Consider the following 121882-nt stretch of genomic DNA (forward strand, 5'->3'; position numbering starts at 1 on the left):
TGGCATTATGTTACAGGACATAGAAGGCAAGCCGGAGAATCATGGCGGAGTCCGTATCGATATTCCATCCACTTCCAGGAAAACAAAACGACGTTCTTTTGAGCAGGGGTCAGCTGAAGCTCTTCCTGACTGCTATATTACACAACGGAAAAGTCCTCAAAAAACCATACACCAAAGAGTAATTCCTGATGGTGAGAGGGCTCTTCAAGATGCTACCATGAAGCACTTTCTGTGGGTCTTGATCCATACAGCATGCAGCAAATCAGATCAACAATTTCCAGGATGGACAGGTTTCATCACAATGTCAGGACGAACCCCTGAAAGTCTGACAACTATTGATTATTACCCTGTTATTCCAAGCCCAATTACAGACTACAAGACAGTAAAAGAATGCCTTCGATATGCTGAGGAGGCAACAGCAGAAATCCAACAACAGTATGTTGTTACAACATTCGACTTGGGGGTACGCATGAAAGCATATCCCCTGATTTGGAATGATCAATCTAGGTATGATAAACACATAATATTGATTGGTACATTTCATCTGGCTTGCGCATATCTGAAGATGGTGGGCAAGAAAATGGATGGATCGGGTCTCTCTGATATCTTGTTGGAAGCTGGGCTGATTGCATTAGGTTCTCTTCAAGGTGTCCTTACTGGTAAACATTATGACAGATCACTACACTGTCATAAGACAGTATTGGAATGTCTTGAAAGACTTCTCCTATCACAATACCTCACAAGTATTGGAGAGAAAGAAGTATTCTCTCAATTACCAGAGGGATCAAAGGGGATACTAGATGAACTGCTGAAAGCTCCTTCTAAAGAAGCCTTAGATGCAACAAGGAATGATGTTCCACTGCAGAAGTACATCGAAGGATATCAACAGTTTCGAGAGAGTGTAAAAGCTGGACATCTAGGGAAGACAGCACAGCTGTGGACATCTTACATGGACCACATCTGGTTGGTACTGTCTCTCATCCATGCAGTGAAACATAATGATTTTCTCCTTTATGCTCATTGTTTGCACCTTATGGCAGACCTGTTTTTCAGCTTTGGAGGCCAGAATTATGCCAGATATCTCTCTTACTTCTCCATATTCATTGCGAACATTGAAGTGTCACATCCTGGAGCCACAGAGTTGTTGAAAAGAGGGGCTATTAGCGTTGCACGTTCCTTCATTCCAGGTAACCGCTGCGCCGTAGATAAAACTATGGAGGAGACCTTCATGCGACATGCTAAATCTCATGGGGGTGCTGGTGGAAATGCTTTTGGTGTGTCAGGAATTCTGACAAATTATGATGCCTACCAACGTTGGGTACGAACAACCCATGCTAGATCTCAGTATGTTAATGCAACCCTCAGTATGGCTGACATGCTGTCTGGAACAGCTGCAGAAACCAAGCATAATGAGCTTCGTCCAGCTGAGATGTTGAAGAGTGAAAAGTTGGTGAGAAAAACAATTGAGGCAGTGGAGAGCTTCCTTAACCCTTTTGAGTTGGGAAGCACTGACAACTTGTTTATTCTTTCTTCTGATGCTGCAGTATCTGCTGAGGTCCAAAGAGATGTTTTGAGAGCTGAACAAGCAGGCAAGGTTGCCAAGGATATTTTTATTGCGACACGCCTGGAAAAAGGTTGTGACTTCTTTGAGCCTATCAAGCGCCTTGGCCTCAAAACCTTCACGGACATGAACAAAAAGAGCAAAGTTACAACAACAACACACAAAGTAATACAGTATCAGCAGCAAGGGAACATTGCTTTCCAGTTGTTCATGAAGTCCCAACAGCAAGGTCTACAATTGGACATGAGGGAACTACTCACGTACCCCTTGACTCCTGTGCCGTACAGTATAGGCACTGCTGATGGTTTCTTGTCCAAAACAGATAAGTCAAAGTCATTTGCTTACCTGGTAAAAGACATCAATGATGCTGCCCTACCATCCACAGATCAAACTCTTGTAATTATTGATGGAAATGCCTACTTTTACTTCTTGAAGGAGGTACCAGGCAGCTTCAAACAGATATGCAGTAAGGTGTTTGACATGATGCCAAAGACAGGCAATGTTGTGTTCAGCACAGATAGTTACTTCCCCAATTCTGTGAAAACAATGGAAAGACAGAGGAGGGGTTGTGGTCAAAAGCTTATCATAAAAGGTGAAAATACCAAAAGGCCAGCATATTGGAAACAGTTCCTCGCCAATGATGAAAACAAGCAACAATTTATTGCACTACTCACCCGCCTTTGGAGTGAAGACTCATATGCCAGGAAGCTACATGGGAGACAAGTGATCATAACCTGTGAAGGAACAGCATATCTGCTAACATCTGAAGATGGCAGCTCAACATGCAGAACAGAAGTCCTGAGCCTTAAGTCTACCCAAGAAGAGACAGATTCTAGAGTCATTCTCTACTGTGACTTTGCCAGAGACAACAACTACAGCAATGTTGTCGTTAAGAGTCCTGATACTGACATATTTTTCATCTTGTTACACTATGCTCTGGCAATGTCAGACTTAAATATTATGTTTCACACTGGCACAGGAAACAAGAAAAGGCTCATTGATGTGAGTGAAATGTCTCGTAGTTACTCTCAGCAACATTTGACAGCACTAATGGCACTTCACGCCTTCAGTGGTTGTGATACCACTTGAAGGGGTCGGATTGGAATCCACTGCTGCTTCAATGTATATGTAATGATTGATTATAATTAAGGTATTAATCAATATTTTTCCTTCTAAATATCAAATGAGTTGAATGACTTCTCTGGAGATTTTACTTTATTTATATAAGTTACCATTGTGATTACTGAAATGTTCTTTTCATGTATTCTTTAATGTCTGTATTTGATATCTGAATGCAGTGCTTGCGTATTTAACACAGCTTCCAGAAATGAAATAGGGACTTGTTTTGTGTTTGAGAAAGGTCTTCAATGTGTTAAAACATATAGGGGTCATTGAAGCCAATAGTTTAAGGGGCCATTTCTTCGTTAAAGCCTTTCTTTCCAGTTAGACTAAAGTTTAGCTATCCTTCAGAGAAAGAACGCATTATCTTGATGTTTTGAGAGGACTCTCCTGTTTATAGTGAGAGCCTGGCCAAATCCAACCTTGGAAAAGCTGTGTGTCGGTGTGTGTGTTAGTCTTCTTGGTTACAGGTTAAGGAACCACTGGTATTATTGCAGATTGACTGAGTTGTTGTTCTGGACATGCTGGCGCCCAGCAACCCAAATCTGCGACCTGGAAGGTCATGACGTGCCTAACTTCAGCTGCATAATCGATGAAGATATGCTTCAGTCTATCTGTATATGTGTGGAAAATTACTGTGTTTATCTATTTCATAGCCAATGAGAATCATTCATCCTGTAAGCAATGACGTAGCTTAGACCTTGGAAATCGTATTACTTGCTGTGATCTTTGTAACTGTAAGCGGGGCGGCCTACGAACTCCTGTGCGAGTATTGAAGCTGACTTCTGCTGATGAAACTGCAAACTATCTTCAGTAAATATTTTCTTTAATTTTTTATAATTCTGACTATGGGTCTTCATTCTTCATATCTGGTTCTGGGTCTTTAACTGTACACCCCTTACAGTTTGGTGGAGGATGCGGCAGGCAATCATTCCGTGGTGACATCTCTGGCAAATCAACACACAAGGTAGTAAGCTTTTATTAATTGTTAGGGCTGTCTGACTGGGAGAGATTTTGAAGGAGAGCGGGAGAGCCTTCACTCCGATGAGGCGAGTGAAGGAGTAAGTAGCCTTCACTCCGATGAGGCGAGTGAAGGAGTAAGTAGCCTTCACTCCGATGAGGCGAGTGAAGGAGTAAGTAGCCTTCACTCCGATGAGGCGAGTGAAGGAGTAAGTTGTACTGCTGAGAGGATAAGAAGTCGCTGAGAGCGTCGTTAAGGATAACGGCAGCAGACAGCGCAAGCGAAGCGTGCTCTGTGGGGGCCCCGCTGGGCATTAATGGTGTAGCACCACCCCAGCAGAGTACGTCCCTGGACGGGAGGTCCAGTGGCACCGTAAACCTGCTCAATCTCTTCCATCTCAGATAGGGGATCCCTGAATTTAGTGAATCAGGCAGTTAGGGATACTAACAAAAATAGGGTTGTTTGCCAGGGATGCATCAGGAACGATCCCGAGAGAGAAAAAAAAAAAAGAAAAAAAAAAAGTTGTGACCCAAATTGGCATGGACCAGTATATGTAACTGTGATTTTGGAGTATACTCTGCAGTTTTATCACGGAGAAGCCAAGCTGTGTTGTTCAAAGATCGCCGCCTCCATTTCTGCAATGACTTCAGGTGAGTTTGAACTGTTATTAAGATATGGCAGACAAACTGAGTAACTTGATCAGTAACCTGAACAGTCCTGAAACTAATAGTGAGACAGAAAAGAGCGAACGCTGTAAGCAGCTGTGCTCTGAAACCCTCACTTCAGAGAAATTTGCAGAAATTATTAAGTAAATGGTTGTCTTGATAAGTTTTGCTTCTGTTTGGAAATTTAAACAACAACTTGACTGGCTACAAACAAACAAAGAAACTGAAAAATTAAAATGTTTAGCCTTGTATTGCTTACGATGATTACAAAAAGCAAGTATATTAAATTATGGGTCGAAGATCATTTCCTTGGACAAGTGTGACTAAAGTTAAACAGACACTTTGTGAAAACAACTTAGAATATTTTGCAGCTTATTAAAATTAATGTTCTGCCAATAATAATGATGAAGATTATGATTGGGCTATTATGATTAAATCAGCCACTGGTGGACGGTAAAATAATATAGAAAACTGCTTAATCAGTGGCTCTGTTTGCATTCCTGAATGGGACACACACTGATTCAAGGGTGTGCAGTAAGTTGGAGCCGAGAGTGTTTTAATGGTGGTCATCAGGACCATTTAATACATAACTGTAAATGCCCACCGAGAAGGTGTTTAAAATGTGATAAAATGACAACACATTTTTGGTAATAATATTGGTTTGAAAGTAGATCAGTGTTTAAATGACGACAGTGACATTTTTCGTCTGAGAAATAAGAGATAAAAAGGTCAAAAGATTGAAGTCTTAAAGTGAATCCTTTTGAAGAAAATATCTATAATAGTAATTTCTATAATAGTAATTTTTATAAGTGAATTGATGAATACAGGTTGATGTAAAATTAATGACTCCAACAGATGTGAGTTGCAAAATATATCAAAGTAACTAAAAGGATGATTGTGTTGTAATTAAACATTTTAAAAAGGTTTAGATGATATAGAGAGACTAATGATTTACAGATGATTTACAATAACTGCAAAAGTATCACAAGCAGAGAGTGCTTGCCTCGTCAAACTTATAGTGTGAATCCTAATTGGAGATTGATAAACTCCAAGAGAAAATTAAAGTCAAATATTAAACTATGGTTGAGAACTTGACAATTAAAATTGAGATTGAGAAATGTGAAACGTTATTGAGAACTAGAATAATTATTTTTATGTAAGAACAAATAAGCAGAAGCAGTACTGGATTAACAGTTGCTAAATGCTGATTAAACAAACAGCTTGAAAAGTTGACCATGAAAGAGCTAGAAGCTGATGTTTTGCTTTCAAAAGATAAGTCGGCTATTGGCTGTAATGAAACAGGTCGCTTATCTAAATCTGATGTGTGCTGTGGCTGAAACAGCCAGTGCGACAGAGACTGAATCTGAATGGAAATTTGTAATGTCTAGATTCCCTGACGTGGGCAAAAGACAACTGTAAAACTATGTTTATTTGAAAACACATGTAATTTCTGGCAAAGATGCCTTAAGCTGGGATAGAGTTAAAAGATGGTAGATAAAGTCTAATGTTAAAAGTTTTATGACAATGCAGTGTACCAGTCCTGAATGCCTCAGAGTCTCTCTCTCATTCAATGTCAGCTAAAAGCTGTTATCTGAGCCTGTGTCATAAATGAAAATAAGTTATTGATAGTAAAGCACAGTGTTTCAGTTGAAAACCAGAGACACAGAGATGTTAAAAGAAATCATTACCATTCAGAGGGCAATTTGTATTTAAATGTTAAAAATGTTTTAAATGTAAAACTGAATGACTTTAAAGAAGTCTTTAAAATAATAATACAGACCTTAAACGATAGAGGTGACATTTTGATTGGCGTATTTTAGGACCAGTAACAACTTTGTCTCATTTTAGTCTCCACCATTCAGGACCGATGGCTCCGGCTACAGATGAAGTACACTGAATGTACGGTTGTGATCTAAATTCACTGAGTATAGTCTAAGTAGCTAAGTTGCTGCTTTTAAGATAGTTAATGGATTTAAGTGATTAAATACTGTTGTTATTAACCTGTCTCCCTGTGAACACTATTAGGCAATCGGAATGGCTCTGGTGACTCTTGAACGTGCCTTCCCTAAGCTCCAGAAAACAGCTGAGTTCTGTTGAAGAAAACTGATTGTATTGGGAAAGAGCGGTCACCAGTGTGTACGTGTGTACGAGTGGCTACTCAATGACGGGATGATCTTCCTGGCCAGGGGACAGCCCAACGCAGGGGGTCACGAACACTGGGCACCTCCGGATGCAGGTGTTATTTGTGAGAAAGGTATGAGAGTTGAGCGCTGATTACTGGAGGCCACCGGGGTCAGCAGAGCATTGAGAGGTGAGATGGGCTGTGAGAAGTTACGGCAGTCTGACCCAGAAATGTGAGTTCCTCTATACCACTCACCAGAAACCGCATTGATTGTATGGCTTGTTTTTCATTGTGACAAGTGTCTGCAACTATGCCAGGGGACGACACCCTGAAGAGAAGAAAATTAGAGATAAAGAGATAACGGGAGTGGGCTTTCAGGAGCCAGCTGATTCCATGAGGTGATTGCCATTATTTGCTGCGGAGACAGTAACAAAACTTAATTATATGAGGGACATGATGTTGGTTGCCATATGGGCAAGTAAAATGTATAGAAGAGTTAATGTTGAGCTAATATGTCTATAACATAGTTTTAACTCCTGAAGGTCGTTAGGCATGGTGGTGGCTAAAGATGAAGACAGCTTTTGATTTAAGAAAAGTCTGGATAACAAAGTTGAATGGTCAAAGATTATTGTAACGAATTTAATATTACATTTTATATAAGTTACAGTCTTAGAAATTTATTTATAGTGAGAGAGACTGCTTGAGCGGAGGAAGGGATGGTAACTGTGTCTGTCTTTCTGTCATCGGCCTGCTAGAGCAAGCTGAAGCAAAATAATGATAATGAAACAAAACAACCCAGCTGACCTCGTTAAATTCTAATGAATAATGAACAGGCATGCTTTGAAACTGGTTAAGAGACCATGTAAAATTAGGTAGAAGCTACAGGAAAATGGGAAGTTTAAAATCTTATTTAAAATTTAAATCTTTTAGCAATAATATAAAGAAAAATGTACATTGAAAATGAACAGTTAACATATGTGTGTCTAGTATGAGTGCGTGTGATGGTGACAGCACTTTATGTCTTGTATGTATTAGTTTGGGGTACTATTATTTCCTGATTTTGAGGATATTGTGTCATTAACCTCTGGAATTAGTGTTTTATCATTACAGATGGGTTAAGTGAAATGACCAACTTTAAAAAAGTTGATAATTCTAAGTCAATCTGATGAAAAGACAATACAGAACATGGGACGAGCTTTAATTGGAGTGGTTCTCCAGCTCTGTCTGCTATTGGTAATTATGAATGCTTTTGTCATTTATGATATTGAACTGAATTACTCTCTGGATTAGTATTTTATATAAATTGGAATTGTAAAGAAGATTGCCGTCCATTCTGGGGTAAAACTGTTGTCTAAATTCAACTGAGGGTCTAAATTTAAATAGACAACTAGGTGGGATCATAAGGATAAACGTAGGAAAAAAATATATATATATGTATATATAGACTTGACGGCAGAGAGACAAAGTGACACATTGGCTAAGTCACTATCCAAATTATCCAGAGTGAGCTCCCTCATTTTTATTGAAAGGCCGGAGGGCGAACAAAGGAGGAGTGAATATAACTTCTAAAAAGAAAAGGTTTTATTTCTCCATCCATTAAATGTATGTATGACATTAGATGTCTAAGAAAACTACAATTTAATAAAGGTAAAAAGAGAAAGCAGCTATATGGCTGTGGGCTGGGATCTGAGTAACATAATATTTTGGTTTCTGTAAAACTGTAAAGATAAGTGGAATGAGACAAATACTGTGAGAAGTAGTTATAATGAAAAATAAAGTTGAAGTTAATGATAAGAAAACAAGAGTATTGAAGAATTAATTAAAATACCATGATTTCCCTAACGAGGGAACTTTAAGTGTCACTAGGCTGACAGTGGTGAGAGACTCGGATGCAGAAGGAACTGGCATGTAGGGCAAGATGGAAGAAATATAGTAGAAAAAAAAATGTATGTTATGAAAATACAATTTCTGATAGAATTTATGGAAGTCAAATTAAGTTCAAATGGTATGGAAAAGTGAGTTTCAAAATAAAAATAATAAGACATTGTATGATTGACAGGGATTCAAGTGATATAAGGATAAGGAATGAACAAAAGCTTTATTAAGCAGAATGGGGAACAATCCTATATTTTAGTGGTAAAATAATGACTGAAATGATGATGTGAATTTGTTTTATTTTATTTCTATTTTTGAAAAGAGTAAAAAAAAGTATAAGATGTTATATAATTAAGATGGTGACTGTAAACTGAAGGATGAATTCATGGAGAGACTTAAAGTGGATTATTATGGGTCTTATTTTTTTTTTTATGTTGTTTATTTTCAGTTTGACAACCTTTGTGTTTTCAACCAGTGTTTTGAACCTTTTGGGTCTATAAATGGGAGTAGTGAAAAGAATGGATTAACTATTCTTCTTAGTTTATTATAAAATGAATTGGAAATTATAAAAACTAGTGCATATATCCTGGTATTTATGATTATAGACAATGTCTGTATTTGGGATCTGAGTAGTGACTGCGGGTCTAGCCCATGCTAGGAATACAGCAACAGTGCTTGCTTATTTAGCCGGCTTCCAGAGAATAAATATGTACTTGTATTGTATCAGTTAATTTGATGATGAAACCAAATTAGCCAAGATGAATAATAGCTGTGTAAGACATGTAAAGACAGCTTTGTCCAAAGGTTCTGGAGATCAATATTGTAGTATGTGGGATATGTTGTTGATATTAAGTCATTGAAGGAAAAAGATATTGTTTGTTTTATAAAAATTAACCCGACAGAGGAGCATGGGTCAGAAACCTAACATTTTGAAGCAGCCTCTTTATGGATAGACCTGATGTGGTGTTTAGGACTCCACATTGGTCTAAAACGGGGGACTGAAGGGGTCGGATTGGAATCCACTGCTGCTTCAATGTATATGTAATGATTGATTATAATTAAGGTATTAATCAATATTTTTCCTTCTAAATATCAAATGAGTTGAATGACTTCTCTGGAGATTTTACTTTATTTATATAAGTTACCATTGTGATTACTGAAATGTTCTTTTCATGTATTCTTTAATGTCTGTATTTGATATCTGAATGCAGTGCTTGCGTATTTAACACAGCTTCCAGAAATGAAATAGGGACTTGTTTTGTGTTTGAGAAAGGTCTTCAATGTGTTAAAACATATAGGGGTCATTGAAGCCAATAGTTTAAGGGGCCATTTCTTCGTTAAAGTCTTTCTTTCCAGTTAGACTAAAGTTTAGCTATCCTTCAGAGAAAGAACGCATTATCTTGATGTTTTGAGAGGACTCTCCTGTTTATAGTGAGAGCCTGGCCAAATCCAACCTTGGAAAAGCTGTGTGTCGGTGTGTGTGTTAGTCTTCTTGGTTACAGGTTAAGGAACCACTGGTATTATTGGAGATTGACTGAGTTGTTGTTCTGGACATGCTGGCGCCCAGCAACCCAAATCTGCGACCTGGAAGGTCATGACGTGCCTAACTTCAGCTGCATAATCGATGAAGATATGCTTCAGTCTATCTGTATATGTGTGGAAAATTACTGTGTTTATCTATTTCATAGCCAATGAGAATCATTCATCCTGTAAGCAATGACGTAGCTTAGACCTTGGAAATCGTATTACTTGCTGTGATCTTTGTAACTGTAAACGGGGCGGCCTACGAACTCCTGTGCGAGTATTGAAGCTGACTTCTGCTGATGAAACTGCAAACTATCTTCAGTAAATATTTTCTTTAATTTTTTATAATTCTGACTATGGGTCTTCATTCTTCATATCTGGTTCTGGGTCTTTAACTGTACACCCCTTACACACTAGTGCATTCAAGGGGTTAGACAAAGTCAGGCCATTGAAAACCCTCTCTAGGATGCCAAAGTTTGGAGAAACTCTTGCCAGGCTGGGAGACACATGGGATGTACCGAGGGATCTCTTTGATCTCCTCAATGAGTTCACCTGTGCTCTGTTTAGTAGACCACGAGTACGAAGTGTTGATGAGTTGCGTTTCTTGCGAATGAGTGAGCTGTGCTCCAAAGATGACAAGCATCTAGCCCACTCAAGAAATGTGGACCTGGCTACACTCCCCCCATGTGGGAGGGGTTTAGAGCAACACATCAGGAGGGTTAACTACCAGGTTGGAATATGGAAGGTGGCCCATATTGCCAACCCTGACATCCCTGATGCTTGCAATGTACACGGTTGGACACTGGTTGACCAAAAGATTGAGCCTCTGTGGTATGAGGGATGTGTTCTCCCACAGCAATTGGCAGATATCATTGAATCTGTGAGTGGCAGGGATGAGGAAGATGAATCAGATGATGATAGCGTAACAGATGAACAGTACTTATCTGATGATGACAACTCTGAGTCAGACCAGGATTGAAAAACAGTTTGAGTGTCATGTTACACCTGACATATGCATGAAATATACATGTATTTTATTGATTGGTAAAACATATTACCCTAATAGTAGGTCATTATACCTACTATTTGTTCAGTGTTTCTTTGGGAAAGGGAAGCTATGTATGCTGTAGTTCTCTTACAGCATGTGTGTGTGTGTGTGTGTGTGTGTGTGTGTGTGTGTGTGTGTGTGTGTGTGTGTGTGTGTGTGTGTGTGTGTGTGCGTGTGTGTGTGTGCATGATGTATATAGGTCTTGTGTGTTAATGTGTGTTCTTGTGCATTTGTGTGTGTGTGCGCATGCAGTATATTAGGGCTGCAACAACTAATCGATAAAATCGATTATAATCGATTATGAAAATCGTTGTCAACGAATGACATTATCGATTAGTTGGTCTGCTTACGTCACGGGGAGCGTTTACTGGTACGCACACACACGCAAGGTCTCTCTTATGGCGTTATTATCCTGTCAAATGTCGAGAGGGCATTATTGTAGCGCGAAAGTACATTAATATTATGCGCGAGCGTGAATCTCTCTGCTCGCGCGCGGAATATGATGTGCCGAGCGTGAATCCCTCTGCTCGCGCGCGGAATATGATATGCCCAGCGCGAATCTCTCTGCTCGCGCGCGGGAACTGGGCACGCGCTCTCAGATACACTTCTCTTGTAAGAATTCTCTCTCTGGGCTGAGTGGGCTCGCTGCCTCGCTCAGAGAATATGCCTGCACTTAAAACGTGTTCAGTGCAATTGCGAATTGCTCCTCTTCCCCAGCTAACAATTTTAGGTTATAAGAACGTTTTCATAACGTTCCCATTAAGTTATTAAAACGTTATTTCTGAATGTTCTAGGGAATTTCAAAAAGTCCAGTTTTTTAGACGTTGTATTAACGTTATTTCTTGGTTATAAGACCGTTCAATTCTCCCGTTATGTAAACGTTGTATTAATGTTATTTCCTGGTTATAATAACGTTAGAACGTTCAATTCTCCCTTTATATAAACGTTGTATTAACGTTCTTGCTTGGTTATAAGAAGTTATTCAAACGTTCAATTCTCCCATTATATAAACCTTCTCTTAATGTTTTTCTAAGATAATGAAAAATGTTTCATTCATAACAAGGTAGCCTATATAATAGGCTTATATGAAGAACCTAAAACAAGAACTTTCAGATTTTAAAATTAAGACGTAAATAAATAAAAAAGACCCATGAATCATGTCTATAATATGTGTAATGTAGTCCACTGAAGTAGAGTTGAATTGAACCCAAGTAGGCCTATATTTTTTCCAATAAACCGATTTGGGTTGAAGTGACCATATGAAATTAACATGAACATAAACTTGGAAATTGTTGTAAAAATGAGCTATATAAATTAAATTAACTTTAACTTGTGAATGTCATTGGTTGTTTTTGGTCATAATCCTTGTCCTTGTGTTCCCATTGTCTCTTGCCTAGCTTTGTTCCCTGTACCATTGTTGGTGATTCTATGTTTAGTCCAAGTTTATGTTCATGTTAATTTCATATGGTCACTTCAACCCGGTTCAATTCAACTCGACTTCAGTGGACTACATTACACATATTATAGACATGATTCATGGGTCTTTTTTAAAAATTTTAGGTTCCCTTTCAGTCGATAACGTCGGACGTAGTCGACGCGACTGAAATGGGATCACGCTAGGGAGCCTATCATCTTCGAGTACTATTGAACGAGCCAATGTAATTGGCGTGCGTGATTCGCATCACACACTCCGCCCCCGCGGCGCGGGTATAAATACGGAAGTGGATGCACGCACTAGTTGCCTTTCGCTTCGGAGCCGATCGTTTGATGTCTCTGAGAGTGCTGTTGTCTACAACGAGCGAGTGTGTCGGTGTTCTTCAGGAAGACTCTCCCAGTGCTGGTGTTCTACAGCGCGAGTGCAGCGGTGATCGCGAGCTTTGAGCTCTCAACTGCTGTTTTAACAGCAACAAATTTCTAAATGTTTGTGTGTGTTGATGGCTGGTTAGAGGGCGGAAAAGTGAGTGCTTCACTGTTTCAGTTCTCTGTTCAGTGTTGCCGCGGTCATTTCCCTGTGTGCTCCGGCACTGGTGACGGTCCTATTTTCTGAAAGAGCAACACGGGTGCGTTTGCGTCTTTTTCAAGATGTCATTCCGCCCGTGCGTTTCTGGGTGCGGTCGTTCCCTGTCTCTCTCTGATGGTCACAACTGTTGTGTCACGTGTTTGGCTTACAGCACGCTGAGACAGCTTTTGTGGACAGCTCATGTTTTCACTGTGGGAACATGACTGTCGCAGTGTTGAGGGCGAGACTCGCCTTCGTTCGCGGAGAGCGAGTCCCCATTACCATGCCCCACCCTCGGGTGCTGTGTGGGATGGGTGACCGGAGGATAGTGTTGGATGTCCCGCCCGGTAACCATTCCCTGTGGGCTCCTCACTCCTCCCTTCCACTGCAACCACTGGAGCCTCCTGTGTTGTCTGCTGGTCCATCTGTAATGGGTGGGCCAGCGGTTTCACTCGGGGCTCCCCTGGAGGACAGGACGCCGATTGCAGCATCAGAGGGTGAGCTGACTTCTGGAGATGATGACTCGGCTGCATTGTCTCCCTCCGGGAGTTCAATGTTGCCCGAGCCGGATCCAGAATTATCAGCTATGCTGAAACGGGCCGCCGAGGCTGCCGGGCTCGAGTGGAACCTCCACCGTGTCCCGTTCAGTCTCGGTTGGAATCTGGAGTTTGGTATCTTGGGGCGGGCCGCGCTGGTTCTCAGCTCGCCGCCCCAGTGCCTTTCTTTCCCGAAATGCATGGAGAGCTTATCAGGTGGTGAACAGCATCTTTCTCTGCCAGAAACTGCCTGAATAGCTTTTCCCCCTCATTACCCTTGATGGAGGAACGGTGAAGGGTTGCGAGGTGTCCCTCCATTGGAGCGGTCTGTCGACACAGGTGCACCTGTGTCCGGCGGCCGCTGCCTTTTGGGGGGATCCTCGTCTCCCCCCTAAGGCCTGTGAGTTTCGTCCGTTCCGACGGGCAGAGCTTACAAAGCCTGTGGGCAAGCCCCTTCCTCTTGCGTGCCATGGCGTTGCTGCAGGCTAGGGCACCCATGGCATGCACGAGGGTAATCCAGACCGTGCGCTCATAGGTGAGCACCGCACTGCATCCGACCTCACCCTCCGGGGTACGGGTGTCGTAGCGTGCGTGATCGGTCTGGCGATGTCCACCTTGGTGGTCCAGTAGCGCCTTCGTTGGCTCAGCCTGGTTGGTATGGCGGATGCGGACAAGGTTCGGTTCCTGGTCTCCCCAATTTCCCAGGTTGGGCTGGTCGGCGACGCGGTGGAGAACTGCATCAAACAGTTCTCTGCCGCTCAAGCGCAGACGGAGGTCATCCGGCACATCCTGCCCCGGTGGCCAGCTGCTGCCTCCACCCGCCGCCGGTGGCAGCTCCTCCGCCTGCTCGTCGCCGTGGGCGTTCTCCGGCCGCCGCTCCTGCTGGCCCTCCGCAGCAGCCTCCACCCAGGCCTCAGCAGGGAGCCGGCCGCAGTAGAGACGCCCAGCCCGCTCCAGGCGCTGCCAAGCCAGGTGGCAAGCGACAGCGAAAGCATTCCGGAGCGGGCCGCCCAGGAATGGATGAGATGCTCTTGGAGTGGCACGATCACTCCCTCCCCCCGGGTGAGGGCCGGGTGGAGCCTTTGTTTGTGTGTGTGTCTGTTCCGCCGCTGGCTCCCTAAAAAAAAAAAAAAGCGGAGCAAGCGGTACCCACACTTCAAAGAGAGAGCAATTTCATCTGTTCCTGGGTCCCAAGAGGGCCAGTCTGGCGGGTGTGACCCTGTATAGCCTTACACCCCTCAGCTCCCCCTTGGTCGCCAGCAGGCAGCTTGGTGCGTTCGAGGACCCGGTCATCCGCCTTCTCACGCGCCCCCTGCCGCTTGTGGAGACAGGTAAGTGTTGCACAGCACACTAACACCACTCTCTCTACTTTGCTGCCCCACCTCAGGCTCGGCTACCCCGCTCAAGTCAGTGATAGTCATCACATTAGGTGTTGAGCAGACGTGCTCCTGAAAATTCAGTGATATTCATCACACCGAGTGTTGAGCAGTGCTCCTGGCTTGTGCGTGCTTATCTTATCCTGCTGGCGAAGGATTTGATATAGCCGCTCCTCCAGCCGGTACGAAGGCCAGTTGTAAACTCGTTCTTCGTGCTACTAGGTGGTGGGTCGTGACCATCTTGGCCCAAGATTGGTCTGCAGCTTTGACCTGAAAGACATGTGCTTCAGATCTCTACCTCCCGCACCGCAGGCCATCCTGTGTGTTGCGTCTAAGGGTGGAGTATCAGTACAGTGTCCTTCCCCTCGAGTGCTCCAGAGCCCGTTGGGTCTTCAGGTCAACTGGAAGAGAGTAATCTCGCCCACGGGCTGAGTATCTCTTTTCTAGTTTTGGAGAGGTACTCGGTCCAACAGGTCTCTCCAATGAGAATGTGTTCAGCTGGTGTTGAAGTGAGAAAGGGTCCCACTGAAAGAACTTTCAGAGGCTCCTGGGGTATATGGTAGTCGCAGCCTTTGGCTCCCTCCATATGTGACCGCTTCAGCGCTAGCTTCACGATCGAGTCCCGAGGTGACCGTGGCAGAGCAGCTCACCCTGTGTGACTATAGTTCATCCCGGTCTGCTGCCAAACCCTCTTCAACAGAGCGGCCATGTACAAAGGGCGTGTTTTAACGGGGGCCTGGGCGACCCCCGACTACACGGGCATTCGTGCCTCGAGTTGTTAGACATTGCGACCGTTGCGCAAGCTTCCCCTGCATGTCACAAACTCACCCGTCACCTCCTCCTTGGAGTCAGACGCTTCTGAGGGCGCCTTATTCCACTCCTCCCGCTTACTCAATCGTGCCGCCATCGAGCCTCACGACAGTTATAGCCAGGGCAAGTGGAGATTCCATCCCCTGGGTCCGGCTGGGTCATGACCATTCCGGGGCCGCTCAGTTGCCCCCCCGGTTTTATTTTTCCGCCAGTGTTTGGGTAAACCGAGCGGACTACCCTTGGACAAACACTGGGACTCAGCGGCCCCAGGGGCCCGCAGAAATGCGTTTAACCCCAGTGAGCCTTCTAAAAGTGACTGCGACTCATGGTCGCCTTGCGCCTGCAAGTCAGTGAAATCATCACTCTTCATGTTGAGCAGATTTGCTCCTGAAACTCAGTGAAGTTCATCGCACTCTGGTGTTGAGCAGCAATGCTCCTGTAGCTCAGTGAGTCCATCACAGGTAGCTCAGTGAATTCATCACACGCAGTGCTGAGCAGAAATGCTCCTGGTGCTCAGTGAAGTTCCTCGCACTCAAGTGTTGAGCAGAAATGCTCCTGAAGCTCAGTGAGTTTATCACACTCAGGTGTTGAGCAGTAATGCTCCTGAAGCTCAGTGAACTTGTCACACTCAAGTGCTGAGCAGAAATGCTCCTGTCGCTCAGTGAGGTTCTTCGTACTCAAGTGTTGAGCAGAAATGCTCCTGAAGCTCGGTGAGTTTATCACACTCAGGTGTTGAGCAGGAATGCTCCTGAAGCTCAGTGAACTTGTCACACCCAAGTGCTGAGCAGAAAATGCTCCTGAAGCCCAGTGATCTTCACATGTTGTGTTGAGCAATGCTCCTGTCTTTTGCGCCCGTCACTTGCACCTACGTGCCATGTCAGGAGAGGAACAGGTCTTCATAGTTGCCCCTCATTGGCCCAACTAGACCTGGTTCCCTTCAACAGCCTTCCTGACTTCCCCTGGATTCGGGGACGGGGCACGATGGCACACGCGTTCTTCCCCCGGAGATTCCGGGCGGTCTTACATCCGAACGCGGAGGTTCAGGTGGCTATCACAAGAACATGTGTTAGTTACCATCACTTCTGCGAGCACCCCCTAGAATTGGGTAGCGTGCTTACGCCTTTAGAAGTGGAACCTAGTCGTTGAGTGCGTCTTCTCCCCTGAGGAGATCCTGAAAGCTTTCGATCACTTCAGTGCTCTCTTTCCTGCAAAATGGGTTGCAGTAGGCTGTTTTCCTAAATCACCCTCAAAATGATGTTGCCTCGGTGTTTAAACGACGCTCATCGTGTTGCAGAAGTATGCAGAAGCACGTTCTGATCGTCAGGTTCCTGAGAAGCAAGGTCTTGTAAATCCTTGTGTCCCTCTTTATCCTCTTGGGCCTTGTCCCTGGTGCGACTGCACTGCAGAGACCGCCCCTGAGCCACTGCGGGTAGTGAGTTAAAAATTCTGTTATATCAGTTCTCCTGCTCGCGTGGTCTCTACTAGAGGGTAGGGACTTGCTCGCTTTCGGTCAACGTATTGTGCCTGGAGTCTGGGCCGGCTAACTCTCACAAGCTGAGACCCCGGCTCGGATTGTGCCCAAGGTTCCTACCTCTCCCGTAATAGGAGCAGGTGGTGAGCCTGCAAGCGCTGCCCTGGAGGAGGCAGATCCAGCCCTGGCTTCTCTGTCCGATTCGCTTGGACGTGTACAGAATGCAAGTCATAGACCTCAGACCAGCTCTTCAAATATCTGTTGGAATTCAGCAGAGAGGGAAGGCTGTTTCCATGCAAAGTTGCACTTAGTGCTTGCCTTCATTTCGGCAAAGATCCGAGATGCAACATGTCCACTTAGGTGTTGAGCTCCTCTATGATGAGTGTAAAGTGCTCCGCCTGGGCGTTGACGATATACTTTGCTAAACAGATTCTAGAGTTGGGGGCTGGACGACACCTAGTTGAACCGCTGCTTCCCGTGGGCTCCCTTCTCATGAAGCCAGTTTCACCGTGAGCCCGGTTCAAGTGTCGGCTTGCTGCGCCATTCCCCTCCTATGGACTGGATACGTGCGCCTTTCTACTCCAGTTGAGTTCCCTTAAAATTGAACCCTGTTGAGTTCCTCCACACCCCTCCGACGTCGGACGTGCGGAACGTCTGGTGTTAGGCCTACCACTCGTAAGCAGTGTGGAACCTGTGTTAGGCTGGGTCCATATGTTGCGGTCCCTTCGGTGACCCCATATGTGTATTCTTCCACGATACGGCTCCCTGCGGTGAGCCCGTGTCTTCCCTCGGCAGAGTCTCTCTGCCGTCACTGTCCGGTGTGTCTCCCCCCGTCTTAGGCTGGAGCCACCCCAGTGACATTCCATATGTTAGACTGCCCGGTTTCCGCCCAGTTCATATGTGTATTCTCCACATTTCCTCCCTCGGGTTGGATGTGGCTTCCGCAGCGTCCCTTCCTTCCAACGTACGGGGAACGCTTTCCCAGTGGTCCTGTAGGAACAGCAGTGACTTCCCTGGCCTAAGCCCTGTCCTTCCCCGCCTTAAGTTTGCGGGGGCATCAGGAGGCTTTGGTTTAGGCACTGGAAGGTGGCAGCGTTAGTGGCGTGTTCAATGGTTGATCCCATTTCAGTCGCGTCGACTACGTCCGACGTTATCGACTGAAAGGGAACGTCCTGGTTGCGTATGCAACCCACCGTTCCCTGAAGGAGGGAACGGAGGACGTAGTCCCCTTGCCACTACCGCTGGACCACCGCTGACCCCGGGTTACTCTCGGCTCCTCAGCGAAAAGCAACTAGTGCGTGCATCCACTTCCGTATTTATACCCGCGCCGCGGGGGCGGAGTGTGTGATGCGAATCACGCACGCCAATTACATTGGCTCGTTCAATAGTACTCGAAGATGATAGGCTCCCTAGCGTGATCCCATTTCAGTCGCGTCGACTACGTCCTCCGTTCCCTCCTTCAGGGAACGGTGGGTTGCATACGCAACCAGGACGTTCTTCATATAGGCTAGGCCTATTATATAGGCTACCTTGTTATATAAAAAACATTAAGAAAGGTTTTAATAATTATTAAAACATTTCTTAATGTTTTTTTATTGAATGAAACGTTTTTCATTATCTTAGAAAAACATTAAGAGAAGGTTTATATAATGGGAGAATTGAACGTTTGAATAACGTTCTTATAACCAAACAAGAACGTTAATACAACGTTTATATAAAGGGAGAATTGAACGTTCTAACGTTATTATAACCAGGAAATAACATTAATATGTTAATGTTCCCGTTTACATAACGGGAGAATTGAACTTTCTTATAACCAAGAAATAACGTTAATACAACGTCTAAAAAACTGGACTTTTTGAAATTCCCTAGAACATTCAGAAATAACGTTTTTATAACTTAATGGGAACGTTATGAAAACGTTCTTATAACCTAAAATTGTTAGCTGGGGAAGAGGAGCAATTCGCGATTGCACTGAACACGTTTTAAGTGCAGGCATATTCTCTGAGCAAGGCAGAGAGATTCACGCTCGGCACATCATATTCCGCGCGCGAGCAGAGAGATTCACGCTCGCGCATAATATTAATGTACTTTCGCGCTACAATAATGCGCTCTCGACATTTGATAGGATAATAACGCCATACTCTCTCCCTCAGGCGCTCTGCCGAGCGCGCGCTACACGGTTTGGAGCAGTCTCTTCTGTCTCGCATGCGCGCTCTTGCTTGCGCGCTCTAGATTTCGGGAGTTTGAACTAATTCGCGGGCATCAGGGAGCCGCAATCAATATGCGGGAGACTCCCGGGACTTCCGGGATGTCTGTATTTTGTCTCGAGCATCAGGTTGTGCAATCAGTTCGCTCGCAACGTAAGTGATGGATTAAAATAGCGCTACCGCAGAAATAGGTTAAATTAAAACGGTGTTTACAAAGTGAAGCATTAAATACAAAGGCAGTTAATAACAGCAGCAGTAAAATATTGTTTTTTAGTCACTGTACTCAGTGGTTTTCAGCGAATGCTTGTGCACTAATGCATAATTTCTCCTGTCCTTTACTCAAGCCTGTTAGCTTGCTGGGTAACGTTACCTCCATTCCGTTCTCTTTTTATAGCATTTGTCTACTAAGTTTTAATTGTTTTTCAAACGCGATCTACTGCGGCTCTACATTCACACAATTGTTTTCAGTCTTTCTATATTTATTTAATCAATTTATCCTTATATTATATTCTTTTATATATTATATATATAATATATATTATATTCTTTATCCTTATATTCCTTATATATAATTAATTTTAAATAAAAATTAAATGAATTATATATTTTAGATGTTTTTAGTTTGTTTTTAGTTCAGATATTCACATCTGAACAACATGTCTGTGTAAATTTGTTTTAACAAAAATTGTGTTAAAACATAATATGTTGGATATCATTTTTTTAACAATAATCATGTTTGTCAACTTGCCATCAGCAATTATCATTAAAAACAATGCAAATATTGATATTAGTAAAACTCAATGTGTGGCTTTTGCACTTTTTAAAGTACACTTTTACACATAAATACCCTGATTTACGGTTTTATTTAGTTATAATAAAAAAAATCTAATTTAATTTCTATCCGATTAATCGATTAATCGAAAAAATAATCGTCCGATTAATCGATTATCAAAATAATCGTTAGTTGCAGCCCTACAGTATATAGTTATTTTCAATGCTGTATGTAGTTCTTGTATATAATTATTGTGCGTTTGTGTGTCTGTGTGCATGCTTGCATGCTGTATATAGTTCTTTTCCATGCTGATTTTAGCTTTTGTATATAGGCCTAGTTATTTTGTGTGTCTGTGTGCATGCTGTATATAGTTATTTTCCATGCTGATTGTAGTTTTTGTATATAGTTATTTTGTGTGTCTGTGTGCATGCTGTATATAGTTCTTTTGAATTTGTGTGTGTGTGCATGCTGTATATAGTTAATTTCAATGCTATATGTAGTTCTTGTATATAGTTATTGTGCGTTTGTGTGTCTGTGTGCATGCTGTATATAGTTCTTTTCCATGCTGTATGTAGTTATTGTATATAGTTATTGTGTGTGTCTGTGTGCATGCTGTATACAGTTCTTGTGAATTTGTGTGTGTGTGTGCATGCTGTATATAGTTATTTTCCATGCTGTATGTAGTTCTAGTATATAGTTATTGTGCGTTTGTGTGTCTGGGTGCATGCTTGCATGCTGTATATAGTTCTTTTCCATGCTGTTTGTAGTTTTTGTATATAGTTAGTGTGTGTCTGTGTGCATGGGAAATCCGGAAATTACAAAGGTAAACAACAGCACGACACACGTAGATGGTGCACGTGTCAGCAACGTCTTTGTTATTAAACATTGTGAAGTGCTGTTCCAATCCCATCTATACCTATCTGAGCTCATGTGGTCTCACACACTCACTCACTTAGCACCTGAGATCAATTAAGTCTGTGAGTCTTTAGTCCTTAGTCCTCAGGGCTCACTTTGGGATTGGCCCTTCGTGTGTGTGTGCATGCTGTATATAGGAAATGGGCTCATTAAATCAACATAAGGCCTTAACTATATTAATTTTAGTCACTTACCAGGAAGCAGTATAGGGTGCCCTTTGACCTAAGTCATCATATGTTAAGCTTGAGTGTGTAATGGGTCACCTAAAAGCAGTTCTGATTGACTAGGCCAATTTCGACGTGTTAAAATCGCTTAAAATCGTTTTTTAGGGTTTCCCTATTCACAGGCCTAAAACAGGTAGTGCAACCCAAAATTTTCAATGTTAACATTCAGATTCATATTCTACACATCCAGACCTTTCAGAAAAGTATGGTTTTGTTGGGAGGTGGGGGGGGTGCACGGTAGGCCTATGTAGCTCGCCGCCTATAATTTTGTTGGCAGACCGAACATTTTATATTACTGTACAGGAAACTTCAATGGTTATTTGTTTTATTTTTGTCCTTTTCTAAGAGATTAAACCACAAACATCCCTGCAAGTGTACTGACCTGCTCAACAGAAAATCGCATACGAAATTTTTGCAAAAATCACCCACAGTTTCCGCCCAGTTTCAAACTGGGGACTTTTCGCATGTGAGGCGAACGTGATAACCACTACACTACAAACACGTCTTCATGTTGCAGACATAAATCTTTAGGTGCACGCTTATTAAAAAGCGTATAAAGGAAATGAGTGCTGCACCCACCTAGCGTGGCAAAGAGTTTAAATTTTCTGTCAGAATCCAACCACTGTTTCTGCTCGGTTTCAAACCGAGGACCTTTCGCGTGTTAGGCAAATGTGATGACCACTACACTACAGAAACCTATAGTTGAGACGGATGTGCTTTTTAGAAGATGGCTCCTTCCCATAATCTACCCTGCAAGCAGTGTGACAGTCTGTAAATTCCACAAACAACAGAACAGAGGTCATTCGGCACCCACCTAGTGTCATTCGGCATGGCAGTCTGCCTACAGCTCCTTGGTACGATGGCCTTCACCTGTCTCAAAAGTAAGGGTTTTGTAGCGAATTGCAGCATTTATATTTAAAACGCATCCACTTGTTTCCGCCCAGTTTTGAACTGAGGACCTTTCACGTGTAAAGCAAACGTGGTAACCACTACACTTCCGAAACTTGATTTGGACGTCAGTCCCACCGCTTCTAGGGTACGCTTGTTCAAAAGCGACTGAAACTATAGACTGCCCAGTGTTTTAAAAATGGCAAAAAGCTGATAATTTTGTTTGCAGACCAAACATTTTTTATTACTGTACAGGAAACCTCAACGGTCATTTGTTTTATTTTTGTCCTTTTCTAAAGAGATTAAACCACAAACATCCCTGCAAGTGTACTGACCTGCTCAACAGAAAATCGCATACGAAATTTTTGCAAAAACCATCTACTGTTTCCACCCAGTTTCGAACTTGGGACCTTTTCGCGTGTGAGGCGAACGTGATAACCTCTGCACTACGGAAACACGTCTTCAGGTGGCAGACATAAATCTTTAGGTGCACGCTTGTTAACCCTCTGGGGTCCAAAGTGTTTTTGGGGTTCTGGAGGTGTTCTGACATGCTCTAACATTTGAGCTTTTTTCAGTTATTTATAAACATGTTAATGGCAAAGGTGTAAATTCACTCTATATAGCACAAACAGGGCTACCATAATATGTTAGCAAGATGTATGTACATGTTTGTATTTTTGAGAGAATATTGTTTATGCATGGTTATTGAAAAAACTAAAACTTAAAGTCTCTGAAATAAGGCCACAAAACACATACTAAATATGTGTCCACAAGACTTTTGACTAATTGATGTTCTCGCCTAGGATTTTTGCTTCAAAATGATCTGAAAATCATCCTTCCAAATCATTCACATAAAACAATACATTGATTTAAATTTAGTAAAACACTTTTTGTTTGGAAAAGCAATATGCGAAATGGGCGTGACTCATGTATAATGGTCTGATTCACACCTGTGAAGACAAAAGACCTGCTTAATGAGCCTGCATAATGAGCTTTCCACAGGTGTGTCACTGAGCCACAAGAAAGAATACAAGGACACAAGAAAAGAAATGTGTATATATACTACAAAATTGGTTCACAGTTGGAAACATCTATAAAAAATAGTATTTTTCCACTTGTATTTTTGCTTGCAAATTGTATAATATCCAAGGTGAACATTTCTAGTAATTGTGTAGTTAATTCTCATACTGTATTTTCAGAAAGTTTTGAATATGTATCCTCTCCCCAAATTTGTCACTAATAAAACACAATACAAATAATTTGAAGAGAAGGCTTATATTGACCTTTTAAGATTTTGTTTACATCTACCTTGTAAATATATTATTTGCTATTTTATTAAAAAGGTTACAATTACAGCAACAATTAAAATAACAATATTTCAAGTGTAATATTTCTTTGTAAAAACTAAAGTGTACATTTTATCATACATATTTCAAATTTAAGGATTCATTAGTTTGAATAAAGCCTACATTGGAACAAACACTATAATAGCATCCTAGTTGATGACTTTATTTTTGACAAAACAAACATAGCCTAATATATTTAACATTTGAGCAGAAATTGGTGAACAAAAGCTTATTCAATGTGGCAGTAGTCTATAGTTTAGGCTACAGTAAACAGTTAATAATCTATTTAAAACTAGTCAACAAAATGTTGTCTTTCATATTTCTTCTGTAACATAGGCATATTGTTTGTTGTTTTTATGATAGCCTATATTAGGGCATATAAATATTAATTTGCAGTTTAATACGTTGCTAATACAAAGACATTTTAACGTTATTTCAACCTATTTCAGTCGATTTTCACTCATCTCAGTATAGCAATAGGGTTTGGTAAAAACTGTTCAGTTCATTCATTCACACACGCGATTCATATTTAAACAGTCTTTTTGCAGTTTACATACACTATGATATCGCGATTAGAACAATAATAAAAAAACTTACTTCTCAGATGGATATTTCATATTTCTTTGTAAAAACTAAATTATACATTTTATCATACATATTTCAAAGTTAAGGATTCATTAGTTTGAATAAAGCCTACATTGGAACAAACACTATAATAGCATCCTACTTGATGACTTTATTTTTGACAAAACAAACATAGCCTAATATATAACATTTGAGGAGAAATTGGTGAACAAAAGCTTATTCAATGTGGCAGTAGTCTATAGTTTACAGTAAACAGTTAATAATCTATCCAAAACTAGTCAACAAAATGTTGTCTTTCATATTTCGTCTGTAACATAGGCATATCGTTTGTTGTTTTTATGAGCCTATATTAGGGCATACATTTTAATTTGCAGTTTAATACGTTGCTAATACAAAGACATTTTAACGTTATTTCAACATATTTCAGTCGATTTTCACTCATCTCAGTATAGCAATAGGGTTTGGTAAAAACTGTTCAGTTCATTCATTCACACACAGACGCGATTCATATTTAAACAGTCTTTTTGCGGTTTACATACACTATGATATCGCGATTAGAACAATAATAATAAAGAACTTACTTATCAGATGGATCCGTTGCTCCTCGGAATGAAAAAAAAACAGCACATGTTCTGAGGTAAATGTCGCAGGATTACTCCTCACACAGCCTCGCAAGAAGAAATAGTAGGCTACATTAATCTGATGATTACATTTGTTGTGTTATCGCGTTTATGAGGGGCGTTGACACTTTGCATGTGTTGCTTCAGATCATTTGCGTTTGAATACCGCGCGCTCTCCGTGGGCGTGTCAGATTAGCAGAATAATGCAAGTACTCCTCGCTGCAGACTGTAGCGCGGTGTCGTCACGTATTCACGTCACGTTTGTACGTCACGTATGTGTTACCGCGCATGCGCGTTACGCGGTGACGTCACGAGTCTTTAAAACGCATGCGCAAATTTGACATCATATTTTTAAAGAACATAATGTATTAAAAAAAATCTAAAGTTATAATGAAAGCAGCAAAAAGGAGTACAGAGCACATCCATAGTTTTAACTATGCCTGATCCAAGGTAAACTTATATGGAATTTCAAAGTATATATTGTGTATTATCTGTGTAGTATTTTATTTAAAGTTTATTTTCACATTCTGTTGCACTTCACTGTGTAAATTACTGTAAACATTAATGGCACCTTATATTTCTTATTTTAATCATTCCTCTGTAATAGTTAATAATTGTTTATTTTTGTGCATTATAAAACATTTATTCAAATAAAGTAGTTTGAAGTTAAACCAAATACACACAGTATATTGTCAATCTCTGTATCACATATTATGCATGCCAACTCAAAAAACCAAACACACACACACACACACACACACACACACACACACACACACACACACACACACACACACACACACAACTCTGCTTGAAATTCCCCTCCTTCATTGAAAAAACAACTGAGCAATAGCCCTCAACCTCCTTATCGGAATAAAATCCACGCAGGACTCTGCTTCTGCCATCACCTACCCAGGTGGGCAGTCCTTGTATATTGCAGTGCAAGCCCTGAGTCATTGAGTACGGCACCAGGAAACCTTGCTTATATTGTCTGGAAAATGCACTCCAGTTCACAACACCTAATTTAGATAAAATGCAGAAAAAACAATATTGAATCATTTTGAAGAAAGGCATTAACATAGTACATACTCAAAGAAATTTATTTTTCAAAATATTTTAAACATATTACAGGAAGATGTTAGACAAAGATATGTTTGAGTGTTATTGGCTTTGTCTGTAAAGTACCTAAGAGACTTACTTTGTTTATGAACAACATAAACTAGTTAAAAAAAAAGTTTGTCAAGACAAACTGAAAGTTTGAAATAGTTTTAAAAGTTTGAAGTAGTTTTCAAGCAGAACGTTTTGATATAAATGGATAGACAGACAGATAGATAGGAAGAACAGACATATAGATGGATAGATTGTACAGACAGCACAGTGACAACACTGTAAAACTCCCTTGATTTTTAGACCCAGGTCTCAAACACCTTTATAAGAGTAAGGTAAATTTCTTGAATAAATTGCAGGGAACTCAATACATTAATATGCTTTCTAAATGATAAAAACAAAACAAAAAAACAAAGGAGAATCACAATTAGTTTTATTTTAGCAAAATACAAATGTTCAACTCCATTACCCTACTTTTTAATTTATTTTACCACAAATTTATTTAACATAACTTACAGTACATGCACTGCATTCCGGAATGTAACTTTTATAGTATGATCTGATAATGGGGACAACACTTATTTTGCAATGCATGCAAAAATCAACTACATGACCTCATTAATGTAAGTCTTTCTGCTCTATTTGAAGACATCTTTCAAGCCTTAATCTGTTTAAAGGCGAATTAAGACTTTTACATATCATTTTAAGACTCGCTGAAACCCTGTCATTTTTAATGCAAATTTATATCATAAAACATGTCATAACTTTTTTTTTAAATCTAAAACATTGATGCTCTATGACATCTCTTAGAATTAAAAGCCGTTAACACAAAAGCACAATTGTTAAAACAGCATAAATAAAGCTTATTGACTTACTGCCATCGAATCTCTCGCCGGAAGTGATTGAAACAAACTGCGCGCGCGTGCGTGCGCACATGCGTATTATATGACGATAGTCATACTTTGCGCATGCGTGGTAACACATACGTCACGTACATACGTGACGTAGAGACGTGACGTCACCGCGCTACAGTCTGCAGCGAGGGGTATCTCGAATAATGAGCTAAGAGAACGATAATGAGATCGGCTGACACCTCTCTCTTTTTTAATAGATTACATAAACAGAGAATATTTATTTTAGTTTTGAATTAGATATTTTAAAAGTACAAACTTAAATGATTATAAAGATATATTGCTCGTGCTTGTGTGAATAGTATTCGCTGACCTTTGTTTAAGTTTAGAGACGTGCACCAGAAAAAAATTTAACGGAGACAGAGAGGCAGAAAGCACACCCTGTTTATTTTCTTCATTTTACAAAAGCACACGGTTTTGATGTTAATGTGAGTGTACACAAAAAAAGAATACCCTCTATAGTTTATAATCATGTATTGATTTTATTTATATGACATAAAATGACGGAGTATTTTAAGTCTATGTTGCTGCTATGTGGAAAAAAAACGACCCAAGAGAGTTAAAAAGCGTATAAAGGAAATGAGCGCTACACTCACCTAGCGTGGCAAACAGTATAAATTTTCTGTCAGACCCCAACCACTGTTTCTGCTCGGTTTCAAACCGAGGACCTTTCGCGAGTTAGGCGAATGTGATGACCACTACACTACAGAAACCTATTGATGAGATGGATGTGCTTTTTAGAAGATGGCTCCTTCCCATAATCTGCCCTGCAAGCAGTGTGACAGTCTGTAAATTCCACAAACAACAGAACAGAGGTCATTCGGCATGGCAGTCTGCCTACAGCTCCTTGGTACGATGGCCTTCACCTATCTTAAAAGTAAGGGTTTTGTATCGAATTGCAGCATTTATTTTTAACATGCCTCCACCCAGTTTTGAACTGAAGACCTTTGCGTGTAAAGCGAACGTGATATCATGGCATGTGCTTTTTAGAAGATGGCTCCTTCCCATAATCTGCTCTGCAAGCAGTGTGACAGTCTGTGAATTCCACAAACAACAGAACAGAGGTCATTCGGCATGGCAGTCTGCCTACAGCTCCTGGGTACGATGGCCTTCACCTGTCTCAAAAGTAAGGGTTTTGTAGCATTTATATTTAAAATGCATCCACTTGTTTCCGCCCAGTTTTGAACTGAGGACATTTTGCGTGTAAAGCAAACGTGATAACCACTACACTACGGAAACTTGATTTGGACGGTACCCACCTAGTGTCATTCGGCATGGCAGTCTGCATACAGCTCCTTGGTACGATGGCCTTCACCTGTCTTAAAAGTAAGGGTTTTGTAGCGAATTGCAGCATTTATATTTAACATGCCTCCACTTGTTTCCACCCAATTTTGAACTGAGGACCTTTCGCGTGTAAAGCGAACGTGATAACCACTACACTACGGAAACTTGGTTTGGATCTCATTCCCACCTCTTCTAGCGTACGCTTGTTCAAAAGCGACTGAAACTATAGACTGCCCAGTGTTTTTAACATGGCAAAAAGCTGCTAATTTTGTTGGCAGACCGAACATTTTATATTACTGTACAGGAAACCTCAATGTTCATTTGTTTTATTTTTGTCCTTTTCTAAAGAGATTAAACAACAAACATCCCTTCAAGTGTACTGACCTGCTCAACAGAAAATCGCATACGAAATATTTGCAAAAATCACCCACAGTTTCCGCCCAGTTTAGAACTGGGGACTTTTCGCGTGTGAGGCGAACGTGATAACCACTACATAACAAACACGTCTTCAGGTTGCAGACATAAATCTTTAGGTGCACGCTTATTAAAAAGCATATAAAGGAAATAAGCGCTGCACCCACCTAGCGTGCCAAAGAGTTTACATTTTCTGTCAGAATCCAACCACTGTTTCTGCTCGGTTTCGAACCGAGGACCTTTCGCGTGTTAGGCGAATGTGATGACCACTACACTACAGAAACCTATTGTTGAGAGGGATGTGCTTTTTTGAAGATGGCTCCTTCGCATAATCTGCCCTGCAAGCAGTGTGAAAGTCTGTAAATTCCACAAACAACAGAACAGAGGTCATTCGGCACCCACCTAGTGTCATTCGGCATGGCAGTCTGCCTACAGCTCCTTGATACGATGGCCTTCACCTGTCTTAATAGTAAGGGTTTTGTAACGAATTGCAGCATTTATATTTAACATGCCTCCACTTGTTTCCACCCAATTTTGAACTGAGGACCTTGCGCGTGTAAAGCGAACGTGATAACCACTACACTACGGAAACTTGATTTGGACGGCACCCACCTAGTGTCTTTCGGCATGGCAGTCTGCCTACAGCTCCTTGGTACGATGGCCTTCACCTGTCTCAAAAGTAAGGGTTTTGTAGCATTTATATTTAAAATGCATCCACTTGTTTCCGCCCAGTTTTGAACTGAGGACCTTTTGCGTGTAAAGCAAACGTGATAACCACTACACTACGGAAACTTGATTTGGACGGCACCCACCTAGTGTCATTCGGCATGGCAGTCTGCCTACAGCTCCTTGGTACGATGGCCTTCACCTGTCTTAAATGTAAGGGTTTTGTAGCGAATTGCAGCATTTATATTTAACATGCCTCCACTTGTTTCCACCCAATTTTGAACTGAGGACCTTTCGCGTGTAAAGCGAACGTGATAACCACTACACTACGGAAACTTGATTTGGACGGCACCCACCTAGTGTCTTTCGGCATGGCAGTCTGCCTACAGCTCCTTGGTACGATGGCCTTCACCTGTCTCAAAAGTAAGGGTTTTGTAGCATTTATATTTAAAATGAATCCACTTGTTTCCGCCCAGTTTTGAACTGAGGACCTTTTGCGTGTAAAGCAAACGTGATAACCACTACACTACGGAAACTTGATTTGGACGGCACCCACCTAGTGTCATTCGGCATGGCAGTCTGCCTACAGCTCCTTGGTACGATGGCCTTCACCTGTCTTAAAAGTAAGGGTTTTGTAGCGAATTGCAGCATTTATATTTAACATGCCTCCACTTGTTTCCACCCAATTTTGAACTGAGGACTTTTCGCGTGTAAAGCGAACGTCATAACCACTACACTACAGAAACTTGGTTTGGATCTCATTCCCACCTCTTCTAGCGTACGCTTGTTCAAAAGCGACTGAAACTATAGACTGCCCAGTGTTTTTAACATGGCAAAAAGCTGCTAATTTCGTTGGCAGACCGAACATTTTATATTACTGTACAGGAAACCTCAATGGTCATTTGTTTTATTTTTGTCCTTTTCTAAAGAGATTAAACAACAAACATCCCTGCAAGTGCACTGACCTGCTCAACAGAAAATCGCATACGAAATTTTTGCAAAAATCACCCACAGTTTCCGCCCAGTTTCGAACTGGGGACTTTTCGCGTGTGAGGCGAACGTGATAACCACTACATAACAAACACGTCTTCAGGTTGCAGACATAAATCTTTAGGTGCACGCTTATTAAAAAGCATATAAAGGAAATAAGCGCTGCACCCACCTAGCGTGCCAAAGGGTTTACATTTTCTGTCAGAATCCAACCACTGTTTCTGCTCGGTTTCGAACCGAGGACCTTTCGCGTGTTAGGCGAATGTGATGACCACTACACTACAGAAACCTATTGTTGAGAGGGATGTGCTTTTTAGAAGATGGCTCCTTCCCATAATCTGCCCTGCAAGCAGTGTGACAGTCTGTAAATTCCACAAACAACAGAACAGAGGTCATTCGGCACCCACCTAGTGGGTGCTTCTCATTTCTTATTTGTGCATCCTCGTTTCCTTTCCTCGCTTCCTTTCCTAGCGTCTCAGCTCCACCCCCTGTAGGTTTTGAGGGAAGGACGCAAGGAAAGAAAATGAGGACGGAGGAATCGAATGAAAGCTTTTTTTATTCATTGGAATACTTGATCACTCGCGCGTCACTTCATAGCGTCATCAGCAGCGCTCAAAGGATCTGCCCTTATGTTGTTGAAGTTTGTTTATTTAAGAAATTCATAATAAATGATAATAAAGCAAGATACCCTGTTGAAATATGTGTAATGTGTGGTTTATATAAACTGCAAAGGTAAAGTATACATTAAAACAGATTGTGATCGATGTGAAGGGGGAGGAGAATGTATACGCGCGTCACGTTTAGTCGATAAATCTCTTCCGCATAGGATACACCTGTGTATCCTCGCTCATGACTCCTCTGGAAGCCTCCTCACTCCTCGATCCTCGCCTCCTCGCCGTGCAATTAGAGAATTGAGATGTCCTTCAAGATGGCTGCGCTCGATCGGTTTCCGGGTCATAGGATGGAGGACAGAGGAACGAGGAGACGAGGAGGGATATTGCGAAGCACCCAGTGTCATTCAGCATGGCAGTCTGCCTACAGCTCCTTGATACGATGGCCTTCACCTGTCTTAAAAGTAAGGGTTTTGTAGCGAATTGCAGCATTTATATTTAACATGCCTCCACTTGTTTCCACCCAATTTTGAACTGAGGACCTTTCGCGTGTAAAGCGAACGTTATAACCACTACACTACGGAAACTTGGTCTGGATCTCATTCCCACCTCTTCTAGCGTACGCTTGTTCAAAAGCGACTGAAACTATAGACTGCCCAGTGTTTTTAACATGGCAAAAAGCTGCTAATTTTGTTGGCAGACCGAACATTTTATATTACTGTACAGGAAACCTCAATGGTCATTTGTTTTATTTTTGTCCTTTTCTAAAGAGATTAAACAACAAACATCCCTGCAAGTGTACTGACCTGCTCAACAGAAAATCGCATACGAAATTTTTGCAAAAATCACCCACAGTTTCCGCCCAGTTTCAAACTGGGGACTTTTCGCGTGGGAGGCAAACGTGATAACCACTACACTACAAACACGTCTTCAGGTTGCAGACCTAAATCTTTAGGCGCACGCTTATTAAAAAGCATATAAAGGAAATGAGCGCTGCACCCACCTAGTGTGGCAAAGAGTTTACATTTTCTGTCAGAATCAAACCACTGTTTCTGCTCGGTTTCGAACAGAGGACCTTTCGCGTGTTAGGCGAATGTGATGACCACTAAACTACAGAAACCTATTTGTGCTTTTTAGAAGATGGCTCGTTCCCATAATCTGCCCTGCAAGCAGTGTGACAGTCTGTAAATTCCACAAACAACAGAACAGAGGTCATTCGGCACCCACCTAGTGTCATTCGGCATGGCAGTCTGCCTACAGCTCCTTGTTACGATGGCCTTCACCTGTCTTAAAAGTAAGGGTTTTGAAGTGAATTGCAGCATTTATATTTAACATGCATCCACTTGTTTCCACCCAATTTTGAACTGAGGACCTTTCGCTTGTAAAGCGAACGTGATAACCACTACACTACGGAAACTTGGTTTGGATCTCATTCCCACCTCTTCTAGCGCACGCTTGTTCAAAAGCGACTGAAACTATAGACTGCCCAGTGTTTTTAACATGGCAAAAAGCTGCTAATTTTGTTGGCAGACCGAACATTTTATATTACTTCACAGGAAACCTCAATGGTCATTTGTTTTATTTTTGTCCTTTTCTAAAGAGATTAAACCACAAACATCCCTGCAAGTGTACTGACCTGCTCAACAGAAAATCGCATACGAAATTTTTGCAAAAAACACTCACAGTTTCAGAACTTTTTTTTTTTTCAGAACAGAACAGTTAAAAATTTCTGTCAGAATCCAACCACTGTTTCTGCTCGGTTTCGAACCGAGGTCCTTTCGCGTGTTAGGCGAACGTGATGACCACTACACTACAGAAACCTATTGATGAGGTGCATGTGATTTTTAGAAGACGGCTCCTTCCCATAATCTGCTCTGCAAGCAGTGTGACAGTCTGTGAATTCCACAAACAACAGAACAGAGGTCATTCGGCATGGCAGTCTGCCTACAGCTCCTTGGTACGATGGCCTTCACCTGTCTCAAAAGTAAGGGTTTTGTAGCGAATTGGAGCATTAAATTTAAAATGCCTCCACTTGTTTCCGCCCAGTATTGAACTGAGGACCTTTCGCGTGTAAAGCGAACGTGATAACCACTACACTACGGAAACTTGATTTGGACGGTACCCACCTAGTGTCATTCGGCATGGCAGTCTGCCTACAGCTCCTTGGTACGATGGCCTTCACCTGTCTTAAAAGTAAGGGTTTTGTAGCGAATTGCAGCATTTATATTTAACATGCCTCCACTTGTTTCCACCCAATTTTGAACTGAGGACCTTTCGCGTGTAAAGCGAACGTGATAACCACTACACTACGGAAACTTGGTTTGGATCTCATTCCCACCTCTTCTAGCGTACGCTTGTTCAAAAGCGACTGAAACTATAGACTGCCCAGTGTTTTTAACATGGCAAAAAGCTGCTAATTTTGTTGGCCGAACATTTTATATTACTGTACAGGAAACCTCAATGGTCATTTGTTTTATTTTTGTCCTTTTCTAAAGAGATTAAACAACAAACATCCCTGCAAGTGTACTGACCTGCTCAACAGAAAATCGCATACGAAATTTTTGCAAAAATCACCCACAGTTTCCGCCCAGTTTCAAAATGGGGACTTTTCGCGTGTGAGGCGAACGTGATAACCACTACACTACAAACACGTCTTCAGGTTGCAGACATAAATCTTTAGGTGCACGCTTATTAAAAAGCATATAAAGGAAATGAGCGCTGCACCCACCTAGCGTGCCAAAGAGTTTGCATTTTCTGTCAGAATCCAACCACTGTTTCTGCTCGGTTTCGAACCGAGGACCTTTCTCGTGTTAGGCGAATGTGATGACCACTACACTACAGAAACCTATTGTTGAGAGGGATGTGCTTTTTAGAAGATGGCTCCTTCCCATAATCTGCCCTGCAAGCAGTGTGACAGTCTGTAAATTCCAAAAACAACAGAACAGAGGTCATTCGGCACCCACCTAGTGGGTGCTTCTCATTTCTTATTTGTGCATCCTCGTTTCCTTTCCTCGCTTCCTTTCCTAGCGTCTCAGCTCCACCCCCTGTAGGTTTTGAGGGAAGGACGCAAGGAAAGAAAATGAGGACGGAGGAATCGAATGAAAGCTTTTTTTATTCATTGGAATACTTGATCACTCGCGCGTCAATTCATAGCGTCATCAGCAGCGCTCAAAGGATCTGCCCTTATGTTGTTGAAGTTTGTTTATTTAAGAAATTCATAATAAATGATAATAAAGCAAGATACCCTGTTGAAATATGTGTAATGTGTGGTTTATATAAACTGCAAAGGTAAAGTATACATTAAAACAGATTGTGATCGATGTGAAGGGGGAGGAGAATGTATACGCGCGTCACGTTTAGTCGATAAATCTCTTCCGCATAGGATACACCTGTGTATCCTCGCTCATGACTCCTCTGGAAGCCTCCTCACTCCTCGATCCTCGCCTCCTCGCGGTGCAATTAGAGAATTGAGATGTCCTTCAAGATGGCTGCGCTCGATCGGTTTCCGGGTCATAGGATGGAGGACAGAGGAACGAGGAGACGAGGAGGGATATTGCGAAGCACCCAGTGTCATTCGGCATGGCAGTCTGCCTACGGCTCCTTGATACGATGGCCTTCACCTGTCTTAAAAGTAAGGGTTTTGTAGCGAATTGCAGCATTTATATTTAACATGCCTCCACTTGTTTCCACCCAATTTTGAACTGAGGACCTTTCGCGTGTAAAGCGAACGTTATAACCACTACACTACGGAAACTTGGTCTGGATCTCATTCCCACCTCTTCTAGCGTACGCTTGTTCAAAAGCGACTGAAACTATAGACTGCCCAGTGTTTTTAACATGGCAAAAAGCTGCTAATTTTGTTGGCAGACCGAACATTTTATATTACTGTACAGGAAACCTCAATGGTCATTTGTTTTATTTTTGTCCTTTTCTAAAGAGATTAAACAACAAACATCCCTGCAAGTGTACTGACCTGCTCAACAGAAAATCGCATACGAAATTTTTGCAAAAATCACCCACAGTTTCCGCCCAGTTTCAAACTGGGGACTTTTCGCGTGGGAGGCAAACGTGATAACCACTACACTACAAACACGTCTTCAGGTTGCAGACCTAAATCTTTAGGCGCACGCTTATTAAAAAGCATATAAAGGAAATGAGCGCTGCACCCACCTAGTGTGGCAAAGAGTTTACATTTTCTGTCAGAATCAAACCACTGTTTCTGCTCGGTTTCGAACAGAGGACCTTTCGCGTGTTAGGCGAATGTGATGACCACTAAACTACAGAAACCTATTTGTGCTTTTTAGAAGATGGCTCGTTCCCATAATCTGCCCTGCAAGCAGTGTGACAGTCTGTAAATTCCACAAACAACAGAACAGAGGACATTCGGCACCCACCTAGTGTCATTCGGCATGGCAGTCTGCCTACAGCTCCTTGTTACGATGGCCTTCACCTGTCTTAAAAGTAAGGGTTTTGAAGTGAATTGCAGCATTTATATTTAACATGCCTCCACTTGTTTCCAGCCAATTTTGAACTGAGGACCTTTCGCTTGTAAAGCGAACGTGATAACCACTACACTACGGAAACTTGGTTTGGATCTCATTCCCACCTCTTCTAGCGCACGCTTGTTCAAAAGCGACTGAAACTATAGACTGCCCAGTGTTTTTAACATGGCAAAAAGCTGCTAATTTTGTTGGCAGACCGAACATTTTATATTACTTCACAGGAAACCTCAATGGTCATTTGTTTTATTTTTGTCCTTTTCTAAAGAGATTAAACCACAAACATCCCTGCAAGTGTACTGACCTGCTCAACAGAAAATCGCATACGAAATTTTTGCAAAAAACACTCACAGTTTCAGAACTTTTTTTTTTTTCAGAACAGAACAGTTAAAAATTTCTGTCAGAATCCAACCACTGTTTCTGCTCGGTTTCGAACCGAGGTCCTTTCGCGTGTTAGGCGAACGTGATGACCACTACACTACAGAAACCTATTGATGAGGTGCATGTGATTTTTAGAAGACGGCTCCTTCCCATAATCTGCTCTGCAAGCAGTGTGACAGTCTGTGAATTCCACAAACAACAGAACAGAGGTCATTCGGCATGGCAGTCTGCCTACAGCTCCTTGGTACGATGGCCTTCACCTGTCTCAAAAGTAAGGGTTTTGTAGCGAATTGGAGCATTAAATTTAAAATGCCTCCACTTGTTTCCGCCCAGTATTGAACTGAGGACCTTTCGCGTGTAAAGCGAACGTGATAACCACTACACTACGGAAACTTGATTTGGACGGTACCCACCTAGTGTCATTCGGCATGGCAGTCTGCCTACAGCTCCTTGGTACGATGGCCTTCACCTGTCTTAAAAGTAAGGGTTTTGTAGCGAATTGCAGCATTTATATTTAACATGCCTCCACTTGTTTCCACCCAATTTTGAACTGAGGACCTTTCGCGTGTAAAGCGAACGTGATAACCACTACACTACGGAAACTTGGTTTGGATCTCATTCCCACCTCTTCTAGCGTACGCTTGTTCAAAAGCGACTGAAACTATAGACTGCCCAGTGTTTTTAACATGGCAAAAAGCTGCTAATTTTGTTGGCCGAACATTTTATATTACTGTACAGGAAACCTCAATGGTCATTTGTTTTATTTTTGTCCTTTTCTAAAGAGATTAAACAACAAACATCCCTGCAAGTGTACTGACCTGCTCAACAGAAAATCGCATACGAAATTTTTGCAAAAATCACCCACAGTTTCCGCCCAGTTTCAAAATGGGGACTTTTCGCGTGTGAGGCGAACGTGATAACCACTACACTACAAACACGTCTTCAGGTTGCAGACATAAATCTTTAGGTGCACGCTTATTAAAAAGCATATAAAGGAAATGAGCGCTGCACCCACCTAGCGTGCCAAAGAGTTTGCATTTTCTGTCAGAATCCAACCACTGTTTCTGCTCGGTTTCGAACCGAGGACCTTTCTCGTGTTAGGCGAATGTGATGACCACTACACTACAGAAACCTATTGTTGAGAGGGATGTGCTTTTTAGAAGATGGCTCCTTCCCATAATCTGCCCTGCAAGCAGTGTGACAGTCTGTAAATTCCAAAAACAACAGAACAGAGGTCATTCGGCACCCACCTAGTGGGTGCTTCTCATTTCTTATTTGTGCATCCTCGTTTCCTTTCCTCGCTTCCTTTCCTAGCGTCTCAGCTCCACCCCCTGTAGGTTTTGAGGGAAGGACGCAAGGAAAGAAAATGAGGACGGAGGAATCGAATGAAAGCTTTTTTTATTCATTGGAATACTTGATCACTCGCGCGTCAATTCATAGCGTCATCAGCAGCGCTCAAAGGATCTGCCCTTATGTTGTTGAAGTTTGTTTATTTAAGAAATTCATAATAAATGATAATAAAGCAAGATACCCTGTTGAAATATGTGTAATGTGTGGTTTATATAAACTGCAAAGGTAAAGTATACATTAAAACAGATTGTGATCGATGTGAAGGGGGAGGAGAATGTATACGCGCGTCACGTTTAGTCGATAAATCTCTTCCGCATAGGATACACCTGTGTATCCTCGCTCATGACTCCTCTGGAAGCCTCCTCACTCCTCGATCCTCGCCTCCTCGCGGTGCAATTAGAGAATTGAGATGTCCTTCAAGATGGCTGCGCTCGATCGGTTTCCGGGTCATAGGATGGAGGACAGAGGAACGAGGAGACGAGGAGGGATATTGCGAAGCACCCAGTGTCATTCGGCATGGCAGTCTGCCTACGGCTCCTTGATACGATGGCCTTCACCTGTCTTAAAAGTAAGGGTTTTGTAGCGAATTGCAGCATTTATATTTAACATGCCTCCACTTGTTTCCACCCAATTTTGAACTGAGGACCTTTCGCGTGTAAAGCGAACGTTATAACCACTACACTACGGAAACTTGGTCTGGATCTCATTCCCACCTCTTCTAGCGTACGCTTGTTCAAAAGCGACTGAAACTATAGACTGCCCAGTGTTTTTAACATGGCAAAAAGCTGCTAATTTTGTTGGCAGACCGAACATTTTATATTACTGTACAGGAAACCTCAATGGTCATTTGTTTTATTTTTGTCCTTTTCTAAAGAGATTAAACAACAAACATCCCTGCAAGTGTACTGACCTGCTCAACAGAAAATCGCATACGAAATTTTTGCAAAAATCACCCACAGTTTCCGCCCAGTTTCAAACTGGGGACTTTTCGCGTGGGAGGCAAACGTGATAACCACTACACTACAAACACGTCTTCAGGTTGCAGACCTAAATCTTTAGGCGCACGCTTATTAAAAAGCATATAAAGGAAATGAGCGCTGCACCCACCTAGTGTGGCAAAGAGTTTACATTTTCTGTCAGAATCAAACCACTGTTTCTGCTCGGTTTCGAACAGAGGACCTTTCGCGTGTTAGGCGAATGTGATGACCACTAAACTACAGAAACCTATTTGTGCTTTTTAGAAGATGGCTCGTTCCCATAATCTGCCCTGCAAGCAGTGTGACAGTCTGTAAATTCCACAAACAACAGAACAGAGGTCATTCGGCACCCACCTAGTGTCATTCGGCATGGCAGTCTGCCTACAGCTCCTTGTTACGATGGCCTTCACCTGTCTTAAAAGTAAGGGTTTTGAAGTGAATTGCAGCATTTATATTTAACATGCCTCCACTTGTTTCCAGCCAATTTTGAACTGAGGACCTTACGCTTGTAAAGCGAACGTGATAACCACTACACTACGGAAACTTGGTTTGGATCTCATTCCCACCTCTTCTAGCGCACGCTTGTTCAAAAGCGACTGAAACTATAGACTGCCCAGTGTTTTTAACATGGCAAAAAGCTGCTAATTTTGTTGGCAGACCGAACATTTTATATTACTTCACAGGAAACCTCAATGGTCATTTGTTTTATTTTTGTCCTTTTCTAAAGAGATTAAACCACAAACATCCCTGCAAGTGTACTGACCTGCTCAACAGAAAATCGCATACGAAATTTTTGCAAAAAACACTCACAGTTTCAGAACTTTTTTTTTTTTCAGAACAGAACAGTTAAAAATTTCTGTCAGAATCCAACCACTGTTTCTGCTCGGTTTCGAACCGAGGTCCTTTCGCGTGTTAGGCGAACGTGATGACCACTACACTACAGAAACCTATTGATGAGGTGCATGTGATTTTTAGAAGACGGCTCCTTCCCATAATCTGCTCTGCAAGCAGTGTGACAGTCTGTGAATTCCACAAACAACAGAACAGAGGTCATTCGGCATGGCAGTCTGCCTACAGCTCCTTGGTACGATGGCCTTCACCTGTCTCAAAAGTAAGGGTTTTGTAGCGAATTGGAGCATTAAATTTAAAATGCCTCCACTTGTTTCCGCCCAGTATTGAACTGAGGACCTTTCGCGTGTAAAGCGAACGTGATAACCACTACACTACGGAAACTTGATTTGGACGGTACCCACCTAGTGTCATTCGGCATGGCAGTCTGCCTACAGCTCCTTGGTACGATGGCCTTCACCTGTCTTAAAAGTAAGGGTTTTGTAGCGAATTGCAGCATTTATATTTAACATGCCTCCACTTGTTTCCACCCAATTTTGAACTGAGGACCTTTCGCGTGTAAAGCGAACGTGATAACCACTACACTACGGAAACTTGGTTTGGATCTCATTCCCACCTCTTCTAGCGTACGCTTGTTCAAAAGCGACTGAAACTATAGACTGCCCAGTGTTTTTAACATGGCAAAAAGCTGCTAATTTTGTTGGCCGAACATTTTATATTACTGTACAGGAAACCTCAATGGTCATTTGTTTTATTTTTGTCCTTTTCTAAAGAGATTAAACAACAAACATCCCTGCAAGTGTACTGACCTGCTCAACAGAAAATCGCATACGAAATTTTTGCAAAAATCACCCACAGTTTCCGCCCAGTTTCAAAATGGGGACTTTTCGCGTGTGAGGCGAACGTGATAACCACTACACTACAAACACGTCTTCAGGTTGCAGACATAAATCTTTAGGTGCACGCTTATTAAAAAGCATATAAAGGAAATGAGCGCTGCACCCACCTAGCGTGCCAAAGAGTTTGCATTTTCTGTCAGAATCCAACCACTGTTTCTGCTCGGTTTCGAACCGAGGACCTTTCTCGTGTTAGGCGAATGTGATGACCACTACACTACAGAAACCTATTGTTGAGAGGGATGTGCTTTTTAGAAGATGGCTCCTTCCCATAATCTGCCCTGCAAGCAGTGTGACAGTCTGTAAATTCCAAAAACAACAGAACAGAGGTCATTCGGCACCCACCTAGTGGGTGCTTCTCATTTCTTATTTGTGCATCCTCGTTTCCTTTCCTCGCTTCCTTTCCTAGCGTCTCAGCTCCACCCCCTGTAGGTTTTGAGGGAAGGACGCAAGGAAAGAAAATGAGGACGGAGGAATCGAATGAAAGCTTTTTTTATTCATTGGAATACTTGATCACTCGCGCGTCAATTCATAGCGTCATCAGCAGCGCTCAAAGGATCTGCCCTTATGTTGTTGAAGTTTGTTTATTTAAGAAATTCATAATAAATGATAATAAAGCAAGATACCCTGTTGAAATATGTGTAATGTGTGGTTTATATAAACTGCAAAGGTAAAGTATACATTAAAACAGATTGTGATCGATGTGAAGGGGGAGGAGAATGTATACGCGCGTCACGTTTAGTCGATAAATCTCTTCCGCATAGGATACACCTGTGTATCCTCGCTCATGACTCCTCTGGAAGCCTCCTCACTCCTCGATCCTCGCCTCCTCGCGGTGCAATTAGAGAATTGAGATGTCCTTCAAGATGGCTGCGCTCGATCGGTTTCCGGGTCATAGGATGGAGGACAGAGGAACGAGGAGACGAGGAGGGATATTGCGAAGCACCCAGTGTCATTCGGCATGGCAGTCTGCCTACGGCTCCTTGATACGATGGCCTTCACCTGTCTTAAAAGTAAGGGTTTTGTAGCGAATTGCAGCATTTATATTTAACATGCCTCCACTTGTTTCCACCCAATTTTGAACTGAGGACCTTTCGCGTGTAAAGCGAACGTTATAACCACTACACTACGGAAACTTGGTCTGGATCTCATTCCCACCTCTTCTAGCGTACGCTTGTTCAAAAGCGACTGAAACTATAGACTGCCCAGTGTTTTTAACATGGCAAAAAGCTGCTAATTTTGTTGGCAGACCGAACATTTTATATTACTGTACAGGAAACCTCAATGGTCATTTGTTTTATTTTTGTCCTTTTCTAAAGAGATTAAACAACAAACATCCCTGCAAGTGTACTGACCTGCTCAACAGAAAATCGCATACGAAATTTTTGCAAAAATCACCCACAGTTTCCGCCCAGTTTCAAACTGGGGACTTTTCGCGTGGGAGGCAAACGTGATAACCACTACACTACAAACACGTCTTCAGGTTGCAGACCTAAATCTTTAGGCGCACGCTTATTAAAAAGCATATAAAGGAAATGAGCGCTGCACCCACCTAGTGTGGCAAAGAGTTTACATTTTCTGTCAGAATCAAACCACTGTTTCTGCTCGGTTTCGAACAGAGGACCTTTCGCGTGTTAGGCGAATGTGATGACCACTAAACTACAGAAACCTATTTGTGCTTTTTAGAAGATGGCTCGTTCCCATAATCTGCCCTGCAAGCAGTGTGACAGTCTGTAAATTCCACAAACAACAGAACAGAGGTCATTCGGCACCCACCTAGTGTCATTCGGCATGGCAGTCTGCCTACAGCTCCTTGTTACGATGGCCTTCACCTGTCTTAAAAGTAAGGGTTTTGAAGTGAATTGCAGCATTTATATTTAACATGCCTCCACTTGTTTCCAGCCAATTTTGAACTGAGGACCTTTCGCTTGTAAAGCGAACGTGATAACCACTACACTACGGAAACTTGGTTTGGATCTCATTCCCACCTCTTCTAGCGCACGCTTGTTCAAAAGCGACTGAAACTATAGACTGCCCAGTGTTTTTAACATGGCAAAAAGCTGCTAATTTTGTTGGCAGACCGAACATTTTATATTACTTCACAGGAAACCTCAATGGTCATTTGTTTTATTTTTGTCCTTTTCTAAAGAGATTAAACCACAAACATCCCTGCAAGTGTACTGACCTGCTCAACAGAAAATCGCATACGAAATTTTTGCAAAAAACACTCACAGTTTCAGAACTTTTTTTTTTTTCAGAACAGAACAGTTAAAAATTTCTGTCAGAATCCAACCACTGTTTCTGCTCGGTTTCGAACCGAGGTCCTTTCGCGTGTTAGGCGAACGTGATGACCACTACACTACAGAAACCTATTGATGAGGTGCATGTGATTTTTAGAAGACGGCTCCTTCCCATAATCTGCTCTGCAAGCAGTGTGACAGTCTGTGAATTCCACAAACAACAGAACAGAGGTCATTCGGCATGGCAGTCTGCCTACAGCTCCTTGGTACGATGGCCTTCACCTGTCTCAAAAGTAAGGGTTTTGTAGCGAATTGGAGCATTAAATTTAAAATGCCTCCACTTGTTTCCGCCCAGTATTGAACTGAGGACCTTTCGCGTGTAAAGCGAACGTGATAACCACTACACTACGGAAACTTGATTTGGACGGTACCCACCTAGTGTCATTCGGCATGGCAGTCTGCCTACAGCTCCTTGGTACGATGGCCTTCACCTGTCTTAAAAGTAAGGGTTTTGTAGCGAATTGCAGCATTTATATTTAACATGCCTCCACTTGTTTCCACCCAATTTTGAACTGAGGACCTTTCGCGTGTAAAGCGAACGTGATAACCACTACACTACGGAAACTTGGTTTGGATCTCATTCCCACCTCTTCTAGCGTACGCTTGTTCAAAAGCGACTGAAACTATAGACTGCCCAGTGTTTTTAACATGGCAAAAAGCTGCTAATTTTGTTGGCCGAACATTTTATATTACTGTACAGGAAACCTCAATGGTCATTTGTTTTATTTTTGTCCTTTTCTAAAGAGATTAAACAACAAACATCCCTGCAAGTGTACTGACCTGCTCAACAGAAAATCGCATACGAAATTTTTGCAAAAATCACCCACAGTTTCCGCCCAGTTTCAAAATGGGGACTTTTCGCGTGTGAGGCGAACGTGATAACCACTACACTACAAACACGTCTTCAGGTTGCAGACATAAATCTTTAGGTGCACGCTTATTAAAAAGCATATAAAGGAAATGAGCGCTGCACCCACCTAGCGTGCCAAAGAGTTTGCATTTTCTGTCAGAATCCAACCACTGTTTCTGCTCGGTTTCGAACCGAGGACCTTTCTCGTGTTAGGCGAATGTGATGACCACTACACTACAGAAACCTATTGTTGAGAGGGATGTGCTTTTTAGAAGATGGCTCCTTCCCATAATCTGCCCTGCAAGCAGTGTGACAGTCTGTAAATTCCAAAAACAACAGAACAGAGGTCATTCGGCACCCACCTAGTGGTTGCTTCTCATTTCTTATTTGTGCATCCTCGTTTCCTTTCCTCGCTTCCTTTCCTAGCGTCTCAGCTCCACCCCCTGTAGGTTTTGAGGGAAGGACGCAAGGAAAGAAAATGAGGACGGAGGAATCGAATGAAAGCTTTTTTTATTCATTGGAATACTTGATCACTCGCGCGTCAATTCATAGCGTCATCAGCAGCGCTCAAAGGATCTGCCCTTATGTTGTTGAAGTTTGTTTATTTAAGAAATTCATAATAAATGATAATAAAGCAAGATACCCTGTTGAAATATGTGTAATGTGTGGTTTATATAAACTGCAAAGGTAAAGTATACATTAAAACAGATTGTGATCGATGTGAAGGGGGAGGAGAATGTATACGCGCGTCACGTTTAGTCGATAAATCTCTTCCGCATAGGATACACCTGTGTATCCTCGCTCATGACTCCTCTGGAAGCCTCCTCACTCCTCGATCCTCGCCTCCTCGCGGTGCAATTAGAGAATTGAGATGTCCTTCAAGATGGCTGCGCTCGATCGGTTTCCGGGTCATAGGATGGAGGACAGAGGAACGAGGAGACGAGGAGGGATATTGCGAAGCACCCAGTGTCATTCGGCATGGCAGTCTGCCTACGGCTCCTTGATACGATGGCCTTCACCTGTCTTAAAAGTAAGGGTTTTGTAGCGAATTGCAGCATTTATATTTAACATGCCTCCACTTGTTTCCACCCAATTTTGAACTGAGGACCTTTCGCGTGTAAAGCGAACGTTATAACCACTACACTACGGAAACTTGGTCTGGATCTCATTCCCACCTCTTCTAGCGTACGCTTGTTCAAAAGCGACTGAAACTATAGACTGCCCAGTGTTTTTAACATGGCAAAAAGCTGCTAATTTTGTTGGCAGACCGAACATTTTATATTACTGTACAGGAAACCTCAATGGTCATTTGTTTTATTTTTGTCCTTTTCTAAAGAGATTAAACAACAAACATCCCTGCAAGTGTACTGACCTGCTCAACAGAAAATCGCATACGAAATTTTTGCAAAAATCACCCACAGTTTCCGCCCAGTTTCAAACTGGGGACTTTTCGCGTGGGAGGCAAACGTGATAACCACTACACTACAAACACGTCTTCAGGTTGCAGACCTAAATCTTTAGGCGCACGCTTATTAAAAAGCATATAAAGGAAATGAGCGCTGCACCCACCTAGTGTGGCAAAGAGTTTACATTTTCTGTCAGAATCAAACCACTGTTTCTGCTCGGTTTCGAACAGAGGACCTTTCGCGTGTTAGGCGAATGTGATGACCACTAAACTACAGAAACCTATTTGTGCTTTTTAGAAGATGGCTCGTTCCCATAATCTGCCCTGCAAGCAGTGTGACAGTCTGTAAATTCCACAAACAACAGAACAGAGGTCATTCGGCACCCACCTAGTGTCATTCGGCATGGCAGTCTGCCTACAGCTCCTTGTTACGATGGCCTTCACCTGTCTTAAAAGTAAGGGTTTTGAAGTGAATTGCAGCATTTATATTTAACATGCCTCCACTTGTTTCCAGCCAATTTTGAACTGAGGACCTTTCGCTTGTAAAGCGAACGTGATAACCACTACACTACGGAAACTTGGTTTGGATCTCATTCCCACCTCTTCTAGCGCACGCTTGTTCAAAAGCGACTGAAACTATAGACTGCCCAGTGTTTTTAACATGGCAAAAAGCTGCTAATTTTGTTGGCAGACCGAACATTTTATATTACTTCACAGGAAACCTCAATGGTCATTTGTTTTATTTTTGTCCTTTTCTAAAGAGATTAAACCACAAACATCCCTGCAAGTGTACTGACCTGCTCAACAGAAAATCGCATACGAAATTTTTGCAAAAAACACTCACAGTTTCAGAACTTTTTTTTTTTTCAGAACAGAACAGTTAAAAATTTCTGTCAGAATCCAACCACTGTTTCTGCTCGGTTTCGAACCGAGGTCCTTTCGCGTGTTAGGCGAACGTGATGACCACTACACTACAGAAACCTATTGATGAGGTGCATGTGATTTTTAGAAGACGGCTCCTTCCCATAATCTGCTCTGCAAGCAGTGTGACAGTCTGTGAATTCCACAAACAACAGAACAGAGGTCATTCGGCATGGCAGTCTGCCTACAGCTCCTTGGTACGATGGCCTTCACCTGTCTCAAAAGTAAGGGTTTTGTAGCGAATTGGAGCATTAAATTTAAAATGCCTCCACTTGTTTCCGCCCAGTATTGAACTGAGGACCTTTCGCGTGTAAAGCGAACGTGATAACCACTACACTACGGAAACTTGATTTGGACGGTACCCACCTAGTGTCATTCGGCATGGCAGTCTGCCTACAGCTCCTTGGTACGATGGCCTTCACCTGTCTTAAAAGTAAGGGTTTTGTAGCGAATTGCAGCATTTATATTTAACATGCCTCCACTTGTTTCCACCCAATTTTGAACTGAGGACCTTTCGCGTGTAAAGCGAACGTGATAACCACTACACTACGGAAACTTGGTTTGGATCTCATTCCCACCTCTTCTAGCGCACGCTTGTTCAAAAGCGACTGAAACTATAGACTGCCCAGTGTTTTTAACATGGCAAAAAGCTGCTAATTTTGTTGGCCGAACATTTTATATTACTGTACAGGAAACCTCAATGGTCATTTGTTTTATTTTTGTCCTTTTCTAAAGAGATTAAACAACAAACATCCCTGCAAGTGTACTGACCTGCTCAACAGAAAATCGCATACGAAATTTTTGCAAAAATCACCCACAGTTTCCGCCCAGTTTCAAAATGGGGACTTTTCGCGTGTGAGGCGAACGTGATAACCACTACACTACAAACACGTCTTCAGGTTGCAGACATAAATCTTTAGGTGCACGCTTATTAAAAAGCATATAAAGGAAATGAGCGCTGCACCCACCTAGCGTGCCAAAGAGTTTGCATTTTCTGTCAGAATCCAACCACTGTTTCTGCTCGGTTTCGAACCGAGGACCTTTCTCGTGTTAGGCGAATGTGATGACCACTACACTACAGAAACCTATTGTTGAGAGGGATGTGCTTTTTAGAAGATGGCTCCTTCCCATTATCTGCCCTGCAAGCAGTGTGACAGTCTGTAAATTCCACAAACAACAGAACAAAGGTCATTCGGCACCCACCTAGTGTCATTCGGCATGGCAGTCTGCCTACAGCTCCTTGATACGATGGCCTTCACCTGTCTTAAAAGTAAGGGTTTTGTAGCGAATTGCAGCATTTGTATTTAACATGCCTCCACTTGTTTCCACCCAATTTTGTACTGAGGACCTTTCGCGTGTAAAGCGAACGTGATAACCACTACACTACGGAAACTTGGTTTGGATCTCATTCCAACCTCTTCTAGCGTACGCTTGTTCAAAAGCGACTGAAACTATAGACTGCCCAGTGTTTTTAACATGGCAAAAAGCTGCTAATTTTGTTGGCCGAACATTTTATATTACTGTACAGGAAACCTCAATGGTCATTTGTTTTATTTTTGTCCTTTTCTAAAGAGATTAAACAACAAACATCCCTGCAAGTGTACTGACCTGCTCAACAGAAAATCGCATACGAAATTTTTGCAAAAATCACCCACAGTTTCCGCCCAGTTTCGAACTGGGGACCTTTCGCGTGTGAGGCGAACGTGATAACCACTACACTACAGAAACACGTCTTCAGGTTGCAGACATAAATCTTTAGGTGCACGCTTATTAAAAAGCATATAAAGGAAATGAGCGCTGCTACCACCTAGCGTGGCAAACAGTTTAAATATTCTGTCAGAATCCAACCACTGTTTCTGCTTGGTTTCGAACAGAGGACCTTTCGCGTGTTAGGCGAACATGATGAACACTACACTACAGAAACCTCTTGATGAGGCACATGTGCTTTTTAGAAGATGGCTCCTTCCCATAATCTACTCTGCAAGCAGTGTGACAGTCTGTGAATTCCACAAACAACAGAACAGAGGTCATTCGGCATGGCAGTCTGCCTACAGCTCCTGGGTACGATGGCCTTCACCTGTCTTAAAAGTAAGGGTTTTGTATCGAATTGCAGCATTTATATTTAACATGCCTCCACTTGTTTCCGCCCAGTTTTGAACTGAAGACCTTTGCGTGTAAAGCGAACGTGATATCATGGCATATGCTTTTTAGAAGATGGCTCCTTCCCATAATCTGCTCTGCAAGCAGTGTGACAGTCTGTGAATTCCACAAACAACAGAACAGAGGTCATTCGGCATGGCAGTCTGCCTACAGCTCCTTGGTACGATGGCCTTCACCTGTCTCAAAAGCAAGTGTTTTGTAGCGAATTGGAGCATTACATTTAAAATGCCTCCACTTGTTTCCACCCAGTTTTGAACTGAGGACCTTTCGCGTGTAAAGCAAACGTGATAACCACTACACTACGGAAACTTGATTTGGACGTCAGTCCCACCGCTTCTAGGGTACGCTTGTTCAAAAGCGACTGAAACTATAGACTGCCCAGTGTTTTTAACATGGCAAAATGCTGCTAATTTTGTTGGCAGACCGAACATTTTATATTACTGAACAGGAAACCTCAATGGTCATTTGTTTTCTTTTTGTCCTTTTCTAAAGAGATTAAACCACAAACATCCCTGCAAGTGTACTGACCTGCTCAACAGAAAATCGCATACGGAATTTTTGCAAATACCACCCTTAGTTTCCGCCCAGTTTCGAACTGGGGACCTTTCGCGTGTGAGGCGAACGTGATAACCACTACACTACAGAAACACGTCTTCAGGTTGCAGACATAAATCTTTAGGTGCACGCTTATTAAAAAGCATATAAAGGAAATGAGCGCTGCTACCACCTAGCGTGGCAAACAGTTTAAATATTCTGTCAGAATCCAACCACTGTTTCTGCTTGGTTTCGAACAGAGGACCTTTCGCGTGTTAGGCGAACATGATGAACACTACACTACAGAAACCTATTGATGAGGCACATGTGCTTTTTAGAAGATGGCTCCTTCCCACAATCTACTCTGCAAGCAGTGTGACAGTCTGTGAATTCCACAAACAACAGAACAGAGGTCATTCGGCATGGCAGTCTGCCTACAGCTCCTGGGTACGATGGCCTTCACCTGTCTTAAAAGTAAGGGTTTTGTATCGAATTGCAGCATTTATATTTAACATGCCTCCACTTGTTTCCGCCCAGTTTTGAACTGAAGACCTTTGCGTGTAAAGCGAACGTGATATCATGGCATATGCTTTTTAGAAGATGGCTCCTTCCCATAATCTGCTCTGCAAGCAGTGTGACAGTCTGTGTATTCCACAAACAACAGAACAGAGGTCATTCGGCATGGCAGTCTGCCTACAGCTCCTTGGTACGATGGCCTTCACCTGTCTCAAAAGCAAGGGTTTTGTAGCGAATTGGAGCATTACATTTAAAATGCCTCCACTTGTTTCCACCCAGTTTTGAACTGAGGACCTTTCGCGTGTAAAGCAAACGTGATAACCACTACACTACGGAAACTTGATTTGGACTTCAGTCCCACCGCTTCTAGGGTACGCTTGTTCAAAAGCGACTGAAACTATAGACTGCCCAGTGTTTTTAACATGGCAAAATGCTGCTAATTTTGTTGGCAGACCGAACATTTTATATTACTGTACAGGAAACCTCAATGGTCATTTGTTTTATTTTTGTCCTTTTCTAAAGAGATTAAACCATAAACATCCCTGCAAGTGTACTGACCTGCTCAACAGAAAATCGCATACGAAATTTTTGCAAAAACCACCCACAGTTTCCACCCAGTTTCGAACTGGGGACCTTTCGCGTGTTAGGCGAACGTGATGACCACTACACTACAGAAACCTATTGATGGAACATGTGCTTTTTAGAAGATCCCTCCTTCCCATAATCTGCTCTGCAAGCAGTGTGACAGTTTGTAAATTCCACAAACAACAGAACAGAGGTTATTCGGCATGGCAATCTGCCTACAGCTCCTTGGTACGATGGCCTTCACAAGGGTTTTGTAGCGATTTGCAGCATTTATATTTAACATGCCTCCACTTGTTTCCACCCAGTTTTGAACTGAGGACCTGTCGCGTGTAAAGCGAACTTGATAACCACTACACTACGAACACTTGATTTGGACGTCAGTCCCACCTCCTCTAGGGTACGCTTGTTCAAAAACGACTGAAACTATAGACTGCCCAGTGTTTTAAACATGGCAAAAAGCTGCTAATTTTGTTGGCAGACCAAACATTTTTTATTACTGTACAGGAAACCTCAACGGTCATTTGTTTTATTTTTGACAGAAAATGTGCCTGCATCCCTGCAAGTGTACTGACCTGCTCAACAGAAAATCGCATAAGAAATTTTTGCAAAAACCACCCACAGTTTCCACCCAGTTTCGAACTGGGGACCTTTCGCGTGTGAGGCGAACGTGATAACCACTACACTACGGAAACACGTCTGCAGGTGGCAGACATAATTCTTTAGCTGCACGCTTATTAAAAAGCATATATTATGGAAATGAGCGCTGCTACCACCTAGCGTGGCAAACAGTTTAAATTTTCTGTCAGAATCCAACCACTGTTTCTGCTCGGTTTCGAACAGAGGACCTTTCGCGTGTTAGGCGAACGTGATGAACACTACACTACAGAAACCTATTGATGACGCACATGTGCTTTTTAGAAGATGGCTCCTTCCCATAATCTACTCTGCAAGCAGTGTGACAGTCTGTGAATTCCACAAACAACAGAACAGAGGTCATTCGGCATGGCAGTCTGCCTACAGCTCCTGGGTACGATGGCCTTCACCTGTCTTAAAAGTAAGGGTTTTGTATCGAATTGCAGCATTTATATTTAACATGCCTCCACTTGTTTCCACCCAGTTTTGAACTGAAGACCTTTGCGTGTAAAGCGAACGTGATATCATGGCATGTGCTTTTTAGAAGATGGCTCCTTCCCATAATCTACTCTGCAAGCAGTGTGACAGTCTGTGAATTCCACAAACAACAGAACAGAGGTCATTCGGCATGGCAGTCTGCCTACAGCTCCTTGGTACGATGGCCTTCACCTGTCTCAAAAGCAAGGGTTTTGTAGCGAATTGGAGCATTACATTTAAAATGCCTCCACTTGTTTCCACCCAGTTTTGAACTGAGGGCCTTTCGCGTGTAAAGCAAAGGTGATAACCACTACACTACGGAAACTTGATTTGGACGTCAGTCCCACCGCTTCTAGGGTACGCTTGTTCAAAAGCGACTGAAACTATAGATTGCCCAGTGTTTTTAACATGGCAAAATGCTGCTAATTTTGTTGGCAGACCAAACATTTTATATTACTGTACAGGAAACCTCAATGGTCATTTGTTTTATTTTTGTCCTTTTCTAAAGAGATTAAACCACAAACATCCCTGCAAGTGTACTGACCTGCTCAACAGAAAATCGCATACGAAATTTTTGCAAAAACCACCCACAGTTTCCGCCCAGTTTCGAACTGGGGACCTTTCGCGTGTGAGGCGAACGTGATAACCACTACACTACGGAAACACGTCTTCAGGTTGCAGACATAAATCTTTAGGTGCACGCTTATTAAAAAGCATATAAAAGAAATGAGTGCTGCACCCACCTAGCGTGGCAAACAGTTTAAATTTTCTGTCAGAATCCAACCACTGTTTCTGCTCGGTTTCGAACCGAGGACCTTTCGCGTGTTAAGCGAACGTGATGACCACTACACTACAGAAACCTATTGATGAGACACATGTGCTTTTTAGAAGATGGCTCCTTCCCATAATCTGCTCTGCAGGCAGTGTGACAGTCTGTAAATTCCACAAACAACAGAACAGAGGTCATTCTGCATGGCAGTCTGCCTACAGCTCCTTGGTACGATGGCCTTCACCTGTCTCAAAAGTCATACCGATCTTTATGGGAGCTCCCTGGCCACAGCGCTATGGAGGGCCAGGATCGGAGTTGGGCTTGCACGATTGGAAGGCGCAGGCGGAATATCTGGCCGGATTACAGGGACTGAGTGCATCACAGAAAGTACAGTTTGTGTTGGGGTCTTTGGAAGCAGAAGCCAAAAGAGAAGTTCTTGCTGCATCAGAAGCCACACGGGCTACCGCGAAAACTATCTTCGATTTCCTGTCCGGATTATATGGAGACTCTACCCCGGTGGCCACTCTTCGTGCCCAGTTCTTTAACTATCAACAGGGGCCTAAGCAGACTCTTCGGGCATACTCCTTGAAATTGTGGGAGCAGTTTGGCCGGCTGTTGGGTGAACTTCGTCGGGGTCGAGTCGAGGGCGGATCGATGGTGAGAGAGAGGTCGTATTCGGAGAAGGGGCGAGCTCCTGTGCGCCGCCCCCTACGTCCTGTGGGCCCCCGGTTCCAGTGGGATGACCAGGGAAGGCCCATCTGTATTAATTGTGGAGACCCGGGACACATCAGTCGTCAGTGTGGGCTCCGTCGGGGTTCTCAAGGGGGTTTTTAGTCCCACCGGCTACTGTGGGTCAAGTGGCCGGGACACCTTTGTGTGACCCTCCTTCTGTTCCTGTTTTACGAGACGACAGGGTTGGGCGCTGTCCCACCGTGGAGGTTCAAGCTAACGGAGTCACGATAGATTGTCTGGTCGATACAGGTTCTCAAGTTACGTTATTTTCGGAGAGCCTGGCCCAGGAGTTGGTTGCAGATCATCGGCTCCAAGCAGTGGACGCTTCTAGTCTGACTTTACGGGGGCAAATGGTCTGGACATCCCTTACACTGGGTACATCGTGGTAGACTTTCTGGTCCAAGGGGTTCCCGTCCAACAGAAAGGGGTCGTTATCGTCCGAGATCATTGCTTGGGCATTCATCGAGCACTCCTAGGGATGAACGTTATACTGGATTGCTCGGAGGAATTGTTTCTGGGACGGCCAGCTCGGACTTCTCTGTCATCGGCGAAGCAGGACAGGGACCGGATTCTGGCCGATTGCCGAAGAGTGCACGTGGCTAGTCAAGTGAAGGAGAGAGAAGGCATCGGTCGAGTAGCCTGTCGGTACGCTTTGTCTGTCCCAGCCCAGAGCGAGACCGTGCTTTGGGTCCGAGTACCTTCAGGACCCTGTGGGACGGGTACCTGTGTCCTGGTAGAGCCCCATGAGGACTGTCAACCCATTGAAGTGGCTCACGGGCTGACGGCCATCCACCGTGGGCGAGTCTCAGTAAAGGTGCGGAATGCCAATCCCTACTCCGTGCTCCTTCGTCGACACCAACGTCTGGTTCGAGTTTCCTCGGTACGCTCTGCCCAGGTTCACAAGCATCAGTACGTCTGCTTCAGGCAGGTGAGCTCTGCGGTGGTGGAAGTCGCCGTCCGCCCAGTTGAGGCAGAACCAGGCTCTGTGGGAGGAGGGGTGCCGACCCATTTGATGGGAGAGTCCCTGAAGGGTGAAAATCTGGAGGAGGAACAGGTGTTACAGCTCCAGGAGCTCTTGAGAAAATGGCAACATGTGTTCTCGACCCACGAAGAAGACTATGGCTGCACAGGGGTAGTGAGGCATCAAATACCTACCGGTGAAGCGATGCCTAGCCAAGAGCGGTATCGTCCGGTGCCACCCACCCTCTATGCCGAGGTCCGCGCCCTGTTGAAAGGGATGCTGGAGGGAGGAATTGTTCGAGAGAGCAGTAGTCCCAGGGCGGCGCCAATTGTTCTGGTTCAGAAGAAAACGGGAGCTTGGAGGTTCTGCGTTGACTACCGCAAACTCAACAGTGTAACGAAGAAAGATACATTCCCGTTGCCACGGATTGAAGACTCACTCACCTGTCTCACACAAGCGGCGTGGTACTCCACATTGGACCTGGCGAGTGGATACTGGCAGGTGCAGGTAGACGACCGAGATAGAGAGAAGACAGCCTTCACCACCCCGTTTGGGTTATTTGAATGGGACCGGATGCGGTTCGGCCTGTGCAATGCTCCTGCGACCTTTCAGCGCTTGATGCAGCACTGTCTAGGGGGACAACTGGTCGACTCAACGCCGGTATACCTGGACGATGTGATCGTCTTCTCCCCTGACTTCCGCACTCACCTGCACCATCTAGGTGGGAGGAGGACCACCTAGGGAGGAGGAGGAACACAGGAAGTGTTCAGGGCCATGGAGAAATATGGGCTAAAGCTTAGGCCAGACAAATGCCAGTTATTGCGGAAGAAGGTACAGTTCTTGGGACATCGTGTCAGTGCTGCAGGGATATCCCCCGACCCGGAGAAGGTGGCAGCTGTCCAAGGGTGGGAGCCACCCCGGGCAGTGAGACAGGTGCGGTCGTTCCTGGGGTTCGTGGGATTTTGTCGACGCTTTATAAAAGGATTATCTGGGCTTGCTTGGCCATTGAACCAACTCCTTGCTGGTTCCGGACGTGCCCGTGGCAAAGGCTCCCCGTCAGTGCATTGGGATTCCACCTGTGAGACCACCTTCCAGAACCTCAAGCAGGAACTTCTGAGGGCCCCTATCTTGGCCTACGCAGACTTCACCCAGCCGTTCCTTCTGTACACTGACGCCAGCAATGCAGGTTTGGGAGCCGTGTTGGCCCAAGAGCACCAAGGAGTGGAGAGAGTGATTGCATACGCAAGTCAAAGTTTACATCCCGCAGAGCGGAACGCGGCAAATTACAGTTCCTTCAAAATCGAACTACTGGCAATGAAGTGGGCCATGACGGAGAAGTTCAAAGATTACCTGTTGGGAGCCAAGGTGACGGTGATTACGGATAATAATCCATTAGTACACTTGCAGACCGCCAAGTTGGGGGCAGTAGAACAGCGTTGGGTGGCACAACTAGCAAATTATGATTAACAGCTTAAATACCGACCCGGCAGAGAACACGTAAATGCGGACGCCCTGTCCAGACTCCCAGTCATCCGGAGGGACAACCAAACACCCCTTTGTACCCCTGGCCCTGAAGACGAGTTGCTGATGGCAATGGTGGAAGCTCCCGGGACCCTGAGGGCTGTTCCGTCTAGTTGGGGATGGGACCCCGGGCGGTGGAGAAGGCTGCAGCTGGGAGATGCAGACCTGTGTCAGGTTACGTTGTACCTTAGACAGGGATACATGCCGAGAGCAGAGGAAAGCGGGCTCAGACGGTGGGAGTACAACATCTCCTAAGGCAGTGGAAGAGGCTGCGACTTAGAGAAGGGGTAATCTGCCGTTCGATGCAAGATCCCCGAACACAGGAGACAGTACACCAGGTGGTGGTACCGGAGGGCCAAGTCTCGAGCTATTGACTGCATTCCACACCCATACTGGCCATCAGGGCCAAGAGAAGACGCTGTCTCTGCTGAGGAGGTATTTCTACTGGCCTAGGATGGAAAAGAAAGTTGAGGAGTTCGTTCAGAGTTGTCCACTGTGTACGTTGTTCAAACGCAGGAAGGAAATCCGAGCCCCATTGGTCCCCCTGTGGCCCAAAGCACCTCTGCACATCATAGGAATCGATTTCCTGACTTTAGGTCGGCCGACGGATCGATTTCAAAATATCCTGGTGATGACTGACCTATTAACTAAATACGCCTAGGCCATCCCCACTGTAGATCAGACGACAGTTACCACAGCCAGCGCCCTTTGGAGGGCAGTGATACAACCTTTTGGCTCCCCAGAGACCCTACACTCAGACCAAGGTTCAAATTTTGAGTCCCGAGTGATCCAAGAGCTGAGCCACCTTTATGGGTGCCGGAAGACCCATACGACCTCATACCATCCTCAGGGTAACGGGGGTGCGAAAGGTTGAACCAGACCCTGTTGGGGTTATTGGGGACCCTAGAGAGTGAACAACAGGGCCAATGGGCCGAGAGTCTCCCCTCTCTGTTGCAAGCCTATAACAATAGTGTGCACAGTATCACCAGGTATGCTCCTTCCTACCTTATGTTTGGGCGCCATCTCCGCTTACCTGTGGACTTGCTCCTGGGGACCGAGGCTGCAGAAAGAGGGTATAGTACCACTGACTCGGTGAATCGGCACCACCACCAACTGCTCGATGCCTACCGACGAGTCTCAGATCATCTGAGTGCAGAAGCCGCCAAGAACAAGCGGCTATACGACCGGACTGCCCGAGAGGCCCCTTTGTTACCAGGGGAGCGAGTGCTGGTAAGGGACAACCGGCGCTCAGGGAAGGGGAAGCTCCGCGATCGCTGGGAGTCGACGCCATATGTGGTGGAACGACGACAAGGGCCTGATGCTCCAGTTTACTCGGTACGACCCGAGGGGAAACCAGGACCGATACGGGTGCTCCATCGAAACTTGCTCCGTCCATGTCCGAACTATTCGCAGCTAGCGGCCGAGGCCCCAAGTGCGCCACCCGCCCCAGAGGTACTCATGGTAGGGTGGTCTGTGGTCCCGAGGGACCCTGAAGTTGAAGCAAGAGTGGCTCCGCCCTCGCCACTCCGACGGTCTCAGCGGGACACCCGAGGACAGCCTCCTGAGAGGTATGGCGAATGGAATTGAAGAACACCGGTTCTCGGGACTAGAACCGATTGGCGGGGGGGATGTCACGGGTGACAAAAACGCGTAGTGAGCGGAACCCTCTTGGTGAGTCACGAGTTTCTCGAGGGAACGATTTGTTTGCGACACATCCCACTCCAGTTCCAGGTGTGGCAGAAACATTGCCCGGCCTGATTAGCGCTAATGCACTGCAGGTGCAAGAGAGAGAGGAGCGGCGTTCACACAGGTGTCCGGCTTCACAAGCCAAAGATAAAAGGGCTATCCAGAGAGGTTTCGGGGAACGGGACGTGGATGTGGTCTGTTTTGTTTTTGGAGCAGTTTGGGGCTCAAGCTTTACTCGGGGAAGTTGTCTGGATGTGGGGAAGAGAGAAAGATAAGTGAATTGATTTCATCTTATGAACATTCGAAAAGCTTGAAGAGGATGCAGTGAATGTAAATCTGACTGTTGGGGAAGCTATGTGTTTCAGAGTGTGTTGAGGAGGAACTGAGGATTAAATATCCCCCACGGGAGTGTAACGAATGGATTGAGGCCTCTGATCAGCCCTATCGTGTGAATGAATTGCAGTGTTTTTGCCTTATTTATATACATTGATTCATGGCTGTGGATTTGAAGTGAACACGAGTGTGGTGTGCTTTTACTGAGAAGCGGCCCCAACCCCTGCTTACACGTTTGTGAAAAGTTATTATATCTGCTCTCCATCAGAAGCCCAGAGTGATACAGCTGAGTTTGGAAGTATGCAGTATCGCTGGTGAAGTAAGCTTTTAAATCACTGTCTCACTACTTTGCACTGACGAACAGTATCCTATGTTGAGAAGAATCCTTTACCTTCCTACTTACCATCTGAGTCTGGAAGTATGCAGTATCGCTCGTGAAGTAATTTTTTTAAATCATTGTTTCACTACTGTGTACTGACGAAAGTATTCTATACTGAGAAGAATCCTTACCTTCCTACTTAACGTCTGAGTCTGGAAGTATGCAGCATCGCTGGTGAAGTAAGCTTTTAAACCACTGTCTCACTACTGTGCACCGACGAAAGTGTTCTATACTTTGAAAAATCCTTATCTTCCTACTTACGGTCTGAGTCTAGAAGTATGCAGCATCGCTGGTGAAGAAAGCTTTTAAGTCACTGTTTCACTACTGTGCACTGCTGAAAGTATCTTATACTGAGAAGAATCCTTACCTTCCTACTTACTGTCTGAGTCTAGAAGTATGCAGCATGGCTGGTGAAGTAAGCTTTTAAACCACCGTCTCCCACTACTGTGCACTGACGAAAGTTTCATGTACTGAGAAGAATTCTTATCTTCCTACTTACCGTCTGAGTCTAGAAGTATGCAGCATTGCTGGTGAAGTAAGCTTTTAAATCACTGTCTCACTACTGTGCACTGACGATCGTATCCTATACTGAGAAGAATCCTTACCTTCCTACTTACCGCCTGAGTCTAGAAGTATGCAGCATCGCTGGTGAAGTAAGCTTTTAAAATCATTGTTTCACTACTGTGCACTGACGAAAGTATTCTATACTGAGAAAAATCCTTATCTTCCTACTTACTGTCTGAGTCTAGAAGTATGCAGCATTGCTGGTGAAGTAAGCTTTTAAACCACCGTCTCCCACTACTGTGCACTGACGAAAGTATCTTGTACTGAGAAGAATTCTTACCTTCCTACTTACCGTCTGAGTCTAGAAGTATGCAGTATTGCTGGTGAAGTAAGCTTTTAAATCACTGTCTCACTACTGTGCACTGACAAAAGTATCCTATACTGAGAAGAATTCTTACCTTCCTACTTACCGCCTGAGTCTAGAAGTATGCAGCATTGCTGGTGAAGTAAGCTTTTCAATCACTGTCTCACTACTGTGCACTGACGAAAGTATCCTATACTGAGAAGAATCCTTACCTTCCTACTTACCGTCTGAGTCTGGAAGTATGCAGCATCGCTGGTGAAGTAAGCCTTTGAATCATTGTCCCACTACTGTGCACTGACGAAAGGATTCTGTATTGAGAAGAACTCTTACCTTCTTACTTACCGTTTGAGTCCTGAAGTGAGCCGTATCCTTGGTGAAGTTGTCACAAGGTGACGAACTAGAGACGGAACTACACAGCCCACGGGGGGATGTTTCCGCCCGGAGCGGTTTCAACTGAACACCAAGCCGGCCTCAGATGCGTCGCTACCATAGGAACAGCAGCCGCTGATGGCAAAGTGACAGAAGGTGCGGCGCATTAAGTGACTGTGTGACGATTGGGACATGTCGCTTTTAGGAACAGACAAAAGCAAAACTTTGAGAGACTGAGTGGGTTGGGTGGGATTGCTGCGGCGTTCAAACTTTTCTTCTTGCTGAGAGAGAGTGAGAGATTTCTGTGGGACAAATCGGCTGGCGAGATCGATCCGTGGGAAGGGAATCCGCTACGAAGAACTGGGTGACGGAGAACAGAGAGGCAGAGGGCGAAGTCATCTATGAAGTATTATCGAGTCCACTTACTGGGGTGAAGATAAGTACCAACCTTCTACTGGCTGTATTATATGTGGGTTATACACGAAAAGATTATATATGAGGAGAAATGACATAAAAAACGGAGTCCAGATGTCTGAATGAGAAGACAGCTGTTAGGATTTGTGATTGCAGTCGCTGAATTCTTCCGTCTAATTACCCCCGCTGTCCAGAGCGAGGAGGTTGGCCGTGACCTTAAATTTCACGGAGTGGATGAGAGTGACGTGAGTTAATGCTGTGTCCCACTGTGTGTGGTTGAAGTGGAGTTATTGAATGCTTACTGTACAGAATTCTGTCACATGTCCATCGGTCTTGCCTTGTGTTACAGTCGGGAGTTTTCTGAGGAAGAGATTAAGTGAAAACGGACTTTAAGCCTGCTGTATTCTGATTCATCATTGATGCTGTTCTGGAGAACGGGGAAAATCCAGTTACCTGCTGTTCTGAGTGTTGAATATCCAAAGCCTGTTGTATTCTGATTCATCATTGATGCTGTTCTGGAGAACGGGGAAAATCCAGTTACCTGCTGTTCTGAGTGTTGAATATCCAAAGCCTGTTGTATTCTGATTCATCATTGATGCTGTTCTGGAGGACGGGGAAAATCCAGTTACCTGCTGTTCTGAGTGCGTCCCATCTGAAGCCCGCTGCATTTGTCTCATCGTTGCTGTTGTGGAGAACGGAGGAAACCTCAGGTACCCGTTGTTCTGAGTGTTGTGTATCTAAATCCTGTTGTACTCTGCTTCATTATTGATGCTGTTCTGGGGGACGGAGAAAATCCAGTTACCTGCTGTAGTAAAGGTTCAGTGTTGGTGTGATGGAAGAAGACAGGGGTCGGCGTGACTGGGACTCGTACACTTTTATTTAGTTAAGAAGAAATGCGCTGTGCGCGCTCTAACATAAATCAGGTTCACGTTCAAAATATCACTCTTTCCACTATATCCAATATCACTCTTCAGCGTCCAGCTCACGTCTCGTGCACGAGTCCCCAGTCCTTCTCTCTCCCGCTCTCTTGCAGCAGCCAGCTTTTATGCGATCTCCCCACGCCAATTACTGCAATCAGAGACAGGTGTTCGTCATTTTGCACTTGACCTACTTACTCACCGCTCGGCTCCGTCGTTGCTCTCGCGCTACAGACTTCGCTGAACCACGCCCCCCTCGCCACATACCCCCACCGCCCGACTCAGGCCGGGGAGCCGTCCGGCCTGCAGCCTCCCCCCTCTCCCCCCTCCTCCTGGAGAGGAAGTCAGCCACAACCATCTGTGCACCCGGCCTGTGGATCACCTTGAACTTAAAAGGCTGTAAGGCCAGATACCAACGGGTGATCCGCGCGTTGGTATCCTTCATGCGGTGGAGCCACTGCAGGGGAGCGTGGTCCGAACAGAGGGTGAACTCTCGACCCAGGAGGTAGTAGCGGAGGGTGAGAACGGCCCACTTGATGGCTAAAGCTTCCTTTTCAATGGTGCTGTACATAGTCTCTCTCTTCGAGAGCTTCCGACTAATGTACAGCACCGGCCGTTCTTCGCCCTCTATCTCCTGGGACAAGACTGCGCCCAGCCCCCTGTCCGACGCGTCAGTCTGTAGGGAAAAAGGGAGAGAAAAGTTAGGAGCCTGTAGGAGCGGTCCGCCACATAGAGCAGCCTTTATCTGGGTAAAGGCCTGCTGACACCGCTCCGTCCACTGGACAGTATCTGGTGCTTCCTTTTTAGTCAGATCAGTCAGCGGGCTAGCCAGGTCCGAATAATTAGGCACAAACCTCCTGTAATATCCAGCTAGCCCCAGGAACTGTCTAACCTCCTTTTTGGTCTTAGGTCTTGGACAGGTCGCAACTGCTGCGGTTTTATCAATTTGGGGACGCACCTGTCCATGACCCAAGTGGAAGCCCAGATACCTAACTTCCACGCGCCCAATTGCACACTTCTTTGGGTTGGCGGTGAGCCCCGCCCCTCGCAGCGTCCTGAGGACAGCTCGCAAATGCTGCATATGCCGCTGCCAGTCGTTACTATAGATGATAATGTCATCCAAGTAAGCAGCAGCATATGCAGTATGCGGCCGGAGAATTCTGTCCATCAGGCGCTGGAAGGTCGCGGGAGCCCCGAACAAGCCGAAAGGAAGAGTAACAAATTGGTGTAATCCAAACGGCGTCGTGAAAGCAGTTTTTTCTTTAGATATTGGAGATAAGGGGATCTGCCAATACCCTTTTGTCAAATCCAGTGTCGAATAAAAACGAGCGGTACCGAGCCGATCAAGCAATTCGTCAACCCGCGGCATTGGATACGCATCGAATTTCGACACAGCATTCACCTTGCGATAATCCACACAGAACCGGACGGAGCCGTCGGTTTTAGGCACTAAAACTATCGGGCTTGCCCAGTCACTGTTGGATTCTTCTATTACCCCCATGTCCAGCATAGCTTCTAATTCATCCTGAACTACTTTCTTTTTATGTTCAGGTAAACGATACGGCCGGCTGCGTACTATTACGCCCGGTTCGGTCTCAACGTGGTGCTGAATGAGATTTGTCCGACCAGGTAGGGGCGAAAACACATCAGCAAACTCTGCTTGTAAATTACGTATGTCAGTGATCTGGGACGGTGAGAGGTGGTCTCCGCCAAATGCCAGAGCGAGAGATTGGGATTTTGAGCTCGCTTCTGGACCGAGATCCTCCTCCCCACTTACCACCGTCGCCAGCATCACTGACTCCGCCTCATTCCATTTTTTAAGGAGGTTAAGGTGGTAAATTTGATGTGCCCCGTCCCTATCTGATCGGACAACCTCATAGTCGAGGTCCCCGACTCGCCGTGTGACCACAAACGGCCCTTGCCACTTCGCGAGTAATTTAGAGCTGGATGTGGGAAGCAATACAAGGACTTTATCTCCCGGTGCAAATTTGCGTAGTCTAGTCCCCCTGTTGTACAGCCGACTTTGCTTGTCCTGAGCCTGTAACAAATTCTCCATAGAGAGCCGCCCCAAAGTGTGGAGTTTTGTTCTCAGGTCCAAGACATACTGAATTTCGTTTTTGCTATTCGAAGGTCCGTCCTCCCAAGCTTCTCTAAGCACGTCCAGCACCCCGCGGGGCTGACGCCCATAGAGAAGCTCGAAGGGGGAAAACCCCGTGGAGGCTTGGGGGACCTCGCGTACAGCGAACAAGAGGGGTTCTAGCCACTTATCCCAATTTTTGGCGTCTTCCCGTACGAACTTACGAATCATGGATTTTAACGTGCGGTTAAAACGTTCCACCAAGCCGTCTGTTTGTGGGTGATAGACGCTGGTGCGAATCGATTTAATGCCCAATAATTCGTACAGTTCGCGAATAGTGCGTGACATAAACGCCGTGCCTTGATCGGTGAGAATCTCTTTCGGGATTCCTACCCGGGAGATTAATTGAAACAGTGCGCTCGCCACGCTTTTAGCGGAAATATTGCGAAGCGGCACTGCTTCTGGGTATCGCGTTGCATAATCCACCAGGACTAATGCAAAGCGATGCCCCCGTGCAGATCGTTCTAATGGCCCGATGAGGTCCATTCCAATTCTTTCGAAGGGGACCTCCATTAAGGGAAGAGGGCACAAAGGTGCTTTTGGGTTGGCCGGTGGATTCACCAACTGACATTCACGACAAGACGCGCACCACTTGCGCACGTTCTCGTGAATGCCCGGCCAGAAAAATCGGGTCATTAAACGATTTAGTGTAGCTGCCTGCCCTAAATGACCAGCCATCGGATTACAGTGAGCCGCCTGGAAAAGCATTTCCCGACGGCTCTTTGGAACTAATAACTGAGTTGTATCTTGCTTTGACTGGGTGTCTTGGGTCACCCGATACAACTTATCTTTTATGATAGCAAAATAAGGATATGAGGGCGGTCGGTCGGGGTGGAGGGGCTGCCCGTCGATCGTACGGACCTGGTCAAACGCATTTTTAAGCGTCTCATCTCGGGACTGTTCCAGAGGAAAGTCATCACGCTCTGAAAGAATCCTTCTTTCAACCGCGTTCCGAACCTCTGGGACAGATACCGAGGGCCCCGGCACAGCCTCTCCAACCTGAGCGACCGCTCCCCTCTCCTGCTTCCTTTTTGTCCCAGAAGCACCCGCACACAAATAACCCAATAGTGTTTTAAACCCCGGCCAATTGGTCCCCAAAATTAACGGGTGCCGGAGGTGTTGGCTAACGGCCACCTCCACACTATGCTTTTGGCCCCGAAATTGGATAATGACTGGCATTAAAGGGTAATCCATCACCTCCCCGTGCACACACCGAACCCTAACCGTGCGGCTCTTATCCAATGCCTCTGGTTGTATCAGATTTTGATGGATGGAGGTTTGGTTACAGCCTGAATCCACCAAAGCCTGATAGGTACCCCCCTTAATACTCACAGGTATTTGGTACAACCCAGCTTGATCGGGGGCAGCCTGCGGTGTGTCAGGGACCCTGACCAGTGTCCCCACCTCCATTACGGGGCACCGATCGATAAAATGTCCAGGGTCCCCGCAACGCCAACAGGCCGGCCCAGTCCTTCCCGCCGCCCCAATGGCGGGAAGTGGGTCAAGCGATTGGCGTGGGGAGAGCGGGGGTGCAGGAGGCGCAGTGGCAGAGGCTGTTCCCCTGGACGGCGTTCTGGGTGCGGGAACAGGCTCAGCCGTAGGTCCGGTCCTCCAGCGGGGCGCTGGCCTGGGCAGGAATCCTCCACGGGACCTGGGTAGAGGGACAGGGCGAGAAGAGAGAGAGAGAGAGAGAGAAGCTGCTGGAAGGGGTTCGCCGACCCCTGGGCACGCCACCATCTGGTCCTCCGCCAACTGGATGGCCTGGTTCAGCGACGTCGGGCGGTGGCACTGGACCCACTGCGCGGTCTTCCGGGGGAGCCGCGCGACGAATTGCTCCAGTACCACGTGGTCTATAATTCCCTCGACGTCGCGTCCGTCGGCCATCAACCACTTGCGGCACGCGTCCCGGAGCTGCTGCGCAAAGGCGAAGGGTCGGCCGGATTCCCCGAGCTCCAGTGACCGGAACCGCTGTCTGCTCTGCTCCGGGGTCCGGCCAACCCGCTGCAGAATGGCGCGCTTGAGGTCTTCATAGACCAGGAGGTTCTGGACTGGCAGCTGTTGTGCGGCGATCTGGGCTTCTCCGGCCAGCAGCGGGATCAGCCGCATCGGCCAGTCCGTGGACGGCCAGCCCCAGGCCTCGGCCGACCTCTCGAACAGCTCGAGGAAGGCTTCGGGATCGTCTCCTGGACCCATTTTGTGGAGGTGCATGGGCTGGGCCGAGGCTGGAGCTGGCGATGATGGTGTGGCCCGAACCTCCTGGTCCATCCAGCTCCGGAACTGCTCACGGTCCTCCTGCTGGGCCCGGAGGAGTGTCTCGAACCGACGCTCCTGGTGCTCCTCCATGGCCAGCAGGGCCCGATGTTGTTGCTGGTGGAGTCCCGCGAGCGCGTGGATGATGTCCGCAAGTGGGGACGGGGGCTGTGTGGCGGCGGCCTCTTCTTCCATACCGGGTTTCGGCACCAGTGTAGTAAAGGTTCAGTGTTGGTGTGATGGAAGAAGACAGGGGTCGGCGTGACTGGGACTCGTACACTTTTATTTAGTTAAGAAGAAATGCGCTGTGCGCGCTCTAACATAAATCAGGTTCACGTTCAAAATATCACTCTTTCCACTATATCCAATATCACTCTTCAGCGTCCAGCTCACGTCTCGTGCACGAGTCCCCAGTCCTTCTCTCTCCCGCTCTCTTGCAGCAGCCAGCTTTTATGCGATCTCCCCACGCCAATTACTGCAATCAGAGACAGGTGTTCGTCATTTTGCACTTGACCTACTTACTCACCGCTCGGCTCCGTCGTTGCTCTCGCGCTACAGACTTCGCTGAACCACGCCCCCCTCGCCACACCTGCTGTTCGGAGTGTGTTCCATCTGAGGCCGGTGCATTCTCGTCTCATCCTCGCTGTTCTTGGGAGTGGGAATAAACCCAGTTACCTGCTGCCCAGTCGACGCCCTTCACAGCCCCAAGCCTTCTGCACCGACATATTGGGAAGACCAAACGTACGTGGAGTACCTACTTGCTGTCCAGTCGATGCTCCTTCACAGCCGTAAGCTTTCTGCACCTGTTGAACTAAGAAGAACCAACTGTATTGAGAGGATTTACCTGCTGCCAGTCGACGCTCCTTCACAGCCCTAAGCCTACTGCACCGACGTATTGGGAAGACCAAACGTACGTGGAGTACCTACTTGCTGTCCAGTCGACGCTCCTTCACAGCCGTAAGCTTCCTACACCTGTTGTACTGAGAAGAACCAACCGTACTGAGAGTAAGCCTTTGGCACCTGAGAGACTGAGAAGAGTCAACCGTACTCAGAGTAAGCCTTTGGCACCTGAGAGACTGAGAAGAGTCAACCGTACTGAGAGTAAGCCTTTGGCACCTGAGAGAATCAGAAGAGTCAACCGTACTGAGAGTAAGCCTTTGGCACCTGAGAGACTGAGAAGAGTTCACCGTACGGAGAATAAGCCTTTGGCACCTGAGAGACTGAGAAGAGTCAACCGTACTGAGAGTAAGCCTTTGGCACCTGAGAAACTGAGAAGAGTCAACCGTACTGAGAGTAAGCCTTTGGCACCTGAGAGACTGAGAAGAGTCAACCGTACTGAGAGTAAGCCTTTGGCACCTGAGAGACTGAGAAGAGTCAACCGTACTGAGAGTAAGCCTTTGGCACCTGAATGTATCGAATAGAATCGAATGTAGTTCTTTAATGAGAACTAGTAATGTAGCTAGTTTTATTTAAGTTACTTATAAGCCATAAGCAATCGTCGATTAAAAGAGTATTTGGGGATTGCAGTTTGCTGTTTGACTTATCAATTTGTGTCGATAAAGTATAATAGGGTGAATCATGTATATAGTGCTTGCATAGTGCATATACTTGTAGCTGTTATGTATCTTTGGAAGTCCTTGAAATTAATAGGTTTCAAAGCGCAGCGCAGCGTTCCGCGTCCTGTCTAAAAGGTGCTTCAGTCCTAGGCGAACCTCCACGAACCCCAACCCCCCCTGTTTGTAGATAGATAGATAGCCTATATATACACACACACAAACATATACACAAAAAAAGTGTACATGCAGACCCGCTAACAACATGTCTATAATTAACTAAGAATGTGAATTATAAAAAACATGAATTATAGAAAGCATGAAAGGCCCAGTTCCTCATTAAGGCCATTTGGTTCTACTGTGTTAAGAGTGAAAATCCAGAAAGCGTCCCATTGTAGTAGGGACTTCACTATGTCACCTCCTCGCTGGGAGGGTAGAATTTTTTCAATACCCAAAAATTTTAAGGACGCACTGGAACCATGATTAGCTTGTACATAATGCCTCGCAATTTCATAGTCCATATTTCTGTTACGAATTGCTGCTTTGTGTTCTGCAGCCAGTAGCACCTCAATGCAGTACATGAGATCCACGGGGAGGAGTCGGATCAAGATCCAAGGGGTGGAGATGGGTAGGATTAGGGTTGTATGGAGCCACAGTCAGATGAAGCACAGGCTCCGATCACAGCGGCTGATATTGTTTGTGTGTGTGTGTGTGTGTGTGTTTTTTGTACCTGTATGGAGCCACAGTCAGATGAAGCACAGGCTCCGATCACAGCAGCTCCCAACAGAACGGCCTCTGGTTCGGCCGACAGGACCACCGGCAGCCAGTAGCACCTCAATGCAGTACATGAGATCCACGGGGAGGAGTCGGATCAAGATCCAAGGGGTGGAGATGGGTAGGATTAGGGTTGGGTTTAGGGATTAGGGGTGTGTTTAGGGATCAGGGGGCGGAGTTGGCTAGGTTTAGGTGTATGTAAGGTGGGAGGAGTGGATCCGACTCCTCCCCGTGGATTTCATGTTCCGCAGTGAGAACCATCTCCCGGCAGCCCTGAAACACACACACACATCCCTCAGAGCACTGACCCGTGGTGTTGGTCATGTCATGTCAGATACCTGAGTGTAGAGACCTGCACTTCTGCGAGACTACCCCGGGACCCAGCGCAACCGAGTGCGGCGCGGGACAATATTTGATGGGTGAATGCGGGTGCGGGCGGCAAGATATTATTGTGTGCGGGTTGCGGGAAAATAAAATTATTTGTGGGAAATATAGAACAAAATAAAATAACTAGAAACAAATAAACCGTTATTTATCTAATGCACAACCAACAAGGATAACTAAAATAAAAACGATTTACAGGCACATGGTCGGAAGCTAACTCTCGCGTGGTTCATAGGCGCAGAACAGCCAAGCCTACCACACAGAGGCAAAATGTCTGCACCGCATGACACACGCCATGTACTTTGCATTCCAGCTTCCAGCGCACCATCGGAGAGGGCTTTCAGTATTTGCGGTCGCATACTGGAGCAGAGACGGATTAATCTGAAGCCCTCATCAGTGAACGACATGCTATTCCTGCATGGGCACATTAAGTAGTCATACAGTTTTTTTTTTTATTGTTTTAGTTAATTCAGTTTTTTTTTATTTAGCTAAATATTTAAAATTGGTATATTTTGTTATTGAGGAATAAGGATAGTTTTTGTTTAATGTTTTGAAGGAATTGCTAAAAGCAAAGGCGGCATTCTTAAGCAGTATTAGGCCCTATATATAGGCTACTTTTGAACATGAAAGAAATCCAGGTTTATTATTATTATAAGATACTTTATTAGGCTATACTATAATCATTATGGTATATTTTTATTTATGTACATTTCTTACTTTTTTACTGTATTTATTTGTTCTAAGTTCCTTGTTCATGTTCATCCATTGAATTAAACGCAAATAAAACGAAACATTTGTTTATTTTCCGTTTATTTTTTATTTTATTTTTTATATTCAACAGGGGAGCAAGTGAAAAAAATCACAGAGTAGCAGGCAGAATATGCAATGTATTTAAAAAAAAAAGTACTTATACGTTTACCCGCGGGATTTTGCGGGCGGGAGCGGGACGAAACTTGATTGTTGGGGGCGGCAGCGGGAGAAAACAACATATATTTTTGCAGGAACGGGATAAAATCCGTCCCGCGCAGGTCTCTACCATGTCAGATAAATGAGTGAGTGTGTGTGTGAGTGAGCATTGACCCGTGGTGTTGGTCATGTCATGTCAGATATATGAGCGTGTGTGTGAGTGAGCACTGACCCGTGGTGTTGGCGTGTGTCTATACGAACAGCGCGTTCTTGCTCAGCCCCCCGCACAGGAAGAGGGTTGTGATGTCATATCCTGCCTCTTTCATGGCATCTAGGATGTGTCTGGTGCCAAGCTTCATACAACAGAGACACACAATCACATTAACACTGTAATACTGAACACTTAGTTAGTGTGTGAGTGAGAGTGTGTTTGTGTGTGTGTATGTGAGAGAGAGTGTGTGTGTGTGTGGTGTGTGTCTTACAGCGATGGCCTGAAGAGTTGCTAGATACAGCAGAGCTAAATCATCCAGTGTCTGTGATAAAGTGAGTCCCACAACCTGCACACACCAGCAGTGACATCATCAATCAACTCTCCACCACTGCAAACATTAGTTATAAAAGCTAAAACTATCTGATGTGTCTTTTTTCTTAATGGTTAAAAATAAGAAATTATATTAAACGTAAAGAAAATCTTTCTTTCTAGAACGTAAAGAAAAAAGTACTTTCTAGGGCTATTAACATTATTTTCATGACATTAAGCAAATGTCCCTGTTAAATCCACATTTATGTCCTCTGAAATAAAGGAAAAAAGCCCAAAAATATAATTAAAAAAAAAGATTGTCATTATTATAAATGTTAATTTGGAGTTCATTCTCAATATTCTCATTCTAGCAGCACCATAGCAACTGCCTACCAACTACACTAACAACCCTAGCAACCACCCACAACATCCGAACAACTGCCTGGTGCCAAATTTTGCCGCAGTAAGCACCACTCACATATTCTGCAGAAAATGTACGTCCAGTTATCAGTTTTATTAATAAATAATAAAAAATTAAATTAAATTAAAGGCAGTACAATGAAAACTATTATATTTTTTCATCAGCACTGTAACAAGCACAGCGTTCCTCACCGATCCCCGTGATGTCTGGTCGGCCAGAGGAGAGCGGTTGCCGTGGAAATCAGGCCAGATGTGCAGGCCGGCCGTCAGCTGCTCCGGCTGTGCTGCGTCTCCAGACATGTGCTCCAGATGGAGGTTCAGGCAGGAGTAAACGTGTTTCCCACTGCAGAGAAAAGCTCAGCGATCAGACTGAGTGAGAACAGAAACGCATCAGAGCGGCTGATGCTCACCTCTTCTCCGCCTGCTCTTTCAGCTGCCTCGAAGCGGCGTGTCCGTTCACCACATGGTCCACCTGAAAGCACATGACATCGCTCTAATTAAGATATTCATATATTTTCATGTAAACCATCTGTATATATAGCGTATTATGTGTTTATTGTAACGTTTGTCACAATGTCCTGTAGTACAGTGATGACTGTCTGGAACCAAGCAGCCAAACTACCAACCAACCAATAAACTAAAAAAACAACAGCCAACCAATCAACTACACCAATCAATCAGACCAAACAACCAATTTAAAATATCAACCAAACAACCAACCTAACGACCAACAAAACCAACCAATCAATCAAACTACCAAGGAAACAACCAACCAAAAACCAAGAAAATAACCAAACAAACAACCAACCAACCAAGAAACCAACTAATAAACCAAACAACCAAGAAAACCACCAACCAAGTAAAAAAACGACCAATCAACCAACAAACCAATAAAGACAACAACCAATCAACCAACCACCCACCAACCAAGAAAACAACCAACCAACTAATAAACCAAACCAAGAAAATAACCACCCAACTAATCAACCAATCAACTAAACCAACCAATAAAAACAATCCATCAATCAACCAAACCAAGTAGAAAACTAACCAATCATCCAAGAACAATACAACCAATCAACCAAAAAACCAATCGAATCAATCAACCGATCAATAAACCGAGAAAAAAAAACAACCAACCAAATCAACCAACCAACCCAAGAAAAACAACAAAAACCAAACAACCACTCCTTTCAAGAACAAAACAACCAATCAATCAACCAATAAACCAAGAAAAAAACCCAACCAACCAATCAAATTAATCAACCAACCCAAGAAAAAACCAACAACCAATCGAATCAATAAACCAAGAAAAAACAACAACCAACCAATCAAATCAATCAACCAACCAACAAACCCAAGAAAAAAACTAACGAATCAATCAACCAAACAAACAATCAACCAAGAAAAAAACCCAACCAACTAATCAAAATCTACCAACCAACCAATAAACCAAGAAAATAACAAAACAACCAACCAATCGAATCAATTAACCAACCAATAAAAAAACAACCAACTACCCAACCAATCAAATCAATTAACTAATCAACCCAAGAAAAAAACAACCAACCAAGTAGAAAAAACAAACAAACCACCAATCATCCAAGAAAAATCAACCAATAAAACAAACAACCAACCAATCAAATCAATCATAAATCAATCAAGAAAAAAACCCAACCAAGTTACCAATCAAATCGATCAACCAACCAACCAATCAATCAATTAATCAACCAAGACATCATGGCTCTGTTTCAAACCCAAATAAACGGTCTTTCTGTCAACATTCTCAAGCAGCGTCTTAACACAAAGCACAACCTCATAAATGACTGAAGCTCTGAGCATCAAACAAACACAGATCGCACAGGAGACTCGACTCACAAAGGAGTCGAACAAGGATAAAAACACAGTGAACGCACAACTATTCATAGTTTTCACTGGAGTTGGCTATCGTTTTTTTTTTTTCGGTGCCAAATCAATACTTTTAAAACGGTACCGCTGCCTAAACGGTGCCTGAACCGATACTTTAAAAAAAGAGCCTCAAAACGATGGTGAATGACATTAAAGAACGGCTTTTTTATTGAAAAATAAATAAATAAAATAATCTTAAAAATTAACAATATATAGATTTTTTTAAAGTATACTGAAATATTTAAAGTGTACTAAATACAAAACACAACAAATTTTCATAATAAATTCACAATAAAACCCAAGCCACCTAACCCAACTACAATAATTTAACACTAAATAGCAGTTACATTTCTAATAACAGCAAAGTAGTGTGTATTCTTGGTGTGCTACAAACTAGCTTCTCTTTTGCAGAAATATTAACACATTTCTTGTCTTCTCTGGCCAAATATGACACCTCTCCTGACTCCTGACTAATGTATTAGATCTATGTAGGTCTGTTATTGTAGGGACATCAACTTTACATTTTCACACTAAACATGGTGCGGAACAAAACGTGATTGTGATTGGTTGCGTGACGGGCGAGTCAGTCCTTGGCTGATATTTTTTATTCTTAAATACATGTAAGTGAATGTGTTTTGTCTTTTAAGAAACCTTTATAATGGTCATGATTCATGTTAGTTGATCTAACGCATAATGTTCGCCATGTTAGTGCGCACCGCAGTTCAGAGAATTGCATCTGTCAGATTTAGGCCTATAGCGCGTCAATTCATCCACTTCTCCCAAAATACATGAAAGTGGCCAATGAAGTGTGAGAAGAATAGAGTAAATTTTATAGTTACCTACACAATATGCATATAAACACTTCTTCAATTTATAATTGAAAGGATTGTTATTGCTGCTTCCATGGACATCGTTGTGTATTTTACAAACAATAAATGTATTGTTTGCTAGTAGGTAGTCTATTTATGTGTCTAATCACACCGGCGTGAACGATCGTACGTGTTAAAGGGTTAACTAGCGATCACGTGCGGTGATGATGCTTCTTACGTCCGTTTCGGAGAACCAGAGGGAAGTATTTCAACCGACAGCTGAGGCATAAGTCCGAGTACATGTCGGTTACTTATGGTTCGTTTCCGAGCGGTGCGGTACGGTACAGTACAGTATGGTACGCAACTATTTCCGTTTCCACTGCCAAAAGCCATACCACTTTTTCAGTACCCTTCCGTTGGGGTACTTAGCACAGTGGTACGGTACCTAAAGGGTGGAGCTAGACTCACTGCAGAATGTTGATTGGTTGACAGAGAATAGTCACTTGCACGTGCTAAAAGGGGAATGACAACATAAGAAGCACCATTTTTTAATATACAGTTGAAATATATTACTGTCATTGTGTCTCAAAATGTCATTTTAAGAGTTTTTCAGGTGAGAATGTAGTTGTTTAAAGCTGAAATCTGTGGTTTATTTATAAAGATTTATGAAAATTTGATCTAGGTTGTGAGATCCATTCCAGGCGATCACAGGGCGTTCGGCGCTCATGTACCCCGCCTGGAACAGCCTTTACTCGGCTAGTCGTTCTGATGTTTGCCGCTGACGTCTCTGTAGTGGTTAAATATGAGATATAATTCGTCTTGTGTAGACCTAACGGGCGATCTTTGGTCTCGTGAATCTATAATTTGTTCCCTGGCTAAGTGAAGTTTCAAAACTTTATATATTTAGGCTATTTAACTTTACTGTTGTAACGTTAGACTAGAGCGCTGACTTTTGACTGAATGGTTTGCTTTATTTCTTATTGTATAGCTTCTTGTACCTTTTACTTATACTTTTATAATGGCTATTATTGATAAAACTGAAGTTTAACAAAAAGAGACAGAGTTGAGTTTTGTCATTTTTAATTTTATTACAGTGAAGATGAGCACTGTAATGTTGTTTACTGCAACATTTGTTGTTTAGTACAAATGCACATATTGCCTGGACCATATTAATAATTGTAATATTTTTAGAATTTAAATGAAAAGAGGCAGGGTTGTTTTATATTTCGTTTTGTTATGAATAGGCTAACGTTATGCATGCAGTGAATATAACCAATACGCATTGCCTGAACCCCATTTGTGTGGCTATGATGTTTAAGATTTCTTTAACCCTCTGGGGTCGACAAACGCGCCGGCACGTTTTGCTCGATTTTTTTCACATACAGTAGCAGGAAAATAGACTTAAAATACTCTGTCATTTTTGGTCATACACACTTAAGAAATATAAAAAAATAAACTGTTGAATGTCTATTTTTTTATGTGTCCACTTACAATCGAAATAAAACATTGTGCTTTTGTAAAATAAAGAAAATAAACAGGGTGTGCTTTCTGTCTCTCCATCTCGGTTAACCTTTTTTCTGGAGCACGTCTCTAAACTTAAACAAAACTCAGCGAATACTATTCACCCAAGCATGAGCAATATATCTTTATAATCATTTAAGTTTGTACTTTTAAAATATCTAATTCAAAACTAAAATAAATATTCTCTGTTTATGTAATCTATAAAAAAGAGAGAGGTGTCAGCCGATCTCATTATCGTTCTCTCAGCTCATTATTCTGCTAATCTGACACGCCCACGGAGAGCGCGCGGTATTCAAACGCAAATGATCTGAAGCGACACATGCAAACGTGTCAACGTCCCTCATAAACGCGATAACACAACAAATTTAATCATCAGATTAATGTACCTTTTCGGCTTGTGAGGCTGTGACTGTGAGGAGTAATCCTGGGACATTTACCTCAGAACATGTACTGGTTTATTTTCATTTTGAGGAGCGACCGATCTAGCCGAGAATTGTGAGTAGCTACCCTAAGTTTTTTATTCTTGTGCTTTGTTCTAATGTCTGTAAATGCAAAAAGACTTTAAATTTGAATCACGTTTCTGTGTGTGAATGAATTAACGGCACAGATGGGCGCTGTTGTTTATGTTTAGCCTACTATGTTACAGATGAAATATGAAAGATAACTATGGGATCAAATTCCCGCCAAATATATTGCGGCCACGGATCAAAATATAATAAGCGTGAATCAAAAATGGGATCAAATTCCCGCCAAATGTATTGCGGCCACGGATCAAAATATAATAAGCGTGATTCAAAAAATAACAAGCATGAATAAAAACTTTAAACACATTAAAAAATATTTTTCACAAAAAGTTTATTTTAAACTTTACAAGGACTTTTAAGCAGTAAAGCTATCTGAACTCTGGACATATACAAATAATTAAATTCCTCCTTTTTTGAGGTAGCCTACATTTTAATGCGCACACTGGTAATTGGTGTTAGACAATGGCTCATGATTATCCTAAAGCAGCTCTAAAACATCATGCAGTTTTGAAACACTACATTTCTTTGCTAAAATTAAGTTAAAAACGACCATTTTACCCGTCTGAAGAATTTAGGACTTTGACCTTTCAATGCTACACACAGCCTTTATATTATTTAGTTCCATTACAGACAAGGCATACAGTGCAAAAAGTACAAGACGAATACAAAGGCATTTGTGGTACAGTTCAGAGTATGTAAAACAAAGAACAACAACTAAAATTTAAAATAAACCTGTAGCCTTTGTAAAAGGAAAAAAGATGCACAGCCTACCTGGTGATCCGTTACAGTTAAATACGCCATCCTGAAATATTTTCTTAATTGTTGTTGTTAAGCGATCATATAGCCTAGGTAGCATGGTAAATGAATTCTAGACTAGATAGATGTACCATTTGACTAAAGATTAATGAAAATGATAGTGTACAGAGGAGATTACAGAAACCAGGTGGATTTGATATGCAGTGATTTATTATAATTATTGTGTTCATTTGCATAGCTACATAATTGCATATTACTCTAGGATTAATGTTTTAAATATAGCTTAAATTTTTAATACAGCAACATGAAAATTATTGAAAAGATCAGGGATAGGTAACGTTTCTGGAGTGCCGCTGTCCTGCAGAATTTAGCATCAACTCCGATAAAAACCTAGCTAGCAGTATTAATAATCCTAAAGATGATGATTAGCTGGTTCAGGTGTGTTTGATTAGGGTTGGAGGAGCTAAACTCTGCATCCAGGAGGACCGACATTGCCCTTCCATGTCATAGATTAAATATGAAAGTAAAACGGCCAGTAGGTGGTGGCAAGTTACTGTCTTTATAAGTGAGTCATTCATTCAAACTTCTCGTTCAAATCAGGAATTCTTTAATGAAACACTGTTGTGTGGCTCGCAGGTGATCGACGCTCACAGTGCAAGGTCCAGAAGTAAGGCCAGGGCTTTAAAGATGATCTGAACTGAAATTTGAAAAAATGTGATATAACAGATGTATTTTATTTATTCTCATTGGTACAATTATTTAAATGGCAGAATTTGTTGAAAGGGATAAAATGGTATTTTGAAAATGTTGTTGTTGTTACACGGGCGCGCCATGTTGGATTTCAACATTCAACTACGTCACTGGAATGGTAGGCTACTCCGATGCTAACCAACACTATCAGAGCTAGCTTCTCTCTACCCCATGCCTTGTCAACAAAATTATTCTAGTCGTGATTTCTAGTGTTTAATCCTAGGTACGAGAGACAGATGTGTTGAAAACATCAATGAGTACATGAAGCGTCTGACATCAAATGTTTTATTTAGCTACAAGTCCAACGCATACTAGAATCCTTGATGTTCAGCTGAGGGGAAAAGATGTAACGTTAACGTTAGTTCACTGCACAGGATGGGAACGGAATCTTATTCATCCTTCCCAAATGCCCCCTCGCCCAAAGAGTGAACTGCCGGTACACTGTTAAGCTTAACAGTCTGAGAAAAGGATATAAGTTAGCCTGGCCTAGCGCAGTCGCCAATTCGTAAAATACACTGTTACATACCAGCTACTTATGGGGCGCTCCAGCGTCTCAGCTCGGACATCCCTTAGAGATAGCATAGCCACCTCCAACATGTCTCTCTCACCGCACAGCATCCGAAATGAACGGTGCATGGTGATGCATTTTCGCCGATCAATAAATGTTCCAGGTTGACCTCTCTTCAACAGATCGACTCCGGTGCAGTGTCCATGCTCCGGCAGCGCCCGCTTCCCCCAAACGATCCTGTACTGTATGTGGAGCCTGAAACTGGTCGTTCTCCATGTGGTGGTAGTCAGATACAACTGGCATGTCCCTCACATGCTCAAATGCGTAACTCATGCCATTAAAATTACTCATTTTCGTGTGTGTATATAGGACTTGCAGCTGTTGCTTATATACCTTCGCGGGTCCTACCATGCCAGTGACGTCATCGAAATTGCCAGCGTAACAAACGCAATTTTTGTGCTGCTTAAAAAAAGCTATATTGATATTTTTAGTTACAATTTTTAATGTAAATTACTTTTAATTGTCATAAACAACATGTTATCAACGTTGATTTTTTTCAGTTCAGTTCATCTTTAAAGGTTAATATGATGGATCGTCAGACAGGCACAACTGTCAACTAACGACACAACAGGTCGTCGTCGTTAAAGTGACGAATTTAACGATAACGGATCGCCAGGTAGACGTAACAGGTCGAGTTCCAGGCACACATACAGTTTAACGGTGTCCTGCCACGGAAAGATTTTTGCCAGCTGAGCTGATGGTTATCTTCACCTGTAGCTACGAGAGAACATCAGTACAGTAGCGCGAGTCGCATTGGAGTGACGTCAACTCCCCTCTTCGTTTGATTGGCTAGAGGAGGAGCTGTCAATCTAGAACCAGTGGACCAATGGTGACGCTTAAGCCCGCCCTAATTTACATGAAACTCGAACTGCAACATTTGGAAGAGCAAGCCCAGAACATGGAAAGATGAGCGAAGAGGAAAACAGCACAAGCGTACCAAAAAATAAATTATGAGCAGAAAATGAAAGAGCGCAAAGTACAGAGTTATAAAACCAAGGAAAACATCATTTTAAAGAAAGCATGAAAAATATTTTTTAATGTGTTTAAATTTTTTTTTTCCATGCTTGTTATTTTTTGATTCACGCTTAATATATTTTGATCCGTGGCCGCAATACATTTGGCGGTAATTTGATCCCATAGATAACATTTCGTAGTTTTGGATAGATTATAAAGATTTTATTCTAAAATATCAAATAAGCTTTTGTCATCCAGTTTCGGCTCATATTTTAAATATATAGTAGGCTATGTTCTGTCAAAAATAAACTCATCAACTAAGTTGTTATTATAGTGTTTGTTCCAATGTAAGCTATATAAAAACTAATGAATCCTTAACTTTAAAATATGTATGATAATACTGTAGGATAATACTGAGGAATACTGTAGTAAGTTTTTTTCATTCTCAAGTGAATCGCGTTTCTGTGTGTGAATGAATGAACAGCAGAGATGCGCTGTTTACCACAACTCGCAAAAAGACAGTTTAAATTTGAATCGCGTTTCTGTGTGTGAATGAATGATCCGCTTTTAGCAAACTATATTGCTATACTGAGATGAGTAAAAATCGACTGAAATATGTTGAAATAAAATGTATTTGTATAAGCAACGTATTAAACTGCAAATTAACATTTATATTTCTAATATAAACGAAAGACCTATGTTACAGACATATGAAAGACAACATTTCGTTGACTAGTTTTGGATAGATTATACATTTTTACTGTAAAATCTTTGCCATCTCAAATAAGCTTTTGTTTGCCAATTTTGCTGATATGTTAAATAGCCTATAGCAGGGGTTCTTAACCTTTTTGATGTCGGGGCCCAAATTTTACAGTACAAAGTGGCCCAGGGCCCATTCAAATATTAGCACTGTATTGGTTTATTGATCTCACCATTGGTTTGATTTGTATTCAATAACTAAATGAAATCCACTTGCAGTTTAACAGGTTATTGTGTATGTAAACATGCACATAGGCTACAACAAGATGCAAAACACACAACAATTCATGGAACAAATCAATCTGCATCAAGAACAAATTTAAAGGCTCAAGTCAGGCATATTAGCCTAACTAGTGCTGCACGATTAATCGTATCGCAATCGCGATGTCAAGCCAATGCGATTATATGAAGCAAAATGCTGCGATTTTATATGAAATAAACAAATAGGGCTATTAACGCAATTAACGCAGCATCTGTTATTTTTGTCATCCTTTGGCTAGTGTTACATGATCCCGCTCTTATTCGTGCGAATGCTTTTGAACCATTCATGCGCGACAAGACAAAAGAGAATTTGCTGTATCACTTGAATCACTGCCTGTGAATGTCACTGCCTGTGAAAATGTATATAAATAAAAATAAAAACAATAAAATGTGTTGCTTAAATAAATAAATGCATAATAATATTTTTCAAAATAAATAAGTTGTAAATTAAAATTTAAATAAAGTGCAAATTAAAAAGTATAGCTTTATAATCTGCAAAATAATTTGATAATTGTTTCAGCAGTCTACATTTTTGCATGGTAGAACCTGAAGTTGCTCTTCATATCTGTTATAAATGAACAATAACAATCACAACAGTCCAATTTGAACAAGCTACAACTCCCTATTTATGTTCCCCTCTTAATGAGACACTTGGGCCTGCTTCACAGATAGTGGTGGGATGGTGCATTGTAACGGCTGTTTCACACCGCAAGCGTGAGCGGGGCTTGAGCAGTGCGTCAGCGTAACTACATCGTCACTGCAGCTGCAGACACGCGAGAGTATTCACACTGGAAGCGTTTGTACAGTGTCACAGTAGCGGCTCCAAAGCTACATATAAGCGAACAATTATTTACAAAGACAACTATACATTTGATTTTAGAAGTTGGTAAACCATATAAATGTCAGTAAACAACAAAACAACCAAGAAAACAGCTCCAATCTTGTCGTTTGAGTCATAGCATATTTTCAATAGGTTTACAAGAATGCAAACTCCGCAGATAAAGCACACACACACACACACACACAAAACCGCACACTCGGGTTTGATTTGGGTTGTGCTAGCCTATGTAGCTGTCTGTGTATTTCATAAACTAAAAGAAAGTTTTTATATAATATTTTCTGGCTATTTTACTTTAGGTTTTTTAGTTTTTTATAATACACCATACTTTCACCCAAACTGAATTTGCCTATATTCCTTGCCTTTTTTGCCTACTCTAGTTCTTGTTAAAACTCACTAGACATGCTTATTCTGTGCATTTTGGGCACTTTTTGTGTGAAATAAAATTTATTTTGTCCATCTAAAGTGTGCTTTCACTTTAATGGAGCGTGAGCATCGCAGCAAAAATAGACTCGGCACCGAATCCCCCGCTTCACTGCTGCTCACGCGACGCTCCTGCTTGACGCTCACGCGCTGCTCCTGCTCGCAGTGTGAATGCACTCATTGATTAACATGCAAGAAAAAAATATGCGCTGCTCACGTGCCGCTGACGCTTGCGGTGTGAAGCGGCCGTAACTGTCTCATGGATAACAGTGGTCATTCTGGTGTCTTCAATTGATAACTAGTTTGGTCCCGCGGCCCTCGCGGCCCACAGGTGAAAAACGTAAAGTTTTTTGCGGCCCTCCAGGTGGCGCTCGGGCCGCGGCCCTATGGTTAAGAATAGGTGGCCTATAGTATGTTTTGTCAAAAATAAAGTAATCAAATAATATGTTATTATGTGTTTGTTCCAATGTAGCCTAGGCTATATCCAAAGTAATGAATCCTTAACTTTGAAATATGTATGATAAAATGTATACTTTAGTTTTTACAAAGAAAGATTGCACTTGAATTGTTGTTGTAATTGTAACATTTTTAATAAAAAAATATATTTACAAGGTAGATGTAAACAAACTATTAAAAGGTAAATATAAGCCTTTTCTTTAAATATTTTTTATTGAGTTTTATTAGTGACAAATTTGGGGAGAGGATACTGTTGTAAACCTTGTTCTTCTTAAGTGTAGAAAAACTCAGAAGCGAAGACCAGGAAACTTGGCTTATCTTTAAAGCAGGATTCTTTATTTGCTTTAGTCTGCTTCGTCCAAAATCTTACCCAAGTCTAACTAAGGCAGTATACATTTTTGTTCATATAACCTTTCAGGGGGAGGAATTACATAAAGGTGGAGACACTCTGAAACAAAAGCATGTAAATGAGGCATACAAGTTTAGGAACTTGCCCTAGACTGAGAGTGTTACCCATCCTAATCCAATCAGCATAACAGTGTAATGTAAATATCCTAATCCAATCAGCCTGACTCTTCACCGATACCTTCACATTATCATAGAGCTTAATGGCCAGGCAGTGGATAAAGACAAAAGGTGATAGTCTCAGTGCTCTAATCAATTTAACTTACAATAGAGAGAGCAGGACAGACAGGAACAGGCAGGTCTGTGACATCAGATGAGAAGTAACAAAACGGTTAATGTCATATGCCTCAAAATGGTAACTTTCTCAGATAAAATACTGTTGAACCTAAATTGAAACATTTTAATAAATTTGTAACACTACAACGCCTATCAAGTAAGGGTACTGTTGGCGGTGGAAATGCAAGCCAGATCAGGGTTTACCATCCCAAATCGTACTGTACTGTACTGTACCGTAACGTACCGCTCCGTGGAAACGAGCCATTAGGTACCGGTTCCATATTGGTACCAGGTTTCGGTACACAACCCTTGTTTTCACTATGAAAATCTTCACACCCTGTTAGAAATATATTTTCTCCCTCAGCATAAATCTATAACATAAGAAGGATTCTTTGTTCAGCCTAAAACTGACACGTTTGCACATTCTTTTCTATGTATGTAAAGTTAAACATCTGGTATTCATTAATGAGGAAGGGAGCCCCCTCCCTTCTCCTTTCTCTTCCTTTTCTTTCTTTGTGTTTCTATGTTACACATTGAAGAGCTTCCTCTGAGCTCCAGGCTTGCAAGGAGATTCTAGCGCATACTGCCCATATAAAGAAGTTGTAATATAAAGTCTATATGATATGCCAATGATGTAATGTTTGGTTCTATTGGTTAGACTTATACTCCTCCCTGTAATACTTTGCCTATATAATGTATAATTTAGACATTATGAGCCGAGCATTTTGTCTCCCTCCGGCGCTGGAGTTGTGAATTGTTTATTCATAATAAAAAAACAAGAATTTGGGCACTTCTCGTTTGGACCATTTCATTTCGATTCTAACACTTGGGGGCGTCGTCAGGGATTTCTCCAGACAGGTAAGAACTTTTTTTTTTTACAAAAGAGAAAGTTGATTCTTACTGTCTGCTGAGAAAACGTATTTGTAGTGCCGTGATTTTTACCATATTTGGTGAAATCAGCCTCGTGTTTTAATTAATGCGGGAAGAGCAGAAAAAAGGGAACTGATCTCTCTCTCTTTTTTGTTATTTGTCCTTGTATAAAACGATACAGGACGGTAGCCTCGTATTTTTAATAAAAAATGTGAGAAGAACAAGCAAAAGAGATTTGAGCTCCCTCTTTCGATGTTATTTGTCTTTGTTTAAAACGATACGGGACCGGTTATCCTCGTGTTTTCGATAAATGCGGGAAGAACGTAAGGAAAATTGATCACTTTCCTCCGTTTTTTGCAAGAAAAAAATAGATTTGCTACACAGATAATTTGTTTTCTTTTGCAAAGTCTATTTTAATTTCCCTTTGGTCTAGGGCTATGAATAAATAAATCACTATTTTTTTTCTTTTAACTTTCTCTTTTCTTTTCTTCTCTCTTATTTCTCTCTCTATTTGCCAATTTACTAACACAATTAATTTGAAATTGTATACTTTTCTTTGAGTTCTGTAAGGAACCTAGCTATATGAAATATTAATAATCAATAATAACTTGTTATGATTAATTTTGAATATTTGGGTCAGTTAATTGGATTAACTTGACATGGCTAAATTAATATTACAATCAATTAATCAGTTCGTCCAACGAACTCTTTTGATTATTCATTTATTCTAAGAAAAGGGTATCTTCCCTGGCCACAGAAGAATAATTATTTCTTAATATGTACAGCGTTTTGAGCATGTAGCAAGAACCGAAACCATAAAGGGACTTCGTATTGCAAGCAAATCAGAACCAAATACATAAAGTGCATAAGTTTTATTAACTAAATCATAAACATGAATAAACTAAACACACACATATACAGAAATAGGTAAGTGATAGGATTAAATTGGCAACCGGAGAAAGGGTCTATGAGAAGAACCATCAGAATTTCATTTTCACATTTCATTGAATTGAATACTTGCATTTGTAGTGGGAACAATTCTTGAAGTTGTTGAAAATTTAAGTCGTTGATGGTTCCGGCAGTGTGAAGTGGAAGTTGGTTGAGAGTTCTCTTTCTCCAGGAACGCATGGCTGGTTTGGTCAGGGCCTGGGGCCCTGTTGAGGCCATGCTGAGCACTCAGGAGAAGTGAGGAAGTCGGAAGAGTGAGTGATTGGAGTCGTTGTTGGTTGGAGTCTTTGTTCCAAAACTCCTGAGATTGTCCTTGGTTCTTTGTGAGAGTCTTCTCTCTCCTGCCTGTGCCCATATCTGGTTGGATCGAGGCCTGCTGGGCCCTGGGGCCCCTGTGGAGGGGGAGGGGGTTCCCCAGGATCACCAGAACAGTGTTGCGGCTGGATGAAAGAACTAAGAGAGGGAGGTCACATGTGGGCTGTCTCTAATAAAGCCTGGAAAAGATCCTCCCCTAAGGGTTGAACTCGACCAATCAGAAAGGTGACATGTCTGAGAGGGAAAGTGGCTCTTAGTTGATTTACGGGTCTTTGTCCCTAGCGTGGTTATACCTTCATTAATGCTCAGATAGCTATAACACATCCACACTGCATTCTAGAAGAAGGTGATGAACATCAAAGTGTGAGTCATTAAATGAGGATTAATTAGGTAGGAGGCATGATACAGGTGAGGTTACATTGATCGTTAGTTGGTTGTATACCAGGATACATACCATAACATATACCTAATAGTACACGAGACAGTCAACCATTTACACTGTTTCTTTCACAGTTTTATGCATGTTCATTTATAGATCAGTTAGTCTATGATTAATGCAGCAAAGTCTGTTTTAAAGAGGGTTTCTGTTTCATAGTCTCTCTCTTGTGCATGTGGCCACATTCCTCGGAGGTCGTAAAATCTCCTCATCATGCCCTGTAACATGACACTGTTTCTGCCCCTTGTGTTCGTTCATTTGGGCTGTTAGTTTTGGAGTTTCATAAACCTTTGTATATAATGAATAATTAGTGTCTGATTGGTCCATACCCTACAGTTCCATTTGGCTATATTGCAATTTATTTAAGTTGCATGAAGGAGAAATTTTTGTGTGTGTACAATGGGGAATAAAATTAGTCCACCGTTAGAAAATGAATCTCCGAAAGATTTTATGATTAGAAATAATCAAGCCTTTTTTACGGAGCCATATGTGTCAAATTTAGCTGGCTGGTCAACTGGCAAAACACAATTAGATGCGTTTCCTCGTGACGGCTCATTTAAAGACACATATATGCGTGAAGCAAAATACATGATTTTTGGAAATTGGGGCGATCCCGATTGGGATTATTCGTATATGAAACGTACCTATAAGATCTGGAAAGACATGCAATCTTATTGGAATCGTGGTCCAAAAGTGGATAACAACAAAAATCTTCCTCCCCCTCAAGCTGAACAGCCTGAGAAGGAGAAAGTTATTTCACATCCTGCTGAAGTCAGAGCGCCCCTCCCTCCCAGATATGAGAGCATTCAAACTTCTCCTGTCTCGGAACCTATAAAAAATAAATCCTACCCTGTTGATGAAAATTATTTACTATTTGTGAACACATTTTTGAATAACATGCACAACGAGACTGCACAAATGATTCGAATAACTATAACCAACATTAGTAACATTTCTGTTGATGAATTGGGTAGACGCTTGCGTGAACTGTCGTCTGCTGGGGCATTTGAAAACTCCAGAGGAAAAGTTCCCGCAATGTTCCAAGTAAATTCCACTGTCCAAAATCGCCCGCCACCCAATGTTAGGAATGACATAAAGTGTTTTTTTATGTCACACACAGCGGACACACACAGCGATTTTGCAGAAAAAAAGCTGAGAGATTTCAGCAAAATAATGAGAAACCGATGTTTAGGCGCTCTGATGGCCTCCCTTTCTTTCTCCCTCTGAAAGACAGAGACCTGTGTATCCGACTGAATGGGGAAAGGAATGACGGACATTAAATTCTATAGGAATAGATAATATTCCAGTGGTTTGTAATTTGACACCACCTTTATTTGTTACTTCTAATGATATACCATCATTGTTCAAAATGCATGATTTTTTGCAATTATACCTGATTCTTTATTCTGCTTGTTAGGTAGAGATTTAATGCATAAGTTGGGTGTTAAATTAGGATTTGACTCTGACTCTTTGCAACTCATGTTTCCAGCAGCCTTTTCTCTTACGACCGACACAGGAAGTGCTCTCTTCGAGGATGTATCTGCAGCTGAGCTCGGACAGGAAGTAGCTGATGTAAACCCGAAATTGTGGGCGGCCCATAAGGATGACGTGGGACTTCTTGATATCCAACCTTATGTGGCCAATTTGACAATGAATAGGCCTGTTTTTTTTTTTAAAAACAATATTCGCTTTCAAAGGAAAAAGAGGAGGGAATTCGACCCCTCATTGATCAGTTTCTGGCTCAAGGCATTCTGGTTCGCACTCATTCACCTTACAACACACCAATTAATCCAATCAAGAAAGCAAATGGTTCTTGGCGCTTAATGCAAGACTTGAGAAAAATTAATGATTTGATAAAACCACATGCTCCTATTGTGCCAGATGTACAAACTATTATTAATTCTATTCCTTTAGAACATGCATTTTATTCTGTCATTGATTTATGCTCCGCCTTCTTCAGCAATCCTGTTGACCAACAAACTCAGCCACTTTTTGGTTTCTGTTTTCAGAATTGCCAGTACATATGGACAAGACTCCCTCAAGGGTTCAGAGATTCTCCGGCTGTTTTCTCCGCTGTAGTGCACGCAAGGCTGAAGGATGTCAGACTCCCTCCTGACACCTGCCTGCTCCAATACGCTGATGGCATTCTCGTCACTGGTGCCTCTGCGGACATGTGTGCTGCTGCCACTACAATTGTCTGCAACGTTTTAGCAGAGGCTGGTTCCAAGGCATCTAAAGAGAAACTTCAGTGGGTGCAGAGGAAAGTCAATTACATCAGCAATGAACTGTCACAAGGCCAAGTTCGCCTGTCTGCGGACAGAGTCAAAGCCATCGCTTTGTTCAAGCACCCTTCAACACGGAAGCAAATGCAAAGCTTTCTGGGACTGGTCAATTACTGTCGATTATGGGTGCCAAATTGCTCCATGTATGACAAAATCCTGCGAGACGCTACGCTGGATGATAGAGAGGACATTACATGGACAAGTGAGATGGACCAAGCGTTAAGACATTTGAAATCCTCTCTGTTAAGGCCTCCCGCCCTCGGCCTTCCTTGCTACAAGCGAGATTTCCACCTGTACGTGCACGAAGGTGGGGGCACAGCCGCAGGAATCCTGGCCCAAGAGCATGGGGGCACTTTTGGTCCAGTAGCTTATTTGTCTAAAACTCTTGATTCAGTGGCTCGGGGACTCCCGGCCTGTTTACGTGCAGTGGCTGCTGCAGCGATCATGGTACAGGATGCTGAAAGGGTTGTTTTATCATATCCACTCACAGTTCACACATCACATTAGGTAGGAGCAATTATGCATAACATTTCTACTCAACACATGACTGCTCAACGTCGTTCAGGCTATGAGGCTATATTATTAGCAACTGCTAATTTAACGTTGAAAGTAACTTCTGTTATTCATGGTCCTACTGTACATCTGCACAGGTTGTTGACAGATGGTGAATTTGAGAGTGACGACCACGACTGCCTTACCAGAATCCAAACTTCGACTGCCTGCAGGCCAGATGTGTCGACATCTTTCCTGGAGGAGGGAGATAATTGGTATATAGACGGATCCTGTTTCAAGCCAAATGACAATTTATACTTGTGTGGATATGCTATTGTCAAATTACCTGATCGTGTAATTGAGGCATATTCATTGCCATATAAATCAGCTCAAGTAGCAGAATTAATTGCTCTAACAAGAGCTTGTCAGTTGGCAAAAGTTCAGTGCATCAATATATACATTGATTCCAAATGCGCGTACGCCGTTGTCCATGATTTTGCTAAATTGTGGGAAGAAAGAAATTTCAAAACCTCCGACGGAAAAACAATTTTGACCATCGAAACCATCGGAACTTGCTGTTATTAAAGTAGCTGGTCATAAAACAGGTTAATCGGATGAGGCTAAGGGAAACAGGTTTGCAGATGAAGTCGCGAAATGGGCTGCTAAAGAAGTAATACTTAGTCCATATGTAAATGAAAAGAGCAACGATGTACCTATGATGAATTTGTCGCTGATTAATGATTTGGACATTAAAGTACTGCAAGCTAACCCTACGCAAGTTGACTTGATTCATTGGGCTGCGAACGAAGTAAAACCAGTTCAAGCTGGTATTCTGAGAGACAAGCAGGGTAGAATCGCTCTACCAGCATCCACCGTTGTAATGCTGTGCAGGCATTATCATGGTGTATCACACGTGTCAAAAGAAAAAGTGATACAAAATTTGAATCAATCATACTGCATAGCAAATGTTCGAAAGAATACTTTGTTGATATTGGATGCTTGCCTGGTGTGTGCACGAACAAACAGACACAAGGCAACCCGCATGAAGCTTTACCGCATCCTGAGGTTCCTTTTTAATATTTACAGATCAATTTTACACACATGCCTCCATGTGGAAATCACAGATATTTGCTCATGATTGTTGATCGATTTTCTAAGTGGCCTGAAGCTTTTACGTGTGGTAAAGAAAACGCTCAGACGGTTGTAAAGGTTCTTGCAAAAGAAATTATACCGCGTTTCAGTATTCCAACCGTTATAGCGAGTGATATTAGAACTCCGTTTGCTTCAAAAGTCACACAATTGTTAGCCAAAGAGTTTAATATTAATTGGCACTTCCACATTCCCTATTCGCCGCAATTATAAGCTAACGTAGAACAGACAAATAAGACGATAAAAGAACGTCTCAATAATGCGTGTCTAGATACAGGCAGAAATTGGGTTGATTTGCTGCCTGCCGTATTGACGGAAATGAGAATGTCCCCATCAGCAACCACAAAAATTTCTCCATTTGAAATTCTGATGGGTAGACCTTTCCCGACCCCTTGGGTCAGAGGTCGCGCTGGCAATCTCTCCACAGGTGACACGGAGGTGATCATCTCGGATTACGTGGATTCCTTAGTTAGAACGTTAAAAGGCATAAATGGTGATGTTTCTCTCTCTCTCCCTCTTCCTTCAGAAAAGCCGACTCATCCTTTCGTTCCAGGACAACAGGTGCTGATAAGGTGTCTGAAGCCCACGTAACTCGGTGAGCCGAACTATTCAGGACCATCCACTGTTATCGCTGTGACGAGGACCGGTGTTCTGACTGACCACCAGCCGCAGTGGGTCCATGCTAGCCGGGTTAAGGCAGCTCCATCCCAGGGGAACGCACAAGCCTATGTGGAAGCACTGACATATTAATGATTTTGAAGGAAATGTTTGATTGAAGAATATTGCATGTATTATTGTACTAGAATGAATATGCTGAGAATGATGTGATATGATAATTCTATTATGTGATAATTATCTTATCAATGGGGCCATTGTTAGAAATATATTTTCTCCCTCAGCATAAATCTATAACATAAGAAGGATTCTTTGTTCAGCCGAAAACTGACACGTTTGCACATTCTTTTCTATGAATTTATACTAACTGGACTTATACTCCTCCCCGTAAGACTTTAATTTAGACATTATGAGCTGAGCGTTTTGTCTCCCTCCGGCGCTGGGGTTGTGAATTGTTTATTCATAATAAAAGACCAATAATTGGGGCACTTCTCGTTTGGACCATTTCATTTCGATTCTAACACACCCTTATAGGCACACCCACCTTGAGGGCAAGGCTTTCCTATGTACTAATGTAGCAAAACAGAGATATTAAAAGATCACATTCAATACACACCTTATTGATGATGCATACTGTGTACAGGCGAGCAGATGAAACGTTCCTCAAGTGTTGTCCCATATAAAACATCTCGGTTACTAACATAACCTCGGTTCCCTGAGATAACGGGAACGAGTATTGTGTCTTTGCTAGATGCTATGGGGGAAAATTCCTTTTTGTCCGATTTGTTGAAGCCTTTTATTCAATAATGCAGTATTACTGCACGGCCATAATAGTGCGGAGATGCACGCACGCTATTGGCTGGGCAGTGGGAACGGCACATGTCCATGGCGAAGTGGCACATCTGCGCGAGCCAATCAGGCTGCGTCCCGCCGAACCGAGCGCAGAGCCGGCCAAAGAGGGCGGGGCATCTGCCTATAGCACAGCTGTCTACGCAATACTCGTTCCCGTAATCTCAGGCCCACTTGCTTGACCGATGCTAAGGCTAGCAAGTGTGCGGTCTTGAGCGAAAGTGCCCTTAATTCGGCCGACTGTAGCGGCTCAAACGGGGGCCCCTTGAGGGCCCTGAAGACTGTAACAGGACTGATAGGTCTCAGGAAGGTGTTGTGAGGGGGCGAGGCAGGTTGAGCATCCTTGCCCACTTCTGGAAGCGAACAATCAAATTGCTTCTACCCAACATCTGGCCGGCCTCAGGAGCATCTAACTTTGCTATGGCCGCCACATAGACGGAGCGTGGAGGGGTACGACACGCGTTCAGCAGCACTTGTAGGAAGGAAAATAGGAGCGGTACATCACATGAAGTAGGGTCTTGGCTCCATGCTGAGCACCATTTGGAGAAGACAGAACACTTAAGTACGTGGACGAGTCTCGTGGATGGGGCTCTGGTCTCAGATATAGTGTTTAGGACACTCTCGTGGATAGCCCACATGGATAGCCCATGGCATTGGCCATGGGGCTGCTGCTAGCAGCTGAATCATCTCGGGAAACCAAGGCTGGGTCCACCAAAGGGGGGCCACCAGACAGACTGTGCATCTCTCCTCTCTGATCCTGTTGATGACCTGAGGGAAGAGCACGACTGAGGGAAAAGCATAAAGGGGAAGACTGGGCTATTTGTGGGCCATGGAATATTGGGCAGTGAGAGTTGTCTTTGGAGGCCAAGAGGTCAACCTCTGCCCTGCCGAAGACACTCCAAATTGTTTGAACCTGGGGCTGGAGGGCCCATTCTCCCGGGGATACATTGAATCAGGGAGCAGACATGCTGTCGCGAGACAATCTGCCAGACACGTGCATCGCTCTCAGCAAGCGCAGGCTGTGTTGTGCCCAAAAGAGCAGACGTCTGGCTACCCTGTACAGAGGCTTCTACCTGAGTCCAACCCTGGTGGTTTATGTAGGATACTATCGCCATGTTGTCCGACCGGATTAAGACGCGATGTCCATTTAGGTCTGGTAGGTAGGTTTTGATGGCGTGCGCCGAACGATCAGGCTCTTGGTCGCCGGAGAGTGCCGAAGCTTCACTCATGTGGAATAAATGAAGGGCAGTTGATCATTACTGAAGTAGAAAAATTTCTGAAATCCCATGGCAAAATGAGCAGCTGTATAGGCAGAAGCCCCGCCTCTTTGGCGGGCTCTGCGCACGGTTCGGCGGGACACCCCCCCCCCCAGCCCCGGATGGGCTCGCGCAGACATGCCAGTTGGCCATAGGTTTGTGCAGTTCCCACTTGCCTAGCCAAAAGCATGCGTGCATCTCCGCACTATTATGGCTGTGCAGTAGCACTGCGTTATTGAAAAAAGGCTTCAATAAATCATTTAAGTTTTCAAAACTAAGTTTTCCCCCATAGCGTCTAGCAAAGACGCAATACGAGTAAACGTTTAGGAAGGAAACCAATATAGAGGAAATTCTTAAACATTTAGTATTGTGTTAACATTCTGTGCTCATCTGCATCATCAATAAGCTGTACACTAAATTACACTTTTAATGTCACTGTTTTAGTATGTTAAGGGGCTTGAAGTGTTTTGAGTGTGTTTTTCCATTCCACTGCGCTACATCTTGCATTTTTAACCACAAAAATGTGTTCTGTGTGAATGGTCTCTTAGACTGGTTTGTTTTGCAATTATGCTTTCAGTATTGAATAAAATCTAAATGTATTTTGTCCAGTGCATTCTGGGATTTCCTTCCATATTAAAGATAGATGTGATTGACTCACCAGTCGTCCCGTGGCGCTCTGACCTCCCCCATTAAGCCACAGTCCCGGCAGCATGGCGGACAGATATGGGCGCCAGACCCCAGGGACGAACAGCGGCTGTGTGCTCACCTGAGAGATACAGACACACGCTGACATCAACAGTCACATGCTTTGAACACAAACAAGTACAGGAACTGAAGCTCACAGCCATGTGACATGAGGACGTCCCACATATGACAGCCAAACGGGACGTGACTGGTTGCTCTTCACAGGGCAGCTGGTGTCCCCTCACATCGGCCCCGATGACCTCTACAACAAGACGATAAAATTACAGAAAATATAACTGACACTGCTACATAAATTTAAACTCACAGATCTTACGATAATTACCCAGCTAATTAATCACAGTACAGTAACACAATTGTTTTTGCATTGCAATATGCAAATGAGTCACTATCTAATTAAATATGCACTCATATGCATATATTTCCTGTCCAGAAACCAGATTCATCATTTTTATTTGATTTTGTTGACATATTACTGTTTTTTTCCAGCAGGGATTTTGGATTTTTCTTTTTATCACTCTATAAATCAGAAAAGACTGTCAACAGACAGAAACAAATACATTTTCATCATGTTTTTAGCAGTTGTATAAAAATGTTGCATAAATGTGGTGAATGATATATGAACAAACTTTCATATAGATATAGATTTCATATAAACTAAAATTTTGGCGTGTGTGAAGCTGCTGAATTGGAGATTTCGGACTCAAGTTCACCGTCTTTAAGGATTAAAATTTACAGACACTAATAGATAAAGTGAAATAAAATAAGCACTTGTTTTCTTTCCACTAGTTTGAAAGAAGACAAGCTATGGAAGCAGTTAGAGCTCAAAACTGACAAGTGGATGAAAAAACCCTGGTTTTGCCTGTAAAATCTTGCACTAGTTTACATGTTTTGCCTGTTTATTTATTGCTATATATCATCTGAAGGTTTAGATTAAGCAGGTCAGGACAGTTATTACAGGAACACTGTGATGAAACCAAGAAGAGGCTGACTAAACATCAGGGCCATATTAGGAGCACACAAACACTGCAATGCTCCTCCTGTGTCAACAGGATTTAAAAAGCCCCAATTATGCTTTTTAGTGTATTTCCTTTAATGTAGTGTGTAATAAATATGTTTGCGAATGTGAAAGATCTGCAGTTCTCTTACAAGAGGTTCTCTCGTATTGCGTAAGCTAGCTTACGCTACGGGGAAAGTCATCTTTGCTCGAGATATTGAAGCCAAAAATTATCCTTAATTTTGTATTTATTGTCAACGTAGTGCAGCAGCCAGCAGACTTAGAGCAGGCCATCTTGCGTGCTCATTGGCTGCCCTGCGGCAACTGCTGCAGCCTACCACTGAGCCTCGCGCGTGACGTCACGTCCAATGAGGGCGCTTTGCGCCCTTATGCGTCATAGCCCGCCAAAATGGGGGTGGCTTAGCGTATAAAAGCCAGGCTCGTTTGCTGCATCACTGATTTCATCATCTTCAGCGAAGCTCTCCGCATCGCGGAGTCAGTCAGAGATAGAACTGTTATCTCACAGAGCTGTGCTTCTCAGCCATCTGGAAAGCTTGGGTCTCATGGTCAACTGGACCAAGAGGTCATTACTGCCCACTAGTCAGTCAGGTTTCCTTCCTAGGAATAGAACTGGACTCTGTGGCTATGACGGCCCGCTTATCGACACAGCACGCCCGCCGTGTTCGACAGCTAGCCGCGTCTTTCCAGGAGGGCAGCATTACACCTCTGAAGACATTCCAGAAGATGCTAGGCTGTATGGCATCAGCTGCGGCTGTGCTTCAGCTGGGCCTCCTGCGCATCCGCCCGCTAAAACGCTGGCTGAACACCCAAGTGATAGTTCATACAGGACCACCATGTACTGGTCCGCTCGGACAACATGTCTGTGGTGTCCTACATAAACCGTCAGGGCGGCGTCAGATCCAGAAACCACTGCCATCTGACGGAACGCCTTCTTATATGGTCTCAGGGCCGCCTGCGCTCGCTGAGAGCCACGCATGTGCCAAGCCACTTGAACGACGATCCAGACAAACTGTCCAGGAACTACGTTCCCCAAGGGGAATGGTCCCTGCATCCCCAAACAGTCCAGTTACTGTGGCGCCTCTTCGACAAAGCGAAAGTCGACCTGTTTGGGTCAAAAGACAACACTCATTGCCCGCTGTTCTTTTCAAAGAACGAGGATGCGTTGGCCTAAATCTGGCCCAGCCTCCCACTTTATGCTTTCCCTCCGGTCTCTCTGTTACCACAGGTAATCAAGAGAATCAGGGAAACGCGCCACTCGGTGCTCCTTATAGCCCAGAATCAAACCTGGTTCCCGGAGCTTATGCGGCTGCCCCAAACAGCCCCTTGGCCGATTCCGGTGAGGAGAGATCTCCTCTCTCAAGCCCGCGGCTCAATCTGGCATCCCCATCCAGAGCGCTGGTCTCTGCACGTATGGTTAATCAACGGATACCCGTTGTACTGCCAGAAGGAGTGATGAACACGATTACGCAAGCCAGAGCTCCCTCTACGAGGCGACTTTACGCGTCTAAATGGTCGTGTTCTCCAAATGGTGTGCTGATAGAGATCTAGACCCACGAATGTGTGGGGTCGCGGGGTTGCTTAGCTTCCTTCAAGAGAAGTTGGATAAGGGCAGGTCCCCACCCACGCTTAAAGTCTATGTGGCGGCCGTCGCAGCGTTCACTGAGTCGACGCGTGGCCAGTCAATAGGAAGGAACGAGCTCGTCATTCGCTTCCTTATAGGAGCTAGACGGATGAATCCCCCGCGACCCTCGTCGGTTCCCATGTGGGATCTTTCACTGGTCCTAGAAACCCTGAAAGCTTTCCCCTTAGAACCATTAAACTCCGTGGACCTAAAGTACCTCTCGCTCAAACCCGTTTTTCTGACAGCTCTGTCATCAGTTAAACGTGTGGGGGATTTACACGCGCTATCTGTTAGCGCAGCGTGTCTTAAGTTCAGGCCAAATGACTCTAAAGTCATCCCCAAGCCAAGACATGGTTATGTCCTTAAAGTGTTGGGCACCGCCTTCAGAGCGCAGGTCATTTCTCTTTCGGCTCTGCCAGCATCCGATAGTGAGGGTGATGTGGATCTCCTCTGCCCCGTCAGGGCACTGAGGGTTTACATTACGCGCTCCGCCTCTTTCAGGCGTTCGGAACAGCTCTTTGTCTCGTTCGGTGGGCGCACCAGGGGTCTCCCCGCCGCTAAACAGAGCCTGTCCAGATGGATAGTGGAAGCTATCACATCTGCTTATAAGTCTAAAGGTCTGCAATGCCCCTTGGGCATCAGGGCGCATTCCACCAGAGGCGTGGCCTCGTCGTGGGCTTGGTCCAGCGGAATTTCCATTCATGACATTTGTGAGGCGGCAGGCTGGGCCTCTCCCTCCACATTTGTTAGGTTTTATAACCTGGAAGTTCCCGCCTTGCAGGCTAAACTTCTGTCAGTGTGAGCAGTGTGTTTGTCCTGCCCAGATGATCATGCGCAGACTTCTCTCACGCGACGTTCGCCTTCCTGGTTGAGCTGCACTATATAGTGAATAGTTATATGGACCGGCGACGCCGCTCTGTATACCCTGTATGTGCTTATAACATGTGCTGGCCCGCATTGCTGGCCACCTGTTTCCCACTTATCTATGTTCCCCGGGAATCCCTGGGACTCATGAAGTGGAGGCTGGGCGCACGGCCTTGACAATGGGTTCCCGTAGTGTAAGCTAGCTTACGCAATACGAGAGAACCTCTCGTAAGAGAACGATAGCCGGTTACTAACGTAACCTCGGTTCTCTCTAGAAGAGGGAACGAGTATTGCGTAACCTGACTGTGCAGTCGCCACGAGCGTTTTTCGCTTCAGCTGCTGAAACCAGGACACAGCCAACGAGCCTGGCTTTTATACGCTAAGCCACCCCCCACACAAGATGGCCTGCTCTAAGTCTGCTGGCTGCTGTACTGCGTTGACAATAAATACAATATTAAGGATAATTTTTGGCTTCAATATCTCGAGCAAAGATGACTTTAGCTTAGCTTACGCTAGCTTACGCAATACTCGTTCCCTCTTCTAGAGAGAACCGAGGTAACGTTAGTAACCGAGTATCGTTTCAATGATCAAAGTTCCGATAAATAGATTTTTTGTCTCCAAAAAGAAAGCGATTCTGAACTGAAATGAGTCAACCTGTAATTCCAGTCTCACTTCCTGATATGGTAAAACCCACGGTATTGTTAATGTTCGCATCCCAGTGTATATCAAGAGCTGAGATTCAGATATGATAATGAGGGTTTGGTTTCAGACCAATCACAGCAGACTGGGCCATCTGACCAATCAGAGCAGAGCAGCTCTCAGAGAGGCGGGGTTTCGAGAGACTGAATCCTTGATCGAAGCATTTCAGACACAGAGAGAAAAAAGCTGATGCTGCAGTGGATATTATGAGGAAATTAAAGTGTTCCTGCTTGTTCTTGTTGTTTACAGTAGAGGTCGACCGATAGTGGATTTTACAGATACAGATATTTAGGTTTGACCGTACATGCCGATAACCGATTATTCAACCAATATTTTTTTAAATGGATACTGGATTAAAAACAAACATAACACTCCAGTAAAACAGTGCTGAACTGAAATGTGCTAAATTAAATAAATATATAAATATGAATATATTAAAATGAGAAGTTCTACATAACTAACTATACAGAAATAAATTTAGACATTAAAATATTGCAGATATGTGTTTCTTTAGCTATTACCTAGAAACATAGCCTATATAAATTTCATACGTAACACTTTGGAAGTCCCATTTGTTAACAAGGATGTATTAGCTAGCTTTCATGAACTATATGCATTATGCAATATATGTTTTACTGCATGTATTAATATTTGAGCAATACAATTGTACCTTGATCATTCATATTAGTTCATAGTACATTAACTAAGGTAATAACAGATAAAATAAAAATTAAAACTCAATTTAAAATGTATTAGTAAATGTTGAAATTAACAAACTAACAATGAATAATACTTATACAACATTTATTAACCTAAGTTAATGCTAAAAAATGTAATCTTATTGTAAAGTGTTACCATTTCATATAAATCCAAAGAGTCATGCTTAAAGATGGCCATATTTTAAATATCTGCAAAGGCCAGAGCATTAAAATTACATAAATGTAGACCTATATTACATGTATAGTCTCTTTGCTTCTATTTTAGAACACATGATGATTGTTTAATCAAAATAACAATATGTGTTGTAGTGATAAAAATATAAAGACCTGATCTATTTAGGAGTGAAGCGGGTTGTCGAAGGTCACACACTCAAACAGAAGTGGAGTGACACCGTATTTAACGCAGTGTAAATGCATTCATTATGGCCTTGGTTACACTGTCAGTGAAATGAGACCAAATTCAGATTTTTTGCTCATATGTGACACAGATCGGATGTGTTATATGACTGTGTAAACAGGGAAAAAACGCATGCATTCGGATATTTCGAGATCTGTTTCAGGCCTCGTTCATATGTGGAAATAAATCAGATATAAATCATATATGTGCCAATGCGACTGTCATGTAAAAGGCAGGATTTTCTGAGGTTTTACGTCTCCGCGGTTTAATGACGAGAGACAACCCCGACACGCATCTGCGAAGGGACGGATGGTGTCGTCATAGGAGAGGAATGTGGACACACGATGACACAACATATCAAAAGTTGGCTAGCTCATCCTAACATTTCGGACCCACTGCTTTTCGTTAAAGCCCGCCACAATCTCATGAAAGTGCATATCTATACCACAAATTTTATTTCTCGTGCCATTTACACCAAAAATAGTTTTTGAGTGCATATGATATAAATGAATGAGGCATTTATATAGCGCTTCCAAACAATGGTAATTTCAAAAATATGTTCTTTATGGTGTGTAATACGCACGCACTCCACACCCCTAATCCTACCCAAGGGGATTACAGTGCGTATTATGCACGCAAAACTATTTTTGACGTATAAATGGCGCGAGAAATAAAATTAGTTACGCACTTTCATGAGATCGTGTTGTATGTTCCCAGCAGTCCCGAGATCTCTCGCACACAATAACTGAAGCACATGCGCTGCTGCAATGATGGCCCTTTTCGTCGTCCTCCGCCTCACAGTCATGCTGATGTTTGGCGAACTTTGCATATATCGCAGAGCTAGCATCAAGCATATTTCGCATTCGTCCATCTGTGCAAGAACCAACTTTAAGCATGCGCGATGTTTCAGATAGTATGTCAAATCGGAAATGGGTCACAATTGAAAAAGACGTGTAAACGGACAGTCAAATAAATTGGATATAGGCAACAAATCAGAATTCGGCATCAAGACCTGCAGTGTAAACGAGGCCATGACACAGTTTTCTCTTCATTTCAAAGAGACGTGGATGAGCGAGCGCTGCATTAGCACTCAGCTGGTGTGGCGTATCATACCTAACCCTCCTGCGTGTGCGTCTATGAGTGAAGCGGCCACAGCCGTTCCCGGTCTCAGGCCCAGATCTGCAGCCGCCTCTGCGGTCAGTCCTCGTCCTACAGGAGTCCCAGGAATACAAGTCTGCTCACCTGCACACACACACACACACACACACACACACACACACACACACACACACACACACACACACACACACACACACACACACACACACACACACACACACACACACACACACACACACACTATCAGTCAACACGACCGGCTGAACACACACAGACACCTGAGCTTTACTCTCTCCCACCGATTTTACAATAGCAGTTTTCCATCAGGTCCTCCAAGCCGATGGCGCTCCAGAAGGTGTCGTCCCAGCCTTCAGACGGAGAATACGTCCACTTACAGACAAGAGTACAGAGAGACCTGCATCAGGAGAGCAAGACATGCTGTGTATCACTGCTTGAGCACCTGGCCCTTTGCCCCTTGGTGCCCAAAGAGCCCTTTTGTCAAGGCAAAATTTCCTATCCTTTTTTTGTAATTAAAGGCCCTTTTGTGGATGCCTGCCCAATCTAACTATTAGTAAAATTAATGAATAATAATTTAGCCGTAAATAAAATGACCCACATGATGACCTTTCACCTGACGAACTCACCCGGATGACACGCCGCACGCGCATTTTTTAATATCGCGCGCACTACCAGAGGATATCTGCAACTCCTCGGCTGCTGGTGTATCATTCTCAGCAAAGTGATTTTGAGGTTTGTTTACTTATTATTGTTATTATTTTACTAGAACGACGTGAAGAGATGTTGTTTATATTGCTGTGTGTAGCCTGCATAAGTAACGTTAGCTTGCTGTTTGAGGGAGAAAAGTTTTAAGAGTGTCGAGGGGCCCGGTCTTTTTATGTCATTTGACTAAAAACTATTCATACTTTGAACTACTATTATTATTATTACAGTATTTATTTAAAAAATGTCGAGAACCTTAAAAATAATTATCACATTACTGGTAAGGCTTACCATATTTATATTTAAGGCTTTTCTTATTTTTTTCTACCTGCAGGTCTTGGTGTGCAGCAGCTTCTGTGAGCATCTCCCTCACAGCAAAGGCAGCAAACTCACTTAAGGACTTCAGTAAGAATTTACCAGAACAGGCATATCTATATATTTATATCGCTGTGGGCCTCTAGTCAGTCAACGTAGTGTGATTGCGTAGATCTACGTCACACATAGGCTCACTATTGGCCGACGCTCGACACAAGCAAGAGCACCCTCAGTTGATACTGTAATAATACATTGTATTTGGATAACAGATTTTGGCCCGAACCCAGAGTAATCCCAGGTTTGGGATAGGACAACTAAGTGAGGAGATGGGGTGGTGGATGGACGCTGGAAAACTGTCATATAACAGCGGTAAAAGCTACTGTATGTATACCTCCTTATGTTAATTGAGTTGCCTGGATGACTCCCATGACAATTACTAGGTTAATTATCTGAAAGTGCTTCTCCCGAACTTTGTTAATAAAACATCATTTCACGAGTTCACACTTGCATATAGGGGTGTGACAGTTATTATATAACCGTGAGACCGACGGTTATAGTTAAACACCGTCATTAGAGCTCTATAACCGCCAAAACCGTGTTATTTAAATAATTTTTACAAACATGTCTTGTTTGTAATGTAATGTTTGTAATTCAGAATGTTTAAATACTAATATCAGCTTACGAGGGAAACGGAGGCGGAGTTAAGTGATGCTTGGCCGGAGACTGCTACAGGAGATGATTCGAGAGAGGTCTGTGCCACTTTACCGATCAGAGCGCGCGCTGACACGGAGTAAAGCCTTGTTTATACTCGACGCGTCCGCACGAGCGCGAAGATGCGCGCGGCAAAAATGACGCGTCAGGTATGCAAGATCGGTAAAGCCTTGTTTATACTCGACGCGTCCGCACGAGCGCGAGTCTCGGCTGACTGCGTGCGCACCTCTCCAAACAGACGAGGCGTTTATACTTGACGCGCTCGCCGTTGTGCTATTCTGTGAAACGACAGGGGGCGACTTGGAGTAATTCTCCTCTAAACCACCAGGAATCAGCAGTGAAGAAGTAGCTTGCCGGTTATTAATTGCTGAAATTCATATAAAAAGAGTAATAAATGCAGTAGGTTTATTGTACTTTCACTGCATGTAAACTAGTTAAACAACTGAAGCCTTATTGAAGAGTGTTTAAACCTTAATTTCATCAGCAGGGCTTACTTCTGCTATTGTAGGCTTATTTTGTAAATGTAAGCAGTTACTTTAGACAAGTGCAAACTGGGTGCTTAATGCAAATGTGTTCCTATTCACAAAATGCAAATGTCTCTGTGTATAGCAGGATCATAAACATGCTGGTACAGACGTACCAGTTCGGCCAGATTCGGCTCAAAGTCGTTCATCTTCGGATGCGGCGCCGAGCGAGATTTTACAAAAAGTGCCGTGCACACCGCCAGGCGAAATGGGGTCTTGCGCACCCAAACGCACACTATTGGCTCACTATTGGCCGACGCTCGACACAAGCAAGAGCACCCTCAGTTGATACTGTAATAATACATTGTATTTGGATAACAGATTTTGGCCCGAACCCAGAGTAATCCCAGGTTTGGGATAGGACAACTAAGTGAGGAGATGGGGTGGTGGATGGACGCTGGAAAACTGTCATATAACAGCGGTAAAAGCTACTGTATGTATACCTCCTTATGTTAATTGAGTTGCCTGGATGACTCCCATGACAATTACTAGGTTAATTATCTGAAAGTGCTTCTCCCGAACTTTGTTAATAAAACATCATTTCACGAGTTCACACTTGCATATAGGGGTGTGACAGTTATTATATAACCGTGAGACCGACGGTTATAGTTAAACACCGTCATTAGAGCTCTATAACCGCCAAAACCGTGTTATTTAAATAATTTTTACAAACATGTCTTGTTTGTAATGTAATGTTTGTAATTCAGAATGTTTAAATACTAATATCAGCTTACGAGGGAAACGGAGGCGGAGTTAAGTGATGCTTGGCCGGAGACTGCTACAGGAGATGATTCGAGAGAGGTCTGTGCCACTTTACCGATTTACACTTTACATGCAAATGTGTTCCTATTCACAAAATGCAAATGTCTCTGTGTATAGCAGGATCATAAACATGCTGGTACAGACGTACCAGTTCGGCCAGATTCGGCTCAAAGTCGTTCATCTTCGGATGCGGCGCCGAGCGAGATTTTACAAAAAGTGCCGTGCACACCGCCAGGCGAAATGGGGTCTTGCGCACCCAAACGCACACGACCGCCCACACCGCAATGACGTCATTTTTGCCGCGCGCACCTTCGCGCTCTAGCGGACGCGTCGGGTATAAACAAGGCTTTAGGTGTTTGGTTATTACTTCGCTCGACCGGGAGGGGTCGCGCTGCATCCGACAGGAGCCTGCAGCTCACAACATCGGAAGAGCGATAATTATAGGGTAAAGAAAACAACCAACCAAATTAAAAAGTCATTTTTTTATTCCATTTCCACCTATCATAGTCCTCAAGTATCTCTGGTTATTTTAACGTCTATTTTTAATCAGTAATTATGTTCAGGATAGGGTACACATATTCTAAGAGCTATTTCCTTGTTGTGGATTAAAGTCCTTGTCTCTTCAAACGTGTGTTTGTGTGTGTGTGTGTGTGTATTTATGTATTATGCACATTTTATTATTGTTCTTCTGTCTTTTACAACTGTTTTAACTATTGTTCTTGTGTAGTGATGTTTCAGACAGTTGTAATTGTATAACTAGAGTGACAAACAACTTGAATGTGAGCCTACATGGTAAATTCAAACTATCCAAGCATGACTTAGCCTACCAACCTGTGTAGGAGGAGCTGACTGCTCTTCATCAATACTGCTGTACCTATACTGAGCCGTTTCACTGCTGCTGTAGAAGCTGTGGCTGCCTCTGACTCTTTTCTTTTTTGAAGAAGCTCTGAATATCTCTGCTTCTCTTCATAACTATTCTCTTAACCCTAACCCTGGGGGAAATGTAATTCAATCACTCAATCAATCAGTTAGTCAATTCACTTTGAAGTAATAGCTATAACTACAAACATAAAGCAGGATCATTGTCAAATTGGGTTAGAATCAGTGTGCAAAATACAGGTGTTCGTGGGGCTCTGGAACCCCTTAAATAACAGCTTTGACTCCATTAAAATGTCAAAAAGAAAGGTGTCAGCAATGTGCCTAAATATAGGATCTACAAAGGTTTATTTTTACATAACTAAACTATTTTTATAACGTACTCGGTTACTAACGTAACCTCGGTTTTCTCTAGAGAGGGAACGAGTACTGCGTAATATCTTACGCTATGGGGAAAACCTCTTTTCCACGAGATATTGAAGCCAAAAATTATCCTTAATTTTGAATTAATTTAAAACGCTGTGCAGCAGCATGCAGATATAGGCAAGACGGCTTTCGCGCCTATTGGCTGCCCTGCGGCAACAGCAGCAGCCTATCGAGAGAGGCTCTGCGTGACACATATCCAATGGGGGCATTTCACGCCCATTTCATCACGTCCCGCCAGAAAGGGCGTGGTCACGCCCTATAAACATAGCTCGATTAGGCTGGTACAACTGGTTTTCATCGCCGAAGCGAACCAGAGCTGTGTATGCACGGCAAGATACGCAGTACTCGTTCCCTCTCTAGAGAGAACCGAGGTTACGTTAGTAACCAAGTACGTTCTCTTACGAGAGTATCCCACGTACTGCGTAATATCTTACGCTATGGGGAACACAATGCAAAACGCAGTGCGTACTGGGATCCGACACCAAAGTCCCAAGGGCAGTAGCCCGGGGCTCATATAGTGCATAATCACCATAGACTCACAGAGAGTCTGAGAAGAGAGGCTGCAAGCATCATTCCCCATGAAATAGCATCCTACAGGAGCTAGTTATGTTAACAGTGTTTCACGCATACAGGGTGAACGTGTTCAGCCTGAACTGGGTAATATTACGGGTTATTCAACACCCATGGAGCTGTTTTATCGCTCAGTGAGCGATGCACAAGCGAAACTCAGCATCTGGGCCGGCACAGCAGGGCAGATAGCACTGAATTCTATACCGACAGAAGCTTGGCTTGTAAGGCGGGAACCTCTAGGTTGTAAAACCTTATAAATGTAGACGGCGAGGCCCAGCCCGTGGCCGTACAGATATCGGTAACCCCACTATACCACGCCCACGATGAGGCCACGCCTATCATGGAGTGCGCTCTGACACCCAAAGGACACTGCAGGCCCTTAAAAGTGTAAGCCAGTGCTATGGCGTCGACTATCCATCTGGATAGGCTCTGTTTTGATGCGGCCAGTCCCTTGGAGCGTCCGCCAAACAAAACGAAGAGCTGCTCAGTCTGTCTGAAGACCGACGAGCGGGACACATAAGCTCTCAGTGCCCTGACAGGGCAGAGGAGACTCGCATCCTTCTCCTCATCACGAACCGGGAGGGCGCACAGGGAAATAACCTGGGCCCTGAACGGTGTGTTGAGGGATGTGGGCACGTACCCGTGCATTGTTTTGAGTATGACTTTTGAGCCATTAGGCTCAAACTCCATGCATGACGCGCTTACCGAAAGCGCTTGCAAGTCCCCTACGCGCTTCACTGAAGCGAGAGCCATAAGGAATACCGTTTTGAGAGAAGGATGTTTCATGTCTGACAAATGGATTGGCTCGAATGGGGCACCTTTCATGGCTTCCAAAACCGTAGAAAGGTCCCTCACAGGGACTAAGGGGGGTCTGGGAGGATTCAGCCTCCGAGCTCCCCTGAGGAATCGCACGACCAGGTCGTTTTTCCCCAGTGACTGGCCAGACGTCGGTTTTACAAACGCCGCTATGGCCGCCACGTATACTTTGAGCGTGGATGGGGTTCTGCCCTTATCCAGCAGCTCCTGAAGGAAGGAGAGCACTTCCGTAACTCCACATTCTGCGGGTGAAAAGCCCTGAGCTTGACACCAGGCAGAGAACTCTGACCACTTTGAGGAATAGAGCCGTCTAGTAGACGGGGCTCTAGCCTGCGTGATTGTATTTAACACTCCCCCTGGGAGGTTAGCGGGTACCCGTTGATGGCCCATGCATGTAGGGACCATAATTACGGACGAGGATGCCAAATCGAGCCCTTTGCCTGAGAGAGGAGGTCTCTCCTCACCGGTATCGGGCAGTGCTGGTCCGCCGCATTAGGACTGGGAACCAATTCTGGTTTGTCCAGAGCGGAGCCACGAGTAGCACTGGGCATCCGTTTTCCCTAATTCGTTCCAGCACTTGAGGCTGGAGCGAGACGGGGGAAAAGCATAGAGGGGGCAGCGGGGCCACACATGGGCCAGCGCATCCCTGCTCTTGCAGAAAATGTTCAGACGGTGAGCGCTTTCTTGAGACGCGAACAGGTCCACCTGCGCTCTTCCGAATGTCTCCCTCAGCAGTTGGATCGTCTGCAGGTGCAGCGACCATTCCCCTGCTGGGACATTGTTTCTGGACAGATGGTCCCAGATTCAGGCGACCAGGCACATGCGCTGCTTTCAGTGAAAGCAGGTTGTGCTGAGCCCAGACCAGGAGGCGTTCCGTCAGCCTGTAAAGGTTTCGGGACCTGACGCCACCCTGGTGATTTTTGTATGCCACCACTGACATGTTGTCCGACCGGACTAAGACATGGCGGCCTTTTATCTGGGGACAAAAACGCCATAGCGCGTTGTCGACTGCCAGCATTTCTAGACAGTTTATGCGTAGGAGCTTTTCCCGTTCTGACCACTGGCCGAAGAACGGTCTGCCCTCGAGCTTCCCATCCCGAGGTGGAGGCGTCCGTGGACACCACCGTCACACTCGAGGGAGTCCCCAGACACACGCCTGACTGATACCAGTCGGCTATTTTCCAAGGTTCCAGAGCCGAAACGCATTTCATGTCCACCCTGAGGTGAAACAGACCAGAGGTCCATGCCCGGGGTGGAACTCGCACTTTCAGCCATAACAGCAGTGGGCGTATGCGTAGCAGGCCCATCTGGAGTACTGAAGATGCCAAGGCCATGAGGCCCAGCATTTTCTGAAACCTTTTGAGCAGGACTATAGAGCCACGGCGAAAGGATTTCGCAGTGCGCTGAATGTCCAGTTCTCACTCTGGCGACAGATGTGCTGTCATAGACAGCGAGTCCCGCACTGTTCCCAGAAAATAGATTTTCTGGCTAGGAAACAGCGAACTCTTCACCAAATTGACTGTGAGACCCAGATTCTCGAGATGCTCGAGTAATGTGGTTCTGTGTTCTATGAGCTCTGAATGTGATCAAACTAGAATCAGCCAATCATCCAAGTAGTTCAAAACTCGCATGCCCTGAAGTCTCAGGGGTGCGAGGGCCGCATCCATGCACTTCGTAAATGTACGGGGTGCTAGGGATATGCCGAACGGTAGGACTGTGTATTGATATGCCTGGCCCTCGAAGGCGAATCTCAAGAATCGCCTGTGACGTGACGCTATTTGTATTTGGAAATAGGCATTTTTCAGATCTATTGACATAAACCAGTCTCCCTGGCGCACTTGCGCGAGGATTTTCCTGGTTGTCAGCATTCTGAACTGGCGCTTCATAAGCACTCTGTTCAGCTGTCGCAGATCTAGAATGGGTCTGAGACCCCCGTCTTTTTTCGGTACCAGAAAATATCTGCTGTATAAGCCCCCCTTCGCTCTGAGCCTGAGATAAAGGTTCTATGGCCCCTTTGCTCAGCAGTTTTGCTATTTCGGCTCGAAGTAGATGAGATACTTCGTTGTTTACCGTGGTTTCGACTCGCGCCGTGTAACGGCAGGGACGTCGAGCAAACTGTAGCGAATAGCCTCTTTTTATAGTGTTCAACACCCATTCTGATACCCCGGGAAGCTTTGCCCACGCATCTGCGTGAATAGCTAGGGGTAGAATGAAATCCGGGCTCTGGCCGCGGCATAGCGGCAGCTGCAGAGCTTCGGTGTGCTGAGACATAAACACTGTGTTTATAGTGTGTGAGGCGGGAGGCGCGCCGATCACGGCGGGCAGCCTGGTCGCGCTCGAATTCTCTGTGACAGGTTGTGGAGAGAGAGCGAGCGGGACAAACCCTGTGGGGTTGAGCGTGTCTGTGAAGGAATGTGGGCGCGGGACGGCGGGCACATTCACTGCACTGAGAACACCGTCGGCTTGTGCTGACCGAATGTGCGTCGTGTGTGTTTCGTTTTTACAGAAAACGAGGGACACGCATCGTGTAGTGTTTGTTGGCACTGTGTCGTGGGCACATTCACTACATTTTTGCACAATCGACATGAGTCGATTTTATTTGTGCTAGCCCTGAACTGTGGCGGGCTGTGTCTGTGTGTGGGAATGGGCACTGAGACGTGGGCATTCTTACAACACTCATAACACCATCGGCCGTGACCGGAATACCAGAAAATACACTCTTTTGGGAATTATCTGGGTCGCCGTAAAAATGGCATTTGTGTGCAGGCAAGCGGGCTGTGGTGCCGGCTTGTTTACCGCGAAATACACTGGAACAGTCACATTGTTTGGAACTGAACGAGCGAGAAGTTTCGGTGGAGTCTGGCCGCGGCGAGACTTAAACACCGTGGGTCTTAGCTGACTGTATGTGGGTTGGTTTCGTTTTACCGGCTGTGTTTGTGTGTAGAAATGAACACTGGGCTGTGTTCGGTTTGGGTGACTGCTCCCTTTTCGGTGCAAGTCTGGCCGCGGCGAGACTAAATTTTATCTGCTGCGAGACCTGCGATCGAACACGGGTCTCCCATGCAAAGGCTTTGGGTTTTGCCTCTGAGCCACAGGGGGAAACGACAAAAGCTTAAAATAGCTCGAGCAGATAAGAGAGCGTCATCACAGTTTGTATGTGTTGGCATTTGTTTGCAGGCGTGCGTGTTATACAACAGGCTCATTGCTGCAATATTGAACTTTTTCAGCCGCTCGAACTAAGAGGAGCTGAGAAATGTTTGAGAAATGGAGAATGGCCACTGGATTGTGACCAAAACACACTCTTTCCTCATTTCGCCGGTGACGCATGTCCACGGGGGGCGGGATAGCTTTCTTGTAACGTAAAGAAAGCTAGCCGCGCAGCGGTTTTGATGCTCGGGGCCGCGCTGGCACGGCGCTTTTATGGCGCGGCGCTACAGCTGGCTGAAGTGCAGGCTCTGAGAATGATGCCAGGCAAGTCCTCAGAGTCACCATCGGCAGTAGCTCACAGTGAGGGCATCCGCCGTGGACGAGAGCGAGAGCCGCATGATCCTCACCCAGGCAGGAAACGCAGATGACATGGCGATCCTCTTCACTGAGTGTGGCTCGGCACGAGCCGCAGGATCTATGCATCTTGAAAAAGACGCAGCTCTTTTAGGAGAGGGAGAGAGACAGTGAAAAAATGTGTGTCGCAGCAGCGAACACACACACTTGCAGAAAAGGATATAATGCCGGAAAGCGTAGCAGGTACGGCGGCTAAAGGCGGCGATGCCAGCGACTTCAGACTCAAGGCTCGTCCCGCTGTGTGCTTTTTCTCAGACGGCGTGGCTTCTCACTCCGGATCGATAGGTTGCTGCTGTTGCCGCAGGGCAGCCAATAGGCGCGCAAGCCGTCTTGCCTATGTCTGCATGCTGCTGCACAGCGTTTTACATTAATTCAAAATTAAGGATAATTTTTGGCTTCAATATCTCGTGGAAAAGAGGTTTTCCACATAGCGTAAGATATTACGCAGTACGAGAGATACTCTCGTAAGAGAACTACTCTTACCACTCACTTATAATAACACAATTAACACATATTGCATCTCAAACATTTGTGGCATTTGAATGCAATTTACTCTGCCTCTGCTTATTTAAACATCTAAAAATATGTGAACTGTGAAGATGAGCTAATTGATAAAAACAAAAAGTCCTTTATTTCCAAGAGAAAATATGTATTTAAACAGCCCTTAAATCACAGAGCAAATAAATAAGTCACAGCTTGTTCTTGCGTTATAGCTAGCTACTGAAATCTACACTGTCACACTATATTTCACACACTGGTTAGCCAAATTGAACACACACATCTGCAAAAATCACTCTCAGTCTTCAGTCCAGAAAATAGCGTTTCATATTTCATGGCGGTATCCAAATAACAATTAAAAAAACAAAATGCTAACGTTCAATGCTTAACTTAAAACGGGGGTTCGGCGGCTGTGACTGGAGGAGGAGGGATGATCCTAGTGGCGCCGGATTGCGGCAGAGGATCAGGGGAGAGAAAGGATTCGTCATCAGACGGCTAGAGTTCGATTTCAGACATGTTGCAATTGGGCGGGGGCCAAATGCTGGAAAGCTGTCATAGAACAGCTGTAAAATCTGCTGTATACCTCCTGATGTTAGCTAATTGAGTTGACTGGATGAGCTCCTCCCATGACAATTAGGTTAATTATCTGAACGTGCCTCTCCCGAACTTTGTTAATAAAATATTAGCGAGTGAAAATCAGGGCTAAAATCAGGGCTGAAAACTTGTGTAATCGTGCATAAGACCTTGTCCATACTAATACGTTTTCGTTTGAAAACACTTTTTTTTCCTCCATTTTGGCCTTCAGTCCACACTGAGACGGTGTTTTTATAAATGAAAACTAAGCTTTTTGAAAAACGCTCTCCAAAGTGGATAAATTTGAAAACGCCATTTTGGCATTGTAGTGTGGACTGTCAAAACGGAGGTATTTGAAAACGATGACGCATGTTTAGTCATGTGACACATATTGTACCGGTATATATTCATGTTTATACCGGTATTGTGCATCTTATGTGCCATTCACTTTCACACTGTTGCTAAAATGTTACTTTCATATCACAGTTCTGCAAAGACCAAACATATGGTGACTGAGTGCAACCTGGTGAACTCAGTGAATGCTGATATATTTTGCTAAATAGCATTATCCTGCCAGAGGAATTGCGCGATAACTTTATCATTTATTTTTCCATTTGTATCATCTCATTGAGCTTTTGTGAGAATTCCATTTCCTGTACAGAACAGATGTTGCAAATGGGTGGTCAACAACACAAAATGAACGAATCACTCTCTGAGACAACTCAGTGCTCCTGAGTCGTATTAAAGATTCGTTTACAGTGAAAAAAATCACTCATGACCGACCCATCACTAACACTAGTGTGGAGGAGAAGCTTTTGGAAAACGTTAATTTGGATGGACAGTGTTTTTTATACGAAAACGCCGTTTTCAAATGTATCCGGATTAATGTAGACGTAGCCTTAGAGATTTATTGTGCATTGTTGGCGGCTTCATTGCACTTTGTGAGATCGTGATGAACTGACAGAGCGACAGCATTAGTGATTGTAAAGGGAGCAGTCTTGACTCGCATTCGAGGCTTCAGCCTATATAATCCATTGAATAACACTATTATTTTTCATGCTGCTAAGAGAACCGACGCCAATTGCATGCTGTAAAGTTTCAGAAGTGACCTGGATTCACGCAGCACGGGATAGAAATATGACGCTAAAATAGTTACGCATTGAAGCAATGTAAAGGCACACTAAATTAATAGAAAAATATTTGTAGTATACATTTTTTAAATTCTATTCCAAATATTAGCAAAAGTTAGATCTACATCGGTAGAATGACTGTAACATTAAGTATCTCACAGCAGGGACGTGCACAGGGGGGTTGCTCAGGTTGCCCGGGCAACCGGGCCTAGATACATTTTTTATTTTTATTTTTTTAAATCGCAAAGCCTCATTCACTTCCATTCGTGCACCGAACTTGAAAGTCAGTAAGGGAAGGGCAAACTGTTTACGTGGCTGCAGCGCTGCACGCGACCGGTGCGTAAGACCCCACAAATTACTTAAGGCCCCGCCTCCATCTCGTGTCATAGCGTGTCAGTTAATGTGTACAACATCCATGACAAAATGAAGCGAAACTATCCTTCTGGTCACGAAAAGAGGAAGAAGAAAAAACCCATGAGAGTGAATTGCGGGAACAACAATCAGGTAAACTTGTGTTCTCTCCTCTCTAAGTTTGATGTCAGCAAAGTTTGATGTTTTTCGGTCTTGCTAACCTAGCTGGGCAGGCAGTGCATCTCTTGCATCACTTTGTGCCTGACAAAAGTGAGAGTAAAATAAAAAAATTTATTACGTTTGTTTTTGAGAAACGACAAAGTGCAACGGTGTTTGTTTACTGCAGCTCGGAAAACATAACCGCGTCGCGTGTGTTATCGTGCGTTCATATGCGCGTGCACGAAATGAAACTCCCATTTTTCAAGCAGAAATATGTGGAGACCAGACATACTGTACAATACATGCACGTGAATGATGGTACTCCCAATCAAAGTCACATTTATAAAACAAGAAACTGATTATCTATAGTCTCAGTGTAGTTAAAAACTCTAAACAACTGCACTAATTATGCAAGATAGAAAGCAATGTATTGACAATTTGACATTGATTGACTATTGATTTATAGGCTATATTGAATTTAAAATGTTGATTAGCTGGATATACTAGTCAATATGGATGCACATCCCTCAGTAAATAATAACCATAAATCAAGAATTGCTTCAACATGCATAATAATAAATAAATAAAAAAATCATACTGATGCAGAAAATACCCAGGCTGTAGAGAGAACCAAAGTTAATCCCAAAAGCCAAAGCTCAGGGTTATAATTTATTATTTTCTTCTTATTTATGTTTACGTTAATATTCACTTGTTATGTTAACATTCTATAGAAAATACTCTATTCAATAAATATTGTTTGTTTGAACCTCATTCTGTTCTATATTGTTGTACTCATTCTTTGACTGTTTTGTTTAAAGGAGGGAGGTTTGTATTGGGAGCACTGAAGTGTCAGGTGTGATTGTGTGGCAATGGCAAATGGTTTACATAGCTCACGGCGTCACAGGTCAGGTAGAGGGCCCCTTTTGCTTAGGGCCCCAGGGGGAGTTCAGGATCGGCCCTGGGTTTAGCAGTCGATTCTGTTGCCTACCGGAATTCCTGTTCCCTTTACGCAATCATACTACAAATCATGCGTAGTTGCCCGTAGCCTACCATCAGAACTGAATACGAGCAAGAAGCACAACTGAATGTAGGGGAAGCCCTTTTTTCAGGTCAGAGCAACTGCCCCTCATAATTCCTGTGCACGTCCCTGTCTCACAGTGAAACTCCTACCTGCTTCGCGCGCGTCTGGAGTAAACGCGTTTACTCTCATTCGCTTCTGCAGGACTTCAGTCAGAGTTTCAGCGACTGAAGAGAAAAACATTCACAATGTACTTTGTACGACCAAAAAGTACGACCGCGCGAGACTCAATAGCATTCGTGCCGATGTCATAATGGGATATTTAGAATAAAACCCTTTCAAACCCTGCACTAACTGTGCGGGGTTAATGCAGGAATCCTGCAAGACAGAATGAAAATCCTACAGAACAGGATATTGCTGAGCAGGGGCGTTGCTAGGGTCTTGATACATTGGGGGCTTAGCCCAGTCCGCACCACCCACCCCCGCTTTTGGTAACTACTACTTCTACTCAGAGGCACATAATAATTAGCAATAATATCATCAATGGAGGGTGTGGGGGACCTCCCCCAGGGAACGTTGGGCATTAAACACTTCATTTCCTGCATTCTGTGCATTTTTTGTAGCATTTTAAATGATATGTAAAAAGATAGAATGCTTTATTTGTAGAACTGTAACAGCTATCCACAGAAACACAAATAAATAATACATGAATATTAAATAATATTTTAAAAAATGAATATAAAACTATATATATATATATATATATATATATATATATATATATACTGTGTATATAGATATTTATCTATCTATATTTATCTATATCTATTCACACACACACACACACACACACACACACACACACACACACACACACACACACACACACACACACACACACACACACACACACACACACACACACACATCACTCCAACAGTCTGCTTGTATAAGTCTGGAAAAGGAACTATAGCAGGCATGAAAACGGGCCAGGGGTGAAAAAGGTGAGAAGGATATTACCCCTCTAGGGGGGTTCGGGGGCACGCTCCCCCGTAAGAAAAATTAAAATATTCCATATTTTAAACCATCAATCTGATGCATTTTGAGATGCATTTTTGCCAACCTGGGGAGAGCTGGAGAAACTTAACTTCAGCCATGAGTCAAAAATATTATGGCCTCCGTAGCGTTAGCTAATAATTTTCCACTGGAGCTTTAGCTAGCTGGCTAACGTTGCGTTCTCTCCTGCTGTGTTCAACGACTCGATTCATCAAGCTAAGCCTATGTGAACAAAGCTCCTGGGTAACTTAGATATAGCCTACCAGAAATTATTAGGGATGTCCCGATACCATTTTTTCTGAACCGATCCGATCCGATACCAAAAATTTTGAGTATCGACCGATACCGATCGGATACCAGCGCAGTTTTAACTCAGTAAAATTTAGTCTAGAAAAAACAATAATTGTATAAAATATGAACATTTAGTGAAAAACATTATTTAGTGGGGAACAAAGAGACAATAAGTGTAGCACTAAATCTGGTAAAACGTTACACATTGCTCTTTGTATTGTTGTAAAATACATGAAAACAAGATAAAAATCAGAAAGATCAATTATTATATATAGTCTACTATAAAATTAAGACATTATTTAAATGTATTGCACAGCTGTTTAATGAGGCAGCAACATATGATAGATAGGACAGAACAGAACAAAAAAGGCTATTAATAATCTTTCATTGCGCAAAAGTATTATATGATTATGAAAGACTCCAATACAGTGCGGCACACAGCGCTTATGCGCATCCCGCAACCAACAACCGCTGCGTCACGAACCACCGCAAACATCCAATAGAAAAATTCAGCTGCAGTAGCCACCGTTCAACCTGAAGAGGGCAGCACTCAGACGTTTCTACACCATATATTGTAGAATTAAAACACTTTAAACCAAAAAGTCAAAAAATTTACTGGAATCAATGAACAGCATTTATGAAGCTCCATTCTTACAGATCATTAACTTTAAAAAGTTGTTTTAGTGTTTAGTTACCCTTTAACCAATGGCTCTTTCAGGCTCTCTCTCTCTCTCTCTCTCTCTCTCTCTCTCTCTCTCTCTCTCTCTCTCTCTCCTCTGGTGCGCACTCTAAATGCAAGCATATTATTGTAACCACAGTAACTTTGATCTGCTTGAACACATTTTAATCGTCTTTAATACATGATTCCGAAGGATAGATTAAAAGACCCGTTCGTTTTTTTAAATAAATACAAATTTATTTAAAAAAAAAAAATAATTATCAATAAATTAATTTTTTTGAGATCCGGGGCTATAAAAAACACATCCGGGACTGAAGCCCCGAATGCCCATGTCTAAGACGCGCCTGTTGCTGAGTCCTGTAGGTTTGTCCACATACTGTCCTGTAGGATTGATAACATCCCACAGAAATTATAAGCCCTGCAAGATTCAGAATGTAGATTGATTTATTGATTGGTTGATTAAATAAATAAACTAATCACAAACTTAAGGATATAAAACATTTATTACCTAACTACCCTAACTTACTAGCTAGCTATCATATATCCCAGCTAACACAGTTACGTTGTGAAGACGTAACAGGACCGGCCCATATTCTTTGTAACCGACGTGCCAAATAACATTCCAGCACGTAACTTTGTGATTCCTGTATTCGTCGTGGCAACGTTATTGTGGTACGTCAGCAAGAACGTGATGAGTAGTGATAGGCCCTACGTCTCAATGACCTAACTGGTATGTTGTGAGGAGGTAACATCAAAGGACCGTTTTAGTCCTAACAACGACCAAAATACCACGTAAAAACAACAACAAAAAACACTGCATACATTTAATCAGCATTTATTCAGTGTTACCAGTACTATTGTGTGTATGCACCGCATGCATCAATGTGTCACACACATGTGTGCCTCGAGAATCAATCAACTAGAAAACATTTATATCATTTAATAATCAGCAGTTAGTTAATTACATTCTCCACCTCAAGATAATAAATAATTAACATATAATTTTTAACATATATATATATATATATTAAATGTTAACAAGTTATTGAGAAGTGAAAATTTGGCATATACATTAATTTTAATTAATTTGATCTTACTTTAAGGAAGAAAATATGAAAATTTCAACAACAAAAAAATCAAAAAGTCTTATTTGTTTTCCAAAAGTAGGAGTGTTTCATCATCTTCATCATGCTGCTGCACACCTTTTCTCTGGTCTTTCTGCTGCAAAATGAAAAGTAGCCTATTTCAGTTTTATACAATTAATTACACATACATTTTTTTCATTTGACTTTTACGTTTGTTGAAATTAAATGTTAGATTCAGCTGGTCAATATAATTTATTTAAAATATGATGGTTTCATTATATTAATCATGTAAGATGATTACATCATCTTACCTCTGCCGTGCGCGCGGTTTGGAGCACAATATCTTTACTCTAGATTACGGGATATTTAACTAATTTGCGGTATAACTAGTCGATCGCGAGTGGCTCAACAGGTAGATATATAGATAAACTCATCTTTCAGGCATTTTACCTACCGGGTTGACACTTAAGCGTGAGAAATCGGGGGTGTGGCGTGAGAGCGTGAGAATTGGGTCAATTGCGTGTGTCTCACGCTCAATGCGTGAGAGTTGGCAGCCCTGTTTTACAGAAAACTGCACCAAAGGAGCTTACATTCTGACAGCTTGCTGGAGCTTAAGTGTGTCTGCCACAATGTCCTCCACTGTTGCTTTCTGGATTCTAGGATTGGACATCATCACTGCCTCTGTAATATTAAATTCCTTAACTATGCAGCAATGGTTAAAAAAGTACTGGTAATACAGGTTTTTTGTGTCACTAACATATAGGACTTACTCTTCCCTTTCTTCCCCTTCAGACTAAACTCCTTCCACACACTGTAGGAGGCCAGTGCCCGCATCACCCGCCGGGTGTTTTCCCCAGGGTTTGGACCTCCAACAAGACTTAAATGGTGTGTCTACAAGATGGAATACATTTTCAAAATGGTAATAACTTTAGTTATTTAACTTAATTCTAACACTTTTTTGGCATTTCACGGATAGTTCACTATTAACATACCACACTATTCCGAAATGTCTCCTCTTCATTTTTTCTTTGAGAGAGAGAGGAGTTCCTCCATAGTGCCACACACATCAAGGCTCATCTCCTCCACTCGCTGACTAGTCCCATCACCCAGGGCACGAGCACAGTTCATACAGGGCTGCTGTTGAGCTCCTCATCGCCTTCATCTCACTCTCAATGTAAGTGGCCACTGGAGGCCGCTAGAGGTAGTGCATTCTCAGTCAGGTAATTTTGTGACTGGGTTTAAGGCTGTGTGCCCTGGAATCTGGATAACTGATCATTCGTTTTGCACTTGCCTGACTTGTCTCATCTCAGAAGATCTTGGACATGTAAGTTGACTCAGATTGTGAAATCCTGGTGCTGTTAACTTTACAATATTAATTACTTTATGTATTTCCGTTTTTCATGGTGTTTTGGTGAAGTTTGCTTTGTCTTATATCCACACATTTGTGTGCTGTTTTAGTTCAGAGACCTTCAAGCTAGCGGCTAATTCTGAAAAGCAGCAAATCTAAAACTTGCACCCTTGGTGAGCGGAGTAAGGTGTGTATTCATTTTGCTATGTATAAAAGCCTTCAAGGTTGTAAAATGTCTATTTTGACTGTTATTGGAAATTATTTTGTTGTTTATCTTGTATCAGGAAAGTGTATGTGTTAAGTGAGAAAATTATTTGTGTTTACTTCTAGTTTTCACGGTGCTCACGCTGATTTTGGAAGAATAAATAATTACTGCACCCGTTAGAGACTCTCTGCCATTTATTGAGGAGCCAAGGGCCGCAACAGTGAAAACTTATCGCTGAGTCATCCACCAATGCAGACGTCTTCATCAGCCAGTGGACACAAGATCATCTGATGTTTACACGCCAATATGGATGCCACAGCTGCAGTGAGAGACTTTGTCTGACTAAGTGGGTAAAACCAACCGCAGATACACATACAGGAGCACTACATTAAAGTCAACGGGTTTAAATGACTATGTGCTCAGCTAATTCATCACATGGGACATTGGACCTCTAGAGAAATCAAGAACTGCCATATTCTAAATAATTCCAAGAAGGGTTTTGAATGTGTAATACAAATACGGTAAATGCTAGATCCGTAAGGTTAACCAGTACAAAGTCTAAGAGTGTGGATAAGGTCATTGTCATCTCAAGATTTTAATTCCTGAACCTAACAATATCTGAGGAGCAAAATTGCCTGACTGAAGATTATCAGCAGTATTCTTGTTTATGACATTCAGTAGCTGTTTCTGTTTACTCTCCTTGATGTGTCCTCAAAGTGTAAATGTCTGATGTGAGTGGTAATATATAGTTTTAAAGATAAGTTAAAGTCACCACTCATCCAAATTTGAGTCTAGACATAAAACACTCTAAGGCCTTAAAGTACAAACAGATCCGTTTAGACCAACAAGATGTCATCACCTGCTGAGGAAATAGACAAGACCCCAGAAGCACAACAAGTCAGGTCGAGCTCCCGTGACCGTAGTTTAACAACAAAGGGTCAAGAATTACATGATCAGGAAGCAAAGAGGAATGAAAAGGCATTCAACAAAGCCTATGATGCTTGGAAACACACAGCAAAGGAATTTAGAGTAAAATTGAAGGCTTTCTGCTCATCTGAGGACCTTGATAAAATTCAAACTAACATTAAATCCAAACAGGCTATAGTACATCAAAATTATGAGCCCATTCGACGCAACCATACCACTACTCCTGATATTGTCAAAAGAATGGATGCATTTGACACTCTTACAGCTGAGATTTGTGACCTTGTCAGTAAGCGACTTGAGAACATAGATGAGGCTTTCAATGACCAGCTAGAGAAAGAGAGGGTGAGAATAGCGCTGAATAAGGATGAATATGAGTCAGTCTTTGGAAATACGAAAACAGAAACAGTAATTTCAGAGTCATCACAAGGATCAGGCAACCACTCAAGCGCCACCTCCAGGTCCTCTAGCAAACGTGCAGATGCAGAAGCAGAACTGGCCGCCAAGGTAGAACATGCAAAAGCCATGCAAAAAATACACTTTCAACAGGCGAGACTCGACAAACTGGAGAGTGAATGGAAACTCAAGGAAACACAGATGCTAGCAGAAATCAAGCAAAAGGAGGCTGAAATGAAACTTAAGCTAGAAGAGGAAAAAACAAGGTTACAACAGCTTCAAGCGGACAATGAAGTGAAGGTAGCAGCAGCTCGGGTGAGAGCGTACAACAATTTTGATGGCTTTGAAGGCTTTGAGGAAGAGACTGACCATAAAACTCAGTATAGTGGGCAAAATGCTGGACTCAGAACCTCACTAAATCCACAAGCAATGCCATTCCAGCCTCATCCCGCACACTCAGAGGCACCAGTAGCTCAGGAAGTCAGCCTAGCCCAAGCAATTGCAAGCTCACTTACCCTAAGCCGTCTACCTGTCCCGGAACCAACCACGTTTACTGGTGATCCCTTAAAGTTCATAGACTGGAAGATATCCTTTATGGCTCTCATCGACAAGAAGCCCCTCCCAGCTAGTGAAAAAATGCTCTATCTAAAGGGTTATCTTGCTGGGGAAGCACGCAAAGCCGTTGAAGGATTTTTCTACCGAAATTCAGAGAAGGCATATCAGGGTGCCTGGGCAGTCTTACAAGATAGGTATGGAAGTCCATTCATTGTCCAAAGGGCTTTCAGAGACAAACTCACGAAGTGGCCAAAGATAGCTGTAAATGACCCTATTGCATTAAGAGAGTTTGCAGATTTCCTTCAAGGTTGTGTGGAGGCCATTCCTCATGTTAAGGGCCTGGGTATTCTAAATGATTGTGAGGAAAATCACAAGCTCCTTAAAAAGCTGCCTGAGTGGATGGTGCGCAGATGGAGTCGTATTGTTGTGGAAGAGCTAGACAGATCTGGAGACTATCCAAGTTTTGTGCATTTCACAGAGTTTATGCAGACCGAAGCTCGTATAGCTTGTAACCCTATTGCCTCCCCCCTTCTGATGAACGTTAAAAGCACGGACGAGAGGCTTCCAAAGAGAGCCAAGGCGCTCAACACAAGCACTCAAATGAAAAACTCCACCTCAGGAACTCTGGAAAACGTGAAACCAAGGCCACCTTGCTTAGTTTGTAAAGACGAAATGCATGGTGTTGTTAAGTGTCCAACCTTTGCAGCAAAGACTACAGATGAAAAGAAGGCCTTTATCCATGAAAACCACCTGTGTTTTGGGTGCTTAAGAAAGGGTCACACAACCAAAGACTGTAAAAGGCGACACACCTGCAGTACATGTGGTAGACGTCATCCAACCTGCTTGCACCTAGAAAGAAACACAAACCCTGTCGGATCTGCAAGAAATGATCCCGTAGCCACAGGAGACCATGGAAGCAAGGAAATTCACAAGGTCATGGCCCATGCATTGACACAGCACGTTTCTGCCACCTCTAGCATTGTTCCAGTTCTTGTGTCATCAACAACAGAGCCCCAGAAAGAAATTCTCACTTATGCGCTACTCGACACACAGAGCGACTCAACGTTCATCTTGGAAGATTTGGTCACCGAACTAAATGTGAACACTCAGTCAGTGCAACTTAAACTCAGCACAATGACAGCTGTCAACACAGTCATAGCAAGCAAGACTGCGTATGGTCTACAAGTTCGGGGACTCAACTCTGAAACTTACATCCAACTACAGCAGACCTACACACAAGACTTCATCCCAGTCGACAAGTCTCACATTCCTACAAAAGGTACAGCGCTTCAGTGGCCTCATCTGAAACATCTTATAAACAAGTTACATCCACTCCAAGATTGCGAGGTTGGACTGCTAATTGGTTATGATTGCCCATCAGCTCTAGCTCCCTTGGAGGTCATCACAGGTGGTGAAAATGAACCTTTCGCGCAAAGGACAATGCTTGGCTGGAGCATTATAGGGTCCGCCAATCCCCACTTGGATAGACAAGGAAACGAGAGCTTTGTGCATCGTGTTGCAGTGAAAGAGGTGCCAGTGGCCACCGATGTGCTGAAAGTACTGGAATCAGACTTCAACGAGAGGAGCTATGAGGACAAGTACGTGTCTCAGGATGACGTTCATTTTATACAGCTCCTTAGTGATAACATTAAGCAGAAAAAGGATGGACATTTTGAGATTCCCCTCCCTTTCAAGGGCAGTGGTCCGCCGGCTCTCCCTAACAATAAGAAGCTGGCTACTGTTCGGCTGCAACATCTTAAGAAGAAGTTAAAAGCCAACAAACAGTATTTCGACCATTACACTGCCTTCATGGAAGAAACTATCAAGAAAGGTGATGCCGAGCCAGCGCCTCCATTCTTGGAGGGAGAGACTGTGTGGTATATTCCACATCACGGGGTGTACAACCCCAAGAAGCCAGGCAAATTAAGAGTTGTGTTTGATTGCTCGGCAAAGTTCCGGGGGATTTCTCTAAACGACACTCTACTCACAGGCCCCGACCTAATTAACTCTTTAGTAGGAGTCCTTTGTCGCTTTAGAAGGGAAGCAGTTGCTGTGATCTGTGACATCGAGAGGATGTTCCACCAGTTCATTGTCTCACCCGAAGTTCGCAACTACCTAAGGTTCCTCTGGTGGGAGGGTGGATTGTTAGAAACAGAACCGCAGGAGTATAGAATGACAGTCCACATTTTCGGTGCTGCGTCCTCCCCTGGATGTGCCAATTTTGGTCTTAAGTATCTGGCACAGCAACACAAGGTTGACCACTCGACAGCTTCAGTATTTGTAGAGAAGAACTTCTACGTGGACGATGGGTTAACCAGTGTTCCAACAGTCAAAGAAGCTAAGGAACTAATTGTCGAAGCACAGGAACTGTGCAAAAGTGCAGGTCTAGGTCTGCACAAGTTCAACTCAAATCAAATGGAGGTCCTCTCCTGTGTGGCACCCTCAGAAAGGGCAGTAACCACTGATCCTCTCAACCTTAATCCAGATGCAACACCAGAAGGACACATACTGGGCATACAGTGGTCATCAGAGAACGACACATTCAGCTTCAACATTGACGCAAAGGACCACCCCCCAACTCGCCGTGGTCTATTGTCAGTCGTTGCATCCCTGTATGACCCACTCGGGTTTGTAGCTCCCTTCACTTTGAGTGGCAAGTGCATCCTGCAGGAGCTATGTCGTAGAGGTATTGGATGGGACGATTCTATTCCTGAGAACTTGCGTTCACGGTGGGAGGAGTGGAAGAATGGCCTACAGAGCTTAAAGGAAGTCGCCATACCCAGATGTTACCATCCTCAAAACTTTGGTAAAATTGTTAGGGTGGAACTGCACCACTTCTCAGATGCCAGTAACGCAGGATATGGTGCATGTTCCTATCTCAGATACAAAAACGACAAGGACGAGGTTCATTGCAGTCTTGTAATGGCCAAAGCGAGGGTTGCACCTACGAAGATCATCAGCATCCCAAGATTGGAACTCTCAGCCGCAGTCACCGCAGCCAGGATGAGTGTTATGCTTAAGGCAGAACTTGAGATGAAAATTGAACAAGAACTCTTCTGGACGGACTCACAAGTAGTGCTGGCTTACATCAACAATGAGGCATGAAGGTTCCATGTGTTCGTGGCAAACCGTGTTCAATTGATAAGAGAGATTACAGACCCAAATCAATGGAACTACGTAGATACAGCACAAAACCCAGCTGACCACGCCTCTAGAGGTCTTCATGCAGCAGACATCTCTTCGACTCGCTGGTTATCAGGGCCCAAGTTTCTATGGGAACAGGAAGTGCTACCTACACCTAGGCCTTCAACCGAGTTGCTCACAGGTGATCCCGAAGTTAAATCGATTCAAGTGTTTGCAACTCAAGTCAGCGACTGGAGCGACGTTCTAAGTCGCCTGAGCCGGTTTTCCACCTGGACAATGCTTGTTAAGGTGGTTGCAAGAATCAAAAGACTAGGATCTAAGCTAAAATATCACGGTGAAACTGTGACTGTCGAGGAACGTAGGAGGGCTGCTGAGGTGGTAATTCAGCTCGTCCAGCAGCAAGCCTTCCCTCAAGAGCTAAAGGCACTGCAAAGGAGCCCTCATGGGGACATAATTCCAAATTCCAGTCCTTTTCTTTGTCTCGACCCCATTCTGGATGGGAGACTTCTTCGCGTTGGCGGAAGACTTAAGGGATCATCCCTCAGTCATGAACTAAAGCACCCCATCATTCTCCCAAAGGACAGTCACATCACCAAGCTTATCCTGTCACACTACCATGCCCAGATCTGCCACCAGGGTCGGAGCCAGACCTTAATGGAACTCAGGTCAAATGGATTTTGGGCCATTGGTGGGAGTAAACTAGTCGCCAAGTTGATACATAGATGTGTAAAATGTCGGAAGCTCAGACGACCAGTTGAGGAGCAACGAATGTCTGAACTCCCCAGAGAACGCTGTGAAGTCTCAGCTCCCTTCATGTTCTGCGGAATGGATTGTTTCGGCCCATTTATCACCAAGCGAGGTCACAAAGAGTGCAAGAGATATTGACTCATATTCACAGGCCTGTCTTCTCGAGCAGTCCATCTTGAAATGCTTGAAGACATGTCCACGGACACCTTCATTAACGCTTTAAGGTGTTTTATTAGTCTTAGAGGAGCTGTTTGCCAACTCCGCTGTGATCAGGGCAAAAACTTTGTGGGTGCGAAGAATGAGTTCAAGGAAGCCCTCAAGCAATGTGACACAGAGGCACTGGAAGCCTTTCTGGCGGATAAACAGTGCGAGTTCATTCTCAATGCTCCTTCAGCGAGTCATGCAGGCGGTGTGTGGGAGCGACAAATTCGGACCATCCGCAATGTGCTGAATGTTACGATCGCTCAGTGTTCCGGTAGACTAGATGATGCCTCCCTTAGAACGCTGTTCTATGAAGCTATGGCCATCGTCAACAGTCGCCCTTTAAACGTTGATGGAATCAATGATCCTATGGCACCAGAGCCGCTGACTCCAAACCACCTTATCCTGATGAAAGCTAAGGTTGCCTTACCACCTCCCGGAAAGTTCGTAAAGGAAGATGTGTACGCCGCAAAAAGATGGCGCAGAGTACAATATTTAACCGAACAGTTCTGGAGCCGGTGGAAGAAAGAATACCTTCTAAATACGTCCATTAGGCAAAAGTGGCATGTACCCCGGCGCAACTTGAAAGTGGACGACATAGTCATCATAATGGAAGATACACTCCCAAGGAATCAGTGGCAACTAGGACGAGTGGTTGAAACTACAGAAGGGTCAGATGGCTTAGTTCGTCGGGTAAAGGTACAAGTTGGGGATCGGAAACTAACACAGAAACAGAACCACCGATGTAAGCCCTCAATCATTGAAAGGCCGATCCAAAAGCTGGTGCTCCTCCTTGAAAACAATTAACGGTCTGTCAAGTTTAAGTACACTTACATCAGACATGTTGGTTTAATGGTTTTATTCAAGGTGACCCTATTTTTATTTGTGACCTATAGCTCTATACTTAGGCAGTTACAGAACTCTAGAAATCATGTATGAGTAACTGTTTTGTTTTACATGCTGAGTTCATTTATCATAACATGATTGGTGGGAGTGTAAGTGGCCACTGGAGGCCGCTAGAGGTAGTGCATTCTCAGTCAGGTAATTTTGTGACTGGGTTTAAGGCTGTGTGCCCTGGAATCTGGATAACTGATCATTCGTTTTGCACTTGCCTGACTTGTCTCATCTCAGAAGATCTTGGACATGTAAGTTGACTCAGATTGTGAAATCCTGGTGCTGTTAACTTTACAATATTAATTAGTTTATGTATTTCCGTTTTTCATGGTGTTTTGGTGAAGTTTGCTTTGTCTTATATCCACACATTTGTGTGCTGTTTTAGTTCAGAGACCTTCAAGCTAGCGGCTAATTCTGAAAAGCAGCAAATCTAAAACTTGCACCCTTGGTGAGCGGAGTAAGGTGTGTATTCATTTTGCTATGTATAAAAGCCTTCAAGGTTGTAAAATGTCTATTTTGACTGTTATTGGAAATTATTTTGTTGTTTATCTTGTATCAGGAAAGTGTATGTGTTAAGTGAGAAAATTATTTGTGTTTACTTCTAGTTTTCACGGTGCTCACGCTGATTTTGGAAGAATAAATAATTACTGCACCCGTTAGAGACTCTCTGCCATTTATTGAGGAGCCAAGGGCCGCAACACTCAATGCTGATGATTCTCTGAGTGAGTAACTCAGGAGTTGATCTGGGAGAATCAAGATTGATTCATTCAAATAAAGGTAAAAACTAAGTTTCAAATTATGTTTTGCATTTACCATTCTTCTGGATGTCTCTAGGAGGCGCTGGTCTTAATGATGCATCAAGAATGGTATAATCTTCAGGTCTTGCTGGTGTTAGTGTGGTTTGTTTGTTGGGTTTAAATGCTCGGGGAAATGGCAGCTGAGGTTCCACTGTAAATTAGAAGGTAATTACTAAAAAATAGGAACAAACGAAAAACGATGAAATGTACTGGTATTGGTATCAATCAACTAATGAAATTTTGGTATTCTGAAAACCCCCAAACACTTTTTAATATGAAATTGTGCACAAGTGGTAAAGTAAAATAATTAAAACTAAGAAAGGCCTACCAGTTGATGTACAGTTCACCCGGCTCTTCTTGTTGGGGTGAGGTACTGAAGAAGTATCTTTTAAAAAAATGAATAAAAATGATTTTAGAATTACTTTAATTACTTTACTTGTAAACTTATTTCACATGCTCAGGTTCATACCTTCATCAGAGCTGCTGAGACACACTGGTCGTTTTTTTCTCTTGGGAACGTCATCAGAGCTCTCCACAGAAGACTGCACAGCTGCTCTTTTGGACCACTTCTTTGCAGTTTCATAGTCACCTGAAGTAAAAATACAGTGAGTATAATGTAGCATTCCTTAACAGAGTTGCACTAACATTTTGTTTGAATGATCCTTTAAAGTAAAATGAAATACCTGTTTTTGCAAACACTCTGACCCTGTGCCTGGTCCAATTTTTTTTATTCAATTCAAATTTATTTGTATAGCGCTTTTCACAATACACATTGTCTCAAAGCAGCTTTACAGAAAGTACATTTCGGAAATGTACATAGAAAAATACAGTTAGTTAATCATGTATTAATTTATGGCATAACATATCGCCGGCTTTGAGTCGTCTCTTCACAGGCGTCGAGTCGTCTCTTCACAGGCGTTGGGGCATCTAAAGTCTCCGTGAGAGGCTGGATACAAACTGGAGCTGACGAACGCTATTTACCTCGGGACTAGCGTCCCGAGATAACAGCAGAAAGGCAGATGGGAAATAATTAGCATAGCTGATGTTCATAATGTTAATGCATTCGAACTGATTCAGCAGTAGTATTAAGGGTTAAGCATTAAGTGAATGCTTGGTTAAAGAGATGCGTCTTTAATCTAGTTTTAAACTGGGACA

General features: G+C 43.5%; 31 non-coding genes and 1 pseudogene across 31 annotated transcripts; all 32 read right to left on the bottom strand.

Annotated features, from left to right (window-relative positions):
• Positions 1-27811: 27811 nt before the first annotated feature.
• trnav-uac (transfer RNA valine (anticodon UAC)) lies at positions 27812-27884 on the bottom strand. The gene has a single exon. It is a non-coding gene; the product is annotated as a tRNA-Val (tRNA).
• A 137-nt stretch (positions 27885-28021) lies between these two features.
• trnav-uac (transfer RNA valine (anticodon UAC)) lies at positions 28022-28094 on the bottom strand. Its single transcript has one exon. It is a non-coding gene; the product is annotated as a tRNA-Val (tRNA).
• Positions 28095-28554: 460 nt separating this feature from the next.
• Positions 28555-28627, bottom strand: trnav-aac (transfer RNA valine (anticodon AAC)). Its single transcript has one exon. It is a non-coding gene; the product is annotated as a tRNA-Val (tRNA).
• A 435-nt stretch (positions 28628-29062) lies between these two features.
• Positions 29063-29135, bottom strand: trnav-uac (transfer RNA valine (anticodon UAC)). The gene has a single exon. It is a non-coding gene; the product is annotated as a tRNA-Val (tRNA).
• Positions 29136-29272: 137 nt separating this feature from the next.
• On the bottom strand, positions 29273-29345 carry trnav-uac (transfer RNA valine (anticodon UAC)). The gene has a single exon. It is a non-coding gene; the product is annotated as a tRNA-Val (tRNA).
• Positions 29346-29472: 127 nt separating this feature from the next.
• Positions 29473-29545, bottom strand: trnav-uac (transfer RNA valine (anticodon UAC)). Its single transcript has one exon. It is a non-coding gene; the product is annotated as a tRNA-Val (tRNA).
• Positions 29546-30215: 670 nt separating this feature from the next.
• Positions 30216-30288, bottom strand: trnav-aac (transfer RNA valine (anticodon AAC)). The gene has a single exon. It is a non-coding gene; the product is annotated as a tRNA-Val (tRNA).
• Positions 30289-31954: 1666 nt separating this feature from the next.
• Positions 31955-32027, bottom strand: trnav-uac (transfer RNA valine (anticodon UAC)). Its single transcript has one exon. It is a non-coding gene; the product is annotated as a tRNA-Val (tRNA).
• A 330-nt stretch (positions 32028-32357) lies between these two features.
• trnav-aac (transfer RNA valine (anticodon AAC)) lies at positions 32358-32430 on the bottom strand. Its single transcript has one exon. It is a non-coding gene; the product is annotated as a tRNA-Val (tRNA).
• A 213-nt stretch (positions 32431-32643) lies between these two features.
• trnav-uac (transfer RNA valine (anticodon UAC)) lies at positions 32644-32716 on the bottom strand. Its single transcript has one exon. It is a non-coding gene; the product is annotated as a tRNA-Val (tRNA).
• Positions 32717-32853: 137 nt separating this feature from the next.
• Positions 32854-32926, bottom strand: trnav-uac (transfer RNA valine (anticodon UAC)). The gene has a single exon. It is a non-coding gene; the product is annotated as a tRNA-Val (tRNA).
• A 2598-nt stretch (positions 32927-35524) lies between these two features.
• Positions 35525-35597, bottom strand: trnav-aac (transfer RNA valine (anticodon AAC)). The gene has a single exon. It is a non-coding gene; the product is annotated as a tRNA-Val (tRNA).
• Positions 35598-35810: 213 nt separating this feature from the next.
• On the bottom strand, positions 35811-35883 carry trnav-uac (transfer RNA valine (anticodon UAC)). The gene has a single exon. It is a non-coding gene; the product is annotated as a tRNA-Val (tRNA).
• Positions 35884-36020: 137 nt separating this feature from the next.
• On the bottom strand, positions 36021-36093 carry trnav-uac (transfer RNA valine (anticodon UAC)). The gene has a single exon. It is a non-coding gene; the product is annotated as a tRNA-Val (tRNA).
• A 2598-nt stretch (positions 36094-38691) lies between these two features.
• trnav-aac (transfer RNA valine (anticodon AAC)) lies at positions 38692-38764 on the bottom strand. The gene has a single exon. It is a non-coding gene; the product is annotated as a tRNA-Val (tRNA).
• A 213-nt stretch (positions 38765-38977) lies between these two features.
• On the bottom strand, positions 38978-39050 carry trnav-uac (transfer RNA valine (anticodon UAC)). The gene has a single exon. It is a non-coding gene; the product is annotated as a tRNA-Val (tRNA).
• A 137-nt stretch (positions 39051-39187) lies between these two features.
• Positions 39188-39260, bottom strand: trnav-uac (transfer RNA valine (anticodon UAC)). The gene has a single exon. It is a non-coding gene; the product is annotated as a tRNA-Val (tRNA).
• A 2598-nt stretch (positions 39261-41858) lies between these two features.
• On the bottom strand, positions 41859-41931 carry trnav-aac (transfer RNA valine (anticodon AAC)). The gene has a single exon. It is a non-coding gene; the product is annotated as a tRNA-Val (tRNA).
• Positions 41932-42144: 213 nt separating this feature from the next.
• On the bottom strand, positions 42145-42217 carry trnav-uac (transfer RNA valine (anticodon UAC)). The gene has a single exon. It is a non-coding gene; the product is annotated as a tRNA-Val (tRNA).
• Positions 42218-42354: 137 nt separating this feature from the next.
• Positions 42355-42427, bottom strand: trnav-uac (transfer RNA valine (anticodon UAC)). The gene has a single exon. It is a non-coding gene; the product is annotated as a tRNA-Val (tRNA).
• Positions 42428-45025: 2598 nt separating this feature from the next.
• trnav-aac (transfer RNA valine (anticodon AAC)) lies at positions 45026-45098 on the bottom strand. The gene has a single exon. It is a non-coding gene; the product is annotated as a tRNA-Val (tRNA).
• Positions 45099-45311: 213 nt separating this feature from the next.
• Positions 45312-45384, bottom strand: trnav-uac (transfer RNA valine (anticodon UAC)). Its single transcript has one exon. It is a non-coding gene; the product is annotated as a tRNA-Val (tRNA).
• Positions 45385-45521: 137 nt separating this feature from the next.
• On the bottom strand, positions 45522-45594 carry trnav-uac (transfer RNA valine (anticodon UAC)). The gene has a single exon. It is a non-coding gene; the product is annotated as a tRNA-Val (tRNA).
• Positions 45595-46693: 1099 nt separating this feature from the next.
• trnav-cac (transfer RNA valine (anticodon CAC)) lies at positions 46694-46766 on the bottom strand. Its single transcript has one exon. It is a non-coding gene; the product is annotated as a tRNA-Val (tRNA).
• Positions 46767-47434: 668 nt separating this feature from the next.
• Positions 47435-47507, bottom strand: trnav-uac (transfer RNA valine (anticodon UAC)). The gene has a single exon. It is a non-coding gene; the product is annotated as a tRNA-Val (tRNA).
• A 266-nt stretch (positions 47508-47773) lies between these two features.
• On the bottom strand, positions 47774-47846 carry trnav-cac (transfer RNA valine (anticodon CAC)). Its single transcript has one exon. It is a non-coding gene; the product is annotated as a tRNA-Val (tRNA).
• Positions 47847-48514: 668 nt separating this feature from the next.
• Positions 48515-48587, bottom strand: trnav-uac (transfer RNA valine (anticodon UAC)). The gene has a single exon. It is a non-coding gene; the product is annotated as a tRNA-Val (tRNA).
• Positions 48588-48853: 266 nt separating this feature from the next.
• On the bottom strand, positions 48854-48926 carry trnav-aac (transfer RNA valine (anticodon AAC)). The gene has a single exon. It is a non-coding gene; the product is annotated as a tRNA-Val (tRNA).
• A 526-nt stretch (positions 48927-49452) lies between these two features.
• Positions 49453-49525, bottom strand: trnav-cac (transfer RNA valine (anticodon CAC)). The gene has a single exon. It is a non-coding gene; the product is annotated as a tRNA-Val (tRNA).
• A 1009-nt stretch (positions 49526-50534) lies between these two features.
• Positions 50535-50607, bottom strand: trnav-cac (transfer RNA valine (anticodon CAC)). The gene has a single exon. It is a non-coding gene; the product is annotated as a tRNA-Val (tRNA).
• Positions 50608-50730: 123 nt separating this feature from the next.
• trnav-aac (transfer RNA valine (anticodon AAC)) lies at positions 50731-50803 on the bottom strand. Its single transcript has one exon. It is a non-coding gene; the product is annotated as a tRNA-Val (tRNA).
• A 13147-nt stretch (positions 50804-63950) lies between these two features.
• On the bottom strand, positions 63951-97814 carry LOC143707655 (FGGY carbohydrate kinase domain-containing protein-like; annotated as a pseudogene).
• Between the last annotated feature and the right edge of the window lie 24068 nt (positions 97815-121882).

This window comes from Siphateles boraxobius, unplaced genomic scaffold (genome assembly GCF_051911475.1).
Source record: "Siphateles boraxobius isolate OS27281-9 unplaced genomic scaffold, OSU_SipBor_1 42, whole genome shotgun sequence".
NCBI lineage: Eukaryota > Metazoa > Chordata > Actinopteri > Cypriniformes > Leuciscidae > Siphateles > Siphateles boraxobius.